The 144,179-nt window shown below is 40.4% G+C and overlaps 2 protein-coding genes across 2 annotated transcripts; one reads left to right on the forward strand and one right to left on the reverse strand.

Moving 5' to 3' along the window:
* Positions 1 to 9,205: 9,205 nt before the first annotated feature.
* PGM5 (phosphoglucomutase 5) lies at positions 9,206 to 78,855 on the forward strand. Its single transcript, XM_066568923.1, has 11 exons — positions 9,206 to 9,498; positions 15,974 to 16,136; positions 18,059 to 18,205; positions 22,249 to 22,374; positions 24,433 to 24,623; positions 25,522 to 25,676; positions 53,585 to 53,700; positions 62,316 to 62,451; positions 63,372 to 63,555; positions 67,059 to 67,193; positions 77,312 to 78,855. The coding sequence occupies exons 1-11, from the start codon at positions 9,238 to 9,240 to the stop codon at positions 77,399 to 77,401; spliced, it is 1,704 nt and encodes a 567-aa protein (XP_066425020.1). The 5' UTR covers positions 9,206 to 9,237; the 3' UTR covers positions 77,402 to 78,855.
* Positions 78,856 to 84,634: 5,779 nt separating this feature from the next.
* On the reverse strand, positions 84,635 to 87,667 carry TMEM252 (transmembrane protein 252). Its single transcript, XM_066569082.1, is given in 3 exon segments — positions 84,635 to 85,488; positions 87,319 to 87,632; positions 87,635 to 87,667. Coding segments are annotated over 3 exon segments (681 nt in total). The 3' UTR covers positions 84,635 to 85,154.
* Between the last annotated feature and the right edge of the window lie 56,512 nt (positions 87,668 to 144,179).

Genomic DNA, 144,179 nt, shown 5'->3' on the forward strand with positions numbered 1-144,179 from the left:
CAGTTAGAGATACTAATGTCACAAATAAATTGAAGTAATCAGAGCTTCAGGTGGGTCAGGAAAAGATTGGCCAGACCAGGTGTGGCAAACCTCAGCCCTGAGGTGCTGCACATGCAGTGCAAAGCCTGTTACTGGCAGTGACAGTGGCATCCTGCAGGATGACAAGGCTACATTCCCATTCCAGTGCCCTACACATAGTCCTTTGCTCTTCCAGCCGTGTACGTGCAGGCAAAGGGAACAAAGAGGAAATCCGAGTCTGGCTATGGCCAGCAGCTTCACAGAGACACCAGGGCTCCAGTGCACCTTGGCCTCAGTCCCACATACACCAGCATCCACAGAAATTTTCAGAAAAGAGTGCAGCTGTAACAGATCAAGCGTCAAGCATTCTAGGATGTGTATTGCCCATCGAGAAATGAGTAAAGCACTTGTAACTTGAATTTACTTCAAAATATTGGTCTAAATTGTGGTTTCATTGTAGTGCTTCCAGTCTTTGAGCAGAATGGACTTACTAATCTTACTATCCTCACTTAGCTAGTCTGAAATACCTACTAATTTCACATTGCTCTCTTAATAGGATTCAAATTTGTTGCATCTCTTTCAGTTTAATAATTTCAATTGACAAGCACAATTAATTTGTTATTTGGTTTCTTTATTGATTTCTCTGTACTGTTCTTGAAATGTTCAAGCTTCTTTTTTATCAAAATAAGCAGTTAATAATAATCTTATACTGTTAAAATTGGTATTTTTTTCACTCAATAATTTCACTTAAATGCAACAGTAAAGGCTACATTTCTATGTCTTGACCAGTGCAGAATTTTGTTTTAATTAACAAGAGGCTGGTGAGAACCATGGCATTGAATCTCATAAAGTTTATTCAAAACCCCTACATATATACTACAATTGCCTGCTAGCAATATATAACAACATAATGGCATTATAATGTTACAACAAGATGAAAGGGCCTGTTTGTTGTAAACTGATATGGCTACCATCAATATACTGGGGACTACCTGATCAAAGGCTTGACATTCCTATTACATTTAAGCTGTTCTTTCCAGGAGGTTTCAAACATAACCAGAGAATCACAGAATCATAAAACAGTTTGGTTCGGATGGGATCTTTAAAGGTCATCTAGTCCAACCCCTGCACTGAGCAGGGACATCTTCAACTAGATCGGTTTGCTTATAAATCACAGCCTAAATTAAAAAAACTTTTTAAATCATAATGTTTTTATTTGCTTCTTGGTAAATGTTCTACTACTTGTTTCTGAAACAAAGCCTGTGAGATCAGTGTCTCTCTTAGAGGACCTGGAGGAAGGTGGGTAAAAATGAAAACTGACACAGTTGCTAGAGTTCTGGTTTGCAAATAGGAATATCAGAAAGTCATATCTCAGAGGACAAAGTTAAAAGCAGCATATTACTTGAACTGAAATAAAGATTTTACTATCCAATAAGTAAGAAAATTTTACTTGGTGAAGAACTCTGCTGTTGTTTCCAGAGGAAACTGAATTTGTTCCAAAAGAGGATTTATCCCAGCCGCTCCACTTTGTTTTTCCCTTCTAGTAGCCGATCTACTCACAGGTAGGAAAAGTCACATTAAACGAGTATTTGGTGTCATCTAGTGGTAACATTTGTTTCAGCAACTTTGTCAGCTATACAGCCATGCAGATGTAGTCTTCTAGGAAATTTATCTGATTTTGGTCTTAAGCTTTTTTCCTAGTCGGTGAAGGAGAGGGATTATGGAAAATAAAAATCTGTATCACTTTAGGCTGATTCACTCCAGTGTGAATCTAGTGACTGGTTCACTCTAAAATCAGAGCAAGGCTTTTTTCCCCCTGCAAATCCTTTCCTCTTTCTTCTAAAAGTAAGAGAATACTGACTTCATGGTTTTGATGGAGCACTTTGCTGACACAGTTGCAGGACTGAATTATGATATCAAAAGTGCCTGAGAAGGTAAGTTTTAGCTTTCCTGCCCCACTGTCTTAGAAGGAGGGATTACTTTAATCATGTTCTTCAAAAAAGAGGTGGTCAGAGTACAAAGTGCTGTGTTCATGAAATTTTTTAGTTTGGTGGGGATTTTCTTTTTACCTCCCCCGAACCCTCAGGTATTCCTGATGCTACAGGATGGACAGTGTTGCTTATTAACTATATAGCCATGAAAGTCACTGGATGGGAATTGGCATGTTTGACATAATCTGATCCAAAGTAAAACCTGACAGACAAAGATCAACAAGAGCAAGTCAAACCAGCACCCTCAGTTAAATAGGTAGGTAGAAACAGCCCTTCCCTTCTGTGCAAGAGGAGCATCCTGGGGAAAAAGAACTGGTAATTCTAGAGTAAATAAGCATGTTACTCCTCTAAAAGCACTGTGGTCTAAGTAAGACTGACTTGTTCAAACGAGTTCAATGACAGATTCATTTTTGCAGTAGTAGGCTGCAGAACCAGATGAAAGGTCAGGCAAAACCAAGAATGGAAGATACATGAAAACAGAAAGCTAGTTTGACAACAATTTTCCAAATTACATACGTACTAATGGATATCCCTAACTAAACACCCTTCCTGGCTTGCAGGTCGTGAGAACTGAGAGCAAACTCTTCAGAGATGCATCAAAAGGTTTGGCAGGTTACAAAACAGAAAAATAAATCAGACTTTGGCTGCGGACAGAGCTCTGCAGAGGCTGAGAGAACAGATATGCCCACAGAAGGAGGCGCTGCTCCACCACTTTCCACACCTCACGGTGGCACCTGCAGCCACCCAGGGTCCTCAGCTGCTTGTCAGGATTTGGATCCAAATCTCTTGAGGTATCCTGAAATTACACCCTTGACTCATTTTCTGTAATTTTTCCCTGGACCTTAGTGAAAGGTTTCTTCAGGACTATTTTTATAATTTTAAAGAACTGTTCTCATGTCTGTCTGATCTTCCAGAAGAAACAATCAGAGTGACTTGAATATGGAAAGGTTGTTTAGCAGACAGGTTGTTGCTGTGAGAAATTTTCTTCCTTTCATCAGTCATTGACAGAAGATAAAACAAGTTCCCTGGCAGAATCAATTTGTCAGGCAGAATTTAGACTATGTATGCTGGAAAATTACTTGACCCTTGACATGAGGAAGAGAAGAATTCTTAAAAGGAGAAAAAAATCTCTAGTGCTTTGTGCAATAGTATTCCCTTAAATGGCAGAGTAAGATACAGATGGCATGGTGAAGTTAAGTATTTATTTTTCAGTGGGTGCAAAAAAACCCCAAAACAAACAGTTAAGCAACTATGCAAAGTGATCTATGTCATGATATTGGCACTTACTAAAGAATCACTGGAATTCTGTCTGGGGCTCCTCCTTAAAACAGGCCTTTTTAATCCTTAGGTTTCAAAGTGCTTTCTAAAAGGCCAGTGAATTTGTTTGTTGAACTGAGACTTAAACATATTGTGTCTTTCTCAAAAACTCAGAAATAAAGTTGCTAATAAAATCTTCCTCCATTTGAAGGAGCTGTTTTTCTATGCTGCTTTATTCTTCCTTTTTTTTGGTTTGTTTGTTTGTGTTTCTGTGTTTGTGTTCCTGAGTAGTTTAAGCTTTGAGTTCTTGTCAGAGATGCTATGACTTAGAGCAGAGTGATGGTATTTTGCTTTATTCCCTTGCTTTATTGTTGTAGAAGGCAAACATATAAAAGGCAAAGAATCCCTGTATCAATCATTATGTTGACTGTGTATCTTCTTTCGGATATCTTGGTGCAGAGGTGTTGTGGGAACATTTCTTTCCCTGTGTTTTTAAACTTTTCATGTGTTTTGACTTAATTTTAAAAATCATGGGCTTTTAAAATGGATGAAAAATAGATCTCTGCTATCAGTTTTGTTTCTCTTTCATGTACTAATCTATTAGTACAGCAAGAAAACCAGCAGTATTTCTGCAACCTTTACTACCTAGTGTCCCTGGGCTAGGAGATAGATAGGCAGGATAAATTTGAGCATGTCCCATTTCTGTGTTATCACTGCCCAGCTCCCAGCATCAAACCATTGTGTCAGAGCTGAGGTTTTAATTTTACTCAGTAATTCCACTCCTGAGAAGGACGGAGATACACAGAATACATGCTTACTTGTAAGGAGGGGACTTCAGACCCTGAAGTAGTTTTTTGCTGGGAACCCACAGTGCTTAAGAGGGTGATGATGTGAAAGAGGCCATTTGGTTGGCAGTGTCTGTAAGATGTAGAACATTGTAGAACATTGTGTCATCTGAAGATTACAGCCTGGAGGGTCTTGTCGTATGTCACTCTCATTGGATGCAGTGGCAGTAGCTATTTGTTGCACCTCTGAAAATCAGACTGGGAATCAGCAGGTCTGCAGCAGTAGGAACAGTTTGGAAGTTCTGTTTTATTTTTTGCATATCATGTGCTGGAATGACAATCATATGGATAAATTTTCCACTCTTAACTGGTGACATAATTGGTAAATAACCATAAATGGAAGCATAAGACTTCCACAGTGTCTGTGAAATAAGTTCCTGCTAAATCAGGCCTTGACAACACGGTTGTCTTACTTGGCAGTACAAACAGCTTGTTAAACAGAATATATCTATCTCTGTCACACAGTCTAGCAAGACTGTGGTGACTGCACACTTAATTTTACATAAAGTAAGATTACCTAACCTATTTTCAGTTTGAGAGAGAGTATCACTCACTTGAGAGTAAGCAAAACTATTTGAATAAACTTTCTGCATCCTTTGGACTTTTTGGAGGATGTTCCTTTTATAAGGATTGCTTCCTCTGTTAGGTTAATGACTGATGATTGTTCTGGTTCCTTCTCTCAATCCTTTTTTTCCTTCCTGTTTCTCCTGATTAGATGGATAGTAACAGGCAAGTTTATAAGTCAGACCTGACTTACACAACAATCATAAGTTGCTGGCATAGCAGTACATCAGTTATCAGTTATGAGAAATACGTTTTCAGGGAATTTTTCCCGTTTGGGCTTTGTAAATCAATTTGCATGTAAGTTTGTGTGAAAATGTTCCTTAAAACAATCACCCTGTTTCATAGTAATTACAAACTTGCAGCTGTAGTGAAGTATAGCCTTTCAGGGGATTAAGTAAAATTTCCGGAAAAGAACTCAATGGATATCCATGAGTTCATAAATACTACTTCTCAATAAAACTCTGCAACAAGGGAACTAATTTTCCTGTAAGAATATAAAATACATTTTCTCTGCCTTTTCTAACATAATAGAAATGCTCCCTGGAAAAGCTTTAATTTGTGAACTGAAAGACAAGACAGATAAAGTCAGTCAAAATATCCACCAATTTTTCAATTTTAATTTATCTTTTAATTTTTTTAAACTTCTAAGTAATTTACGTTTCGAAACGAAATCATTGCAAGTTTAAAAAAATAAGTAGAAAATGCCCCACTTGGAAACACTGGGTTTTAAAAGTAGTTTTGTTCTTATTACATAATAATGCAAATAAAAATATATCATTTTATTTATAAAAATAAAACAATATATTAATTGAATTGCAATTTTTGAGTGGTTTAAATAAACTGACATTGTATTTTCAGAACTTTTTTGTTTCAAGTTAAAAACTTACAGTTAGTGCATGCTATTCCTCATATGATAACTGCACTACAAGTGGAACTGGAGTATCCAGCTCAGTGAGGATGAGAATTTGAACTTCAACACATGCCACCACGGGGAATGGCTGAATTAATTTTGAGTATCCACATTTCTATCTGGAACACATATTGCATGAAACAACTGTAAAAATGTGTTTCCATCTAAAACTCAGGTACTAGTGATGAATTGTGAACTTAAAAGCAAAACTTGCTTTATTTATGGCACCAGTTCAATTCCCCTGCAACATCTGCAAGTTGATACAAAATATTTTTCCTTGACAGAAAGAAGTGTCATGTCCATGGCAATTTCCTGTACGTTGTCATCAAATCAGAACTGGGCTGGGCTTCTACAATCTACCTTCAAGAAAATCCATTAGTATTTTCTGCCATCTTGCAGAGGGGACACTTCAGGTCACCAGGTCAACTGAATTAGAAGTAATTGTGTGGCTATAAAGGGCTTCTGTTGCCATGGGACAGACTTCTTTCCTTCAAGTCCACACAGGCAACCCAATTCCCAGCTCAGTGCATGAAAAAACTGGGCCTAAAATGACAAAGGTACTAGTACAATGCTGGTAAAAAAAAAGATGGGCAAACACAACAATACAGCTCTTAAAGTAATTAACACTGCCATGTTGTCACAAGACAAATGAATTATGGTAAACATTTTAAGTCTCAGGAGTTAAAAAGCTTTAAGAATCAAGTAAGAAACCAACTACAGGGTGAAAATGTTCCTGAACTAGATTGCATATGTCAAACCAAGTTTCTAAAATTGGCATTCAGAAAGCTAATGGTTTTAGTTGGAAACTGAACAAATTTAACTTTCACTCATGTCACTCCATTAAGCTGGTTTTTATTTTAACAACCTTTAAAAAACTCACTCGCAACACAGTTTGGTAATACTAAGAATAAATTTAGCTGTTGTTTCCCAAGGAGACATTCCAGACTTTTAATATCACCCCAAATTGATAATTATTCATTTTTTGAAGATACACAGCAGTAATCAGTTAATGTTCTGCAGCATTGGCCATTTACAGGAATTTCCACTTCTCAATGACATCTGCTGAGAACAGGACTGTATTAAAAAAATAAAACAGAAATTGAAGCATTTACCCATGGATAAATGTATCCACATAATGCTAATCTGGGTGCTGGAAAACTGAAGAACTGAACTAAAAAAGGGCAAAAAATTGTTCCTTTTCTTCAGCTTTTGTACTAAAATGTTCAGGCTCTCTGCATTAACTTCCTCATCCTTTGCACTTCTCCTGTGAAGGCTGGCATTTTATTTTTTAAAGCAAAACCTGAGATCTCCCTGAAATAGCATGACTTTACAACATAGTTTTACAAAGTATTACAAGAATCATGATGAAAGAGAGGTTACATAAACTTCTGGATGGACTTACCTAAAGCAGAGCTTGAGTTTGAACTAAAAATTTTACAGTGCTCAGTACAACCCATTACATTTCTCGTAATGCCTTTGTCAAGGCAATGCTTGAAAAGACTCTAAAATACACTTTTTCATTACTGTACATAAATTACATAGGTGGAGAAAAGCAATTCTGGAAAATTGTCATTGATTGCCTATCTTAAAATATACATTCTGAGAATGTCAGTGTTTGCAGAAGTTGAAAATTGATTCAAATTGATATATTTTTTTCCAAATGCTCAACACATTCCCTCTATCCATATGAAAAATGCAGTCAATACTTTATTTCAAAGACTATCACATTTCTTCTTACTTTGGTCATGCGTTTTCCTTTATTGGGATCTTATCTGTTCTAATGCTTTCCATCTTTGTTTCTGCTTCCTTGTAGAGCATTTGCTCTGGTAGATACCAGTTATCTGATTTTATTTCAGCTTTCGCTAAGGCATACTAGTGCAATGTCATGATTTCATTGCTGGCAGAGCCCAAAATTATTTAAGATAGAGCTGCCTCATTTAAATTTGCTTTGTTTATATTAGGGATATGAGAACTGGCGTTTCCACAGGGCAGATTTTTCCCTTTTGCTGTTTAAGATGCATTCTGAATCAGTATAGGAAGCTGCAATCATGACTACAGGCTAGGAGGTCTGATGAAAGAAATGAGATTACTGTCATCCTGTATGTGCTCTGGCTGTCTGCTACAGTATATGGCCCACTACAAAGGTATTCTGCCAACAGAGCTAGAATTCTTGTATCTGCTTAAATGGATTCCTTTGTTTAAACTAAACTGTTGGGCATTGCCTACCATAGCATGTAGAATGTTTTAACTGTGATGGCAGCTGTCCCTGCCAAAGAAATGTATGTGTAGAAAATTATGTCTTAAACAGTCACACTCTATCTGATATGAACCACCAAAAAGCCGGCAGAAATAGGGCTCAAAACCATGACTGAGTTCCTCTGGTTACTATTCAGCAGGTGACTCTCACTGACTCTTAATGAACTGCTGAATGAACTCTCAGCCTCTGTAGAAGACAAAAACATTTTAACCCATGTTGGCCTGGCCATCTCCTGTCATTGCAGCAAACACGTGTCTTTGTTGAACCATAACACTCCACCTGGCTTCTAAGTGGTGTATGAGCAGACTCCTTCACAGAAATGAGAAAAATGCCTTAAAAAACTATATTTGCCTACTGAGATGCAGGTCTGCAGGGATTTCCTAAGCACAAGAATAACACTGAGGTTACATGACTATTTTTCCTAACTCTCCTACCAAGAGAGTTGTCCTGGCAAAAAACAATGCTGTGTGGGCCCAGTGTGAAAAGAGCATTTGGATGGAAAATTTCAGCTGATGTTTGACAGTCACAGGCATCTATAAACACAGCCTTTATACTGGGAAATGTCAGGCATCTTTGCAGTTGCTAGTGCCACCACCTCTGCATTTCATTTAAGCAGAATGAACCCAAGCCAATGAACTAAGCTTTACCATACATCTGTATGAAATGCCTTGGTTTAGCATAGGGAAAGGCACCTTCATGGTTGGCTTTATAGTAAGCCTGGAGAGAAAAACTAGAACAGTTAGTAAGCAAGCCCCTCTTTAAGTTTACTTACTATACAAAAAACCTTGCTTTTGAGCAATAGAGAAAGAAAAGAAAAAAGTCGATTCTCTTTGTTCGTTCTCTAGTTGCCCGCTGTGCTGTTCCCTCTCCTGGGGCAGTACCACTGCGCGGCCTCACCCCCGCCGGGATGCTGCGCTCCGTGTGGGCGCTGCCCCGCCGGAGGTGCTGCCTTCGTGCCCAGGGTGCCCGGTCCCGGCGGGGGCCCCGGCGCTGACAGACCGTGATCCCCCCGAGCAAGTGTGCAGCGCTGGCTCGCCCGCTCCTCGCTGCCTCCAGTTACATCCCTGACAGGAGCCCGCGGCTCTCGGCTTCGCTTTCCAGGGTTATTTTTGGCCGGGGCCGCCGCATGCTGATGGCAGCGAGCCGGCGAGCCCCGGGCGCCTTGCCGGGCGGCGCGGCGCCGGCGGGGCCCCCGGCGGGGCGGGCGGGCAAGGGGCGGCGCGGCCCCGAGCCCGCCCCGGCTCCCTCGCCTCGCCGGGCGCCGGCCGGGGGCCGCCGGGGGCCGAGCGAGCGCGGCCCCGCCCGGGGAACGCCTCTGGGCTCCGCACCGCCGGCTCGGCAGCGTGCGCCGGGGCCGCCGCAGGCCAGCGGAGCCGCGGGCGGGCGGCAGCCGCCATGGAGCGGACCCCCATCCCCGTGCTCACCGTGCAGACGGCGCCCTACGAGGACCAGCGCCCCACGGGCGGAGGGGGCCTGCGGCGGCCCACGGCGCTCTTCGAGAGCCAGCGCAACTACCTGCCCAACTTCGTGCAGAGCCTCCTCTCCTCCGTGGACCTCCGCGACCGGCAGGGCTGCACCATGGTGGTGGGCAGCGACGGCAGGTACTTCAGCAAGACCGCCATCGAGATCGTCGTTCAGATGGCCGCGGCCAACGGGGTAAGCTGTCCCCTCGCCCTTCCCGCCGCCCCGCAGGTGCCCCTGCTCCCCGTCCCTGGCAGCGGCACCCGCGCCCTGCCCGCGGGAATGCGGGGCAGAGCCCGCCAGTGTCATCCCGGAGAGCGCTCGAGGCACAGGTAAAGCCCGGAGGAGCCCGCCTGCGGCTGTGTTGGAAATTATGTCTTAAACAGTGCCACGGCCAGCCCCGCACCTGCCCGTTCCGGCGTCCCCGGGCTGTGCCGCCGGGCCTTGGACAGACGGTGGCTCCATCGGCGTGGTGGCAACCTCTGGAGACTGCCAGCCGTGCCGTGCTGTTTCGCCCCTTATTTTAGAAGGAGGAAGGCATGGGAACTGAAACATAAGGTCACTCTGCAGGAGAAAATGTAGCAGAGTTAAAACTAAGTACGCGGGGAACAAAGGTATCAAACAAGCACTTGCTGCTCAGGATATTTTAGAAGAAAATGGTACTGTTGAAGTAAGAGGAATTCAGCATTTTACCCGCAACCTTAGGAAAAGAACAGTTCTTTCCTCCTGGTCACTTGCTAACAAATTATAAAATGCAGGGGGAGACCAGTGTCAAAAACCTCTGGTCAGACGGGATACAAATTTTTTTGGTGTAGTTTTGAATGTAGGAAAGAACCCAGGAAGAGAACTTTTGTCTTCTGCTAGAAGAGAGAACTTATCTCCTCTGTGCATGTGGAGAAGAGATATTTCTGTATATACGCATTCATGTGTGAATGTGTATATACAGAAAGCTGGAAACACTACATAATCCAGGCTTGAAGTTCCTACTTCAAAGCAGAGTTGAAACTGCTATCTCTTGTTATGATGCCTAGACTGATCCTCTAGGTTTGGCAGAAGGAGTGATATAATTCTGTAGGGTTTTTTTTAATAGGGATTTTTTTTATTCAAAAGCTCAGTACTTTAAAGGCATTCCTTTCAAAAGATCTTTCAATTTTGAAATTAATCTCCATATGTGTTTGAATTTTCCCTGCTGATTTGCTGTCACATACAAGACCAACCAGCCTTGTATGAATAATGAGTATTTTAAATTTACTTCAAGTACGTTCTCAACATGGTGATAATATCAAGCAGATGGTCAGTGATGCCTTAAGATTTCAGAGACTATGTTACATACTGTCTACCTAGTGCAAAATCACTGTTCATATAGGGACTTGTTAGAGGCCAGGGTTTAAGTGGCCCAGGGTGTGGGAGGGCTCTGTGGGGGACACTGGTGAAAGTGGGGACAGTGGCGAGACTAGCACAGTGGTTCCACCTGCAGTGTCCGGGAAGGGAGCGTGCAGGGCAGAGGAGTGGACTGGTGTGCGGGGAGTTGCAAGGAAGGTGGGAAGCACATGGAGGAGTGCTGCTCCAGAGCCCCATTGCCCTTGTGGCCCAGTGGAGACAGTCTCATTGATGGAACTGTACCTGTTGGCCAGGTGGGGTAAGGTGCAGCAACAGCTAAAGCAAGAGCTGCCCTGCAGAGGCTGAGGTCCTCATGCTGGTAGGAGCTACCGGAATGGGTTTCAGTGCAGAGTGGCCACAAGAACTGAGGTGCTGAAGAAATTTAGGATTTAGAGGAGCAGAGGCTTCTCGCCCAAGTTATACTGACTAATTTTTCCTGTCAGCCTGCTTCCTTCCTACTGCTTCTGTCACATTCCCCATCTTGCTGGAATATCTTTCTGACCTCAGGAGATTTCCAGTTTGAGATGATTCTGACACCTTGCTGTAATAATGGTCTTTCCCCTTTCTTAGTTACTGCAAGTTTCTTAGTAGCAAGTTTCTTCCTAGTGCTTTCTAAAGCCAAACTCCTAATGTTTCTGCTCACAGTTCTCACAAATACCTGAATTCACGTGTGATTCTCTTGCTAATGACACAGTCCTCAGAAATTGAGCAGCCTAGCTGGTAGGGAGCTATTGAAAAGGCTTCCTATTTCCATGTTCTAACACTCTGTTCCCTCTTTAACATCTTCACCATGGTCATCTTCACCTCTGTTTCTCTCAAGCACAATGTAAATGCGTAAGTTTCACATTTACTTCATTAGTACTAGTTGTATGTTTTATTTTTTGGCTGTTAAGATACACCTGCTGGGAAAATATCTAAATCTCCTTGATAGCATTGTTTAGTGCTGTGCTATATAAATAGGGGGAGAGGAGGAGACTCATGTGAGCAAAGATCTGTCTCTCTGGATGAGGTTAATATCATGAGAAAGCATGTAGCTGGTATCACAGGGAAAGAAGTGAATTGATGTAGGCTGGATCAGATGAAACGTGGGGAAGGCTTGAAAGGTGCATTGAAAATGTTCAGCTGCTCTGAGTGCCAGCAGTGCTGATAAACTGAACTTTAATCTCCTTGCTGGAAGACCCGTACCAAGAGCCATGGCTAGTTGTGCTGGCTGAGTACAAAAATAAATGTGATTTTCTATTATCATCTGTAAATGGATTGCCCTTTAGAGTTGCTAGGTTCCTCTTGTTCTAACTTGTGGGTGACTCATCCCACATTCCCCCTGTGCTAACAGCCTAGCATGGTTGGCATGGGCTCCAGTGCAAGGAATGAGATGAGGTCCCCTGCTCAGTCAGCTGCCAATGCTTGGCCTGCCTTCTACTCATCCTTGGTGCTGCTGGCTCATGCCCTCCAGCTCCAGGCTGCAGGTCCATGCACCACTGCTGCAGCCTGCACAGCCTTCCTGTGGTGGCAGCAGCTACAGGCTGGCCCATGCTCTGCAGCTGCCAGCAGCACATATGCCACCAGCTCCTTCTGTTCAGAGCCAAGGGTGACTGGCCAGGGTTACCCCTCAGTTGGCACACAGCTGGGATGGTAACAAACACTGCTGGGTAAGGGATGCATGTCATGGGAAGGTGGGGGACTGTGAGGAAGGGCAGACAGAGGTCCTGTACCATTCTGGGTTGCAACAATCAGTTTGACAAAGTAGAGGTGGTAGCAGACCATTTGAGGGTCTATTTCCCTTTTCACCTGCGTTGTGCCAGTAGTAGTGCAATACAATTCATCTATGTATTAGATGGAAATACTCTATTAGACCCACCAGCTGGATGGGGTGTCTAATTTTAAATGGAAGGTTTAGGATACGTTTAAACAAGAAGCTGTTATTTGTGAGTCTCAGTGGTGGATCAGAAGGCAGTGCCATTACTCTTGAATGTGGAAAGTCATGACAACGTGCTAGAGAGACTGCAGGGTATTGCTAGTAATGCTGCAGAAGTGTGAGATGGCAGAGTTGAATTTTCTGGTTGTTTCCTATGTAATACCATGTTGGTTTTATTTTCCATGGCCTTTCATGCAAATCTTCCCTGCCTCCCTGGGTCTGTGTGATATTTATTTGCTTCTACACTGAGCATGGTGTTCATATTCCTGAATTTTACTATAGTATCCTAAAGATACTAGTAAATACAGGAAGGCAGAGCCCGAAGGACGTAATGTACTTGCTTCACGTTCTTTCAAGTAAAATTGGCTGAGGCATGTGAGAGATTACTGGGAAAAATAATTAAAAAAAAACATTAAATGAGTCCATAGTAATCAGCTGAATTGTCTGAAAAGGCACAGCTGCAAGTGGTAATATTGCATAAAAATGTTCTTGTAAAGTACTTGTTAGGGTACTTTATTCTTTCAGCTGTAACTGCTGAGGATCTTTGTTTCTGCTGTTGTTACTAAAGTACAGGAACAAAATAGAATGTGGCATAGGGATACAGTAAGAGAAGAGATATTACATGCCTGTGATCTTGTAGCCATGCAAGTTTTTGAATTCCAGAGATAATCTTTCCATGCTATGAAATTGTCCAAGATTTTCAGAAGGATATTACTGGAACTTTAATTGTGACCCATTATGTGGGTACAGTTTGGTAACCGTTTTAGCTCAGATTGTGAGAAGTCTGTAAAAACAAGTATTAATTAAATTAATTAAAGAAATAATTTAATGCTGGTTTAGCATTTGATTCAAAATGAACAGATTCTGAGAAGATGACCTTGTGCATTCCTGCCACCAAAATTAAAACAGCAAAAGAAGATGGATAGCACATTTACACCTCTAAAGTCTGCACTGTCCTGAGGGAGTTTTGTAGAAGCACTGATGGCCTTAATAAAAGGTGAAACTTTATAGTAGTCCCTGCAGATAAAATACTGTTGTATCATTTATGTAATGTGATTTGTCGGATCCTTAGTTTAGAATGCTAAATATTGCAATATTTCTATAGTACAGAAATTAGCATAATAAATAATATTTCAAAGTAGTATAGAAATAGTAGCCTCATGACAAGTGCTTAAAGCAAAATCAAATTACTCATCTTTATATTAATATTTGGCATCCAGAAAAATGGGAAAACTGGTTTGTGTGACATCTGCTGAATGGGAAGAAATGAAATATAGCAAAGAGATAGTCCTAGGTAATTTGTGCATTCTGAATAATTTAAGGATTGGACTAACTTTAAAAAATACAGTGATGTGCATGAGGACATAAAACTCACTACTTTAGATTTAGAAATACCAAAACCATGCTTGTGACAAGCCTGCATGCAAGTGTAAATATGTTTATACTTGAGTGCCTCCAGATAGATTCAGAGTGTTGTTTTCAAGCGTTTTGTAAAACGTCATTGCTGTCATATTCCTTTTGTTTACTCATACACAATACTGTTTTAAGAGCTGGCAACCATTTCTGACAGCTGTATTTGGAAGATTGAGTCATTGCTCTAGCTTTCTACATGCTTCACAGTTTAAAAAAAGGGAGGAACAATATTCAAAACAAACAATTTAAAGGTTTTTAAAATAAAAATTTTCTTTTCACGGTAATATTTTGTTTGTTTCTTATTAGCTCTCCTGTTTTCTAGCAACATTCCATAGGCTTCAGAATTGTCTGCAAAAACTCTGAAAAGAGAAGCAGGTAGACAAACAATTATTCTTTCATCAGAGCTTGAGGTAGAAATCTCAGAAGAGTGCATTTTCTGCACATTTTTTAAAATTGAAAAGCAGATCCTGTGGTTCTTACTGAAAGAGAAACGGTTAGACATAGTTTGTGATTGGTGAGAATTATCAAAAAAGTAATTTATGGTAGAAGTTGATAATTTCTCTGTAGTCCTAATTTTTGAAATTAAAATAGTTTACAAAACCATCTTAAATAATAATCTCCTAATCCTTTGCTCTTCTGAAATTATTTGAACCCACACTTTTAAGTAACCATTAAGGTCCTCTTGTGAGTGCCCAGAAAAACGTCATCTGTGTACAAAGGAACAGCTCCATATGGACAGGAGGCAGGTAGTGACACCTCCTGTGCTGTTGCTTTGCTGAACAGACTGTGGAGCTATCAAATCTCCTTCAAATTAGAGAATGAAGTCTGAAGTTCAATTCCTAGTCTGCTTTCAGATGGGGAGTCGGAGGGATTTGGTGTTCTGCCTTTCCCTCTGCCTACCCTAACAGCCTTGCCCCTTCCCAAACTACTGCTCAGTAGTGGTGGTGGTGATGATAGGGGTTTATTTGATTTTTTAAAAATATTGATGTTATTAAGAAAGTCCAGACTTCAACAATATCCTTTCAAGCTCCTTGCGCAGCTGCCTCAATTCTCCTCTGTGATACTTTACCTCCCCTTCTCCCCTTGCTTGTTTGCGTCTTCCTTTTGCGTTCCCCAGAAATTGGAACTCCTCTTGTATTTCTTTGTAAATACATTTCTTGTTGGCTCCTAGATTATTTATGTTAAACTGAAACTGTAGTATCTGCATAGGGGATGAAGGCATGGTTTTGAAATTGGAACCTTGCAGTGGAACTGCATATAATACCAAGCACATTGACTCAGTGTTTAATAACACCACCTGAAAGGGTTTTTTTTTATTTTAAGAATGGTGGGAACTTCCCCTGCTCAGCTGTGCCCTGGGAAACTATTCATTTGGAATAGCCAAGGAGTCATTGATAGCTGAAGGAGGAGCAATGCTTTCTGTGGTGCAGGACATCCAAGGCTGTCATGCAATAGAAGTGTAACTACAAGAGACTGAAGGTCCTAATGTGGAGTGGTACTTGTGATTACACTGGAAGGCTGCTCTGTGAAAGGCAATTTGCTTTCTCTTCTTTTTCTGTTAAAGCCCCAGCCCTGCAAATGCATCCATGGGGTCAGCCCTAAACTCTACTAATATCTGAGAGGATTTGCTGACTTGTGGGGTTACCTGGCAAGTTTTGGTAGCAGGATGATAGCCTACTGTTGTGATTGGGAGTTTTGCAAATCCTTGTCATTGCTGTGCTCTTGCTGTACTGTCGCATCCAGGCCAGTGGGGTTAAATGTGCCAGGTTACAGTATTTTTTGTCAGTGCTCCAGGTTAGCATGCAACCAACTCATGGATATTTCTCTGCAAAAGATTATGTTCTGTACCAAGACTTTACCATTTCTATCCTGTATACATATTCCTATTGTGTGCATGTTTGTATACTAATTTTCAAAAATTTAGTACTGCTCAGACTACTTTGGCTTGTTTTTCCCATGTAGATTGGCAGATTGGTTATTGGACAGAATGGGATCTTATCCACACCTGCTGTTTCATGTATCATCCGAAAGATCAAAGCCGCTGGTGGAATTATCCTAACAGCTAGCCACAGTCCTGGGGGACCTGGAGGAGAATTTGGAGTCAAGTTTGAAGTTGCCAATGGAGGTATGGTTTTTTTAAAAAAAAGACACTACAACATTGCATCTTGGCATCCTGGAAATGGCTTGTGAGGATGACTAGCTGTCTGTAATTATGTGTTTTTTTATTTACTCTCTTAAAACTGTGGAGGACGTAGGCATCTCTTTTTCTTTAAATAATATAAGTGTATTTGTATACATGGGTCTGAAAAATAAGAATTAAATGTTCATTGAAGCCCTTGGGGTAGCTGTAAGATTTCTATAAATAACTTGCCATCTGGTTTTTGCAGTCATTTATGTAGGCATCCAGATTACTGTAACAATTTTGATCCTTTTATAAAGATGCCTATGAGGGAGCTCTGTTTTCCTCATATTTCTGTATTGCTTGTCTTGGCATTTACCTTAAAGCGTGTAATTTCAGAAGTACTGTACGCAGTGTAACTCATTATCTTGTGTAGAAGAAAGCAAACGAGAAACTTCTTATGTTTACCCAGGAAGTAACTTATCCAGGTAGGGAGTTGTACCCTTTTACCACTGCAGTTCCACCATTGAATGAGGGAATTTTTGTATATAGCTAAAGTCTTGTTTTCCGAAATTGACAGCTAACACATTATGTTGTTACAGGTTCTAACTTACCTATGTAACTTACCTATGTATGTTATAGGTTCTGTATGGTTTACATTACAGATTTGTGTACACTTATATAACATTATGTGAGGTTGCTGACACCTTGTATACCTCACACATGTAGAGTGCTTTCCATCTGAAAAAAAATTAACTGAAAGTGCTTATATAATTTTTCTTTCCCTATTTTGAAGGTGGGAGAACTTGAGATGGGGGGCTTTCTCCCTTCTTTCTTGTGTAATTGAAGAATGTGCAGGGTTAAATGAGTGTGATTTTATAAACAGAATAGGCTTGAATCCCAGAGGGATTACAGGGACTATGTCAGGTCAGCCACTAAGAAAGCCAGGGTCACAGCACGCATATACCAGAGCTGAGCCATTAGATGAATTAGCACTCTATGAACTTTAAAACACCACATGCATCTAAAATCTGCTTGATAAATGGGTAACAGTTGGAGGTGTGGTCTTTATAGTGTGCTTTGCCTTTTTAAAGAGAATTCAAAAAGACTATTAAGCTTTATGTATGAAACACTCCTCAAACACAGGTCACAAGGTTTAATTATTTATGTTAATCAGCCAGGCCATAATGAAAAGTAGTTGGTTTAAGTTCCAGCTGAGAAAATGTGGGTTAAGTATTAGGCAAGGTGTTTGAACTTGAAGACAGTGTTTAAGCACAGCAACAAGCTCCTAGGGAAGGTTATTGTTACTCTATATTCTTGCTCAATCTATTTTGCAGATCCAGGTCAAGCAGAAGTGGCTTGTCTCCGTAGCTGTAGAAGAGAATGTAGAGTGGCCTGTGGGATCTCCTTAGCTGGAAATATCAGTAGACAATACATCCATCTATCAAGGAAGTTCTGTAGCTAATGACATCTTTAGTCTTTGAATGGGTTTGGATTAGATAAGTAAGATTTCATTTTGGAAGCTAAATGAATGTAGACAAGTAAGAAATCATTTTGTAAGCTAAATGAAGAGTTTAGTGGCTGGTTTTTATTATAGTGATTTGGACCATCTGGTGCACTGCATCTGAGATGGAAGACACTAATTTACATGGCAATTCACTGCATATAGCATCATTGCTAGACAAATGGAAAGTTAGTACTGAAAAAGCCTTCAAAGACATTTTGGATGAGGAGAGAGAACAAAACAGAGGGAATAAAACAAATAATTTTTAGAGTAGAAGTATAGTTTTAATATAAGCTGTGCAGAGTCAGATAAGCCAGAAAGGGACTTGTTGCAATTCACACTCAGTTGCTCGGACTCAAACTTTTCACTGCATAGGAAATCTTCATTTAAAAGAAATGACCCATCACATTATTTTCTGTTATAGGACCTGCTCCAGATATAGTTTCAGAAAAAATCTATCAAATCAGCAAAACCCTGGAGGAATATGCAATTTGTCCTGATCTCAGAGTGGATTTATCACGCCTAGGAAGACAAGAATTTGATCTGGAGAACAAATTCAAACCTTTCCGAGGTATCAGTGTGTGCTTTTACTCATGCTAAATCCATTGAGTCTAAATATTAGTATTACTGCAGAATTATAATGGGTAATTACATTAGCAGAACGTCAGTTCTTCAAGATGCCTTACTAAAAGTTATCAAAATGTGAGACAGTATAGAATCATGAAATGGTTTGTGGTGGAAAGTACCTTCAGAATCATCTTGTTCCAAATGTGCTGTCATGGGCAGGGAGACCTTTCATTAGACCAGGTTGCTCAGAGTCCCATCCAACCTTGCCTTGAACACTTCCAGGTATGGGGCATCCATCAGCTTCTTTGGGCACCCTCTTCAAGTACATCACCGCCCTCACAGTAAAGAATTTTTTCCTAAAGTCTAATCTAAATCCCTTCTCCTTCAGTTTAAAACCCTTCTCCCTTTTCATAACACGGTTCGCCTGTTTCAAAATTCTCAGCTGCCTTTTTGGTACTGGAAGGCAGCTGTAAGGTCTCTTCAGAACCTCTCCATGCTGAACAATTCCAGATCTCTCAGCCCATCCTCTTAGGAGTGGTTCTCCATCCCTCTGATCATCTTTGTGGCACTCCCTTGGGCTTGCTCCAACAGGTCCATGTCTTTCTGGTACTCAGAACCCCAGAGCTGATGCAGCCCTGCAGGTGGGCTCTCACCAGAGCAGAACAGAGGGGCAGAATCCCCTCCCTGGCCCTGCTGCCCACACTGCTCTGGATGCAGCCCAGGACACAACTGGCTTTCTGGGCTGTGGGTCATGCCCAGCTTTTCATTCCCAAGAACCCTCAAGTCCTTCTCTGCAGGGCTGCTCTCAGTGAGTTCTTCTCCCTGTGTCTGGAACTGCCTGATCCAGGTGCTGCGCTTCATGCTTGGACTTGTGCAACCTCAGGAGATTCTCACAAATCCACTTCTCAAGCTTATTCCCGTCCTTCTTCTGTTGTGTCAGCTGCACCGCTCAGCTTTGTCATCTTCAAACCTGCTGAAGGATCACTCAATGTCACTGCTGATGTCATTGCTAAAGATATTGAAGGGTACTGACTGGTCCCAAGACCAAGAGCCTTGAGGGAACCCACTCCTCACTGGTCTCTACCTGGACATAGAGTCATTGACCACAACAATCTGACTGTGTCCATCCAGCAAACTGCTTTTCTGTTGAATAGTCCATCCATCAGATCAGATGTCATCAGACGTCTCTCCAATTCAGAGATATTGGATGTGATGCCATGTGGTCCAGTGTTAAAAACCTTTAAGAAGGCTACATAGATCATGCTGGTCTATCATATATCATCTGAAAGATCAAAGCAGCTGCTGGAAGTATCCTAACAGCTAGCCACAGTCCCAGGAAACCTGGAGGAGAGATTGCAGTGAAGTTTGAGGTTGCCAGTGGGGGTAGAGTTTGGGATTTTTTAAATAAAGCAAAAGGTCTCATCAATAGACTCCTCATGTCAGGTGGCCAACCACAGAGCCCTATGTTGATCTGCTTCTTGATTTTCACCCAAAGGGTCTCAGTCTGTTTGTGGCTGTTTATCAGAGGCAGCTCTTGACAATCTGACCCTTCTTTAACATTGAGCACAACACCCCCACCCCTCCTGTCTGTCTGAAAAGACCCAGCCTGTCTCTTCTGAAAGGCTTGCAGCCCTCGGCTGCAGTGCGCCAGTCATGTAACTCATGTCCCATGTTTCTGTGATTGCAGTTAGGTCATACTTTTCTAAATGCACCATGGATTCCAACTCCTTTTGCTTGTCTCCAATGCTGTGTGCATTTATAGGTAACCATTATGTTTGTTTTGCATTTCAGGATTCTGAGTTACAGACTTTTAAGTGAATCAGGCCTCATCTTTCAGCCAAATATCTTTGCTAAATTTATGCTTGCTAGTAGTTAAACACCAAACACAAACCTTTTTGGTCTAGGGATGGTTTGCTTATTGAAGTCTAATTGATAAAAGTGTAAGTGAGACTCTCAGTTTATTCATTTTTGTTCACACTTTCTGAAAAGTTATGGGATTTGTACATTCAGTGACTCCAAATGTAAAGGGATTGCTTAAGCACGTGTTTAATTTTAGGCATAGTGAATACTTTTATGCTTACAATTGATTTAAAATTATCTAACACAGCTGTTTTCTTGAAGGAGTCAAAAACAAATTAAGGGGTCCTGATATGTATTTCAAAATTAGTGTATATTTCATATATTTCAAATACTGTAAAACTCTATGCAGCCTCAAGAACTTTCTGCATTCCTGATGCCCTAGACTTAAAGCCATTTTGTTTTTCACCCAAACTTCAAATTTTGAGACAATTTACATTTTGAGAAATAAAATTTTTCATTTTAAAAAAGTCTTTAAATTTGGATTTCCCTGGGGTATTTTATTTTATTGTAAAGAACGTGTTTGGCTTTTTTAGGCAAACAAAAAGAGACACTCCTCTCCCCCAAATATGTATAAAAGTGCATACAAATATTTGCAGGTTTTCTGTATGTTTTTCTAAGAAAAAAAAAATCATTTTCCAATCACATCTTCTAAGAATACATCAACCTGAGACAGTAGAGCTATCAGGGAACTCTACTGAAGCAATGCAATTGGCTTATAAGTGCATGAATAAATACAGTTTACACAGATTTCAATGCAAATTGAAGGTGCAGAAAGAATGAAAATAATAGAAAAATTAATTTAAGATACTCTCTTATGTATTTGAAACTTTTTCTTCAGTTGTATGAACTAACTTCTGTGAATCAAGGCTACAAGAATCCAACCCTCTATGAATCAAGAGGTGCTGGAACAACTGAGGTTGGGTTTGGCTGGAGTTGAAATAATTTTTAGACTTTAATCCTTCATGTGCTTTGTATTCACGTGTGTGAGCAGCTCCACCAGAGCTGCCACATTTCGTATGTGTAAAGCTTAGGGCCTGCTAAAATGCTGTAAGGAGCAGGGCATAGAAGACAAATAATATAGTCCTAGTAAGTGTTTAAAACTTTCAGCATATAGCATAGAATTGACTAGGTTTTAAAAAAAAAAAGTAGGTTTTACAGATAATTTTTCAGCCTTGAGAACCTTTTTTTGTTTCTTCAAGCATATTGTCACAATCTATTATAAGTGTTTTTCTCAGGCTCAAAAAATGTCTCTCATTTTCATGTCTCTCATTTTCATGTTACTCTAAAGAAGAGCATTAGTGTGAGGTCAGTGTTTCTGTGCAAAATTGGATGAGATTCTAATTATAATTTAACTTATAAGTAAGATATTTCAAGATACTAATTTAACCGGATGAAAAGACATTTGTATAACATATGCTTTTAAATTTATTCAGGAAAAGTAATTAACTCCAAGATGACTGAGAAGCATGGCTTTTGACTGTTGTTTGGTTACTGCTTTCATTATGACAGACTTATTTTCATTAATTCATTTTTGTTTAATGTTTTACATCCAAAAGAACTAGAAAAACTGTAGTGCTCTCCTTTTACGAATTTAAATTTCAAGTTATCAAGAACTTAGCAAGAATACCGGTGAGCCTTTGCTTGCCTAAATCAATGAGATCTACAATGCAAAAGTATAGTTTGTTATCCATCTACAACAAACTGAACACAGGTATTCCTGGTGCCAGAATTTAGAAAATAGATTGTATGTCTCTCTTGAAGGAATTATGCAGATGGATACTGCTGTCAGGTAGAAGTTGAGTGGTGTTAACTTGCCATGAACATCCTTTTCCTCTGAAAATAAACCTGCTTAGCTTGCAAAGTGTTTCCGTGGTTTTATGAACAATCTGTTAAGAGTTTACTTTGATGTAAGGTACACTCATGAATGTCTCAGTGAAATAGGAGCTGTCAACTTACATTATCTCTGCAGTCTTTTGGCAGGCAAAACTGTTGATCTTTTCAAGGCTTACAGCTTGATAATAGCCACACTGAAGGCAGAGGGAGCCTTAGATTCTTCCTCTTTTCAAAGCAAACCTGTGTGATGTGGGATTGTGTGCCCTGACTTTAGTTCTGTTGGGTGGAAGAGAGCTGGAAGAAATAACTTCACTTGGATGAACTGTAGTCACTTTTTTGGTGTGATTTTTCTAGTGGAAATTGTGGATTCTGTGGAAATCTACCTCAATCTCCTTCGAAGTATTTTTGACTTCAATGCCATCAGAAATTTGCTGACTGGACCCAATCAGATTAAAATAAGGATTGATGCCATGAATGGAGGTATGGAATTAAGTGCTCTTGGGACAGAATTTCAGTAGGTACACTGAAATAACTTCCCAATAAAAGTTGCACACTGCTGTGGTTTCCCAATAACATACAGCATATAAACGTTGGACTTTTATGTAATAGAAGCTAAGGGTAATAAGGAAGGAATTGAACCTTATACTAACAAGAAAGGCAGTCTTAGTAACAGGTTATATTTCTTACCAGGCAAAGAGATTTATCTTACTTGATAAATAAGGACATATGTGTCCAATAAAAGTTTTTTTTTCTGCATTGGAAGCAATCACGGTGAGGTAATCTTGCCATGACAGGGTGATGAAGTGTATTGCAGTGTCCAGTGACTGAGGAGGTTACAAGGCTGTCTCTACTAAGAGGAAATTATAAATGGTATAAAACTAGTAAAGTCTGAACAAATAAATTAAAGAGTTAGCTCAGACCTCTGTCTCACTAATGTTAAAAGTGAGCAAATTTCAGAGTACTGTGGACAAGTTGAAAGTGTCATAGAAGACAGCAAGGGGATCAATGGTGTACTGATATTAAAAAAATATAAGCTGTGTCACTTGGGGAAACACAAACCAGGATAAGATCTGTTTTAGGCTACATTATGAATATATAAATAAGGATTGCTGCAGATAATGAGTTGAAGGATAGGAGCGTGAGTAAGACTGTTCAGCATTATCTTATGGAAAACAGATTACATCAAGCAAACCAGGTTTCATTCTTTAATGGGATTACAAAACCAGACCCATAAAAGGAGTTGGACAGACTTAGAAAACTTCTGTAAAGCATTTTATCTAGTACAGCGTGATAGCTCTGATCACCCAGTTTTGCCAGACTGTGTCAGAAAGGCAGATGGTGCCCTTTAGCAGTGCAGAGGGAGCAGTGAGGAAGGCACTGCCCCTTGTCGCGTACTACACTGGAGAGAATGTTACTAAAATACCTTGGAGCTGTCATGTTCAGAATTTTTACAAGTTGTCAAAAAGGTGCATAGTCTGTTTAGGATTAGAAAAACTGATGCATCACAAAGATTTTAAAGGACATAGCTTGTTTACTTTATTTGCAAGGTGGTAGAGAATTGGCTTTATGACCTTGCATTTTGGTGGAGAGATGGCTATCTATAATTTAAAGTACACGTAGATTAAGTGTATACAAATGGAATGTATTTTTATGGCTGTGCATGCTGGTAGTTTAACAATGGCAGAGAAAAGAGTAATTTGATAGGAGTCCACTTTAATACCAATCTGAATCACGGTATATTTTATGGAATTAACATCTACATTTTCATGAAAAGAGGTTTCACTCACACAGTTTTACCTCAGGTCTCTGCTGCTCCAATTAGCAAGATTTAGGAGTAAGGTAGGAGAAAGAGAGAGCAGTCACTCATGCATTTTTTACTTTTGAGTGGCCTGTTCACACCTGCATCAGGGAGGCAGAGTGCACAGGCAGTGACCTTTCAGTCACCAAATGCAGGTTGTAATTATGGTATGTAACAGCATGGGGTTTTAGTTGGTCATATCTTTAACAAAACAAAGAAGTACTTTGGAGTTAGTTTTGAGAAAATTTTAATTTATTCTCTGCATGGTAACAACTAAAATCTAGTAAAATTCTTTAGTGGACATATCTATTGCAATTTTCACATGAATTGGAATCTTAAGGTAGGTGTATTTCCCATAGGTATTCACCTACTATTGTTAACTTTCCTTGCTATTATGTGTTATTTAAACACATAGAATAGTGTTTTTTTATTATTTATTTTAGTGAGAAAACCTCCTTTATGTGTATGATAATTTCTTTACTTAATAATCTGTAAAAAAACCTCTGTGTCTTTCACCATTTTGATTTTCATGCTGAATTGATTATTTTCGTAATGATTAGTTATTTATTTTGAGGACAATCACATATTCCACTTTGAAATAATAGTTTGGGGGTTGTTGCAAGGACAGATGCATAGAATTGCTGAAATTATGTTTTGTATGCAATGTCCACAGTGCTGTGAAAAATTTGAATGTCAAGCATATGCTTTTGTGATTGCATGGCAGATTTCTGTTTTCACAGTTATGGGACCCTATGTGAGAAGAATCTTGTGTGATGAATTGGGAGCTCCTGCAAATTCTGCCATCAACTGTATTCCTCTGGAGGATTTTGGTGGACAGCCTCCTGATCCAAATTTAACATACGCAACTGCCTTGCTGGAGGCTATGAAAGGTGGCGAGTATGGATTTGGAGCAGCTTTTGATGCTGATGGAGTAAGTATTTAGATCTGTCCTGAGGTTCCACCATAGTTGTTATTGTGTCTGGGGTCAGATATGGGACGTGTAAGTATAATTTATCTGGTTTTCAGTAACCCATTGAAGCTGAAAGTGGTATTACTTTCAGGTACAGATGGTAACATTTTCAACCCATAAATCAGACACATATGTTGTAATTTTTCTCTGCAGATGACTGAAAATCAAGCAGAATTTGAAGGTGGGATGAGAATTATTTAAGTATCAGGCTGGTTTTGTCTTATGCTGGTGTAACGCTTTTTTCCTTGGTTAGGAGCACACAGCATGTAGATGATACAGACTTGTCACAGTAAAGAGTAACAACATTAAGTCCTTTTTAGTTAGCATCATGAAGTAAGGGCTTTTTAGCTAAACAAAGCACTGAGTCATAACCTCTGTTTATTTTAATTTTTTTATGTTGCATTGTCACCATAATAAAAAGCATTGTATTACAAAAGAACTTTCTGCCCTGACAAGGTGGGAGAAAGATTAAAAGGTTCTGAAGAACAAAAGCTGTTTTCTATTCTCAGTAAACACAAAACACTCTCCTACACCCCTAATAGTGTGTGCCATTGGCAAAAAGATTCTCCTACACAAGCATTCTCTTGGCAGAAACAGAGCTGCTGAAGTGACACGTAGGAGGCAGAAGCTCGAAGTTGATCAGGAGCATTGATTTGGAAGGCAGGAGGGAGTGATGGTGTGATAGTGAGATTATAAACATGCCAGGGTGATTCCAGTAAATTTTTCTGCCCAGAGAAGGATATGAGTTACCCAAAGGCTGCCCTTCTTCTCTCTATCTCCAGTGGATCTAGGAAAAGAAATTAGGTGTCCTCAATACATGGAATTTAGGATGCTATTTTAAATCTGTTTTCTTCTCCAGGACCGCTACATGATCCTTGGCCAAAATGGTTTCTTTGTTAATGCATCAGATTCACTGGCTATAATTGCTGCCAATCTGTCTTGCATTCCATACTTTTGTCAGATGGGTGTCCGAGGATTTGGCAGGAGCATGCCTACCAGCACAGCTCTGGACAAGTAAGATGAAATATTTATTTGTATCACCTTGGTCATTACATTAGTTATCTCTACTTTTTATTACATAGCAATTCCAAAACTGTGAAGTCTTTTGATAAGAGCTTCTAATTTTCCCAATCTTTATGTGCTTTATTTTTTAAACTGGTTTTGACAAGATTTTGGTTTTACCTAGACTAATTTTTCCTGTTTTTACTTGCATTAAAAGAGTTTAATTCAGTTTGGAGAGGAAGTAAATTGGTAAATCTCATGTACCAATATTTCACTGTATTCTTCCATAAAACTTTATTCTTTTTATTAGTAAATAATGGTTTACAGCCTAATCTGGCAGCCCTTTTCATGAAAGTTGTGGAATTTAAAAAAGGATGAAGTAATAATTCAATACAAAAAATCAAAACTCTCCTTAGACTGAGGAAATATGAGCATCTTCAAAATCAGCTGAATTTTGAAAAAGTTTCACCTAGGCCTGAGTTTACTGTAAATATCAAAACAAGATGATTACATATTATTGCATTAATATATTCTGTTTGGAAAAGCTTTGGCTAAATCAATTGTGTCTCAATTCATCTGGCTGCATAGCTTTACTATGACAAGTGTGATCTGCTGCTTCCCTTAAGTGTGTCTAATCAGGAAATAGTAATTTTAAAGTGAAAGGTAGGTTGTATGGAAAGGTTGATTGCTGTATCTACAGTTTGCCTATTCAGGAAATTTTGAGGTGTTACTAAATTCAGAGCTTGCAGCTTCCTCTAATGATTGACAGAGTCTTTGGGGATATATTCCTTACTTGTGGGTAGATAGTCTAGTTTAAGGAAATACTGTTAGGTCAGTGTTTGGTGTGTTTTGTTTATTCTCTTCAGCGGTCAAAAAATCTCCTTATCGTTACATTGAAATACAATATAAGTAGAATTCATTTTGTATGTAAACACCATATCTGCATTTCTGTAAGAACTGAAGAAACAGTGACATTTAAACATGTTTTTCTATCTGCTTTTCATAAAGTTTGATAAATATGTCAGAAAGCATGAACTCAAGTCCCTGTCAATGCTCTGTGACTGTTTGAATTATATTCTTTGCGATGTTTACTTGACCTTCTGGCACAAAGATTGTTTCATAGTGATTACTGCCTTATTTAGTTTTGTGGAGCTAAGCCTGATTATTAAATAAAACTGAGCAACTGATAATCATGGAAGGACTTAAGTATTTTCCCTTCCATTCTTACAAATATTTATTGTTATGAAGTTTTTAGTCTGTATCCAGGACACTTGATTTATTTATTTTTTAATTTTGTTTTGTGGTTCTCCTTGTTTTCTTGAAGACTTAGGAGTTCCATATTGTCATGTAGTTCAGTGTAGATCGTGCAGTTTTCACATAGGTCATGTGGTTCCAAACCCCCTGCCATGGGCAAGGATACCTTCCACTGGTTGTGCAACTCAGGCAGTGTGGCTGGAGCACTGTAGCTGGTAAGGCTGAGGCAAAGCTGCCACTGAATTCCTCAGCCTTCTCCATGTCCTCAGTAACCAGGTCTCCTGTTTCTTTCTGGAAAGAGTCCACATTTTAGTCTTCTTTTAATCACCAGTGTACCTATAGAAACTATACTTGCTGCTTTTGACATCCCTGGCCAGATTTAATTCTATCAGGGCTCTAGCTTACCTAGCCTTATCTCCAGCTACTTGGACAATTAATCTGTATTCCTCACAGGCTACCTGCCCCTGCTTCTACACTCTCTAGGCTTTCTTCTTGTGTTTAAGTTTGTCCAGGAACAACTTGTTCATTCACACAGACTTCCTGGTGTTTTCACATTACTTCCTCTTCATTGGGATGCATCTCTGTCAAGCCTGTAGGAGGTGATCCTTGAATGTTACCCAGCTTTCTTGTGCCCTTCTTTCCTCCTGGGCTTTGTCCCATGGCACTCTATAGAGTAGATCCTTGAAGAGACCAAAGCCTGCTCTCCTGAAGTCCAGGCTAGCGGGCTTGCGGGATCCCTGAGGATCTTGCATTCCACCATTTCATGGTCAGTGCACTTCACATTCCACACCAGCTCCTTGTTGTGATGAGATCAAGGTTCAGCTTAGGATATCTCCTTGTTAGCTCCCCTGTCACTTGGAGAAAAAAAAATAAATTCATCCATGCCCTCTAGGAACTCCTGGGTTGCAAATGCCCTGCTGTGTTGTCCGTTCAACAGATACCAGGGTGATTGAAAGCCCCCATGAGCACCAGGGCCTGTGAAGGTGAGGCTGCTCCTGTCTGTTTGTAGAGGGCTTTATCCATCTGGTCTTCCTCGTCAGGTGGCCTATGGCAGACCCTCAGGCTGTAATGTCTCCAGTCACTGCTCTCCCTTTAATCCTGTCCCCTAAAATCTCAGTAGGTCCTTATCTGTCCCTGCGTGGGTGGGTGTGGGCTGACTGCATGGATTAGAACACTGTTAAGAAGTATCATACACACCTGGAACTTCCTTGGAAGTTCACTGAGCTTTGGCCTGCTTCTGAACCTTGGTAATAAGCGTGACTCTCCTCTGGGAGAACTGGATCAATTCCTGCCCACTTGGCTTCCGTCTTCTGAGGTCACAGAGATCTTTCCTGAAGTCTGTGCTAGACAGCAAATGAAAACCACCTCTTTGTATGGTGTGTCCATATTGTGTGGCCACGGTTTAGCCTAAATAATAGAACTGGAACTTTTCTTTAGCTCTATTAAAGAAAAACAAATTATGCACAATAACTTAGGGATTTAGAAAATCTGTTCCTTTTCTGCTTGTGTGCATGATGTGTTGCTTAAGACTCTTTCAAAGCGCATTATTGAACTTAAAAAGAAGGAAGCAATAATCTAAAAGACTCTAAATGTTGCTTAGAAATATGGCATTAACAACTGGAGCAGTGAATTACAAGAGAATTCGCTCAAAATACTTAACCAGTGTTGCTTGTATTTGCTTGAAGTGACTTCTGGAATATACTAGTATGGCCTGTAGGGAGAGGATAACACTTGACAGGAAACATCTGCTTTAATATGCTCCAACATCAACAGGATTGTGGCAGTACGTCTCCAGACTTCAATTCTCTGGCAATATGTACTCATAGGCTGGTGTTCTTTTTGTTTTGGGGAATGTGAACCTGTATTCTCTGTTCAAAAAACTATTCTTGTTTCATATCCTTGTATTCTGATTTATCTGATGCCTGCATAACAGGAAAGGAAATGAAATACTGAGATGTTTGCTAACAGTGTACAAAATGAGAATCACAAGGGTGAATAAAAATTGTTTCTGTAGGAAATACAAAGTTGGGTGTGTGTATAAAATAGCAGTCAAGATGGTACTGGAGAAAAAGGTTTCTGAGAGAATACTGTATTCTTACACTGGCATCTGATAGGTTGTTTCTACGGCAAGGTTCTTTCAACAGCATGTAAGTGCTTTCATTACACTTGGCCTGGGCAAAGCTGAGCACCTTACTGTGCTGTACCCTGCCACTTTACATCTGGGAGCCTGTCTCTTAATGCAACTTCCACACATCAGTGTTCTGTCTGCTGATTGTCTTTGTTGTCTGATCATCTAGAGACAGCTTCTAAGGGGGCCTGTGGTGACAATAAATGTTCTGGCTTGTTTACCTCCTGTTGACATGGAGGGCAGAGATGCTATGAGCTCTAACCCATCTGCCTTAAGGAGGCTGCCCCTGACAGCAAGAAACATTGCGGTTTAGAGTGTGGTCCATTTTGTCTGAAGCACACCAAGAAGCTTTGCTTATGTCATAGAAACATTTAGGTTGGAAAAGACCAATGAGATCATGAAGTCCAGCCCACCTGCCCTCCCTCCCTCCTTCTTGTTCTTACATTTTTGATTTCTTCTCTTCTTTCTCTAAACACTGCATTTATTTTCATCTATCTTTGTGCTCTCTCTTACCTTTCACATTTCCATGTTTTCCCCTGTTCCTCTTATCCCACTTCCTTCCCATTCAGCGTCCCCTATTTTTCTTCAAATATGTACCTCAGGCCACAACACACCACATCCTACTTGTGCCTTTGTCATTATTTCCTTGAATTCTTAACATGCAAATCCTGCCTGGATTTTTTTGTCTGTCTTTTCTTGTGCATTTCTTCTATGTTGTTGGTCATCTGAAAAATTGTGTGCCAGAAGTAGGATAGGTACTGTGTATTTCTTTTTCCCTGCATGGACACCCTTTACTATTGAGTTTAAGGGATTTTTTTCAACATAAAGGCTTCTCCAAGTCATAAATATGCCTTTCTGCATGGTTCATACTGTATTCACTTTGTGACTGTGCTTTGTTCAAGTTATGCCAGCCATGACCTTCCTCTTTTTATCTTTCTTCAGCATGATAATTCAGTCTCACTCCCTCTTATCTGGAATAGGCTCGCTGTGAATTTTTTAAGACACCTCTGTCAAACTTAGTGCATGTCACATATAAGCAGTTTTTGAATTAGATAAAGCAGAAGGACAATTTGTGTTCTGGAATGCAGAAGGACAACTGCATAAAACCTTCATGAATGTAATTTAACATGTTTGAAGTGTAATATAAAGTTGGGGAGCACTGTGATTGGAAAGGTGTTTAGGATTTGTAACTTCTAGAGTAACATTGCGATATTAAAAGTGTCCATATAAATCCTTTGTATACTTGTATATATAGTAAAACAATAGGGTTTTTTTCTGTAACAGCTTTCAAATATGTTCTACAGCTAAATGTTTTATTTACACAGATATGACATGTTTGAGAAGACTCATGGAGGAAAAACAAGCTATCATTACAAAGCACTGATGTTCTTACTTTAGCTGTGCCTCTTGATTTTATTTCTACAATGTGCTTGTAATCTAGCTGCTATCCTTTTGTCCCTGAATGTTTTTTAATCAGTGGAGGTGATTTATCATTGCAAACATTTTCAAAGATATCCTTAGGGAGTTGTCTTGCTCTTTATGTTTTTTTTTGATGGTGGATTTGTTATGCTTTACTATAGTGTGGCATATTTGACTGTTGCAAACCCACCATATGCTTGACTATCCAGTGTTTCATTATCCTAGCCCACACTGGTCCAAACATGCTGTAGTCATGACAGGCTACATTTTAAATGTGTATGGGGTAAATGTTTATTCTCAACACTTTACAGGACAATGGCAGTTGGATACTCAAACGCTTTTTCAGTGAAAGATAAAAATGAGCATATAATCTATTGCATATTCTTGACATTTACAGGAGAAAATGAATCTTGTGTTTTTCAGTGGTTGCTCATGAATAAAAGGATAGAAAACATGATGGTGTCCTGTCCCGTGAAATATCAGTAGAATACTGATATTTCAGTCATATCTGAGTATCTGTGTTGTCCTTTATTGATTAATGGCAAGAGATGCTAAGCAATCCCATGGCTTTTACTTGGCACACAACTTAGCTTTATTATTCCCTTCTGAGATGGATTCCATGGCCAGTTCTGGGCCTGAAGGCAGCTGTTCCCTGTTGAGAATGGCAGGCTGCAGAGCAGCCTGACTCAACACACAGCTCTTACTTTTACACAAAGGTAGCTGGATTCTGGCCTGTGCATGGACTGGACTGCTATAGCTGCTTAGCTTAAAATGAGCAGGTTCATTGGTTGTGCAATGCGAAGCTTGCAGGACTGAATACATAAAGGTGATTTGAAAGCTTTCTTCATGTAAGAGAAAATATGAGTTGAAAACTATGCAGTGCTCTGTTTCCAGCTTAATCTTTGGCTGAGAGTGAAGTCAGTTTGTCAACCAGACTTAGAGAGATAAAGATTTGGTGCTTGGTGAGAAATAAATATATTTTGTAACCTTGATTGACTCCTGTTTAGAAGTATGTGTATTTGTAGTTCTCACAAACAAACAGACTTTTGTCTAGGCTTAATGTGCTGTATCTGAAAAACTACCTGAGAAAAAAAAATGTTTTGCAAAATGCCTGGAGCAAGCCTTGTAGTGTGCAATAGATTGATGGCAGGTAACACAAAGTCACAGATTCTTAGTGCCACGTGTCTAATTATCTCAGAAAGTATACAGCTATGAATAAAGAGCAGGAATTCCTACAAATCTGGTAAAAAGTCCAGAAGTGTTTTAATTAAAACAATCTGAGGAATTTTGCATCCAGTCAGTTACAGAAGATTTTGTGACTACTTAAAAGTTAAAGACCCCATTTCTTTCAGGTTTTATGCAATCTTATTATATGCTTCAACTTAGAAAGGCTCATTGGTATATCAGCATGTCTGAACATGTTTTGCCCAGGCTGGAAAGCACAGCTGGTATCAGCCCAAGAGCAGCCTTTCCCATCAAAGGATTTTTATGTCAATGGGTGACCTTCATGGAGAATGCTTCCTGCTGATTTAAAAGAAAATTTCTCTGGCTCAGAATTTCAAAACAATGTGTTTAAAAATCTACTTCTAGGATGTATTAAAGTATAATCTTCTTAGGTTGTTTAGAAATTAAGAGGACAGTAAATTGTTCTTTACATTCTGTGTGTTTTGAAGGTCACTGTAAGACTGGCAGAACCAGGGAACTTAAAATTATTTGAAGAAGATGGAGAGTCCTGTTAGACCAGATCTTATTTTAAGTAATAATCAATTGAATTATTGTATTGATTTTGAAGGAGAAGAAACATTGTCTCCTGTTTCCTTTTGTGGGAGAAATGAAAGAAGTGGAAAATCTTTCCAACATCAACAATTCTTTGATTCTGTAGTAACAGTCTATACCTATGGCATACTATACTTTCTTCTTTCTGTATTTTTTCTATGAGCACTATAATATACTTGTCTACTTTCTTCCTTTCCCTTCCCAGACAAGTCCTACAACCAAAAAGAGCACTTAACAATTTTCAGTCTTTAAAATATACAGAACAGTTTGCGAGAGAGCAAAGGAAAACTAGTGTAAGCCAGGCAATCCCAATCTAAATGGCATCATTAGGGAGCTACTAGAATAAATAGTGTCTAACTAAACGGATTGCCTGGCTGATAAAATGATGGAATCTGTTGATGGTGTTAAGATAGTAGATGTCATTTACTGCCATTTTAGCAGTCCCATGTTATTTCTGTATCCAGGAACTTTATGTTTCAATGGGTGGAGAGCTAGGTAGGTAAAAGTCTGGTTTGATGCTCAGACTCACAGGCAATTGGTTAATGAACTGGTAAAAAGTGGGGTACTGCAGAGGTCTGTTCTGTGACCCATGCTGTTTAACATATTTGTCAGTGGTCTGAAGGGGGAGATGGAGGACACTCAAACCCAGTTTGTAGATGACACCAAATTGTGTGGGACCCGTTGATGTGCTGGAGAGCAGAGCCAGCAGTCATGGAATTATCAAGGTTGGAAGAGACCTACAAGAGCATCCAGTCTGACCACTCACCTGGCACTGCCTGCCACTGTTGCCCCTAAATGACCAAACCCATCTCCAGATCTAGATGCCTCTTGAACATACACAGGGATATTGACTCCACCACTTCCATGGGCAACCTATTTCAGTGCCTGACCACTCTAACAGTGAAAAATTTTTTTCTAGTATCTAATCTGAATATCCCCTTTCTTAGCTTAAGGCCATTTCCTTTGTCCTCTCACTGTAGCCACAGTACAAGAGACCAACCCCCACCAAATAACAACCTCCTTGCAGAGAAATTGTAGAGAGTGATTAGGCCTCCCCTGAGCCTCCTTTTTTATAGACTAAACAAATGCAGATGCCTCAGAAATTCCTTTTTACTAGATCCTTCATGAACCTTGTTCCTCTTCTCTGGACATGTTCCAGAACCTCAAAGTCCTTTTTGAAGTGAATGGCCCAAAAATTGACATAGTACTCAGCTGCAGCCTCACCAGGAGTAATACAGGAGGATGATCTCTGCCCTGGCCCTGCTGGCCACACTGTTCTTGATTCAGTCAGGGGAACCTGGACAACTGGCAGGAGTGGATGGCAAAGACCTAATGAAATTCAGCAATGACAAACTGTGCCCTCAGAAAGGCAGAGTCCTGCCGTGATGTGGAGTGCAGCAGAGGAACTGAGCAGCAGCTCTGCAGAGACAGGCCAGCATCCTGGGGGACAGTTGTCTGAGAAGTTGTGTGCTCTGGAATCAGAAGAGGCCAGTGACATCCTGGGCTATATGAATAAGATAGTGGTGCAGAGGGTGGGGGAAGTTATTATTCCCTTCTTATCATGTGTGAAACCACTCCCAGATTTTGTTTTTTGTTTGGTTTGGGGTCCCCACTATAGGAAAAACATCAGTAAAGTGGAGTGAGTTCAGCATAGGCTCACCAACACAGATGGGGGCTGGAGCACAGGCCCTGAGAGGAGAGGCTGGGAGCTCTGTTCAGCCTGGAGAAGGATGGCTTCTCTGGTGGGACCTAACAGCAGCTGCCGTACCTACAGAGAGTGCCTGTTGAGAGCCACTGCCTGGAGCCAGGCACTTCCAGCTGTGCATGGTGGAAGGACAGGGGGCAAAGAAATTTGAAAGAAGCAAGTTTTGTGTCCAGGATGTTGGACTAGAGACATTCCATGGTCACTTCCAATCTAAGTTATAGTACTGTGTCCTTATAAAGAGACCTTTGCAGGAAAGCCCTTACACCACCAAGATTGTTGAGCCTGCCTGCCTGCACCTATGCACTCTTGTAGTTACTATGTAGCAGCAAGGTGTTTTATAGAAAAAAAATTATGTTGTGTAATATTATTTTTTTTAAAATTTTCTTCAAAACCAAAGAATTGTCCATCTAGAGAAACTGCATTGTTTCTGTCCTGATCATTTTCTGAGCTATCCTGCTGTCTCTGAATGAGAGGATGGAAGTAGTATTGTGGTACTCAGGAGGGGAAGAAGCAGCTAGGGAGGCAATCAGTAACTTCTGATATGTACCTAAAGCCATTCTTTCACTGTTGTTCAGATAATTCAGGGTACGGGTAATCCAATTTGAATGGCAGCAATACAGAGTTTTGTAACACATGTAGTGGATATATTCACATCTGGTTTGCATCTTCATCAATGAGCATAGGCACAGTGAACCAGCTGACCTCACTGTAGTAGCCAGGAAAGGCTAATGAATATGAGATGTGTACTCCTGAGTTAGTGGAGGGTATTTTGCCTATGCTTAGTTCATAGGATTATTGCATATCCAGAAAGTGACCCTGGGTCTTGCCAGTCTTTAGTTATGACATTATTGATGTTCACCTCACTAAGTATATGCAGAAGAATATAAAGGAGAATACCTCTTTATTAAATCTTACAATTCATCATGCCATTTTTCTTCTCTGATATAATAAAATCTTCCTGAAAGTTTCTGTAGAATTAGAAAACTTAGAAAGCATTTCTCCTTGCCTTCATAGACCTTTGTATTGCTGAAAAACCCATGGGTTCTGTATGCAGCAGTGACTGTGCAGGACTTGGGACTAGAACAGAAAAGGTACCTGTTTAAGGGTGGGGAGGTGAGAAGGCTTTAAGTGTTGTTTTTTCCTTGTTCATACTTTGGGATTTTTTTGTTTTTCTGTAGTTTGTGTTCATTACCTGGCTGATATTTCATTGTTGCACTGAACACAAAGCTTTTCCTTAATGAGATGAGGTCCACTACTAAAATTCATTTGTGTCATTTTGTGCTCGGGTGTTTCTTACATTCTCAGGTAAGTTTCATTTTCCAGGGACCGGCTTGCTATAATGAGCCTTTTTGTTTGTTTCTGTTATTTCCATGCATTAGGAAGATTGGTCTCCTGTCTTACTCAGGAAACCATCAACAAGTCAGGCTGTTAACACAGCATACTGCAGCATAGCAATGACAACTGGTTTTCTGTATGTGTATTCAAAAAGCCCTGCCTTTGCTCACAGCGTTTAGCTCATCACAGGCCATGCTTTTGGGAATGGGGCAGAGACAGGCTGTCTAATACCGAGTCAGTTGTTGCCATAAAAGAAGTGGAGAGTGTCTTTTCTACAACAAGGCATAATCTTCCTGCTGCTTAGCCATGGCAGAATTTGAAGGCTAAAATAAACTCGGAATTTTAAAAGGAATTACATTTGTTGTGTAAAAGTTCACAGAATGCTAGAAGTCATCATATCTTATCACTGTGCATTCTCTTCGTCCTGCTGATGAGGAGTTAACTTACTCTATAGGCACATGAGTACTGAAATAATAATGAAAAGTGGTTCTTGTATCTCAGCCAGGAAGGGCATGAATAACCCTAGGGATTACTGCAGTACATCTGGAGAGCATGGCTGCATGCTTTCCAGCTGGTTGGACTTCTCTTCATTACTACTGTGAACTCTGCAATCAAACCTCATTCTCTGTGGATATGTAGTACATATGTGTGCAATTTGTCACTGGAACGGGCTTTTCAGGGAAGTGATTGCAGCACCAAGTTCGTCAGAGTTCAAGGAGCATCTGCACAATGATCTCAGTCATATGGTTAATTGTTGGGTCATCGTGTGAGGGGCAGGGGGTTGGACTTGGTGATTCTTATGGGTCCTTTCCAACTTGAGACATTATGTGATTCTTCACCTCACAAAGACTCTGAGCACTGTGCCAGCTGGTTTTATCACGTGAAAGACAAAATTCTATTGGTGTATGTTGCTGCCAAAGTGCATCTCTCTCTCATTATGCTCAAAGAAGTGTGTGTATTTGCTAGTTGTCTGTGGCAAAGCAGCTTTTGTCTCTTGCTTTATCCTTACTTCTAGCCCAGCCATAGCTGAATACTGTATATGTCAACAGCTGTTTCTAATCATTCTATTAGAGCTTGTGTGAAAAGGACAATGAGGTTTTCATAAGGCATGGAGTCACAGGCATGCTGTCCTGAAGGTTATACTTCTTTTGGGAGTTGACTCTTGAAACATTTGCAAAAGAGGGTGAGAAGTTATGCATTTTGGATCTGAATCTCAGTCTGATGACTAAAGCAACATGAGACAGCATTTGGTGTGGAACATCGTGATGAGTACACCTGTTAACAACCCACACACTGAGGAAAACAACCCCCTAATAAGAAAGAGTTACACAGACTTGTGCAAAGCTTTCCAGTACATTTGTAACCAAGATAAACAGTTAGAAACATTAGTTGCTCCATTACATTTTGTTGGAAGCTATCAGACTTGTAAGTTTTGAGTTTGTGGAAAGGTCCATTTCAAAGGCAATTATGGCATTTTCACAAACTTGTGTATTATACATGGAGGGGTGTGTAACTTAGGTTAAAGAGAAGATATGTTGCCCATATATATTGTTTGCAACTGTAATGCATAAATAGTTTTTTATCCTAACTGGTTTGACTGGGAAACCAGTGAGAATTTTTGTTTTCATCACTTTTATCAATTATATAATTTGTCTGAGTTTATAAGAAGTATGGGCTTTGCTTTTGATGAAAATTAGTGTAGTTTCACAGTTCAAGTAGCATTTTATTACCACTAGTGCAACATCATGAGGTTGCCAGAATATTACAGAGTGAACTAAGCCATAGTCTGTAAATTTACTTAAAAGATTGATATTTTTGTTTATTTCATTTGGTACAATGGATCTGAGGTGTAGTATGTGTAGTTATGGATGATTTGACTGGCTTGCAGAATCTTTCTGTGATTCCAGAGAGGAGTAATATAGATAGAGAAAATGTCTCCATAAAGTTACTGCTGAGTTGTATTAGAAAATTCGCTTAGTCAGAGCTCTACTTGTAAATTGTAGAATTCAGTTCTTTAGGATATGCTCCTGACTGGCTGATCACTCAGTGCTGGAGTAGTCTACTGGGCTGTTTTAACTCTGCAATCATCCAGTGTTGTATTTTTTCTCAGTATCTTTCCTCCCAAGTGCAAATTGATTTCTTAGAGAAGATGGAACCTGATGGGACTGTAAGGATAGCTCCTTTGTGGGCCAGTCAGCACTGATTGTCAGTGGCCCACACCAGCTATGAGGTCTTGAAGTTTCCAGAATCAAGAGCTAATTCTACACCTCTCCTAGATAACAGAATATTGAGTAAATTGTTCTTCAGAAACACAAGAAATTGTTGTCTAAAATCAAATTAATGTGCTCTCAGGAACACTGCTGTGTATAGATTTCTAAGAGTACTTTCTCTTGTTCAAATGAATCAACTCCCTGTCAGGTACAACTAAAGCTCTGTTTGCTTATTTTTGTCAAATCTCTGCACAAATAAAGTTTGTTTTTCTCCTCCATCATTTAGAAATGCTTAAGATGATTGATTCATTCTTGCTTTTGCCAATTAGAGAATTTTACTGACATCATTACAGTCTGTGAGCTGTAAGCTTCTTGTCCAGTTTCAATCTGACTTTGCTCCTTTGCAGAAATTGTCTTTGTGGTGGGTATCACTCAGCCAGCAAAATTAGAGAGTTAATTAAAGTTCTTGTAGCTCACTGAAATTATGTAGACTGTCCTGCTGAATTTACTGTAATGATACTGAACTGCAGCTTGAATTAACCCATCAGACCCTTCCATTTCTATCTTTACAGCCACCATTAAGTGTAGGATATATCAAGGCCCACATGTCAAATTTTTAGAGATTTCTTCTTTTTTTAATCAGATCAGTCAATTCTTTGTTTCACTGGAAAGAGTTGTGGAAAGCCTGGCAGTAACTTTTCTAGAAATTTTTCAAATGAATCATTCAGAACATTAAAATTTGTTACTAATGAATGGATGAGAGTCTTGGAAATGCTTTGGCCAACCATTGGCTACAAGTATTTCCATACCTGAGGCAAAAAGGAGTCCACTGTGTTTTTCCTGTGCCTGTTGCTTATGCCCCAGAGCTGTTCTGCATGTTCCTTGTTTAGTTACTTATCTTTAAATCTTTTAAATGTTACTGTGAGTTGGGAGAGTGCTGGAAAGTGACCCCAAGTTAGTGGAATCTATATGGGCAGAGTCTCAGTGAAGGAAATTAATTTCTTAACATTCAGTAGCTGTTTATTCTGGGAGTTTTCCTTTCCTTGTGTGGATCTGACAAATTTGCCTTCCTCCTGTAGGCTTTGAAGTCCATCTCAGCTACAGTTAACCTAGTGGTGGTGACTGATACTTGGTCAAGCTGGTTTGATGGGCTTTAAGTGGAATGTTAGAGTTTTTCCTCTCGAAAATAGAATTTTCCTATTGGTACTTCTGCTTAAAGGCAAGGGAGGAGTCTGCAGGGGCTAGGCAGGAGGAACCCTTGCAATCTGTAGTCTCAGCACAGATAAACTTCTAGCGATTTGTAGTTAAACTACAAATCGTTTGGCTTCTTTACACAGTGTGCTGACAGCATCCTGTTTTTCTCTGTAGATTAAAAATTATAATGAGAAATCAGAAGCAAGAGGACGAACACTCAAATTTTGTACTTTGAAATTGCTTCTTCCCTCCTTTTTAAACAATAAACCTTCGAACTTATTTTTATTTATACACAGACCTATTCACCTTGGTATAATTTTTTTCCCCTCTTCCCAGGGAGTGGTATTTCTGTCTGTAAGGTACTGAATTTGTTAACAGATTTCTTGGAAACAGCTCTTACAGTCCACATAACTAATGTTGCTTTATAATAAAAGAGCAAAATGTCAACTATTAAACACTCAGTAAAGCAAAATAGTTGACATTTTGCTCTTGGTACCAGTTAAGGAAGTAATTAAGCACATTTACTTTTGGACTCATGAGAACCCCTAGAGATTTGAAAGGAAATAAGAAATCCTTTTGTAGAAGTTTAAAAAAATAAAAAAATAAATGGATGGAGAATATAGGAAAAACAAGGTCTGTATGAAAGTACTGGGGTTTTTATTACTTATTTGTTTTTTATTTTCATCCATTTATTATTTACTCATTTTTTTCTGGCACTGAACCCTTGTATAAAACACTTGTTCTGTAAAGGAGAAATTGAAGCTGTGCTGTGCTTGAGTCAGCATCCCCCAGCACAAACCTCCTAGGTTGCATCTCTTCATAAATCTCAGTGTGGGTGGCATGCTGTAGCTGGGCCAGAAGGACATAAGATATGGAAGGGGAAGAGTGCTGAAGAGCACAACTCAGAAGACGAGGTTGTATGTCCACAGACGGTACTGTAGTGTGAAATCATGTAAAGCTTGTGAACGTTCTGAACACTGCTGCCCTTAAGGAAGGTAACAGACTCATCAAACCCTGAATTACACATTCTTCATGCAGTGAGGTGTTTTTTATGGGAGCCTGGATAAGCCTGTATGTCTACATGGTATCTATGCAGGGCAGTGCAGATGATATTCTGTAGAGTCCCACTGCCTGTTTGTGTCTGCAAAGCACCAAACCTGGCCTGTGAAGGAGATTAGCCAACAGGGGCACAGTGCCACACTGATGGGCCCAGACTGCTTCCTGCTTAACAGATCATTCCTTCATCCTGAGCTTAAAGGTACCTGCACCATGCTCTGTTGGTCAGTGTGGCATTTTTTATTCACCTTCAAAGGTGCCTAAAGTGGCTGAGTATGCAGCTGAGCTTAAATCAGTAGTCCTCCCACAAAAAGTTTGGCTATGAACTTTGTAGACCTGCCCCTGAGAAATGCAGCACACTTTTTTCTAGTCTCCTTTCTTGTTTATTCTCATCTTGCCATGTCTGTGTTTTCCTGCACACACAGCAGAAAAGAACACTATTATAAATACCGTACTTAAAATAAACGCTTGCTCTTTGCAAACTCAGATACAGATACTCAGTCCAGATACAGGCATTCAGGTTGACAGTCTGGGTTAGTTCTAAGCACAGTGGAATCGTTCTGAATTTTATCATTCAGTGGAAGAGAAAGAAGAGATCAGTGTTGGTAGTGTGATAAGTTCAAAAGGCTATTAATAGTTTGGAAAAAGAATTTTAAAATGGACTTATTCCTATTAAAAGGTAACTAAGAGTAATTTCTAGCAGTTAAAAGTTAATTCACTGATTTAATTGTTTGTAATGAGAGTACAAATATTTCCTTTGAAATTAAGGGTTTTGCATTATGATTAAATTAACTTTTCTTTAAAAAAAAGGAATGTTGGGTTTTCTCTTGACCTAACAATGTATTTAATACAGATGAGCAAGACAGTGCTCCTTAGTAACTCTACTCATAGGAAACTCCACCTGAGTTGGTATTTTGATGAAATTTTATTATTATTGTACCAAAGGCTATTGTCTAGGAATTGCATCCATTTCTGATTCCTTTTGGAAGACCTGCTCCATGCTAAAATCTCTGCTGTGATTTTTATTAAAAGCTGACAGAGTAGGTTTAGGTTGTGATGTTTTTTTGTTTTCTGGAGACTGCAAGGAATTGTGTGTTTTGAAGTTTGACCTAGCCTGCTTTCATGCTGACAGGAGTATCCATACCATTATAGTCTTACTGAGCAGAAGCAGATGCCTCAGACTTACTGGCTGGTTTCATGTCTGAAGTGAGTGGCTTCTCAAAATCCATGGTAGGATTTTTTAAGGCTGAATTTCCTCAAAACGAGGGATAGCTCTCAGTTTCTATACGTACAAACATCATTTAAATGGAATTAAACATTTAGCTCTTCAGAGGACTGTTTTCTCTTATGGAGTCTCATTGTTAGAACTCTGTATTATTGTCCACATTTCAGAGGGGGACTGACCAGCCAAAGTTGTAGTTCAGGCCTTAAAACCTAGGCCTGCATATGAGGACTCCACCAGTGTAACTTCCTAAAAGTGATTTAACTTCCAGAAAGCAGATTCTTTAATGGCTCATAGTGCTTCCAAATTTGGGATGGTAACAGTCTCACTACAACATGTGTGTAACTTGCATTCACATGATAGTTTTAACCCTGGCAGTAATTTCATACCTTGGTCACTGCAACAATAACCTATTTGCAGCACCTGCAATTGTAGGGTGATAAATCCCAGCTTTGTGTGCTGTTTCATGTATTTTTTAAAGGTGCATTTACCATTCTGTTCACCAGTGAGTTCTGCATCAGTGACAGTTCACCTCATCACAGATTAGTGAGACTAGGCTAGAGTACAGTGTCCATAAAAAGTATCCTTGTACCTCCTGCCCATAGAGGACAGGATTATCACATTAGCTTTGAAGGCAAAGGCAGACTCAGCAAGGAGCTGTGCTGGCTATTTTTACTTTGACCACTTAACTCCCTGAGGAGTAAGGAGGAGGCAATGGCTTTCTGCAGTCCTTTCTCTGGGGTTTGATTAGATCTGTGCTGCAGCTTTTGACCTGCTTACGGATGCATTTCAGTTCTACAGTGCTCCACTGGCTCTGTATCAGGCTATGCAGTTAGGCAAATTACTTTACTTTTACCCTTTGGGATAGAATCAGAAAGTTACCTGTGTGGATTGGGACACAAATTAGTTTTCTGTTATTTTGTAAAGTGTCTCAGGTACTTTCAAGAGTGCTGTCTTTTTTGTGTGTTGCACAAGGTGCTTGTATCATTTGGCTGGGGTGCTGCAGAGCTTGTGTAGGAAAACTTGATGGTGTGAAATATGGAGCTGTCTGTTCACACCATGACCTACAGGTGGCAACAAGGAATATGACTGACTGCAAGGCCTCACTGTGGGTATTGGGGAGCCTGAGTCCTGGGATAAGTGCTTTAATCATTCTTGTGATGGTGCAAGTCTGCTCCTAAGGAAGACAGATGAAGTCCAGTGAACTTCAAGGGGCCAAAGGGAGATTCTAAGTTTTAAATTTGTTTGGTTCAGAGGTTTAAAGCCAAGTGTCTGACTTTCCACACAATATTCCTTGGGTATGGTGGTGATTGTGCTGAACAGGAGTTCCATGTAGCCCAGTTGCTTGTATGTGTCTGGTATTACAAGACACGAGGCAGGTAGATTGTACTAATGGATTTATTAGCTAAACTGAGCAAAGGAGAAGCATTACTGGGCCTGGACTAGTGCTAGTGATGAGCTCATTAGAGGGTTAAGATCGGAGACTGACTGGAATGTAGTGACCATGCCTGGGTTGAGTTCATGATCCCAAGGAGCATCGGCCTGGCAAGGAATATAGAATGGATGTTGAATTTTAGAAAAGCAAACTTCCAGTTGTTTAAATAATTAGTGAATGTGATCCCCTGGGAAATTGTCCTTAAGGATAGAAGAGCAGACCATAGCTGGCAACTCTTTGAGCTCAAGTGTTTAGAAAATCAAAGAGAGAGGGACAGAAACTGGTATGGCTGAGCAAGGATCTGCTTCTCAAATTGAGGAATAAGAAGGAAGTACTTAGCCAATGGAAGCAGGACAAGTGATCTGGGAAGAGTACAGAGATACAGATTAGATGTGTAAGGATGGGTCAGGAAAACTAAGGCACAGATGGAATGGGACTTGGCAAGGGATGTGAAGAATACCAAGAAAGAATTCTGTAAGTACATAGCTTGGAAAAGGAAGGCTGAAAATAAAGGCCATGGTAAACGAGAAGGAAGAATGGTGAAAACAGAAATGGAAAAGTCTGAGGTACTCAATGAATTCTTTGCCTCAGTCTTCACTGGCAGTCAGGCTTTCCACATCTCTCAAGTATCTGAACCTCCAGGTGGGGGCTGGGGGAGTCAAGTTCATATCACTGGCAGTGAAGAGTGGATATGAGACCACTTGACGAAGCTAAATAGGCCCAAGGCTGATGAGATACACTCAAGGTTCCTGAGGGATATTCTTACCAAGCCATTCTCCATGATATTTGAAGAGTTATGGTGGTCATGCAAAGCCCCTGGAGACTAGAAAAACGAAAACATCAGTCCTGTTTTTAAAAAGGGGAGAAAGGAAGATTGGGAACTACAGACTGGTGATCTCACCACTGTGCCGATCATGGGGCAGATCCTCATGGAAGCAGTGTTAAGGCACATGCAAGACAAGGAGGTGATCCAAGGCAGCCAGCACAGCTTTACTAAGGACAAATTGTGCCTAGCCTGATGGCCCTGTATGATGGAGTTTACCAGATTACCATGGTTGACAAAGACTGACAGATGTCATATACCTAAGTTTGTGTTAGGCCACTGACATGGTCCCACATGGCATCATAAAGAGGGGTGGCCAGCAGGGTCAGGGAGGGGATTCTGCTGTTGTGAGATCCTACTTGCAGTGCTGCATTCAGTTCTGAGATCCTCAGCACGAGAAAGGTGTGGACCTGTTGTAGCAGGTCCAAAAGAGGACCATGAAGGTGATCAGAAGTCAGAAGCACCTCTCCAGTGAGGACAGACTGAGAGACTTGGGGTTGTTCAGCCTGTAGAAGAGAAGGTTCTGGGGAGACCTTGGGGGAGCCTTTTTGTACCTAAAGAGGGCTTATGACAAGATGGAGAACAGCTTTCCACATGCACACGTAGTGATAGGACAAGGGGGAATGTTTTCAAATTGAATATGAGAGATTTATATTAGAAATTCGGAAACATTCTTCACTGTGAGGGTAGTGAGGCACTGAAATGGGTTGCCTGGAGAAGTTGTGGACAGCTGTGGTGGTTTGACAGGAAATGTGTTTTTTGGGATGCTGTGTTTTGGGCCAATGGATATTCAGGCTTTAATACTGGCATTTAACCTGGCCATTAGGACATGGATCCACCTCTGAGAACACGGGGTTAAAAGCAGAGCTCTCCCCTGGGAGGGCTCTCTTGGGTTTCCAGCGGGAGAGAGTTCGGGTCTCTGCCCCGGCCCAGCTGCTGGCTGGGCAGGGGAGGGGAAAGCAATGTGGCCGAGAGAGGTAGGACTGAGCCCGGGGGTGGAAGGGTGGAAGAGAGAGAGAGAGAGAGAGAGAGACCGGGAGCCATCGGGCAGCCCCCCCTGAGAGACACAGAGAGAGAGAGAGAGAGAGAGAGAGAGGGAGAGAGAGCCGCTGCCTGGGACTGTAACCTTGAAAGTGGATAAACATGGGCCTGTGCCGGCAGCACGACTGGGATGGAGAAGAAGGGGGGGGGTTCAGCCGGCTGCTTGTAGGAGCTTTTAACCCCTTTTTGGAGAATGAGAACTTTACAGAACATTGACCTCTCCTAGAAGATAGAGTGGAAGATGAGGAAGGAAATGGGCCAGTGTGAGAGAGGTCTGGGCGAGTGAGAGATAGTAGAAGAGTAGAGAAGAATCCTAGTGGGAAGAGATGATGGAGTGGCTTTTGCTGGACTCTTTTTGTACAGCCATGGACAGACCCATGTTCCTTGTGACACAGAGACTGCATTCTAGGGGGAGGCGATGGCCACAGAACCAAGAGGGTTCAGTGTGGATGCCCCTCGGCCCCAGGGGGTGAAAAATATGGGGGGGACAGGTGTCCCAAAGGAGAGACTGTGGGGACAGGTGTCCCAAAGGAGAGACTGTGCCTTTTTTGGATCGGGACAGAGCATCCTTAAAAAAGACAACCCTAGAAGCAGCTCTGGTCCATGTTCAGTGGTGAGAGCACTGGACATGAAAAGGAAGAAGTCACAATGGCAGATGTACTCCGGGCAGTGCCACGAGTGACACAGAAACACACGAGGCTTCAGCTGTGTTTCCAGGGGAAGCCCATGGCACAAGAAGGACTCCTCTCCTCTTGATGAACTGAGGATTGATTGTCTAAAAGGTGGTGCTGGACCGAGAGTTGGTGATTTGAGGAATAGATGTATTGTGTTGGAAATTTGGTGGGGGGAGGAGGAAATGCATTTGTGAGGTTTTCATTTTCCCTGTGTATGTGTTCCTTTTTATTTGTAGTTGTAGAGTAGTTAATAAAGTTCTGTTTTCTTTTCTTTCCTAAGTAGGAGCCTGCTTTGCTTATTCCTGGTCACATCTCACAGCAGCTACCAGGGAGAGGGTATCTTCATGGGGGCACTGGCATTGTGCAAGTGTCAAACCATGACAACAGCCCATCCCTGGAAATGCCCAAGGCCGGGTTGGATGGGGCTATGAGCAATGTGATGTAGTGGGTAGCATCCTTACCTGTCACATCTAGTTCCATCCTTACCATGGAACTAGATGATCTTCAAAGTCACTTGCAATCCAACTCCTCCTATGATTCTGTGACTTTGTGATTCTATGACTTTGCCTTTCTGCTAGAGCAGTTTTTAGTTTCTGCTGTTGAAAGATTTCAAAAACAAAGAGAGGCCAACGTGAGACTGAGAGGCAGGAGAAAATACTGGAACAGTTTATTGGTTCAAGTTATGTTACATGAATGCCAGGAGGCTCCATCGATAGAAAGCTAATTCACCTAGTACTGATAAGATTTATTGATGATATCTGCAATTATTAGCAATCCATTACTTAGGACTATTGTCAGGCAAAAAAAATTCACCTTAAGTTGCCAGTTTTCAAGACAGAAGCTATCCCTGAACACCAGATCTTGGTTCAGCGTACCTTTATTCCACCTGTATTAAGTACTTTAGTTAAAACATTGCAGGGGTTGGGAGGAAGGAAAACAAAAAATAATCCTAACTTATTTAGATGCTTCATAGTTAAAGTGTCTCCAGATGCTTTTTCTGTATTGATTTGTTTTATAGGATTGTTCTCTGTGGGATGTAGCATAGTAGAAAGCAAAAAGTAAGGGAACTTGTCTATTTTTTTCTCTGCCACGGTGTTCTGACAGCCTCTCTGCCAGACATGACACCTTGCATCTTATCTTAGTGATGTCCTGGTTATCTGTGTTGTGTGTGAGGGCCTAGCATTCCACTGCTTTTTGCTTAATAAATTAAAGACTGGGAAGGAGTAACACTGTAATACTTGACCATATAAGGGAGATGACTGTTTTAGTTCTGCTCCTTGCACAATATGCAGTTGAAGCCTTTTAAGGGAAGGTGGCACAGACAGAGTGAAAACATCCAGAAGCAGAACATCTATTTCATGTTATAGTTGGTGCCAGTGCTCCTGCTGTCATTGCTACTACTGTGAATTTCTCACAGTCTATTGCAGTTGCATAGATAAAAAGTGAAGACTTAGAGATGGGACTAAAAAAAAAGTTACAACCATTTGGTTCCTGACTCTTGCATCCTAAGAAATAGTAAGAATGAAGAGAGAACCGACCAAAGGTGAGATTAATTAGACTAAAGAAGTTGAAAAATGAAGTAGCAAAGAGCTCTCCAACACTGGAAAGAAGAGACCAAAAAGGGAACAAGTGGAAATGCCATGCAGTGAGAATGGGATTGGACCCAGTGGTCTAAAAGAATGAAACCATTAAATTTTGGGTCTGGTTGCAAGTACACTTAAGACAAATTCTGTAGTATGTGGTTAGAAAACAGCCAACCCAGTATCTTTATTAAAAGGATAGCAAAATTGATGTAGGCAAACAGAAATGACTTGTGTTGACCTCAGAAATGTCCAGAGTGTTGGAAAAAAAATCCAAGCAACTCAGGTAGTAAAATATCAAATACAAAGGTTTGTAGGTTAAGGTTAGACTGTGTGTGAAGACTTACTTTCAGCTAGAGAAATGATCTTCTTGGTAAATCAGATGCAGGTCCCTTATTGAGACATGTTTAATTCTTTGCACGAAGCAAAACTACAGAAGTGGAAAGAAAAACAGTGTCTGTTAGTTTCAGTCAAATAATAATCTTGTCTTTGAAATAAAATGTGCTTCACACCTAAAACCAAATTAGGCTTTTATCAGCTGGAGATTAGATAACAAAGACTACTTCAGTGGCTAAGTAGAGATTTAGAAGACCTAGGAAGAAACCTTTTCCTTCTATAGCCATAGTAACTCTGAAAGAAACCATTACAGAGGTTTGTTCTCTTTTAGAGTGCTGCTACAACATACTATCCTTCAGTGCCCAAATCTGTCCCACAAATTCCTTCAATTCCTGATTGTTAGTGCCTGTCAGTGCTTACCCTTCTGCAGAGGAAGACGTGCTGAAGGATCATCTCTGAATTATCTACCTCAGTGCTGCACCACAGAGAGGAGCAGGATTGAAAATCAGTGTATCCATGGAACACCAGTCAGTGTTTTGAAGCCTGTTCATCCAGGTGCCTGTTAGCATCTTTCACATGTCAGCTGATACCTACAGGTGGTGGAAGATGAGAGACAGGGACATGTATAGCTGCTTCTCTAGTGTTTCTTTCATTAATACCTATTTCTTCCTCCAAATTCAGACTCCAGAATGAAAGTGGTGCTGCAGTTTACCCTAGACAGCATTTCACCTACAATACAAATCTCTAGCCAGTCACTTACATCTTTACAAGTTCATGAGACCTGTCAAAGAAGGCCCTTCCCCTAGTGTTGTGACCTTTATCTTTGTGGTGAACAGGCATCACAACTTTGGCAGGATGAATCTGTCTGATTGACTGATCTATTCTTGGAAGTTATAAGAGTTTCACTGGCACAAGAAAGTCAGCTTGCTGCAGGCTGTTGTATTCGAATGATTTATATTCATCTGGATGTTTTTGTGGCATTGTAGTGATTAGGTTAGAGAAAACTTCCCTCTGACTCTTGTTGTAAGTCAGGGTCATTCTTCTGGTGTCACAGGTGTTTTGCTAGTGCAAAACCATGATGTCTGGGAGATACCATCAAGGACCACTTGGTTTTATGAGCCTATCTGTGAAAAATAGTCTGTTGTGTCTACTGAAAACTGAAATAAAATTATCATGGATAACTTTTGTGATCTTTAACCAAGGATCTTTAACGCTTTTAAATAAAAAAAGTGTTTGAAAAATGAAAATCTTTTTTACACAGTTTAGCAGGCTAATATTTTTAGAATTACAAGGAAAATAATCTGGGCTATCAAAGAGTCCTGTACCTTCTGTTTTCCTAGTTAGGTGGCATGTAGATGGCTATGAAGTGTAAGGAAGACGACCTGTGATATTCAGATGTGAAACTGTACAATAAGTAGTCCAGTTGCCTGGTTTTCCGCATTAGTCCGTTAGGTCTTTCAGGGGTAATGTTAGAACTAGCTGTTACTTTTTTTTTTTTTTCTTGTCAGGAAATTTTTAAAAATTCTAATCTTTATTAGAAGACTATAATTATGTTCATTATTATCTTTATTATCAGCTGGCCAGCTCATGATTTAGTGAGAGGTCATGCCTTATTGTGTAGTTCTAGAATTGGCTTCACATTTCTGTGTTGGTACTAAACTCTCCAATAATTCTGTTTTTTAGAGATGAAATAACTCAAACTGATTTTCAGCATTGCATTGTATACATTCTTCTTATCTTTAAAAATAAAGTGGGCAGTCAGTATAGGTAACGTGGGACTAGCTCTTCAAAATAAAAATTACAGTGCAACTGTGAAACAGTAGGAAGGTAAATTTAACAATGGAACTGTACAATATTTATCTTCCTATTTTCACTCATTTTGTTACAGCCTCATTTAAAAGCATCTGCTCCTACTATTTTTTAAATTCACAAAGTATAATTATAAATAATGTGTAATTGCAAAAAGTACAGTCCACTCTTCTTTGATTTAACCTTTTTCTCCTTAATTAGTATTTCAGCATCTTGGGAACATAAATGCTGTTAGTTCTGATATGAGCAGACTAACTAAGGTTATTCTAAGGTTATAACTAAGGTTACCTTACAGTTTGGTTCTAAATGTAAATACTCTGTTTCCTAGTCTAGCAAGGGGTAGTTACTGCTAAACACAGACAGAAGAAACTTTACTGTATAATCTCATTGATGTAGTGAGCACTTACACTAAAGGAAGGCAAGAAGTGTAGTGTTTGAAGTCAGTCCCATTAAATGTCCAAGATGGCAAGAACCAGAATGTCCATGGTTTGTTGTCTTCTTTCAACATAGTTCATACTCATGGAACATATAAACACAGCTATATCAACTGTGTGGTTAGACATAAATAGACTGTCTTTACTTCAAATAGACTAGGGAAATGAAGCTGTTTATAGGGCATATTTTTCCCCAGTTTTTATTTTGAATTGCTCCGGAAGTATATTCTATCCATTAAGTCAGGCCTTTTAACAGCCAATACCTACAACATGAAAGCTCGGAGCTTGAGGTATCACCCTTACAGGTGCACTGCTGTATCAATATCTTGTTGATGATGCATTACACATATTTAAGGATATATAAAATTTACTGTGTTATCTGGGACTTCTTCAAGATAAATACCACTTGTAGTACCAGTTCTAAGACTCACTTCCTGAGAGAACGAGTATCCTCTCTCATCAAGAGAGCTCATACAGACAAAACTCTTTACATTTGCTTGACTTTACATTTCTAACTCCCCAAATTTGGGGATCTAGTGTAAGTATACAGAAAGAAGGGAAACTTAAAAAGCTGTACATACGTAGTCTTGGTTGAACTGTCCTGTGAAGGTGCATTTCTAAAAACATTGTAAAATGTAATTAATGGACCTATGATTTGTTGAAGATAAAAATCTTTACCGTGACTCATCAGCAGTTCTTGCAGAGTTGCAAGTTCCTGAAACCCTTATCCTAAGCATTTATTTGCCTAGCATTTATCAAACCTGTCAGGAAGCCATATGCTCCATTAAATAGTGCTGCAAATGTTCAGTTCAGCAGAACACAGAAACTTAATTTCAAATTTGATCCACAGGGATTCTGTCAGTCTCAACTGGAACTTCTTTAAAAAAATATCTGGCTTCTTGTTGTATCAATGATTGAAAGCTCTGATTTAGGAATTTTGTCTATATTAAAAAGCAGATTGGTAAATACAGAGTGAAAAAAATACTGGAAAAATGAGGGTTTTTTTTTTTTTTGCTTTTTCTCTCCTGAATACCCAGTCATATTTTTAGTTTAGAAAGATGTAGATGTAGGAGCATTAAAAATCCCTCCCCTTTCCCACATCTAATCTCTGTTTTCCCTGGCTTTGAAGATCTAGTAATTTCACCGTCACATATTAGCTTCCTTCCTCTGAGGGTGTTTTCCTGTATTTTGTGTGATTATGTGTTTGATCTAATGCAGCATATTATTTCTCAGAGTCTGCAGCTTTGAGAATTTTGCAACTTTCATGAGGGAATCCCCCCCTCATGTTTTCTGGGGTGATTTTTCACCGTGAATGTCTATAGGCTGCATAAAGGCACATTCTGCATTTGTTGAGACTGCCAGTGATGAGTCTTTATTTCAGAAAAATGTCAGTAAGGAAGGAGTATGCTTGATTTTCTGTGTACTTCTACTTACTTACTTTGTTGAATTATTAAGAGCCAGAAACAACAAGAAAAAAGAAGGCGCATGGAACAATCTGTCATATTCCTACTACAAACTATTCGTACTATAAACTCTGTACAAAGTGAGCCCACATGCCAACAGAAACAACATTTGTATTTTCATTGCTAGCCTATACCTAGAACTCTTTGAAAACAGCTACAGCCGTTTGAAGCTTTTAGTGGTGGTCAGGGTAACTCCATCCTAGGCTATTTGTTCCCCAGCTAGAGGAATGTAGAAAAGTAAATGGGAAATGATTTCCTTCTCCAAAAACTGTACCAGGATATGGGAACATTTCTGCAAGCCAACATATTTCAGTTGTATTGTTAGGCTACCTTAAGAGAATTGGTTTTGCTCTGCCAGCATGTTAGGTATTGCCTTCTGGTTTATTGTTTTCTCTTTTTTTGGCAGTACAGTCCTGTTTTCAGCCTGAAGTTATTGTCACACAGAGATTAAATTCTTTCTTGCTCTTGACTTTTTGAAGAGCCAGACAGATACCTGTTCAGCTCTGTCCTGTGAAACCTCCCTTTATGGAACAACATTTCTAAGGGTTAATAATACATGTAGTGCTGTATAAACACAAGGAGGTATGTACTCACCCCTACCTCTAAAGTAGAGGTATGAAATCTGAGTTCAGGATTAAAAGTTCTGGTAATACCCTTTGGTAATACCCTTTTCTTCATGTACATTTTTGTCTCTTTTCAAATAAATATCAGCAATTCTTACTCCATCTGGTTTAAAAATCACTGATTTTAGATGTAATATGAGCACCTAGAATGGATATTCTTACATAAAAGAAAGATTGATTTGGAGACTACATTACAGTGCAGGTTAACAGTGTAAAAAATTTCAGAGATAATACTTAAGGGCTGAACTGTATTGCCACCACTTTTGGTGATGAATGGAGCTAAATCTGGTTGGTGGCTGGTCACCAGTAGTGTTCCCCAGGGCTCAGTACTGGTGCTGGACCTGTTTAACATCTTTATCAATCATTTGGATGAGGGGATATAATTCAGCTCAGTCATTTCACAAGCACCACCATCAGGCAGGAGTGCTGATCTGCTGGAGGGCAGGAAGGCTCTGCAGAGGGATCTGGACAGGCTGGACCATGGGCCCAGGCCAGTGGTGTGAGGTTCAACAAGGCCCAGTGCTGGGTCCTGCCCTTGGGTCACAGCAAGCCCAGGCAGTGCCACAGGCTGGGGCAGAGTGGCTGCAAAGCTGCCACAGGAAAAGGCCCTGGGGGTGCTGGTGACAGCAGCTGAACATGAGCCAGCAGTGCCCAGGTGGCCAAGAAGGCCAATGGCATCCTGGCCTGTGCCAGCAATGGTGTGGCCAGCAGGAGCAGGGCAGGGATTGTCCCCCTGTACTTGGATAGTGAGACTGAGGTGCTGGAGCATGTCCAGAGAAGGACAGTGAAGCTGGTGAGTCTGGAGCACAAGTCCTGTGAGGAACAGCTGAGGGAGCTGAAGTTTTTTAACCTGGAGAAAAGGGGAGGCCTTATCACTCTATAATTGCCTGCAGGGAGGTTGTAACCAGGTGGTGGTCAATCTCTTCTGCTGTGTATCAAGTGAAAGGGCAAGAGGAAGTGGCCTTAAGTTGTGCAAGGTTAGGTTCAGATTCAATATTAGAAGGATTTTTCACTGAAGGAGTGGCTAGACATTGAAATAAATTGGCCATGGAAATGGCAGAGTAACTCTCTGAAGTATTCAGGAGGTGTCTGGATGTGGCACCTGGGGTGATTATGATTATGGTGATGCTAGGTTGATGTTTGGACTAGATGATCTTGAAGGTCTCTTACAACCTTGACGATTCTGTGATTCTCTCATTTAGATATATTTATGTACCAGGTTTTGAAGGGGTCAGTGCTGGCATATTTTGACAGTTTATTCCATCTATTTTATGCACTTAATGTAAGACAGAGAGATGTGCCATCAGAAAACAGGTGTTTATTTGACCAGAAGGGTGACTGCTTTCACCTTGACACTTTTAGACAGATTGTGTTGTGTTGAATCCATCTTTGATTGATTGATTTTGCTTTGGCTTGACTGGAGTTAAAATTAAGTAAACTCTCTTGCTTTGAGAAGTATTGTTAGGTATGATAGTTGAAGCAATCGTAAGGTCATTGGTAGTTGGTCAGATTGCTTCACTGTATCTCAGTTCTTACTTTCCATGTTATAAAACAGTTGGTTCTGAAAACCCTAGGCACACAATGAAAACCAGAAAATATAATTAGAAAGAAGACTGGTAATACCCGTTTTGTGTAAATCCCATTTTGAGACTTAGAGTTCTTTGGAGTTGTTGGGTGGGTTTTCTTTCTTTCTTGTTTTTTAGTCCAAGCAAGGGTTTTTTCATTGTAGTTTTTAACAGGAATATTTACCAGTTAACAAGCTGGGGAAAAGAATGCATATCCACCTTACAAGGTTGTTAATTTTGGTTCTTGAAAACACTGACACATCACACAGATAGTGAGTGGGTTTCTTGTATTACATGATAGGAGACAGGGAAATTAAGTTGAGATTCAGGTTGAGACTAGGAAAGGTTTTTAAAGAACATACTGGAAGCATTCCTGTATTTTCTTGTCTTTGAAGACATTACAAGAAGTAAAAGTATCTTTCAAGCATTTTGATATTTGACTATCTGTATTTTGTAAAGGAGGATGCTTCAACATGATAATTTAACTTTCATTAAAATATTAGTACAGCAAAACTGTCCATCCTTAGATTAGCTGTTTCTTGGTCAGTAAGAAGGGAAAGATACTGGTAAAGCCTATTGAACTGAGGTCCTACATTTTCCAAAATAATGCACTTAATGTATAAACATACTTGGGTTCTGGCTGAAGTTAGATACTGAGACAAGGATCAGTTTTGAATGGTAGTGTTGATCTGTTCTTGGTTTTGGTTTTTATTTTTCTACTTCTACTCCAGCTGTCAGGAGATGTAAGGAGACGTAGAATATTCCTCAACTGATCTCAGATCATATGTAAAAAAAAGCATGATCTTAATCATGTGATGTTTTATTGTATGTTTTCCAGAGTGGCAAAAGTAATGAAGGTTCCTGTATATGAGACACCAGCAGGATGGAGGTATTTTTCCAATCTCATGGACTCTGGACGTTGTTCCCTTTGTGGTGAGGAGAGTTTTGGCACTGGTAAGTAATACATAATCAGAAATTACCACAAACTTAATTTTTCCTGGATGCCTCAAGTCAAACCCAAAACAATCAGCAAATTAGCTCTGTCTTGTGCTGAAACAGAGAACTTTCTGTTGTTCACATCTTGAGGTTCATCTTGTAAGTGTGGTGTTCAGCACTTAAGCCATGAAAAATACGGGAAATGGATATTCAGCAGAGGCAAGCAACCTTACTGCTGCCCAGACAGCTTCTGGAGGTGCCTCTTCTGACTTGAACATAATGCAAAAAAGCCTCAGTGGTTCCTCTGCAGGTCTTCACAGACTGCAGCAGCATTTGGAGGGATTTTGCCTGTATGGAAGCCACATGTTTTTTCCTAATGTGATTAGGTGTACAGAGGATTGGTATATCTGATGGTACATCTAAGAAAACTGTTTCAGACTTTCCTTTTTGGAACATCACAATTGCTCAAGTGTCAGATAAAATCATCATTAGAAGAAATTCACTTGCATGTGAGCATTTGTGTTTTCCCTAGGTATTTCTGCCATATCAGTCCCAAGAACCAATCAAACGACAGAATGCAGAATAAATGACAAATTTGAGCCATCAGAAATATAGTATTGACAGTAAGAAACAGAGCAAATAATTGAAGTATGTAGTCTATAAATGTACATAAATGTGGTTTTAGTTGATGAGAATGATAAAATACATTTCAGAGTATTTATTTTTTTCTTTCCTGGATTCTGGCACAGAAATTCTTCCTTTTTGTTTATCAGTAGGGGTATATTACAAGTCCTTGAAAAAGCACAGACCAGAATAACTTAATAATTTGCCTGGCTAGTAGTTTATTCTATATTTTGATGTGAGATATGGAGTTATGGAGTTCTCTATTTTGAACGTGTAATACCTTGGCTGCAGCTCTTTGTAGAAAATTAATTACCATGCAGTGAAACTTGATTACAAATTTCATTTTGCTTTAATTGATTTATGTCCAGTATTAAGTTTGTTGGTTGGGATCAATTAGAGCAGAATGCTGCTTTTTAAAAAAGAATGATACATTAAACAGCTATAGACATGGCACTTCATGTATTTATCTTCTTGTTTGCTCTATGGATCTGAATGGGCTATGATGCAAGAATAAAAATATGTTGTATTTTGGGGGTCTTATATGTAAGAAGGAAGAGAATTTAAATTTATAATTAATGATGATTTTCTTTTTGTTGCCAATGGGAACCCATGTCCTGTGATTGGCAAACTGTATGCCTTCACTATTTGCTCTGAGTGGCACAGGTTTGTATGGCCTTGACTATATCTTTTGAATACAAACTTCCTCTACAGTGTGTTCTATGAGGTCATTCAGAGAGATGTAATTTGAGGGGAGAAGGGCAGGAAGATCTTTTACCTTTCAGAATGTACTGCTATTTGTTGTGTGTTGTTGAACTGCATTTCCATTAACCCACGCGAGGTGTGAACTGGGGAGTTTTCAACTCTCACTGCTTTTTAATACTTTTTCACTGGGCCAATTCTGTACCTCTTCCGTCTAAAAACTGAAGTTCCTCTTGTGCATGCAAACCAGATACTTTGATGAAATTTGTCTGGTTCTAAAGACATTGGTAGGACCTCAGTAGCACACAAATTATTTGGAAGAAAACTCCTGGCTTCATCATCCTACTGAAGAAAGTTAAGTGTGGATTTTAACTACAAGGAGCTTGTAAGAGTTTTGGTGGTGAGTTCCCATATGTTGAAGTATGTCTAGAAGTATATCTAGGTCCCTTAGCCTACAGAGTGCAGCACCTCCTGCTGCATGTAGGCTTATATGTAGAGTAGTGGTTTGTCATGACATACGTGCCATATGTCATGACAAACCACTGCAGAGCTCTGTCTCAGCTTGAGGAGTTATTATCCTAGACCATCTTCATCTGATGGTGTTGAGTAGGACTCTTTCAGATGCTTTCTGACTGAGGGAGAAGAGAGGAATTACTGGTTGTGCTCAGTAGAAGCCATGTCTTCTTTGAGGTAACTTGCCATTTAAACTTTATGGTGCAGTTATAAAAAAAGACAAACATCAGATTTTTCTTTCACATTGCAAAAGCACATTCAGCTATTGCTAAGCAGGGTGTCCCAAGTACTGGTGGATTTTATCCCTGGAGATCAGTCACATAGAAATGAAAATGTGTTTTGACCTACTGTAACAATGAGGACAATATGATCTTTGTAGGTCTAATTTTATTTTCCTGAGTATCTGATAGTGTTTGTATTTGGGAAGAGAAACACTCATGGAGGTCATGGAAGTGCCTCTAGGGTTTGACTGTTCTAGATAGGCAAGAAAATTACCCTGACCTCTCTTCACTTGCCATTGACATTTTTCTTTGCCTTAAACAATGTGAGGCCTTAAAACAATTCTGTACTATAAAACTTCTGTACTATAGCCTCTCTTCCAAAGTTGCATGACCTGACCTTAGACTAGTCTCTACATTCCTTACCACTCTGTGTTCTTACATTGTCTGGTTCTTCTATTCTATCATCAATTCTTCAGATTCCTCATAAATCCTAACTCTCGTGAGTGCTTGAAGAACATACTGCTGGCCAGCATGGAGAGCTAGCCTACAGCATTATCTTGGCATCTCGGTATGCTCTGATCAGATTAACTTTGTTGTACCTGCAGCACTTCAGTGCAGAAAGCCTCTTGATCTCCAGTTTTATCCAATTCCATCTAAAGGCAAATCTGGACACTCAAGATTCAATTTCATGGGCATCCAGAGAACTTGAGCACGGGGTTTGAATTCCTCAGTCCGTGTGTTGTTGCTGTGTAAAAAAGTATGATTCAGAAGGAGATTTCCTAAAGAGGTTGTGGAGTCTCCCTCACTGGAGATACTCAAGAACCGTCTGGACTCAATCCTTTGCCATGTGCTCTGGGGATAAGCCTGCTTGAGCAGGGAGATTGAACCAGATGCCCTGTTGTGGTCCCTTCCAACCCAACCCGTTCTGTGATCCTGTGACACTTTTGGGGCAAATTATGTAATGGCTGTGATGTCTAAAGTTTGCCTCAATTTCCTTATCATCTTTCAGTTCAGTGCAGATGTCTGAAAAGTGTCCTCATATGCCAGGAGGTTGGTTTATTTTTAAGACATGTTCTGATTTGTAGATGACCAGTACTTTAGCAATGTGATCTGGTTTTAGCAGTAAATATTTACCTTATTGCGAATCTTTTAGTAATGTCCTAAGCTGTGTGACCCTCACATGTTTCTGCCAGTATTGGGCATTTGAATCAATTTTACAGCTTTTGCCCAGTCATACCTATTTAGGGAACTGAAATTTGGCACTTCTTTAGCTTTCAGCATGGAATAATTATGTAAGTGTACTATGTAGTGATCAGAAAGGGAAATTCACAGCTCTGTGTAAGAGAAAGGAGTTTTAAAAATCCACCTTTTTCATCAAACTTCATTGGAAATCAGTTGTTTGTGTACCCAGGTAATAAAGCCCAGCTGAAATTTCCAAGTAGTACAGAGCCCTGGTTTTATAACATAAGGGACTTTGGTGTGGTGAGTAAATAAAAGCAAATTTTCTGCTATAAAAGGAGAAAAGATGTTGAAAACATCCCATACAGCTGTATTTCCCAAACTTGTTTTCTGGCAGCTGATCTTGGAGCTAAACCAATGCTTTAAAAACTTCTTCCATTTTTGTAGCAGTGTGGGGAGCTTGTCAGATGAGGTTAGTAGCTTTCTGGTTCTGTGACTAATGCCCGGTACAGAGTTCAAAGGAAGGCCTCGGCAGCAGCAATTACTTTCTAAATTTCATCAGCAAGTTATTAATCAGGATTAGGAGAACTGTGTGGCTGATTTATCTTACTGCAGTTTAAACCATTTCAGGTTGAATGCTACAACTTTCATAATTTGCTTACTTCATCTCCAAATTCACAGATTCTATTAACATCAACCCCCTTCTCCTGAAAGATTATTTGGAAGAAGACCTAGTGGAGAGTATAAAAATGTGTGATTGCTGACATGAATGAAAGACACAAATGAGCTATTTGATTGTCCATTGCAGTAATACAAATCTAAAATAATCTTAGTAATTTGAAAAACTGATCAGATCAGAATGCCCCTAAATCTCCACTTGCCTAAAATATTGCTAAGTTTCAGCAGGATGAAAAATTTGTAAGACTCAGGTATGTGCAAACAAAATGATTTGGCGTGAGCTTGTGAACTCCTGTGATTTTCTTGTTTTAAAATCACATTTATAGAATACAGTATGATAGACTGGGATTACTAATTTATGGAAAAGCAATTATCTTTTATTCATGCATATGACCCACAAGGTTTGCTTTCCCTATCAGAATTGGATGTCTCAGATACAGAAAAAAATTAGCTTTCACATAGTAGAAAAATCATAATATGAACATATTTGCATGATTTTGCTTTGTTTCTCAAGCTACTGCCTCTGAAGATTTTTCTTCCATTGCAGACTGTGTAAGTGGCGTACTTCTCTATGAATGGGAACATGCTCTGAGAGTTTTACCCAGTTTGTTTACTCTGAGTTTGGACATAGCCATTAACTGTAGTAAAAAAATAACTTTTCCTACTGTTATATAGAGAAATAATGAATTAACTTAAAAATAATTTGTTGAAACACTTGCAGTTATTATAATTTCTCTTACAAATGCAAATTAAATATAAAGGGTTAATCAGAAAAAAAATTCGTTTACTCCTCTTTTGTGCTGTCTCTTTCTGCTTCAGGTCATTGAACAGAATCAGGAATTAATTAATTCCAGGATGTTTCAATTAAAAGTAGCACTGAGAATCATCCTGAGGTTACTCAGAGCCCCAAGAAAGCTGGGGGCAGTGTAAGTATTGCAACTTCAGGAATACAGAGCTGCAAGGCACCTTTTCCTTCTTCCCTTTGTTCGGGACAGGTCTGCCTCTGCAAATTCATTGGATCTGTAGAGCAAAGAATGGTGTTAGCTGAACTGAGGCAGCAGAGCAGAAACTCCCTCCCGAGAGTTTCTACAATGTGAACTGGGCAGTAGGACTAAGTTAAGACAGAGCAAGCGAAGACACCTACAGATGGTGAAAATCAGAGTAACAAAATTGCAGAAATAGATTTTAATTTGCTGAAAGGAGGAAGGGCAATAAGTACAAGAACATATATGTATGCAGCTGATCAATGTTTTTAGTTTCACTTCCATTAATACTAACAAACTGAAACACTTTCTGGGCACAAAGAATTTTTGTCCTTGTGTCAGGCTGGTATTTTTAAATTGGTGATTTTTGATTCTGAAAGAGAATCAGGATATCTAGATCCTAGATGTCCAGACTTTTGTCTCTTGGTTACCTTCTCCCACTGCTTTCTCTTTCCAGGGAAGGGGCATGCAAGGATAGAGAACATGCCAAATCTGCTAAATGTTTATGAAGAATAATACATTCAGCCATCCTCATATAGATTTATGCACTTAAGCCATACCAGAACAAAGTTCAGAATGTAGCAAAGAGCGCTTCAGAAATGCTTCTGTCCACGTTTCACTAGAACATTTTGGTTCAGTGAAATATCCTTAAAGTGTTTGCTAAATCAGAACTCATCTCTTTAATGTTCAGCGTAGCCTGTTATTCCATTGTCACGATATAGACCGTTTTGCTGAAGGACTGCAGTGCTCTTCACTGTGTGATTTGCTGGCCTGCAGCCTGCTGAGTGTTATGTAGCAGGAGAATAAATGGTCATTCATATTGGGACAAATTTCTGAGAGGTTAAGCTCAGTTCCATGTCTCCACTTTTGCTGGTGTCTGTTGAGACACTTAAGCCATTTAAATGGCTGGTGATAATCAGCAACAGAGATGACATTTTAGGCAAAACAGAATTTTTTTCTGTGCTAAGGATGAGTGGCTGGAAGGGGAGACATGCAGGTTAAGAGGGAAAGGAACAGCCATGGTGGGTGAGCCTGCTGTTGCCAGGGCCTTGTCTGGGCCCCTGGGGCTCCCTCACTCTGCCCAGGAGCAGCACCAGGGCTGTTGGTGCAGCACCCCAGCAATGCTGCAGCAGGGCCAGTGTCCAGCTCCCCACAGCTCTGCCATGCCAGGCCAGGGGTTCCCCAAAGCCAGGCCTGTCCATGCTCCCACATCCTGGCCTGGTATTGCCCTATTCCCATTCCCAGGAGGTGCCTGATGGCTGGAGCTGGGGCTGCCCTGGTACCCCAGCTGCCCTGCTGTGCGCGTGATGGGACTGGGCAGGCCCTGGCTGCTGGCCTGGCTGCTCCTGCCCTGCTCTTCCCAGTCCCCTGAGCATCCCCAGCCCCTGTGGTGATGTAATAACTTTCCTTGCTGTTACCAGAGGAACAATATATCACGGGGAAGTGAAAGCTCTGTTCTGGATTTCTCTTTTGGTGGCAGGGGCAGAAGCCTGCACCATTATCTGGGAACAGACTCTTGGCTTTGGTGACAATGACTGTGACTCTGCTACCTGCTTTGCCTTTATTATACATAGGACATATTGCTGCTGTTCCTGTAGAAGATATACTTAAGCTGATCTACTCCCTTTCTGCAGTGAGGGAGTAGAAGAGGTGAGAGATGACCTTTAAGGTCCTTTCCAGCCCTAACAATTCTGTGATTCTATGCCTGAATGTCTGAGAGACTGACTCTCTGTAGAGGGACGTTTGTTTTCCTTTCTTATCTGAAGCTATTTGCAAAGCTTTGAGAGCTCATAAATAACCCTGCCCTTTTTTTGTGACTGGTTGGCACTCCGTGCTTTCACGGTACTGGAGCAGGGATAAGAGTGAGCTGTGTCTCCTCTTCCAGCAGCTCCTCAAGCACCAGGCCTAAACTCTGGCTGTTGTAATAGGGCACTGCTGTTGTTGCAGAGAGCTTGCAGATTACAGAACAAGTAGCAAAAAAGAGATATTCTTACTATCATGACAGCTACTTTGCAAATGTGAAGGCATGTTACTGTCTCAGCTCTTAAGTCCATCCAGAGTGTTCTTGTTTTCTGTAAAACCTAACACACAGACATAAACAAAATCTTCAGGCAAATCTTTATCCTCATCAACAAGTGTTCAGTAATCATTCCTATACAGCTTGAATATTGTGCTGAATAGTAATTTGCATTTATTTAACCCTGTGGTAGTTAACTTAATGTTAAAAATAATTAATGTTAAATAAACAGTGTTGAGGTTGAATGTAATGCAGGAAGTCTAAGTGGCAGGCAGATCAGTATCAGACCCAGGACAATGGGCTCTTAGAAAATCCATATGAGCAGAGGCTGCTGATTGTTGCTTTCTCCCAAGAAGAGGGATTGCAAGTTCAAGGTAACAGCAGTGATTGACCTAGGAATCATGGTGTCTCTCTGCACATCTTGTTATTTTCCTTATATGACTTTAATATGTTGACAATTTTTCACCAGATTAACAGCTTCAGTTCATCAATTTATATTATGGGAACTGTCCTCTGCCAGTAGCAAAACACTGCTATTTTGACAAATGGCTGGCTGTGTGGACCTTGCAGCCTGTTATGTAAAGCCAAGCTGTACAAAGCAGTCTTGCTGCAATAGGATTTCTGTGTTTGAGGAGGAGAATATTTCAGAAAACAGGTTTGCAGCATAAGAATTTTTAGATTCCTCTCTTTTGTTAACTAAGGACAGATAATTTAATTGGTTGCCTCCATAATCAGTAGGTACTTCATGAAGTAAACAAAACTTCTGAATTGCTGCACTTGCTTTGTACTCATGGATTAAATAATGTGTGACTAGACAGAAAACCCTAAGGCTGCAGCCAACAAACTTTAACCAAATTTAGTAGTATTATGCCAGAACAGTGGCTACATGTTTGATATCTCTTCAAGTTTCTTGAGTCTGTTAGCTTATAAAATTGCCAGCAGTATTTACTGTGTGCCAGTGGACTTGGATCTTACTGAGATCTGAGACCACATGTTGAATCGTGTGGGGGATTCCAAAACTGTTCCTAGTCTTCATTGTTGGAACAAATTTTTTCTTCATAAATACAAACCTATGAAGGGATCTAGACAGGAGCATCCAGTCTTCTTTAGCACTGAGAGGTAGGAAGAAGTATAAAAAAGGGAGCAGTCCCACTCTCTAGTTTGCTTGGTTTCTTTTTTCGCTCTGGAAGAATCATTTCAAGCACTTGCTTGTTGTCCTGACTGGAGGTCATGAACATTCTGGAAATTTCCCAGTTTTGGGAAGTTCTTTCTCTGCAGTTTGACATCTGCAGATGAGCATCCGCAGAGATAAGGAGATGCTGTTGAGCTTGACTCTACAAAGGAGAATCTTCGTCTCATGTCTGGGTTTCGCATATCTAGCCCAGTTCTGGGAAACAGCAGCAGAGATGTGAAAACACTGTATATCAGTAAGAAGGAATAATGACTACACGTGTTTTCATACTGCTACTGTTTATCTTCAGATACTTGCACAGATGTTTATTTAACTTTGCAAGTATGAGCTTTGTCATGTATAAATAGATCACATTTTAAGCATTAGTTCTGGTTTTCTGTCTAGAACATATCAGAGGTGCTGGGGCTAGTACTATTGATTACTTTTATGTGACATGCACAGTCAAATGAGACATTTTCCCAGCCTTCTTACCTTGTTTTCAGATTTGCAGTGATACCAAATAATGTGCTTAATGTCTGTCTCTTTAGGGTCTGACCACCTTCGAGAGAAAGATGGACTGTGGGCTGTGCTAGTTTGGCTTTCAATCCTTGCAGCTCGAAAGCAGAGTGTGGAGGAGATTGTCAGGGATCACTGGGCGAAATTTGGCCGGCACTACTACTGCAGGTGAGAAAATTGAGGAAAAGGCACTTAGGCAGCTGATAGGAGCATTCTGCTACAATCATTGCTTGTTTGGATGTGCTCAGCTGCACTTAGGTGTGCATTCATACAGAATGAAAATGTGCCTCAGATTATGACTGTTTTGTAGACAGGCTTTTTCGGAGGAGTAAGAAAAAGGAGCTACATGTATATGTCACTGCTAGCATATGAGTAATTTTAAAATATTGAATGGCAGAAAGATTTGAATTATTTACTTGTGGAATATATAGGTGCACCTTGTTACATGATGTTGAAAAAGAAACATAATCCTAGCAAGATTTGTTCCTGCATTTTTTTCTGTAAGTGCCTCCATGTGACATTGTTTTAGTGAGAGCTGAAACCCATGCCTGCTTCCAATTCAGGATAACTCTTCCAAAGATAAAAACATTTACTTATTTTTATTAAAGTCTCAGTATGGTGAGTTCTAGCTGTCATTTTCATTTTTGCTTCTGCCTCTCTCTTAATCCAGGGTTTGCCATTTGTAAGATCTTTTGCACACAGCTGTTCCTCAAAACTTGTAGCAAAGTTCTCTCTATTTCACTTGTCTGTTGAGCACTGCACTGATTGTGTCATTAACTTTTGAAAGCTAGTTGTGTATTTTCTATGCTGCTTTAGAAATTGCATTTTCTAGATGCTTTCTGTTGATTTTAGAGTCAGGTGGCCAATTTAGAGCTGTGGTTGCACACATGTAATGGTTGGATGGCACAGGATTGGCATGTGTGTGCTGGTTTCATTTGCAATCAGTACTTCGGAGGTACATTTCTAATTTTTGAAGTAAGTAGTAAATTGCTAACTGTGAGTATATAGAGTTCTCTGAAAGCAGAACTGTCTTCTCAGCTCTGAGGACTTACTTTCTGATTCTATCTTTTTTTTGATATATGTGCAAGGTTTGATTACGAAGCACTGGAACCCAGAACAGCGTATTTCATAATGAGAGACCTGGAAGCTTTGATCACTGACAAATCATTCAGCCATCAGCAGTTTGCTGTGGGTAACAATATCTACAGTGTGGAAAGAACAGACAGCTTTGAGTACATAGATCCTGTGGATGGCACTGTGACCAAAAGACAGGTATGTCTGTAGTGATGGATTAGCAAAATTTTGCAGCTGTCATATTGTCTCCAACAGTGTTGTTTCTGAAGTTCAGCTGGCAACACTGTCCATTTATTTATGGGATGGTGTTTCCCTTGCTATGATAGATACTGCATTTCCTACTTAAGATTAGCTCAGCCTGGATAAGATAATCCACCTTTATTTTATTTTGTGCTTGCTGTACATAACTGGGGACAATAGTGACACAGTGAGCATAGGATGGGATGAAGTCCCTGTTGAAAGCAATGCATGTATAGGGAGGGTTCCTTTTCCAGAACAGCAGAAAATACCATACAGAAAGAAGGTCTTCCCTTTTGCAATTTGCTGTCTGAAATCTCCACTGGCTATCCATTAAAAAAAAAAAAAAAAAAAATCTATTGTAGCCAGTAGGTTGCAGAAGACTTTAGAAGGTTGTAGCCTGTGCAGGCATATTTGACATCCCTAGCCCAAATTACCAGCTCCTTCTGGACTGAGATTCCTTGGTTATCAAGAACTGCAGTTCAAACTGAGCTTTCAGTGTTTGGAAATTCATTATGTGCTCAAAATTCATTATGTACTTTTACCAGGTGTAAATTTATATTCAAGTAACTAGAATATGAGCTGTGACTCCTATTAAAGTTTGTCCTGATTTTATGCTGTTTATGTTTTTATGGTCATGGTTTCTCTAGTTTTTAAATTATTTGACCTAAACAGACCCTAGGAAATGATATTACAAGCCATTAAAACTATCGTCATGCCTTTCTTCTCAGAGCCCTTGTAGTTTCCATTCATCATTGCATCCAGAAAATATGAGCAGCCTGTCTGCCACTGCGCTACTTTCTTGTTGCGTATTACTGCTGAAACAAGATACGAGGATATTGTCATATCCAAGTCGAGTGGAAAATTACAGACATGGCTAACTCGTGACCTTTGTAGTTCAAAAAGCAGCTTGTGAATTTTAATTGCACTTTTCTTTCCCTTAATTTTTTCGTCCAAAGCACTTACTCTGTATGGGAATATAATTGCTAATCATATCACCATGTAACACAAACAGAGAAACATGACTTGGTTTTTCAGACAGACTCTGAAGGGGAGCCCATAAAACCAGAAAGCATGTCTTTTCATCGGGAGTAGCTCCTATTTATTCAGAGTACAGTTCAACCAGTTTGTCCTTTGGCAAGGACACATTCCTAGCTTCATATGTCTGTAGCCTCAGTGGGATTCTCCAAGCACACTAAATTGGAGAGGTTATTGATCTATGCAAATGAAACAACAGTTCACTGCTGCCATTTTCCTTGGGTAGCTTGCTCATCATCTAAATGCAGCTATCTCTTTCAGACTGTCATAGGCTTTGTGCGGATTTTTCAGCTAAGTGTTCAGGACCATGTGCCAAGTGTTATTCCCCAGAACACAGGGGAGAGAGATTTATATTCAGTGTAACTGCAATGAATGAGAAGCTGGCTACATGGTAGTTATTCAGTGTTAATAAACAACATATTCAGAAAACACGGCAATGAGAAAATAGAAAACAAACAATACACACAGACTGTTGCTTCTGATTAATTCTGTTTCTTGAAACCCATTAATATTGTTTGTCATGCTGCAATAATGAGACTTAAAATCAAATGAAACATTCTGTTGTTCTTGAAGACTTCTAATTTTTAAAGCCGTACTGTGTTTTTGCACATATCAGCACATAAAAATGCTGCTCCTGAGAGTCCAGCAAGCCAGGGATGGGACCAGTGGCATTTTTACGTAACATCTGAATTATAAGGATGAGAGGTAAAAGTTGGCCATTATACTAAGAGACAAAGGCTCCAGGGAGACCTTATTGTGACCTTTCTGTACTTCATGAGGGCTTGTAAGAAATATGAGGACAATTCTTTTAGCAGAGCCTGCTGCAGTAGTACAAGGGGTAATGGCTTTAAACTAAAAGAATAAATTTAGACTAAATGTAAGGAAGAGATTTTTTTTACAATGGGAGTGATGGGACACTGGAACAGGTTGTCCAGAGAGAAGGTGGATGCCCCATCCTTGTAATCATTCAAGGTCAAGTTGAATGGGGCTCTGAGCAACTGATTGAAGATGTCCCTGCCCACTGCAGTGAACTTGATGACCTGATGACATCAGGACTGGATGACTTTCAGAAGTCCTTTCCAACCCAAACCATTCTATGAGTCTGTGATTATCAAACAATGCCTTATATGGTGCTAAAGATGTTTTGGCATATATCTAAGGAAACAAAGGTTTTACTTAGGTTTTACTTATACTTTAGAATATTGACACACTGCATTTCCAACATCGGTGTCTTGACAAGCTGCTGATAAAACTGGAAAAATAAAATGCATATTTTTAAATTATCTTCTTTCATTTTTAATGGCTTACTGTCTTTTAAACAGAAGTAACAAGGATCTCAGTTTGTGCACTAGACCTTTGACAGCAGAGGGACAAAGGGGAAGAAAAGTTCAGTGGCTTATCAGAGGCTGTACTTAGTCTAAGGATACCATTTACATAAAGGGAACTAGAATGTGTATTAGTGCACAGCTGGTAGAATATTGCAACACGACAACAATTTATCTGTGCAATTTAGTCCTCTGGCCTTAATGGCCTTCTTGTACAGAAGCTGTGGATCCAAGAATATGACCTGTGGTCTGTAGAAAAAAATGTTCATATGTGCAGTACAATGGGGGGAGAGAGAGAAAAAGAAAAAAAGATGTGAAGATGGCAGCAAAGAGCAAATTTTTAGTTAATTAATTAATCAATCCTCTTTATTATGCACAAGTTAATGTGCATGAAGTAATGTACTTGAAATCAATTAACACCTTAAGTTTTCCAAATTGTACTATAGACTTACTAAAATTCTTGCAGTCATATATTGCTGTGTAGTATTTGAGGGGTAGCAGCTCGTCCTGTCTCTTGTATTCACTATTGACAACTATTTTTTGATCCAGGGATTCTGTAGCTGTTTTGTTAGCCACTTACCCTTAGTGATCTTATACCTGTTTCTCAGGCTGTTGATTTTGTGCTTTGCCAAACAGAGTAAGAGCAAATCAAGTAAAAGAAATAAAAACCACAGTAAGAGAGTATTTGTTATTAGGAGTGGGAGGGAATGCACAACATCTTTTTTAGTGTTTAGAGGGGAAAAAAGAGTATCCTGGTTCAGGGCAAATTTGGAAGAGATCCAAATCCATCCGCAGACATCACAGTCCAGGAGCAGGAATGTGGAGGAGTGAGTGCAGTGTCTCTCCCCCCTTCACTCTCTGGAATACGTCTTAAAGGTGCAAAACTTATTATTTAGCATAAACAGAACAAGACAATTGAGGATAAAAGCATCATATAGTCAACCGAGAACAAAGAGTAATGAGTGTGTTGTCCAAAGATGTGGGGAAAGAAGAATGGCATTCAGATGACTTTTCCTTTCACTTTTGTTCTGGAGCAGTGGCTGGTGATTTGTTAAGGTACTGTATGATGTTCCATGTATGATGTTCCTTCTCCTTTCCTAGGGGCTGCGGATTATTTTTTCAGATGCTTCCAGACTCATCTTCAGAATGAGTGCTTCTAGTCATGTGAGAGCTACTCTGCGGATCTATGCAGAGAGTTATGAAAAGGATCCTAGCCAACACAATAAGGAACCACAGGTAATGAAACAGGATCGTAGTAGGTCAGTAAGTAAAGCACTGCCTCGGTAATAGCAGTGGCTACAGGTTTTCATCTTTGATCAGCGGCAACACTCAATGCTTTGGCCCAGGTACTGTGTTTGTAGATGATTTCCCTGGTCTTGTAAGTGTACACCTTTTGAGGAAGGACCAGCAGTTTTAATCAATGACTTCAAGTCTGTTAAGAGAAGTCATTCTAGTTAGAATTTTTTTCAGAAGTTTTTTAGAGTTGTGATTTGATTTATGGAACAGTATTTAAAAAATAAGATAACCATTTTTGAAGGAGATTATCTGAGAGCCACTTAATTAGGCCATCCCAAGGACTCTTCACAATCAGAGTACAGTTAGGAAATGTGGATACCAGAGTCTCAACAATGTAGGGATTCCTTGTAAGGGAAAGACTTGTAGCTGTCTCAGAATTATCTCATATCATAACCAGAATTTTTCTTAAGAAGAGTAAAGCTTAAGAGCAAGCTGCTGGATTGTCCAGCAGATGCCTTATGCAATGAATAAAATAAATCATGCTCCACACTCTTAGGTTCTTCTCAGTAAATGTTCTTTATGCTGTGATATACAAGAGAGGACTAAGGATATTTCATGGAAAAGAAGTTAAGCATTTTGCTTGTAGTAAATCAAAACTCCATAGTATTAAGTCTCATGTAGTTGTGTCTTCATGACTGGAATGCAAATGCAAATCTAGGAAAGCACATATGCTGTCAAATGAATTTGAACTCTAGGTAAGTGTTTGATGCTTCACCAGATTCTGACCATAAACTTAGTGAGTTTCTTCTTACGCTTTTAAACAGTTGCATATCAGTCATAAAAAGTGCTTCAGTTGTCACAGAAATGTTGCAGATCCCATGCCTGCAGATATGATCTATTAAATTCTTCTTGCTTTTGCTTGAGAGAGGTGCATGAAGTCTTGCCAGAATACAGACCATGTCCAGGGAGCAGTAGGAATGGGTCTGCTGCACAAGGCAGTAGGAGCCAGGCATCCTGCTGCACCACAGGCAGGGCCCTCCTTGTCCAGGGGACAGTCCTACAGCAGGAAAGTGAGGAGGACAGGGCAGCTCTCTGGTAGAAAGCTCCCTCAACAAGTGATGGATCAGAGGCAGGGTTCATCTGGGGCAGCAGAAATGGAACCAGAGACAAAGCTGGAGACAAGGATGAGTAAACCTACTCAGGAGACAGGGTCAAAGTCAAAACTGGAGACAAGATACAGCATATATCCAAGCAGTCTTTCAGGGAAAGAAGCTGCCCTGAAAGCGTGGGCCTGAGGTTCACCTAGGCAGCAGAGGCAGAAATAAGGCTGGAGACAGGCACTCCTATGGCTTAGCTCAGGCAGGGACCAGCACCCCATGGACAGGATGTAATGGACCTTGGCCAGGGTGCAGGGGAAAGTCCTCAGGGGATCCTAAACAGGTCAGAATAGCTTATGACTGTCCTCAAGGATTTCAGAGTTTGGTCTTTCAGCACACCAAAAGGGTCTGTTATTCCCAAGGACAGAAAGAAGGTTGGAAGGGATTTTTTTTCTGTATTGGTAACAGAGCCTGTCAGATCACAGCACTTTTGGCTGTTTAATCAGAATATTCACTAGTGAACAAATAATCCCAGGGGCAGAAACGTCATTGCCTTGAAACTTGCTACAGGGACTTTCCTGCATTTATGCAGTGCAGACAGGCATTTTGATATCCAGACTGCCTCAGGAAATACATGGTACTGTAAACACCCTCCTCATCTCCTGCCATGTGCATAACATCTGGGATAAATAGAAGTTCCATCTCAATTAATACAATAAATTCTTTATTTGGTTTCTCATTGCTTAATATTGCACAGTTCCCACTGCTTCTCTTTCCTTGCCCTGGCTGCATGCTTTGCCAACAACATGCGTGCATTAGAAACAACAAGGTCATAGATTGTATCCGACAGGCAGATGGCGGACTTCAAGACAGTGCATAAATTTTAGGAGATCCTCATGTACAAAAATAACTAAACGTTTCCCAGGAGAACATTTGATAGTCTTCAGTGAAGTATGTAAAAGAATGTGAATAAAATACTCCTTTTTCAGAAAACAGCATTGTTAAAAAGGGGTGCCATAGTTTTCCTGATACTGTAATTCCTTTATTGTTCAGTTTGCTTCAAAGTTCATATTGACATGCACGCATCTAAAAGAGGTGTGACAGATTTGTAGTTTCAAGAACTTTGTTGCCTATTTGCTGTCAGTAATAGGAACACAGCATATATGTAAGTGGTCAGTTATGGAAAAAGCACTGACATAAAGGAGTATGTTAATTATATATGTATACTATATGTATTACCTTATGGTATTTAAGAAAGTTGTTACATTTTGAATTATATTTTTCTGTAGCTGAGGAGACAATTGTATGTGGTTTCTGTATTATTGCACTCTTTTTGAAACAGCTGATCAAGAAAATCTCCCTTCCATACCTTTTATATCATAAAGCAAAACAAGATTATTTGATGATTAGCTGCTTAAGTAAATATTCAGATGGTCCTGTTTATTGCACCATGTCTTTCCAGCACCTTGTTTTAGATAATGCACTGCTCCATGTTTTTGCCTGGTGACAATTCCAGTCAAAACCTGAACTGAAAGGCAAAAATACCTTGATACATCTTTTGCTTTTTGTGACAGAAAATAAATGTCTCCATCTTGACAGGCAACTCAGTCATGTTGGAGGTTCCATTTTGTGGAATCATTATGGTAATTAGCTTGACTTTGCCTCATGCCAGCATCCTTTCCCCCCTCACACCCTTTCCTGTTCCAGACAAAGCCTTTTCCAAAATTAATCATCCACCTTTACAGTAGTGTTCAAGTTCTTTTATTTTGCTTCTGCAGTCTTTGACAATGTAGCTTCTGATGGTGAATTTTTCACAGATAAGTAAATGTCTGAACTACATCTTCCAAGCATGTTGAGATGTGCATATTATTCTGGAACATTAATTGTGGCACTTTTTGAGTTGAACTGGACCTTCTTGACCTTTTGTTCCAGTTTATATGTAGGCCAGTATGTGTTGTAAACCATGGGTGTTAATGAATGTAAGAGTCACCCAAATCATATTTTAGTACTATCTTTTGTACAATTAATTGGTAGTACTTTCTACCTAGCATAAAGCACCGACAACTTCCTGATGTACAGCAAAGGTCTTCAGAGGAAAGTGGTAAAACATGCCAATAATGTATGTTTGAGGTCATGGACAAATGTGAATAGCCATGACTTCTGGCTGTTGAATGATCCATTTGAAGAAATTAGCAGAAGCAGCTTCATGGACACCTGGGAAATAAGAGGTTGCTGCTTTTTTCTGTTCAGTTCTTTCTGCAAGCCAGTATCAACAGTGAAAATCAGGAGCAATAAAGAAAAATTAACATCATACTTTGTCCAAAGTATATCAGAAACAACTCAATGTTTTCAATTCAAACAAATCAAATTCAATTCAATATATTACTCATTTGAATATTGCATAACTTAGAGTGGTGATGCAATCTAGATCTAAAACAAAGTCTTGAAAACAATGCTGAACACTTTTCTAAAACTGAAATATTCTGCTCTAAAATTGAACATCACTCTGTTGATGTGACTTGTCACAAGTGATGCCCCTCATCACTGGGCATTCCTGAGAATAGTGCTTTCCAGATAGTTAAAAACTATTTAAAAAGAAATACTTTTTAAATATAAATTTTCCATGCAAAAACTATTTTTAAATAGTTTTTAACTATTCAGATAGACGTCCAACTAGCATTTCAGAAAGCTCAGTTCATTATAACAAACAACAGGCTTCTCTCTGAAATCTTACATGAATTGGGCTTTTATGCATTGGCATGTATCTTTTTCTAAGTGAACAGAGTTATGAGTTTTCCTAAATTTAATACAGTTATAAAAAGTAGAGAGATGTTCAATGGGCATGAACTACTAAAATAAGACTTTGTTGACCTTTAATCTCACTTATAGCCTTATTTTGTTATGTTACCTCAATATTTGATATTTGTACATCGCCACACATCTTGTCCTTTGTTTAGCCACATGGATGTATTATTGAACTTGGATAAGATTCAAACAGGAAGTTTCATATACAAAAGCAAAGGAAGCAATGAGCCGCCTTGATTGTACTTGTAAATCCAGTGTGTTCTTCAACCACATGTTGTGCTGCTGTTTCAGGGTAAATGTCCTGAAAAGAGTATCAGTAGTCATTAGTCCCCATTATTCTGATAATGACTTAATTAGCTCTGTTTACAGTACATTATAATTTATTATGTGAGTTCTGTCAGCAATAAATAGGTGTTGACATAGAGTCACAAAATTATAGAATGGTTTGGGTTGGAAGGGACCTTAAAGATCATGTAGCTCCAGCCTTCCTCACTAGACCAGATTGCTCAGAGGTCCATCCACACCTGACTTTGAAGATGGAGTTTGGGACATATACAGCTTCTCAGGACAGCCTGTTCCAGTGCCTCAGCAGCCTCACAGTAAAGAATTTCTTCCTAGTATCTAATCTAAACTGTCCTCTTTCAGTTTTAATCCATTACCACTTGCCCTGTCACTACATGTAAAAAGTTCCTCTCTTTCTTGTAGGCTCCCTTTAGGTGCTGGAAGGCTGCAGTTAGGTCACCCCCAAGCCTTCTGTTTGCCAGGCTGAACATACTCAGTTCTATCAGCCGTTCCTCATAGGGCAGGTGGTCCATGCCTCTGTTCAGCTTCGTGTCACTCCTTTGGACTTGCTTCACAGGTCCCTGTCCTTCCTGTGCTGGGAGCCCAGAGCTGATGCAGCCCTGCAGGTGGGGTCTCAGCAGGGCAGGGCAGAGGGGCAGAATCCCCTCCCTGGCCCTGCTGCCCACACTGCTCTGGATGCAGCCCAGGACACGTGTGGCTCTCTGGGCTGGGAGTGCCCATGGCTGGGTCATGTCCAGCCTCAGCCACCAGCACCCCCAATTCCTTCTGGGCAGGGCTGCTGGGATCTGTTCATCCCCAGCCTGTGCTGGTACCAGGGCTGCTCTGACCCACAGGCAGCACCTCGCACTTGGCCTTAAAAATTCCGTGAGATTTCCATGGGCCCACTTCTCAAGCTTGTCCAGGTCACTCTGGATGTCATCCCATCTTTCAGGTGTGTCAAGTGCACCACTCAGGTTGGTGTCATCTGCAGATCTGCTAAGGGTGCACTTGATCCCTTTGTCCATTTCATTAATGAAGATACTGAATAACAGTAGTGCCATTATGGACCCCCAAGGGACACCACTTTTCACTCAACTCCATTGGGACTCTGAGCCATTGACCACCACCCTCTGGATGTGACTGTCAAACCAGTTCCACTGAACAGTCCACCCACTGAGTCCATCTCTCTCCAGTCAAGAGAGAAGGATGTTGTGGGGGACTGTGCCAAAGGCTTTACAGTAAAATAAAGATAAATGACACCTGTAACCCTTCTCTTGTCCACTGATGCCATCACTCCACTGTAGAAGGCCACTGGCTTGATCAGACAGGATCTGCCCTTGGTGCAGTTGTGTTGTCTGTCCTGAACCACCTCCCTGTCCTACGTGTGCACAGCTCTAGGGGCATCTGTTCTGTGATCTTCCCAGGCAGAGGTGGGGCTGACGGGTCAGTATTTCTCAGTATTCCTCCTTTCTACCCTTCTTAAAGGTGGGTACAATGTTTTTCCTTTTTTCCAATTACCTGGGACTTGCCCTGACTGCCATGACTTCAAATATCAGGGAGAGTGGCTGTGCAATTATATCAACCAATTCCCTCAGTTGTGTGCAGTCTATATTGGGTACTCTTTAAATGGGACGCAGTGAATCACAAATACTGCAGTTACTTTTGCTGTAGACTAGTAAATAACGGACTAGTTAGCTACTATGCTAATCATAAGATTAGCAGTAGCCAAGCAAAGACTTCGGGGCAGGACTTGCTTCTTTGTGTTTTTATTGGAAAAGGCAAGCCAATTAAAAAGCACAAAAAAAAAAAAGGTTAAGAATACATCTTGATCATCAAAGATTCATTTCATGAATTTCTGAAATGAGCTTTGAAAAGTGAGCAGCAGAGAGAAAAACCCTCTGATTTGCAGGTGGACCTTATTTGGTATATGAAAAATTTTTGTTATATGTGATTGTATATATGAGTGATTATAGAAAATTATTGTTTATGGTGTGAGATGGTCCAAGAGCAGGGAACTGAGATGAACAATCCAGAAGTCCTGGGTTCTAAATCACTTCATTGGGACAAAATTAAAGGAATCTGTGTGGTTTTTGCAAGGCACATACAACACTAAGCACAAGTGCAGTTTGCTAGACAATTATTGCCTCTCTGTTTACTTTTGAGGGGTTTTTAGCATTACTCTGTTTAGCTATCAGAACAGACAGTACAGTCCATAAAAATTATATGAAATTGTTCTGGTTTCATGTGGCTAGAATTAATTTTCTTCTTACTAGGTGGTGCAGTGCTGTTTTGGATTTGGTATGAGAATAATGCTGATAACACACTGATGTTGTAGTTGTTGCTAAGTAGAAGTTAACCCATGTCAAGGACTTTTCAGTCTCCTGTGCTCTCTTAGTGAGGAGGTCCACAAGAATCTGGGAGGGACCATAGCTGTGATGGGTGACCTGAACTGGCCAAAGGGATATTCCATACCACAGCATGTCTTGTTTGGTGTATTAACTGTGTGGGAGTTAGCTGTGAGGGGCTGATGGCTGCTCAGGTCAGGCTGATCGTCAGTCAGTGGGTGGTGGGTGCTGCATTATGCATAATTTGTGTGAGTTTAGTTGGATTTTATTCCTCAATCTTTTTCCTTTTATTATTAGTTTTGTTATTGTATCTTAGTTTATTTCAGTTATTAAGCTGTGCTTATCTAAGTCCATGGGTTTTACATTTTTCCAGTTCTCTACCAATCTGCCAGGGTCAGGGAAGTGAGCGAGCAGCTGTGGGGCACTTAGTTTCTGGCTGGAGTTGAATCAAGTTTTGCCTTTACTGTTAAAATTCATAAGATTTTCTCAGAGGACCCATGGAATATGGAGACTTATATGTTTGAACACACTCTTAGATAATGCAGCATGTTTGTGCTATTCAGGTCATTTAGCTTCAGATTCTTCTCGAAGTCATACTGTAGAGTGAAGACATTTTAAATCAACTGGGACTGCAAAGGAAATAAATCATGGGACACTAATTATCAAATATTCCACAAATCAAGGAAATTAGTTAATCAAACCTAATTTTCCCTTAAAGCTCTTCGGTTCTACTAGAAAAGAACTAATCTTTTGTGAACATAAGAGAAGTTCATGCTCCACTTGGTTTCCATTTTCCTCCTGTTTATTTCACCTTTCATGCCTGCCCTCCTCTATTGCCAGAGGCATAACAACTGGTTTCGTGACCTTTATTGTAATTCTGTTTGAGTTAACAGGCAGACTATGCACAAGACTAGAGAGGTCAGTTTCCTTTTTTTCTGTGGAAGGTCTTCTTCTCAGCTGAATCAAGTGAACACCACCAGTGCTGTGCATATTACAGAGTCAGTTCAGTTTGTTTCACAATGAACCACATCCCTTAGATCCTTAGAGCAGGTGGCTGTTAGCATAAACCTTTCCAAAGACTTCTGGGTGTTTTTGGAATGGAAGGCCAAAGCAAGCACACTGTGGTGAGCTTTGTGTTGAGCCCCTACGGCAGGATGTACAGGCACAATGCTGAGCTTTTTAACATGCAATCAGGTACATTTCAGCCCTTCCTAACTTTTTGATAAACCTGATGCATCATTGGGAAAAATCTTTTCTGTGACCTTGATTAGAAGAGAGGAAATTGTATGGAATTTTCTTGCAAGATCACAGACAGAAAAATTGCTAACGAGCCAAGAGGAATTATACGTGTCTGACAGCTCTGGTACAGATTATTCCCAAGGAAAAAGCTTTTAATCTGTATGTGCCTGATGTTAGATATCTGCTTGCTTGATTTATTTTCTCGTAATCATTCCTCCCAGCTATTTTTTTAGAGATATAACTTCTACCTATGATTACTAAAGCAAGATTCTGATTAAGTCAGTTCTGTTAATTTTCAATTCTTATATTTTATCTAAAGGGTAACATGCCATATGTTCTTAACAGTTGCCAAGAGATAAGTGGGCTATTTAACATCCAGAATAATTTCAACTGTCACTTAGAGTTGAAATGTCAATAGTAAAGTTTTACAGTTTCTCAAGTAGACAGAACCAATAAAAAATACTTTTACAAAAGATCTCCTTGAGATATAGAAGTCTTTCTAGAGGAATATTAGTGATAAGTGATTGTTGGCTGAAATTTATCTCTTGCAGCTGAAATATAAACTATTCATGGCAGATGTAAAGGAATTTTTAAAAGGCATATGTAGTCCTAGTTTCTTGTTATTCTGTCCTGTTCTTGCCATTCCCTACATTATGCACTTTTGCCTTTTTTTACATATTTTGGATGAAGAAAGTATAAAAATTAAATTGAAGTGTGGAAAGACAGAATTAAAAAAGGACTTTCTCTGTTGAGAAGCATGATTGCAACAAGCAGAATACTTAGTAGTAATTGGAATCATTTGGCAGGCGCAATTGTTTTTGTAAATGGGTGTCACATAAACTCATTTGATTCTGTGTTTTGTTCCAGCATTGTGTAAAATGTTGAATGTGGATTTTTTTTTTTAATTCAGAGTGCATTTCTTGCCTAAAAAAGCAGGATCCAGTAAAGTGGGTCAGGACAGTTGCTTTTTGATTTTTCTTGTACTTTTTAGATTAAATAAGGAAGAGGTTTCTTAGGGGTGTGCTGGAGAACTTCAAATGCTTTAGTCTCATCCAGACCTTATAAATTGGCACATTTTAATATTTACTTTTGCAGCATTTGCTCACAGATATGAGTTTGTGCTCTACATATTAATCTTCTCTAAGTATGTTTGACTTTAATAGACTTGTGTTCTGGTTCAGTGATTATTCAGAAGATAGATATCTACAAATATGGAGCTTTTTTAACAATAACATGTCAGACTGCTCACACTTGTGCATAACTGAGCTTAATCATAAACTCACTTGACACCAGTGGCATTCATGGTGTTATTCCATGACTCTGCTTGCACAGTTAGTCTCTTCACTCTTTTTGATTTAACTGACTGTTTGCATAAGTAAAGAAACACCTCATCCTGTCAGAAACTGTCAGGTGGCTGAAGTAGATTCAAAGTATTGATTATACAGGCTTATAAAAAAAGGTATCTGTAAATTTCAGCTCTCCAGAATTACTGTTCTGTTTCATTTGATTCTCAAACCTAATGTATGTGAAGCTGGAATTAGTTTATTTGAAAGAGACAGCTGTAGAAAATCTCTAGGGATAAAAGAATTGGTTTGGTAACCAAATATATGAGTCTCTGAAAAGAAAATTTTCACACAAAACTCAGTTCTGCCATTTTATCTTTGTGGATCATTTAACTAACTGAAAGAAGATCCAATTGTGATTTAAAAAATTGTGTTTTACTTGATTTTCATGTGGTATTATCATAGCTGTCATCTGTACTCACCCATTCAAGCCTATAAATGGCTGTTTAATGAGGTCTGTAGCCTGAAACTTGAAAGTTCATGCTGTTCTGTTGGAATTTATCCTGTTAATAAAGTTGCGTGTGGTATTAGTCAAAACACACTTCTGTGAATTCTGTTAAGGTAGTTGGTTGTTACAGTCCCTTCTGATCCTAAGCTTCACATATTAAGTGTATTTAGACAAAGAAGAAAATATCATCTGTTTGATTTCCCCTCATCAGAATAGAAGCTGGTCTACCTCTGTTATTTCTGGGTTGTTTTGTACTGCAGATTTCAAAGAGCTTCACATTTCCTGTTTCACAGAGAGTGATCAGTACAGTGTATATTTATTGTTTCTCTTTTCTGCATAGCTTAGATATACTCAATGTAACACTTCACAAAACATATGCTAAGCATGATACCTATTGTGTCAAGTATAACAGCAATAGACACCATAGCTGTGTCAGTTTTTGATATTCTTATTTACTATTATTATTATATAATTGTGCAGTTAAAAGAAGGATTTATAAATGTAAGATGTCTTTTGATATTTCTGCTTTATGTAATTCAATGTATTTCTTCATCTTTAGGCCGTCCTGAGTCCTCTTATTGCAATTGCGCTGAAAATATCTCAGATTCATGAGAGGACAGGACGAAAGGGACCCACTGTCATCACTTGAAGCCACGGAAGATTGTTAAACCAGGGCCAAAAGAGGAACAGCAAGGAAGAGACAGAACCTTGTTAAAACTTGTTAGCCATTTGTGCCTTGTATGATTTTAAAAGTTAGGTGGGAAGAAAAATTCAATATAACATTAAGCGTAATCATTTGCATTGATCTCCAATGCAATAGTGTATTGACTTGTTTTACCTGCAGTATCATAATTTCTGATAACAGTATAACCAAAGAAGGAGGCCTTAATGTTCAAATGTTGTCAGTAATGTAGCCAAAAATGACAACTTCTTGGTTTTAAATGCTATGATAAAAGTTAGAGAAATTTCAGTATGGGGGAGAGAGGGAGGAATTGCAAAGCAAAGATATGTTTGGTGAGTGTTGTTTGGGATTCTTGTCACATTCTGGTAAGTTTCTGAAGAGGTGTACAGAGCATGTCTGAGTCATAGGGCCGTGTACTAAGCTTTGCACGGGGTGTATTTCCTCCCCTGGCTCCATGCCTCCTCTCAGGCCTCTCCTCTTGCTCACAGATGCACACTGACAGCAGTGTTGTATACACACTTACACTTGCGCCCAAAGATGGGGTTATTCCATACTTTTTTACCCCTGCTTTTAAAACATATCAATGTGATTTCTGCCTTTAGATTTTCCTTATTTTTTGACTCTTTGGTTGTTTTCCTCCAGAAGGAGGCCTTTGTTCTACAAAGCTGATTTTGTCCTTCCAGCAATATGTCGGGTATGGAATCTGACTGTCTTCCATAATATTCCTCATGTCAGGAGATGATACTGGTGCTTACTGTGTTTGAAAGATAATCTCTGCAAGTTCAGCAATTGTTTAGGAGTTACGGAAGTTTTTTTAAGTCTTCTGAATATTCATGCTCCACTTACCACAAAGTAAGTGAGTGAGAGGGAATTAAACCCTAATCAATTGAATAGAAATACTAGTCTGACTCACCCTCTGGACATGGTTTTTATTAGATTCTTGGTAACAGTGGATCATGCAATAAAAATTTGGGGAGTGCAAGAGATGTTTCCGGCATAGATCTGAGAAGGCTGTTGGGGATATGGACATCAGCATTTTTCTGCCTGTGAAATGATACAGCAGTTCTAGCTACAATACTGTGCTCTGAAAAAGAACACAAACACTTTATGCATGTGATTTGCTTGAGAGCTTTGCTTCCTTGGAAATGGTATGATCACTTGTATCATTCGTCAAGGTGGCTTTGTGCAGCTTGCCTCTTTGCAGTGTATTTCAATTCATTGTGGTTGTCAAATTTTAGTACAACTAATATAATGTTGCAGCAAAGGAAATTGTTTAAATTTCTTTGAACACTTCTGTCAGAAAATGGCTAAACACTTAGTATACAATAAAGAGTAATGCTGTATATCTGTCTTAATACATAATTGTGGACAAGACACCTGCACTTTCAAGCATCCTAATAAAGTTGCCTTTATTACAATTACATTATTACTTAATTGGTTCTAAACAAATGAGGTATGTTCTCACTTAGTGTCCTATCTTGCCATTAAATGTTCCCACAAACCAAAAGAGATTTTAAGACTTTAGTTCTTTTTACAAATATTTTTCTTTTATATGATGTGACCAAGACATTTTCACACAGTTTGGACATCTACTTTATAATGTAAGAGCACCAATCTTCACAGAAACCTTGTTTATATAGTATTTTATATTTATAGTTATATTTATTTATTAATTTATAATTTTATTTTTGTCTATTTTTAATTCAACTTTTCTAGATGCAGAATAATCTCTTAAATAGTAGATCACACATGGTCAAGCATAGACACATTCTGGATTATGACAGTTCAAATTACTGGGTTGTGTGAGGGAACATTCTGAAAGTCAGTCCACTAAATTTCTAAAATCTTGTACACATTCTCTGACAATGAAATTATTTTTGATCACGTAGTGAACTAGCTGTTTATACTACAGAGTATTCCATTTGCCAGGCTTTTCTGAAATGAGAATACAGTTTGAAAAGTAAAATATATTGCAGTCATGTGTCTTTCAGGATGCAGTGGGAAGACTCAAGAATAGATGAAGACTGAAGAAACATACTTGTGCTTTTATCAGAAAGCTGTCACTAGAGCTGCAGTAGATGGCAGTCTACTTTCATGAAGGCAGTCATCATAAACCAAGGGGCATGTTTTAAAATCTCTGTATTGACTTTGTCCTGGGCTGGAGAAACATTAGTTGTGACTGTGTATGGAAATGGAGAAGAGGGCTGTTTCAGAAAAGGGTTGTTTGAGTCTGGTTTTGAATAGCTGTCAAACAGCAGACTGGCAGAAGTAGCCTACCCTGAAATTGCCATCCCTTTTTTTATGGTGATGGGTGATACTGATAAAATGTTACTAGTATTTTCCATCAGTTAACTGCTTTTCTCTGCAAGAAGATGAATAAAACTTTGTAAGGCTCAAGCACAGCTTTTTATATCTGAAGTATGTGGGAGAGGACTGTAGCCACATGGAGTGTGCTGCATTTCCTGAGGTTTTTTAATTATTAACGTGATAGATGAATGTGTGGAAAAAAGCAAGTTATATGAACTTACAAAAAGATGCAGAGCTCCTAAAACCAGACCATACATTTAGCAGAAGGAAAACTATTATTATACTGTTCATCTTATCACAGTGTCTAGGCACTGTGAGAGAGGGACCCACACCCTTTTGTGCTATTGTTTAATGAGCAGCTTCCTCAAGTCTGGAAGTTGCAAGATTCCTGTATTATTCAGCTGTGATTGCACTAACATTTATTTGGATCATTCTGTTTCCTAAACCCTCATATTTTCTATGTGTTCAGAGACAATTTGGAAGGTGATATACTACTCACCTAACCAAAGGATCATGGAATCCTCGAGGCTGGAAGCAGCCATCAGGACCAAAATCACCCATGTCCCAGCTCACAGCAGAGTCAGGTAGAGGAGGCTGCCCAGGACCATGTGTAGTTGACTTTAATTATCTCCAAGGACTGCTCCCATAGTGCAAAAAAAAAAAAAAAAAAAAAAAAGGCCAAAATCAAAAACTGAATAGCAAAACCTTCTGGAGTGTTCAGATGGAATTTCATGTCACCCAGTTTGTGCCCATTGCCTCTTGTCCTGTCACTGAGAAGATCCTAGGTCTGTACATTTCTTTTTTCCTCACCAAGTATTTCTAGAAATCAGTAAGATGCTTCAAGAGCCTTCTCTTCTCCAGACCAAACACTCTCAGCTCTCTCAGTGTATCATCATATGACAAGATTTCCAGTCCCCTTTATGGTCCTTTGCTGGAGCTACTCTGGAATGTCCAGGTCTGTTTTGTGGTTGGGAAACTCAGACCTGGACCCACCACTCCAGATGTATCTTAAGTCTACCAGTGCTGAGCAGAGGGAAAGGATTCTTATACCTTCTTACAGCTGCTGCTGCTGCTGCTGCTGTTTTTCCTGGTGCAACTCAGGATGTCAATTGCTGTCTTTGCTGTGCAGGTGAGTTGCTGGTGAGTTGACAACTTTTTGTTAAGCAGATGATCCCCCATCCTTCTCTGTGTAGCTGTTTTCCAGCTCACTGGCCCCAGCATGTATTGCTGTCTGGGTTGGTTCCTCCACAAGGGCAGGACTTCCCTTTGTTAATGTTCAATTAGAAGGTCATCAAGTTGGTTAAGCACAATCTACCTTTCGTAAATCCTTCCTGATCCTAAATGCTTTCTTGTCCTTGGCTTTGGCAAGGGTTTCCAGCATTGGCTATTCCATCACCTCCCCAGGAACTAAAGTGAGGCTGACCAACCTATAACTCCTCGGATCCTCCTTCTTTCAGGGACAGGAGTGATACTTGCTCTCTTACCTCAGGGACCACTTCTGATCACTCACAATCTTTTAAAGGCAAGAGAGGGTAGCTTGCAATAGCATGATTTAGCTTCTTCAGCTCTGCCATTCTAAGTCATTCCATGGATGTGTGTATGTCCTGTTTTTTCAACTACTTGCTGACCTTTTCTTGCTCCATCCAAAGTAAGTCTTCCTTACTCCGTATTTTTCCTGTAGTCTCAAAGGCCTAAAATTCCTGGACTGCTTTTACCAGTAAAAATGGAGACAAAGAAGGCATTGAGCACCTCAGCCTTTTCTATGTCCTCTTCCAACTCACATGGATGTAGAAACTTTCCCCATTACCCTTCACATTTCCCATCTGTTCTAGTTTCAGCCCATACAGAGTTATTTTTGCATTTGCTGGGATGGAGGTATGGGAAGGTCAAGAAGGCTGGAGCCATATGGATGTGTACAGGTGATTTATTCTATACTAGTCATGTCATCGCTGTAGGGCATGGCTTTGAGTAGAAGAAAAGGCAGAGTGGAAGGACAGACATTTTCGTTCCCTCTTTACCTGTGAAAGCAAAGTGCTGAGCAGAGTGGTGCAGTCTGGGTGGAGCCATGCAGACTGGCTTGGGAGATTTGTCCGTCATTGCTTTCCACTGTCTCAGATGTGGGACAAAAACCCCGCATTGGCTGTGGTAATGTCCACCCTTTTCTCCTTTGTCTCTGGAAAAGCCATGTTGCCACCAGGGATGCAGTAACACCTGCCATTTTTCTCCTTTGTCTCAGGAAAAGCTGCATATCACAGGCCATGGTAACAAGAGGATAGGTGGACTTCCATAAGCATTTTTGGGGTGTAATCACCCTCATTTATCTATTGTTAGTATTGTTGCTGTTACTGTTTGTTTCCTTATCTTACTATTTTTCCAGTAAATTGTTGTCTCAACCCATAATCTTTCCCTTTTTGTCCCTTTCTCACTGGAGGAGGTCAGGGGAAGGGAAGTGGATGTTTGGAGCTTAATTTCCAGCTGATCTTAAACCACAGCATCACCTCGTTCAACTCCAGGTGGGCTTTGGCTTTCCTCATTTCATCCCTGCATGATTGTACAGTGCTCTGCATTCCTCCTAATTCAGCTGTCCCCGCTTTCACTTACCATACATTTCCTGTTTATATCCGAGTTTAGCCAGGAGCTCTCTGGCCATCCATGTAGGCCTTTTGCTGCCTTTATTTGAACTCTGCATATCAGATTGAACGACTCCTGAGCTTAAAGGAGGTGATCTTTGAAAATTAAACAGTTGTCCTGGACTCATCTTTTCTTCAGGGCCACGACCCATGTGACTCTTCAAGGAACTCTGAAGATGTTAAAGTCTGCTCTGTAAACTTCAGTTCCACTCTTTGCTATTCTCCCTCCTCTCAAATTTCTGAATTCTCCGTCTCATGACGTCTCATGTTCCCTGCAGCAAAAACCTTCACATGCCCACACATTTCTTCTGGTGTTGTGAGTGCCAAGATTGACTTCTCGGTTACCAGTGTCAGGAAGTTGTTTGTCAATGCACTGAATCTGTTGTGTTCTGAAGCTTTACTTTGACCACTTCATATCCTTCAGCCCAAAGAAAATTTATTTTAATGTAAAATTTCCAGCTGCTACTCTTGGCAAAGATAAATTCACACTATTAAATACATTCAAAATCAAAGTGTTTAAAGCCTTTTGCTGCCTTAAGATTATCGACATTTTTAAGCTCATTGCCCACAGCATTTTGCATTAAGTTCATAATCATTAGCTGAAAAGAGAAACTTAAAACCAGGTTGTATCAAGATATTAGGTATTAATATGAATGTTCTCGCTATCTCAGTAACATTTTATTGCATACTGCAGGTTGAAGATGCATTAATCCTCAGTTTCACATTTCTGGATCCATTATGACCTCACAACATCTGAAAAGGGCTGGCGCTATAAAGGGGCACTGCAGGACTCTTGTGGAATTGGGAGAAAGGAAAGAACTTCCTGGCTGTTCATAAATATATGTGGACATGCTCTGAATGCATTTCCAATAGCAAACCAAGAGCAAACTTCAGTGATACTCCTGCAATTCTTGCTATTAGTATGACCCAGAACTGTAGTCCCAGCCATTTTCCACTCTCAGTCTTGCTTTAATATCACCTAATGTAAAACTTAGATTTCCACAGGGGTGGGGGGAAGCTAAACATACAGAGGACAAGGATTTTGCTGTGGGATGTCTCCTGGTTAATCAGTCTTACCTGCTGTGATTGATGCCTGCACTAATACTTGCATGATGCTGGCTGCCTTCAGAATCTGGGACTCTGGAGTAAAGAAGCTGGAGATTTTGGAGGATGGATGTGGTAATGCTAGAAGGTAAAGCTGTAATAAGGTCACTCAAGCAGCCTCTCTTTAACTGTTTTGGAAACAATGTGTTGTGTTCCTCTGATTTTTATTGTTCTCTGTGGTGTGCTGCTTCTCAGTCACTTTGAAAAATATATCTTCTGTCTCTTTCAGGGACTCTTTTTTTCTCCCTCTGGGTACTTTTCTACATTTCTCATCCCCAACTTGTCCTGAAAGGATTTTTCATCTCTGTAGCTTGTCCAACCCTTTTTATTCTTCTTTCCTTTTTACTTACAACAACTGAAGAACTGTGTGTTCTTCCCATAAAGGATGAAATTCTTTGAAAGACAAAACTGATGCAGCTGTCAGTTCCCTGGCCTTAGCCATGGCTACCACACATGTACAGCTGTAATGCTTAACTTGTAGACTTCCAGTATGTGAACATCTGGAAAGTGTGATAGCTTTTCTGTCTCACTGGTCTGTAGCAAAACCAGGAACAGGTTTCCCAGAGAGGTGATTCATGTCCCATTCCTGGAAAAATTCAAGGTCAGGTTGGACAGTGCTCTGACAACCTCATCTAATTGAAGATATACCTGCTCGTTGCAGGGGCTTGAACTAAATGATCTCCAATCCAAACCTTCCAACCCAGAAAGAAAAATTCTATCCAAAATAAATATTACAAGTTCAAATCTGAGTGAGCCCTCATGAAATTTTTCTTGCCATCTGGAATTACAGATGACAGTGGCCTGAATGCAAATTTGCCTCAGTGCTTTTGTGGGAGGAAGGATCCATGTAACAGAAGAAGGATGAGTCCAAGCCTGTCCTTTTTCTGGTGTTTGTTGTGTAATTATGAAGCCACTTGTGCCAGAAACAGGATACAGGGTCCCTTTTTCAGTTCCCACACTCTTGAGTAAGCTGTGACAGAAGCAACTGCTCTTAGAATTGGCTCAGAAGAATCAGAGACGGTTTTTCCTCCTGCAATTGATAGTTCCCTCTGAGGACATGTAAGCATAACCAGAGCTCTCTGTTTGGCAGCTAGGTGATGTGCCCTTATCCTGAATCATAGGCACCTTGTATCATACAAACAAATTCAAGGCATTTGTTTTAAATACGAAATTTATTAATGAATTCACTAGTAAAATAGCAGTTCTTTTTACCCCCCACGTAAAACAAATAACTTGAAAGGCATACAATACAAAAATAATCAGTTGCAACAAATAATCTGCAAATCTCAAACAAAAGCTAAGTTAATAGGTTTCCCAAGTCAGTTAATGTCTCAAAACCAAAAATGAGAGCTTTCTTTTGAAACTCCTTATGAAGTACAAGTCAAGATTGATAACACCACGGTGCTTCATTTATCTTGCAGTGTAAGAAACTCCTATTGCCAGAGATGGTGACTTCTATTAGACACAGCCTGAGAATTTCTATCTCTCTGGAGATTTATTCTAATTTGAAATACTGAGCACTTTTAAATATCCCCTCCAACTCCACTCTAAGTCACAAATGATGAATGTTTTTTCTGTGCAATTTCACCTGAAGAAGTGTTACTATTAGGGATCACTGACAAGTCTTCTTCCAGTTTTCCCTGCTTTGCAGACGCAGGATTTTACTGGCTGCCAGTCTCTCATGTTTTGACAGGTGTTGCTCTTCCTGAGGTCCTCTGGAAATCTGTGTCCTGTTGGCAACTGATTTCTTGCATGAATCTATGAGAATCTAACCCCCTTCCGGGGTTTGGGTCTTGGCCAGCTGTTTGCTGTTGCTCCAGACATAATGTGTATGGTGGTGGCGGCTGTTCCTGCTCATTTGTTTCACTGACAAACTCTGCGCTGCTTTCACTGTATGGAGGTGGAGGAATATTGATGAATTCTTGCTGCTTTATTGTGGAGGCAACTGACAGTGGGGAGACCAGTTTTTCAGGATCTATGCTGTCTTCATAAGAGGGAGGATAGAAGTCAGGCCTAAAATAAGCAAGCCAAAAAGAAACACATTATGGTGAAGTGTGATTTATCTCACAGAGCTTGGTTAGATGCTTCGTCTGTTATGTTTCCAAAATTTAGATGAGGTCTTAACTGTAAACAGACATCTAAGTGTGTTTAAAGAATTAAATACATTAATGTAAAATGTAGACATAACTGGTATAATTTGCCTTGCCTTTGTACAAAATGTTTTATTGAAACACAGCACTCTAAAATGACAAGCCTTCCCTGTGAAAATTCCCAACCATGGCATACAAACACTCATGCTTGTGAGTATTTTAACAAGTGAGAGAAAAGTTTAATTTGGAAGAAGAATGAGATCAGTGTTCAAAGTTATTTATTATTGCAATAACCATTGTTTTCCACAGTTTAAAAATAAATTTGGTATGTTTCTGCTTATCTAACCAAAATTTACTGAATGTTGCTTTTATAGTGCCTTTAGAACACCCATTCTCAGTGTTTCTAGTATGGTTTCCACAACAGTCCAGGAAAAGAAATTTGTATCCAGTGACCATGTTAAAGAGTTTTGCCAGGTCTAGTGCAGTTTAAGAAACTGTCTCTCTCAAAGCATCAGACTTTGTAAAGAACAAAGTTATAGGGTCACAGAATGTTTTGGGAAGGGACCTTAATGATCATCCAGTTCCTGCCATGGGCAGGGCCACCTTCCACTAGACCAGATTGTCCATCCAGCCTCGCCTTGAGTGCTTCTAGGGATGGGGCAGCCACAGCTTCTCTGGGCAACCTGCTCCAGTGCCTCACCACCCTCACAGTAAAGCATTTTTTCCCCAATATCTAATATAAACATATACTTTCTCCATTTGAAACCATTCCCCCTTCTACTGTCACTACATGTTCTTTTTGGAAGTCCCTGTCCATCTTTCCTGTAAGTTCCCTTCATGTACATAGGATGCTGTAGACTCACTGGAACCTTCTTGGGGCTGAATAATTCCAGCTCTCTCAGCCTGTCATCACAGGAGAAGTGTTCCATTCCCCTGATCATCTTCATGGTGCTCTTCTGGACCCACTATAGCAGGTCCATGCCCTTTCTGTGCCAAGGATGCCAGATCTGGATGAAATGCTCCAGGTGGGGACTCACAAAGACACAGCCAAGGAGTAGAATCCCCTCCCTCAACCTGTTGGTTACACTTCTTTGGATGCAGCCCAGGACATATTTGGCTTTCTGGGCTGCAGGTGCACATTGCTGGGTCACATTGACCTACTTCATCAATGAAACCCCCCAGGTTCTTCTCCCCAGGACTGCTCTCAAACCAATCTCTGCCCAGCTTGTGTTTGTGCTTCAATTTGCACCAACCCAGATGCAGAACCTTGTGCTTAGCCTGGTTGAATTTCCTGAGGTTTTTAAATTGGGGGGACAATCAGACAATACAATTTAAGCAGGAGCCATAAAATGAATGAGCGGAGGCCCCCTGCATATCTCAGCTTCTCTCTACATGAGCGCCCATCCCCCAGCAGCATCCTAAATTGTCTGCTGAGATGGAACTCAGTATGCTCCTGGTGAATTTGGAATAGCTGCACCTGCTGCCTCCATGCATGGCTTTGGAAGCTTTGGGAAGTTTGAAACTTTCTCTGTTTCAGGTAGTATACCTTACCTTAGGTATTTTTTGCATGAATGGCTGTTTGCACATTGCTGCTTTCTATAGCAAATAAAATTTCAGACTACAGTTCTCTCCACAGAAAAATAATAAAATGGCTACAGGATTTGCATTTTGTAAAAACCTTGCATTGCTTCTTTCTTTTCACAGTATGTTTAAAAAAAGCATCCCTCCCTCCCAATTAATCTGCAACACATACCTGTCTATGGTGCAGACATGTGGTTCTCTGTGGCTGGGATTTCGAATGAAGATGCCAAGGGCCCTGTATTTCAGGACTTCATGGAAAGTGCTCCAGAAAATACCAGTAACAAGGAGACAGAGCCCCAAAGCTAACAGGCAATAAAACACTAGCTTGTTGTTCCCACATCTGCACATGGAAGAATTCATGGACATGCAAAGTACTCCCAGGCAAATAGTGGAGAAACTGAGTAAGAGCATAAAAAGACGAATGAAAGTAAAAAGACCTTTAGACATCCTTCGCAGAAAACACAGCACTTTGTTCCTGTCTCCTGTTCCTGTTTGCTGACTCTCTCTGCTGTACTTCTCATATTCATGTATGGGTACTTTATATGCTACAACTCCCCTGTAGACAATTAAGAGAAGCAGAGAGTTTTAACCTACTCATTAACTCTTTGAAGACTTATAAACTCTTTTGAGATTAATTTGTAACCTTCTGCCTACTTTAGGAAGGAAGCAGAAACTTCCTGAACCATCCCTTTGCTGCTGTAAGCTCTGGAGTGTAAACTTGGACTGCTCCCTTCATTGCGTGATTTGCAGTGGTTTATACACTTCACTGCTTATGAATGGGACCTGTATTTGTTAAATTTGACTTACTTGACTTTAATAGAAGAACAACCAACAACCAGCAAAGATGGTCTTCATAAATCCCCATTAAAATTTGGAGGGAAAATATGCCTCATATAAATGCAGACATTGACATGGGAGGGGAATGGGCATAGGTAAAAAAACTGCTGTTCTCTGAGAGGGGATGTCATCTCATCTTTTCTCTCTGACTTGCCAAGATAAGGTAGCACTAAAGAATATTAGTGTCTGACAGGTGTCAATCTAGGTTCAACAAAGGATTTACTTCTCTAAGCACTATGTGTTGCCATGGAGTCCTGAGAGCCTAGGAAGCTGCCATGAAGCACTTTGCATGACCTACACAGCTCATAAAGGAGTCCAGCACCTCAGACTGGGACACAGGGCAGCCTTGAGGGGTGTCTGTGAGCTCCCAGAAGGAGCAGCAGAAGGGAATACATCTCTTACTGAGCGGGTTTCCTAGACATGGAGGTACCATGTCTGAAGAGCACTCTCAGCTTTCTCTATCTGCCTAACTTACACAGCTAATATTGGATGGGTATTACAGCAGCCAGCTCACGCCTTCCTATACTGGTTTGTAAGGTTCAAGTTGAAAAAACAGCAAAAAATTCAACTGCAAAAGCAACTGGTGACACAACAAATCGATTACTTCCCTTAAAAGACCTGCTTCAATGGAAAAGGCATAAAGTGGAGCAGATTCCCACTAATGTGAATTGCCACTCAGCTTGTGGGCAGGTGCATGTTTCTAAGGGACAAGGTGGGGGGTTGGTCAGGGAAAATGTTATTTTAGACACTGGCTTTGCCAAATTCGGGTCTTTAAAAGAGGTGGCCCAGTTGTGACAGAGGAAATTGGAAACCAGGAGGGTAAAGCCATGTGTTGGGGGTAGGAATTCATGCAGGGAAGGTGTGAGTGGAGCTGAGAACGTGAGAGGCAGGTGAAGCACAGTGAAATGGTAGTCAGTGCTGCTGGATGTCCACTCAACAGCAACAGCTACCCTTCCAGAAATGTAACTGCAAAAGTGTACTGTGACATAAACACATTAAAATAAGCTGTATCAAAAGGCAAGAAATTTACATCTGTCTTGCCTAATATGAAGTCCACCAGTTCATCTTCTTTCTGCTGCAGGACTATTTACCAGGACTCCTTTCCTTCAAGCTCTGTTGTTTCAAATATTAATGAATGCTCTCCCTTCAATTTGTTTTCCCACAGGTTAACAGATCCAGCTGAATTTACAATAATCTTTTTTCTGTATAATTTCTACTTTCTGCATATCTGTTAAACATACTTTATTTTGCAAAATACTTTTTATTACTTCTTAACTTAAGTTTCAGATCTTACCTAAATAGAAATATTGAGTTATTCATGACTGCTATCTAAACTTCAGTTAATTAATGTAATTCACATATTCTGTGATGCTACTCCTTCTGCTACAGCATGATATTTATGAAAGAATGACGTCAATAAAAATAATTTTTACTTCTTGTTTTCTGTATAGACCTTTACTCACTTGCCTGTTTGGTCATTGAAATTTATACCTGGAACATTATAGCATCATATCTGTAGTGATAAAGGATTAAAAGTTAAACGTTAGGGAAAATGCGGACAGGAAATTATATTCTCTCTGTGTGAAAAAAAAAATATCTAAGAATTCAAATACACTCCCTTTCTATACTAGGAAAAGAGATAAAAAGGGATAGTCTGAAAAAATTCTTAACAAGGAAGTTAAAAAGATTAAATAAATATTGTAACTCTCAGAAGAATCAAAGGCCAGTGACTAGGCTACATCTCACTTAGAGGGAAGAACTGGATAGCAGGATAATCTTTAGCCAAAGAAAAATTAATTTTCTATGCCAGCCAGTTCCCTGACAGCCCTAAGAAATGAAAGAGAAGCAGGCAAGACCTGTCAGTGGCAGCTGCTGGCTCCAGATGATGGTGAAGGCAGCACCCACCCGTGGGGAGGGCGCAGGCCTGAGGAGAGGCTGCAGGGTGCTCTGACCAGAGAACAGCTCGCTCAGCACTGCCAGCAGCTGGGGAGGGGGTCACAGACAACGAGAGGTTATCCTTGCCATGCTGTGGGAGAAGACGACATATATAGGAGCCCCTTCTGTGGGGAAAATAGATAACTCCTCTTGTTTTGCATTTGGAGATTTGCAGGGTTTTTATGCAGGCTGCAGAAGTTCAGTGTTTTCTCCAAGAGGTCAGTTTCATCTATGGCAACAGACTATGGGTATATTATCCTTGAAAACAGCATCTGTATCTCAGCCAGCGGGTATATGAAGGGAAAGGTAAAAAAAATAAGTGATAATAGCACCATAATGCTGCTTAATTATCAGGGTTCTATTATTTTTCTTATTTTCCATCACTTCAGATTTTCTGTAATGTTATTCTTGGCCTTTTCCAATTTCCCTAACATTTTGCAGCTTGATTGTTTTATTGGCAGTGAGTGTCTTGGACTGCATCACACTGGATGAGCAGATTTCCTATTTCTCTAACAAAACAGGAAGAAAGTTGCTTCTAATGAGATCAGGTGGGAAAAGGGAATAACTAACATGGTGTAAAGGTTACTGAGCAGAATTGGCTGCAAACCAAGGTCAAAAGGTAGCAGTCCAGATGGAGATAAAGCAAATCTTAGGAAGTCTGTTTGAAGATGAACTTAATGGGTGTTCCACTGGATGATTTGACAATTGTGATTGTTTGGCAATTTGCTTTTCACTTTGAAAGGTCACTGCTTATCCTGTATCCTGTTGAAACATGTAAGGCTTCAACAAACCAGTTTCTGGAATTATGCTGCTTGCTACTCAAAAAGAAATTTGTGATATCATACACATCTGTATGAGAGTTGTGAAACACAAACTTATTTTTTAACTACTAAGAAAAGGAAAAATTTGATAATCAGAAAACTAAAAAATAGACTTTTTAATGCAAATACCTGGGGTGTGTTAGTACCAGCTGCATATTATATCACAGTACATGCATGATATAAGATGCATGTCATATTTGAGGTGACATTTGCTACTAAAAAGTGATATTTTACCAGAAATTTGAAGCTTATATGTTTTACTCTGGTCTGAAATGAATTATTTTTTAACAAAATTAAAACTAAATTTACACCAGTTTTGATTTTTTCTTCTGTTACTTTCTAGCACCCTTAGCTGACATGATTTATTGTAATAGCTCACTTAAAGGGTTTTTTATGTTATTGTCAATAATTCAGAGCAGATTTGCCAATGGGTTTCTCTAGCAATTCCAGTATTTTTTAGAAATTTATAACTGGGTTAATGGGAAATGATTTTAAGCTCTGCAAGTATAGTCTCTTCTCCAGATCATACCTGAATTAGTGACAGTTTTGAGAGCATAGAAAAGTTTAAGAATGACTGAGAGTCGGTGCAATATGAACATCAAAATCATATTTCACAGATCAGTTTCCAGCCTGAGGATGTGATGATGTCTAAGCAAAACAAGGTGCATGAACACAGCCAGGGCTACTCTTTGTGTCTGAAGGTATTGAGATTTTAGGAGGTGTGGCTCCTATATGAGAATGAATGATTGAATTTCATAAAGGAACCTGGGTATAAGTCATTCTACAAATACTTGAAAAGAGCAGAAATTAACTAATTGGGTTGAAAATAGTGCACTGCAGGATTTTTGTTGAGAGGTTTCCCCAAATGGTAGAGAATAGTTTATTCTAGATACAGGTAACAGAAAACAGCAATAAATACTTAAAATAAGGAGAATTAAGATACTAAGTTTTCAAATCACTGCAAAAAATTTTGATATTTAACAGACAATATTGTAACAAATATTTAAATTTTATTTTTGGTGAATCTGAGATTCCTTTTTTTCCCAGGTATTCTTTCCAAATTTTATTGTTTTATTTATTTACTAAAAGAATGACATACAGTAAGTTTGATAAAAATTGTGATAACTAACAATAATTCAAAGTTTAATAATTTAAATCTTTAACATTTTAAATAGTTTAGAGTGATTATGTGAACTGGCTGGTCAGAAAAAATTACACATAAATGGGACAGTTCCCTTACGAATATGGAATTATCTGTGGTCTATCAGGCTATTTATTGACTTATCTATCTGAATTGTATATTTTTGTAAAACTTTGAAATGAACATGATGGATTATCAAGACATCTGAGGCCTTTCCTTTTGGTTTATATATGTCAAAACCAGAATGTTCCTGTGTCAGGAAAGAAAAAATACAGTAGACAGTGTTCTTCTTTTTCTCTTAGCAAGAAGATATAGTGGACGGCTCTGGCAATGAAAATACTGGCATGCTTATTTGTCTCATGTTCACATATTTTAAAATACCATGTCTTGCCTGATATCCAGGAGCTTGGGAAAGCTATGAATTGCATATGAACATCTATTGAATCAGACATTATGCTTCTTTCTGTGGAATTAAGAGTTGAGCAAATTATCATGTGTACAGTGAAATAGAATGCTTTTAAAATTAAAAAAAAAAAACCCAAACCAAACAAGAATAACCAAGCCCACAAAACAGAAGGCTTTGGTGTCTGTTTACCTGAGAATAAGGATCAGAGCTGTGGGTAAACAGAGTGACAGCCTGGCTGAGCAGTGTGGATTAGGGGCTGTGCAGGGCCATCCTCTCCAGTCTGCTCCGTTCCAGCTGTGTGTGGTGCCTCCAGAACAGTTGTATCTGCACAATTTCTGAGTAGGAAACAATTTTACAGCACTGCTTAGCAAATATGGATAACTTTGACCCCAAAGAATGAGCATCCTTTGTACATGAGACAAGGTCCCTTTTGTTCATGCATCAGTACTCTAGATGATGTGCCAGCTGAAATGTTCATTTTACAGAAAGATTTGTGTTCCACCATTTCATGTGTGAGGATTTTGGCAGAATTCCAATCATAAATTGGTAAAAAAATTATATGTTTTAATGGCAGTGTAAAATGTCTGGGGGAAAATTTTACTTAGGGAGAAAGTGAACAAGTATTATTTTCCATTCAAAATTTAAGTGCCACTCTTCTTTTTAACTTTTACTCCTCCTACATACTTCTTTTCTGCAGAAGATGGTTGTCCTAAGGATTTTTAAATTGAGGTCTAGGAGTAAAATATGGTTTTGTATAAGGAGTCAAAGTAAGACATGTAGCATGTATAGATACCTCCAAGTAGGGCTCAGATAAGCATGAGAACATAGGGTACTGCACATATGAAAAGTGTTGTTCTCCTCTAGGGAAGACAAAGACTGCCTTGAGCATTTCTTTAATCTCTCTTTAGTTTTATGGTATGGGAGGCACTGAAGCACAGTCCTGTTGGCACTGATGCTTTTTTGCCTTTGACAGCAGGGGCAAAGTCAGGCATTCTGTCTTGGCTTGAAGATTCAGCAGTTTTATCAAAAGCAGATCAAAACTGAACCCTGAAGGAGCTGCTGGTAGCTCTTGATCTAACAAAGTTTAGAGCTAGCTGTTTGGCTGTGCTGGACTGTTTAATATTAAAACAAGCATTCCTACTGGCTTTCAAGTACAGTTAAATATTGTAACACAATGAGATTGAACCTCCTGAAACTCTTCTTATTTGACGTCATTCCAGTAGGCTGGCTGAACACTACAATCAAATATTGTACATCAGTAGAGTTTAATTAGCATAGGTGTAACTTTTAAGAATTTTAAGTGGAATAGATGCAGAAGTCCAGCTCTAGGTTAGAGGAATTCTTTGAGTTTTACACAAAATTGACAAATGATCTCATATAGAAAACCCCAAAAAACAAAAAACAAAAAACCACCCCAAAAACAAACAAGCAAAAAAAAAAAAAACAAACACCAAACCCCCCCCCAAAAAAGGCAAGCAAACAAAAAAAAAAGCCAGAATAATAAGAAGTGTCTTAGGAGGTGGGTGTTTGAGATGAAGGTCTGCATTTTGGCAAGGGGACCCAGAAATATCGGCAGACCCCTAGGGCTCTTTAACTTTCAGTTCATAAACCAGACTGCTGATACTGGCAGGAAATACCTACACAACACTGCTCATTAATGCATGGAGCAAAGAGACCTACAATTAGTTTGTTGCTCTACAGGAAAATGGAGTGCAGGAGGCTGATATCTCCCTGATGATTCAAGGAGGAATGTCTCCAGCCACTACAGGATTTGAAATGCATGAGCCACAGGTGCATGCAGAGGCTGGCAGTCCCATTGCAAAAGGTGACTAATTCCATGCTTCTGGGAAGCCTTTCCATTCTCTTTGCATGCTGCTACAGAACACTGTACTGGCATTGCTTGTCACTATTTGGAGATCCCATACTATACATGATACAGGAACATCTTCAGCCCCTCACAAGATGTGCAAACTCTGTCTCCTTTGTAGATCACCAGACTTCCTCTTAGAGAAGACAAAAGGGCACTTCCCACCTAAGAAGAGCCATCTTTTAGGGTGGTCACAAAGGTTCTGCAGGAAATAGGGGTCTCTATTGAAGACTTTCCATGGGTGTGGAGTGACAGAGCAGACCCTGTTTCTGGCCAAACAGATGGTACAGGCTGATGTATGCATTCATAAAATACGGCCTGGTCTGCAACATCATGGAGGTCCAAATGAATCAATGGGGAGGCCTCATCACAGTCTACAGCTTCCTCAGAGGAAGAAGAGGAGGGGCAGACACAAATCTCTTCGTTCTGGTCACCAGGGACAGGACTTGGCAATTGCATGAAGCTGTGTCAGGGAAGGTTTAGGTTGGATATCAGGAAAAGGTTCTTCAACCGGAGTGTGGCTGGGCACTGGAACAGGGTCCCCAGGGAAGTGGTCACACACCAGCCTGACAGAGTTCAAGGAGCATTTGGACAATGCTCTCAGGCACATGGTGTGATTCTTGGGGTGTCCTGTGCACACCCAGGATTTGGACCTTGATGATACCTCTGGGTCCCTTCCACCACAAGGAATATTCTATTCCGTAAACAGCAGTTGCTGTCAGTTTGGTCTTGATGAGTTCGTAGAGCTTATGGTCGAGTACCCCACTGGTTACCCCTTGATGGTTTTATATTCACAGGTGAAAAAAGGTAGCAAAATCCCCCATAATTCTTTGGGGTGCAAAATTTAAGGATGTTTTAAACAGTGTGGCTGATGAGGCTCATACTAGAAACACCAAGTAGAACCACAGTTGGTAGAACCATGCAAGGAGGCAGAATCAGTGTTAGGGAGATCATAGGGTATAACAATGGACTTTTGTTTTTTGACAAATCTTTAATGATCAGGTGGATAACATGATGACACTCAAAAAGAATCTAAGAAAGTCACTGCTTTTGATTGGTGGATTTTTGATGATTTGATTATAGGACAAGGAGTAATTGTTTTAAATTAAGGGAGGGTAACTTTAGATTAGATATAAGAAAGAATATTTTTACAATGAGGGTGGTGAAACATTGAAACAAGTGAGAGGTGGCAGATGCTCCATCCCTGGAAATTTTCAAGGTCAGTTTGGATGGGGACAATATATTGGAAGATGGCCCTACTCTCTGTAGGAGGGTGGGACTGGATGACTTTTGAAGTAATTTTTTGATTCTGTGATTCTGTGACTGAAAACACAAGGAAGGAAAGGCACAGGAAAAAAACCCAGCAAGCTAACAGAAAACTGGAAAAAAATGTAACTTTTCCTTTGGATCATGGGTCAACCAAAAACATTGTCTGGATAAGTAAGACAGCAGCTCTGCCTTGAATTTAAGACTTAAGAGGAACTGATGAGTAAATCCAAGAAATATCAAATATATTCTTACTAAGGAGCAGAAGAAGCAGGGAATGTAGGTTGTACTGGACTGATCCAAGTTTCTTGGAACCAATATGACTACACATAGAAAGCTAACACTTCACAGAGAACATTTCTGTCTTCACAAGAGGGGAGGCAAGAAATCTGTAGTACTGCTGTTGACAAGGTTCAGTGACACAACTGCAATAGAGACAGATATGACAGATAGGAGGCCTCAAGAAAGATCTTTTCTGCAAGGATGAAGAAGTGTTAAAATTCATATTCAAGGGCATTGATTCCATACATGACTTATGATATCCTGGTCAAGGTTCCTTTGAACCTGTAGCAGGCACACTTAATAGCAGAAGTGCTATTAAGTAAAGGGTGAATCAACAGCCCATTGTACAGGAAGCAACTGAAGGTGCTGGACATGCTGTACTGGGCAAAATGAAAGCTGAGAGGCATATGGTTATTGTCCACAAACACATCAACAAGGGAACAGCAAGGTCAGAAGGAAAAGAACTATTAAAGTTATTAACTATGGAAGCATAAGAAAAAAATTATTCAAAATAGCCAGGAGACACTTAGCCTGAAAATGAGTGGACTTAGAAGAAGGAAATTCCTGATTCTTTTCAGAATGAAAGACTGAAAATATATAATAGCTGTGAAACTAACTAAATAGGAAAGAATAAATATCAGTGAATGTGTATCCACAGTTACAAGTTTCCCTGCTCTGTACTCCCAAGTTACCTTGCATAAACAGACTTTGATAAAAGGAGGATATAGACCCTGTAAGGGCTTTGAAATTCATTTAAGTGGATTAATCTGAACCACATTACTATTTTTAGAACTCATACAACATACTCTAATTAAAACAACAGTGTAGTCTATTAGAGAAATCATTTCTCTCCCAGTATGTTGCCTCCAAAACAAGAAGGCATAAAACATTTTTTGGAGGTATTTTACCTGCAAAGTTTAAGGTGAACCTGGTCTCCAACTCATCGTGTCAGCAATTTAACTCACTTCTGTTCCTGACTGATTATTCTCTGGAGAAAGAAAAAAAATGTGAACCTTTAGTCACACACATGCAGGAACCTCATGATAGCTTGCTGGCTAATGCTTCATTTTCACAGGTAAGTCACTTGGAGTCACCTTCCCAGCTTCCTCTTCCCAGATGACCATCCCTGATCAATGATTCTGTCCACCTGAACCATGCTAGGTCTCATAAGTGTGATGTCCCATGTTCCTGATATCTGTTGTCTTTACCATCACATTCCAAACACTGAACCCATAGAATGCTATTAAAAAGATACTAGAAGTACAGCTTCAGAGATTTCTCCATCAAAAATGTAGGTGCTGAACAGCATCTGTATTTTCTAATATGGCCAAAACAGATTCTTTATCCAGACTCGACTCCTGGATTTTTTGGGGTTGGGTCTTTCAAAGCCTTCAACAATCTAACCCTGAAGGAGGAGCAGAATTGCAGTCCTGTGTATCTACTTCTCAGCTCCTGTTGAACATGGTGCACATGTAATTTAACTTCTGGAATGATGCTGCAACCCTTCAGTCAGCATAAACCACTATCCAAAGGATTATGTGCCTATCTCCTAACTCATGGTCACTGCCTTTTGTCCTTCCCAGCCCCTCTTTTGCTCCCTTCCCATTTGATCCAGCACTTACATTCAAATGGCCACAGTCTGAATCAGAGAAAATACTTTTTCTCCCCCTTTTTTTCCACTCATCTAGTTCAATTTGCAGCTGCTCAGTTCCTCCACTAAATGAAGGGACAGCTAGAATTGGGCAGCTGGGTCAGGAGGAAAGGCGCAGCTTCACCTTTTGGTAACTGTGTACTTGTTGATTATACCCCCAAAGGAGAAACAGTTCCTACCTATATTCTGATTAGAATTTTTTATTTCTTAGGCTGAAGTTCTGCTCTCTGCTTCCATTCTCTCTCTTCTTTCCTGTTTTTCATCTTCACCATTTTTTCCCAGTTTCTTCCTGCCCCTCACTCAATCCTTTTTGCAAAGCCATCTTCTTTCTTTAAAGATGCTGCATTCTCTTTAAGACATGTAGCATTTCAAGTTGAGCAGCCTGTAACTGTCCAATTTTAACTCCTGATTATAAAACAGATATCATAGTTTTATGACTTGTAGTAAGGATTACTTAAATAGCTGGAGCTGGAGCATAGGAGCTATGAGAAAAAGTTAGGTAGAGAGTTCCTGTTCATCCCAGTGAGAGCAAAAGGAGGTGGGGAAACTAAAGCAGCCTTCCATCTCTTGGAGGGAGATTACAGAAAAGAAAGAGAGTTTATTATATGACAACTCACTTTGGATACCTTGCAGACTAACCCTCCTTTACAGTGTCTTATTTCCCTAAAGAAGACAGATACATTTTAGAGATGAAAAGTATCCAGTACTTGTTTTCAAGTGTATCCAGTACTTGGGTTTCAACATTTTTCACTGTTTTCCATTTTTCTAACCGACTCCATCCTATTTGCTTGCAATCCACTCTCCTGAACTCTACAGGTCCTGTTCACAGTTACTGAAAAAGGAAATACTTCCCTTTATCTCTAACCCTTTGGTAGACTATGCAGCTACCAAGTTGATGAAGTCTCTACATACCCTTCAGTACTTTGTTCATGTGCAATTTGTTTTGTTTTCTGCTTCATTTAATCTCAATGTCTGATATACTCCTGGATCATTTCCACTGGAAATGCTGAGGCCAGCAAAGACGATCTACATGAAGCATGACAGAGAAAAACTCTCACAAAAAAGTATACCTGTACACTTTATGAGGTTTGGCTGTTGGAGACTTTGCTCTTTCCTTTGAATTCTCAGGTACAAAACACCTCAATATGTGTAGAGTTCTGATAAGCAGCATTTTAACTCTGCTGTTATTCATCACTCACGATGCCTGGCAAATTTATGCAAACACCAGTGTTTAAAAACAACAGTGTTTAAAAAGAGGAAAAAGAGAGCTCTTTGAATTTCTTCTTGTCCTTAAACATAGAATGTCTGCACATAAACTGGAAGGCTTCCATATAGATATTAGACAGGAGCAAAAGGGAGGGAAGGGCATATGAGTGTATTAAAATTTAGGCTTTTTAATAATATGTCAGTCCATACACAATTTAAATTCTGCCATTGGTCAGTGCTTCTGTTCTCTGCAGAAGACCAGATCTGTATCCATCTTTACTGTCTTAAGCATACCTACAGAAGATTGAAGATAAATGATCAAATTTTGCATTGTTATTTTCTTGTAATGATCTCTCCCCCAGCTGTGCAATAACAAAGACAACTTTGGACCATGCAACTTCTGATCTCACTCTGGGAGCTATTTCCTTTGATATAACTCAAAACATCTTGAACTCCTAGTGACAAATTTATTGTTAAGGCTCTGTTGTGCTCTGTTTGAAAACTTATCTGATGAAAGGGAGTCATCTTGCAGTGGTAAAGGAGAACCCCCATACCCACTGCAGTCTAATTACTCATCTGTGTGCAAAATATGGCTTTATAACACCACCTCCACTCCCCAGCCTTCAGACATCTCATTTGAATTAAGATTTTGTTCTTAAGATGGACATTAAAATTGATCTTTTGGGTCAAGGCAAAAAGAGGAGACTGTGCCTTCAGCTCTGGCATTGGAAAAACTTGATCATTGAAGTATTTTATCTTCTGCACTGAGTGAAATAAGTGGATAATTAAGTAGTTCCATCATTTTAATTGAAGTAAATATCTATTTTCAGGTTCCATATGACTTTCCTAGTCATCACCTTTTAAATAACAATCTGAAAAGATTGTAATACTCTTCACAAAAGTAAATTTTATGGGTAAATATCAATCTCTTTGTCTTCCCCACTAGCCTGAAATCCTCCTTTCTCAACCCGTAGTTCCTCATACTGCTGGCATCTTTCTATCTCATGCCATTTCTCACCAGGTAATTTAGCCTCATAAGAATATTATGAGGTACTGCAAAGACATGAATTGAAAAAATCCCCTTTGAGCAGAAGAGATGTCGCACTAAATACAGAATATAAGTGAGAGTAACATGATCACAAATTTTCTCCACTTTAAGAGAGAAGGATATTGTGAGGGACTGGGTTGAAGGCCTTATGGAAGTCCAGATAAATTACATCTGTAGCCCTTCTCTTGTCCACAGATGCTACTATTCCATCTTGGAAGGCCATTGGATTGGTCAGGCAGGACTTGCCATGCTGGCTGTTCAAGCTGTAGCCCTGACAGGTACCTCCATTCTGGTGCACAGCACTGTTCCTCTGCAATGCTGTCTGTGTTGAACGTGCCTGGGCACAGCTGACATCAAACCAAGTTGACTATCCAGCCCAAGCAGTGGTGTGTGAGCTGTATTTTGACATTTATGAGCAGCTTAAAAAGGCGAATGTTTCCTAACACCTGATTATAGACATACAAATCATACAAGTTGCCAGATAACTGCATGGTGATGTGTGACTTCAGATAAAAATGTTGGTTTATTCTTTGCATATTCAAAAAGAGTGCAAAGAACCCTAAAAATCCTAGAAGAGCTTGGCCAGGTGGTGAAACAGGGCTTTGCACAGCTTGGGGATTCAGACATTTGCTTCATGGCTCAACTCAACACCTGTGCACAGGTGGCCACTGTTTGGACATTGTGGAGGACCAGAGTTGCAGGGCTCAGAAACAACCTCAGAGAGAAGTTATAGGGAACTTGTTTCTCTTTCTTAACACATGATTGGAGCAGTCTGCAATACTTACAGGGTTGGAGCTAATTCTATTGGAACATTTTTCTTCCAAATAAATCACTAGACTTTGAATTAGCTCAATGAGACAATACAATACATTAATTATTGATTTTCCCTTGAATTCTGTGTAGATGCTCGAGATTTTGATGAAGAATGGCAGGTGGAGAGGTTTTTAGTAATCAGAACTGTTTGTAAATCATTAGGCATGCAACTACTTCACTGACAGTAAATAGTGCAGATAAATGTAGGTCTGTGCAGACTGTAATGTTGGTTTGGTTGCTCTTCCAGTTACATCAGAAGGATTTTTGAACAGTTTGAGTTAAGTGGAGTTTTCAAAAGATGCAGTTGTTAGCAGAATGTATTTCTACATCTGCTTACACTTGACATAAAATCTCATGAACAGTCATTTTTGTTGGGAAACTTTTACCATGCTTCAGATTTAAAAATTATTTTTTCACAGTGGCATAATATTTATATTTGCATTTCTAAATATATTTATATATTATGATTTTTTTTAGCAAGAATTTATGTTAACTTTCATTGAACAACAGGAAATTTTCTTAATACACTATTTCCTTCATTCAGGGAACAATTTCCCATGTTTTTCTATAGGACTTTCTTCTCATTTCTTAAAGCAACCTGTATGAATGAAGCATTGCATCTTATCCACTTCTCCTGGAAGCTAGAAGTTTCACACATCAGAAATGACCATATACATTATTATTCTTCTTAATTAACATGCTAACAGCATCACAGTTGTAATTTTTCATGAGTTTCACTGGTAACATCTATCTCAGTTTTTTCCTTATTCTCAAATTCTCTGCATTCTTTGTAATAGTTAAATAAAAATAGTTAAATCAAGGAAAGTAAGATTTCACAGAAGTAAAAGTTTCCACAGGATGGGTGATGATGCTTACATGCCTTTTAGTTTTTGTAGAACTGCAGTGCTGAAACCTCTGAAGGGCCACAGACTGGCAAGCACTGCAATCCTAGCTCCTGCCTATCTGGAAGAGCTGCACCCCATTGTTCCTTCCAGACATGTCTGTCAGAGGCAAAGCAGCTCAGCCTTATCCTGCAGTTGAATGTGCTGGCCCAAGGAGCTCCTCCTGCCCTGGCTTGGCTGGGACTGTGCCAGCCTCAGCAGCTGGTAGCAGCACTGCTCTCATCTGAAGCCAAGGTCACTCTCAGCTGCATCATGAAATGACCAGAGAAGCCATGTAGCTGTCTTCCAGCTTGATCTGTGGTTCTGTTTTGACAAGGGAGGGTAGTCACCACAGTGTGTTCCTGTCAGAAATACTTGCTCACACAGCAAGGGGTATGCTCACATACAGAGCAGTGATCTGCTGGGGAAGGACTGTGCACCTTTTCCTCCCTCACAGCAAAGAGGTGGTTTGCATCTGTAACTCAAGTGTAGGAGGTGTTTATCCCCAAATGGTGCCAGGTAGTTCCTGCAAGGGGATGTCCTATCCTGCCTAAGATGCATCCCCTGAAGGAGCCCTGCCTGAATGGAGATCACAAAGATGCAAATAGCACAGCATTTTACACAGGCAGACCCCATGGAGAGGGCAGCTGTTTAGCTGATCACATGTGCCTGGGGACAGCTACCAGGACTGGTCCCCTCTCTGTGTCACAATGGTTCTCCTTAGGACCCGTCTTGCCTTCAAGAGCCAGGTGTATGCCATGAGCCTGGGCTGGGTGTGAGGACCGTGAAACAACCACATCTAAGGGCTTCCCGTCTCCTTCACTCCTCCAGCAGCACTCAGAGTAGCAACAACAGTTTGGGAAGCCTAAATTTGAAGGGCTGCAGGAGGCACTAGGTGGCTGGTTGGAATTGGCATGGAAAGTACAAATGAGACAGAGCTATCCAGTGCTGACAGAGAATGTGAACCTAGACTTGCAGAGTCCACAAAAATGAACATAGAACACACTAGGAATTTAGCACAGGGAAGGAGCTAAGGGATGGGGAAATTGGAGGTGTCTGTCCTGCAGAATTAAATGAAAAGAGATGGGGTTTTATGCTTTACAAAGGAAAGAATTAGATCAGTGTTGAAAGGAATTGCTCTGTTGAACTGTTCAGCCTGCCTCATTCTAGGAATGCTTTTTCTGAACTTGCCAGGAAATGTCTCTTGAAATCTTTTTAAAACTGCATGTTTTAAAAAGGGAAGAGCCTACAGTCATGGCATTAAGCTATGTTAAACTTCTATGTTTCAAGCCAACTCAGTAGTTTTTTACCTTATAAATGTCAGAAGTTCTGGTCTTTCACTGACACCTGTGGATATAAGGCAGAATTGCACACAGGCTTTTATATTCTGAAAGTCAGGAGTTTCAGATCCCAAACATTCTGGAAAAGAGTATCATCCTTCAGGTTTTACCTGAGGAGTCAGTAAAAATGTTCATAATACTCTTGCAGTGATATACATGCTAACTTGTGAGATCAAGGTTTGTCAGTCTTTCTCTCTTTCCTGAGGGAGAAAGGAAAAGAAAGACTGCATGCAAAGTCTATTCATGCAAATGAAAGACTATTCATGCAAAGAGATTTAGAGATTTTGCCTTCTTCTGCAAAAGCTAACTATGTATTAGGTGCACACCTAACCATGTGTTTTACAAGATCAAGATAAATGCAAAGCAGAATGCCTTGTAGTTGGAATGGACAGCCATGAAGCATCACTGCCCATCCAGAAGCTGGGTTTGGCCTGCTGATGGTTTTACCGGATGAGAACAGTGGGATGGGAAGAAGGGACAGTACCTGTTTCACACTCTGCATTGCTACTCCAGTTGAAAGTGCTGCTGAAATAGCAATAACACTGCTAACACCCTATCCTAGACCTCCTTAGGTTAACACAGGCTCACATTTTGCATGGGCTGAAGTATGATTTTAATCATGTACCTTTACCTGCAGGGCAAACTTTTAAATGTTTATTTTGCTGGTATTTGCACATATAGAAATCCTTAGGCTGACCTACAGGACTTCTATGAAAGTTACTGTCTTGTTGAAGGCAAGCTGCTGCTTGTAGGAAACTTATACATGAAGCTAGGATAAATTGACCTTAGACTAGGATGATTTCAATGCCTAAGACACAATTTTTTTTCCCAAGCACATGAGCATGTGCTTGAAGAATATAGTAGGAATTAATTTACAGGCAGCATAATAAAATCATTGCAAATGAAAGAAAGGCAAGGCAAGGCAAGGACCATCTCTCACTGTCCTGACACTCCCATCAATGAAGCCAAGGTCTTGCTGGAATCAAATGAGTGAGTGGAGGCATTCATCACCAGTGCAATGTATCACCACTTGCAGTTTACTGTGATATACAGCACATGCTCATTAGGAAACATTTCTTATTTCCTCACCTTTGTACACTCACCTTTTTACACTGTGGTTGTCTTGACTGTCTTGATAAAAAAACAGCTCTTGCAAGATCATTTTTGTCTCTGACACAAAGTTGTGCACTAACATTAGCTCCAGCTGAAGCCAAACCTAGGAAGAGTGTGGCAATCATTTGACAATTATTTGTTGTGATATGGATTAACTGCAAGGGTACCTTTCCCAATCACAGAAATACCCTCTTCCCAACCTTCTTGCACAGATTTGTGTGCTGTGCAGGAGGTTTGATTTGCAAACCCTTTATTCCAAATGGGTTTTGAAAGAGCTGTGGTATGTAGTGGGGCGTCTGCCATGTGCTGGAAAATCCAACTTTTCAAAATCATTTTCTCTGTGACATTTGTGGTGGTTTAGAAATAAGCAGTGTCTGATCTACAGCATTACTGGGGGTAAGAGAAAAAGAAAGCCACAGGTTTTTTTCATTGGTGTAGGATCTTCTTGAGACCAATAAAGTTTAAAAAACAAGTTTGGTTAATGGTGGGGCCTTGCTACCATAACAACAGAGAAATATGCACTCTCCTGACTTTCAAGAAATGAGGGTCTGGGAGCAGCCCTCTGGCAAGGAAAGCTTGGGAGAGAGAAAACCTCTTGGTGATAGGACACTCTCTTTGCAATAGACCTTGTCACACACTGTGGTGGTTTTTTAGTATGTTTTAAATCTTTTTCAAGACCTTGAAATAGACACGGACCTCTCTCAGGAACTCTTCCTGTTTGGCAATGCTGGCTGGCATCCTTCTCTGTATGCTATTCCAGTGTTATATCAGTAACTCCCACTGAATGGCAGTAGCAGGCTGTGCCTATAATTCTGGCACAACTAAAATGTCAGGTATTAAATAAAGTGTGCACAACAACAGCATTTAAATGTTGCACTGCTCTGAGCTAATCTGGACACCTTCCCAGTACTTTATAAATACATGTTGTATTTACAGTTCTGTGGTTAGACTGAAGTAACCTATTACCATAATGATAGTACTCACCCTGTATATTCAATATGATAGAAACAACAGATGTATGCTGTGAGCCTGGAGAAGGCAAAGACAGATCAGAAAGTTACATCTTTCTCCTTAAATAAGGTCTGTTACAGGTGGCTTTACAAGAATGTGCTATGGTGAACAGAATTAATCTTCCTTATATCTGTGGTTTATATATGATACCTTTGTACAGGGGTGGTATGGTCCTAGTACACACTTAGTACGTTTCTTGCCAAAGGATTCTCTTCCAGAGTGAGGAGAATAATCCCTATTTAGAGAGGCAGCAAATGCAGTGATAATATTCCTTGATTAAGGTTTCAAAAGGATGTCAATAGACATAGGAGTCTGTGGTTTATAGCTTAACAAAAAGGCATCATTCCTCAGTAATTTTTGTGATCCATATGCACACAGAGTTGATGACAGCAATACTTTACTTGGGCTTTTGTGGTCATTTGTGGTCAATGCAGAAAAATATCTCTGTCTTTCCAGCCCCTATTTATGGGACTCAAAATAAGGGGCCAGAGTTTACAACCTCTGGTTCTCAAAAAAACCATAGGATAGCTTGGGTTAAAAGTGACCTTAAAGATAGTCTGTTTCAAATACCCTGCCCTAGGTAGGGACAACTTCCACTAAACCAGGTGGCAGAAAGCCCCATCTATTTTGGTATGGTTATGCTGAAGAATTTCTATGCAGTACCCCATTGTTATCACTAATGCCCTCTTGAACTGTTCAACTTTCTCATTTAGCTTAAATGATACCATGAGATGAGGCAGCAAATCACTGAGATACCTCTGCTCAGATTGCTATCAAAACACCAAAAATCTAACATAACTTCAGTGCACCAAATACCTATTCCTCTTTAGTCTCCATTGTTCTCTGTAAAACATATTGCCAGCCAAAGGATCCCAATGGCATCCTGGCCTGTGCCAGCAATAGTGTGGCCAGCAGGAGCAGGGCAGGGATTGTCCCCCTGTACTCAGCACTGGTGAGGCCACACCTCAAATCCTGTGCTCAGTCCTAGGCCTCTCACTCCAAGTGAAACATCAAGGTTCTGGAACAGGACCAGAGAAGGGCCATCGAGCAGGGGAAGGGTCTGGAGCACAAGTCCTATGAGGAGGGCTGAGGGACCTGGGGGTGTTTAGCCTGGGGAAAAGGAGGCTCAGGGGAACCTTACCACTCTCTACAAGTGCCTGAAAGGAGGCTGTATGAGGTAGGGGTTGGTGTCTTCTCCCAGATAGCAAGTGACAGGACTAGAAGAAATGGCCTTAATCTCTGCCAGGAAAGGTTTAGATTAGATATTCAGAAAAATTTCTATACGGAATGGGCTGTCAAGCATTGGAACAGGGTGCCTGGGAAGTGGTTGGGTCACTATACCCAGAGTTATTTAAAAGACATGTAGATGTGGCACCTAGGGAAATGATTCAGTGGTAGACCTAGCAGTGCTGGCTTAATGGTTGGATTTGCTGATCTTAAAGGTCATTTCCAACATAAATGATTCTATGACTCTAGGGAGATATGATTTTTGTAACCCACTCGGCATCTCCAAAACCTTACTTGGACTTCAAGTGATAAAATAATATGGAATTAATTCTGCATCTGGCAAATTCTGAAGAAGACAAAAGGAACCTTAGTCTTAGCTTGTATGGAATCTCACTGAAACTTCATCACTTCCATCACTGTTGGAAGAGTTTCAAATAAGCACTGATGCCATTTTACATGTAGCTAGCTTGCATGTTAGAGGTGGTTGTTGCTAAGGAGATGGCTACCAGCAGCATTTAGGCCCATGGAAACTAATACTTAATTTTGAAATATATCTAATAATTGGCCCTTTTGAGCCACTTTTGAAAGTCTCCTTGTTCGTTTGGGTACATAAATGAATTTTTTGAATTGTAATGTAAACTGAATAATATGGAGTTGCGGGTATTTCTGCTGCTGCTAAATTAAGTGACAACACTTTCTTTGAGCCATTAGAGTTCTTTTGTGAAATGCAATGTTTTGAATTTTTTTTGGTGCTCTTTTCTAAAACATAATTAAAGAATGCAATTTTAATGCTGGTTGCTCAATAAAACCGGCATATAAAATGCACTGAATAGTTTAACAGAAAGCTGATTTTCACCTTTTCCAAGACTTGACTGATGATTAAGAAAACAAATCAAAAGCACTGTAATATGCCACAGTTACTTCAGTCCATAAAAAGCTGTCATAGTTAATTACTATTTCATATAGCTAGACCATAATTACTGTTTTCTGACCTAAGCATCTTTGTGTGTAGCTCACTGAAACATCTGCTCTATAGGTTCTAGTTGTCCAGGGGAAATGATAAGGGAATGTTTTTTCCCCTGAATATCACTGTTGAGAAGACCCTAGTTCCATTACTGGACTGAGTGGCACAGCGTCAGATCAAATGCTCTCTGCACTTCTTGTCATGACAACTTTGCAAAGGGAGTGGAGGCCACAGAAAATGAAGACCAATAGGAATAACCAGAGACCGTGGCATGTGGGCCTGAGAAGAAGAGCTCCTTGATTTCTGCAGAGTAAAGCACAGCCTTTAGGAGTCTCTCTGATGATGGGGACTACAGTAGGGTCATGAAGGAGAGGGTTATTAATGGGGGACTTGAAAGGGGAAAAGGCAGAGGTAGTTGAGCAGGAAAGGGGTATTATGGAAACCACAACAGTTTCAGTAATGTGCACGTGAGGGTCTGAAGCTGAATAAAGGGGAAAAAAGGACAAGCAAAGCCAGAGAGCATGAAGATAGGGGAGGTCTCAGCCCTCAGCCCGAGGCTGAGCTCTGACCACAATGAAAGCAAGAAGCAAGCTTGGGTCCTGGGTTGATACAGCTTGAAGATGGTGTTTTTCTTCCTTGAAATCTAGTGTAATGCGGTCATCAACACACCATTATTTTTTAAAATAGAAGTTCCTCCTACACTTAAAAAACCCTCCAGAAGCAAACAGCTCTGCTTGCTGTCTTGCCCCTGACCACCCTCTGTGATGACCAAAAAGCTGACAACAATGATACTGAGCCCTGCCATCTCCAGAAGCTGCTGATGTGCCTTTGCCACAGAGTTTGGGCACACACCGATGGGACACCACACAAAAGCACAAGTGATGCTCATTTCACTGCATGTCAGAGAAAACTACAGAAGTTGCCTTGGGAATCAAGCTGGAACTGGGGAAATCGGAAGGAGGTGTCGGGAGCCACAGCAGACTTCGGATTGGAGAACACCAAGGGTCTGTGGTCAAACACCAACCATGCGTTTCTCCAGACCTTTTCACAGATGGATATGGGTATTTCACAGCCTCATCAAGCAACCTGCCCCTGTGTTGACCAAAGTGCTGTAATAAGGGCCAGTTAGAGGAGAAGCAGAAATTTCAGCCGCAACAGATCTTAGGATACAGACTGATCTCAAGTGCAAACTGAAGCCAAATTCTAACTAGACTTGTAGATTCATGGGTTTTTGAGACCAGAATTTAGAATTTGGCATAATTCTTCTAGACCTCTGCGTGGTTTAAGAAAAAATATTAACACATGAGCATGTCTGTTTGTTACATAAGTGGGTGCTTACACCACAAAACACAAGTGGATGGGGATGTTGGGAAACAAATATTTTTGAAATTTTATAGAACCCTAGAATCCCAGGAACAGGTCAGGTTGGAACAGATCACTGTGGTCATCTGTTCCAACCTCCCTGCTCAAGAAGGGCCTCCCAGGATGCATGACACAGGATTGTGTCCAGACAGTTTTGGAGTATCCTTAGTAATGGAGACTCCACAGCCTCTCTGGTCAATCAGTTCCAGTGTTTGGTCACTTGCACAGTAAAGTTCTTTGTCATGTTCAGGTGGAACTTCCTGTCCAGCAGTTTCTCCCTGTTGCTTGTTGTCCTATTGCTCGGCACCATTCAGAAGAGCCTGGCTCCATCCTCTTTCCTCCCACCCTTCAGATACTTATAGACCTTGATGATCTCCCCTCTCAAACATCTCTTGAGGCTGATCATGCCCAGTTCCCTCAGCTCTTTCTCCTAAGACAGATGCTCATGTTTTTTAATCATCTTTGAAGTCCTTCACTGCACTTGCTCCAGGAGCTCCAGGTCTCTCGTGTCCTGAGGAGCCCAGAGGTCAACACAGCACTCCACGTTTGGCCTCAGCAGGGCTGAAGAGGAGGGCAGATACTTCTATCACCTACTGGCAATGCTCTTCCTAAGGTCCCCCCAGGACACCACTGCCTTCCTAATGCTCCTCAGGACATCACTGCCTTCTTGGCCACAAGTACACCTGTGGTTACCTACAGTGTTGTCTGTGCTGCACTGTTGTGTGGTGGGCACCATTAGCACTCATCTGTGCTTTAGAAAAACCTCAAGTGAAAGAAAGAGCTACAGAGGAGATGAGATTAAATAGCTCCCATTTTGAAAAGCCTAATTCTGCTTGTCACATGCTGAGTAAGGCACAGATGTATGTTATTGTCATTCCAAGAAATTATTTCCTTTGCAAAGAATAATATGAGTAATGTGAGGGTGTGAGGGCGGGAAGCCCCTGATGTAAGTGCAGCAGGGGCATATGGCTATTCCTCATGCCTCTCAGGAGTGTGTAGGCACGCAAAGCCAGCCCAGCCCCATGCAAGCAGGGGCAGGACAGGGCTCCCTGCGCCCAGTTATTCTCAATACACTCACCCACTTGCATGGTCAGCAAATGGTACAGACAATACAAGCAGAAGGGCTTGGAACAGAGCTGTCACAAAAACAGTTTAGTCAGCTTTTTATCGCCTTTTAAGAAGGATTACCACTGGTAATACTACTGCGTAATTTTTCAATGTTTTTATTATTTTAGGAAATTACAGTGGAAATGTCTAAAAAAGCAGGAGAAATCCGATCACCCTGGCATTTATAACACAGGCAGCAGTGTGAACAGCTGATGCAGAGATGCCTCATCTGTCCTAAGTTAAACAGGGAAGAGACCCTTGTTCATAATCCAATGTTAAAATTAACAGGATTTCTTTTGAGAGGAGTGCTGAGCCATTGATGGCTTCAAATGCAAGACAAGTTTGAGGATTTTTTATATATGTAGTATTTTCCTATATGCCTAGTAACACAGTTACTTATTTATGAATCCCTTGTTTAAGATCTGAGAGTTTGCTTGGTGTACTGGAAGTGTAAGAAAAGCAGTCCTTTCTTCAAAATTCTTATAAATCAAGTGCCCAGGTTTTGGTTTTTTTTTTCTCAATGTCCTCCTAATGTGAGGAATCAAAAGGAGGACTAGATAAGTACTGGCATAGAAAAACCACAAGCTGTTCTGAAAACCCCATACCATGGAAGACTCCTGTTTTTTCCATCTGCAGCCACAACTCCTTGGCCTGGCAGACTCACAGGGTGGTCCTGTCCCTAGAGAAACTCTGTTTCCTGGGCTTGGCTGTGCTAGAAGCAGCAAAAATAACTGTGGTTTGTGCTTGGCTTGTTTTGCTGCTCCTGATGTGGGACCAGAATAGGAATCTTGGTTATTGAGGAAAAAAGTTGATGTTTAAAATCAATCTTCCTGATAGTCAGCTGTAATTAGGAGTTGGCTTGAAAGTGATGGTTTAGTTGAATTGAAATGTGTTTCCTCTCACCTCAGTAAGCACTCTGCAAGAGGCCAGGAGTGGCATAACACATCTGAATTTGGCTTTCCTGGGAAGTAAACTGAGTTTACCAGAGAGTAAAAAGCCTGAAAGGGGATCTAGTGATGGGGATCAGGATGCTGTTTCCAGGTACCTAATGAGAGCTGTAGAGGACATGGACACAGAGCCTATTTTGAGATATAGGGATAAAAGGACACAATTTGCATCAAGGGAAATTCTATCATGTACTAGGAAAGGGTTCTTAATTTTGGCAGTCTACACTAAAACAGGGAGGGACGTTGAGGGATGCTTTGGGCTGTCTGTCTTTGGAAATATACAAAACCTTTCAGGGTGCGGCCATGAAAGACCTCATGTAATTTTGGTATCAACTCTGTTTCAAGCAGAGATTTGGATTAGAAACCTCCAGATTTTCCTTCCAGTCTGTGAAATGAATGAATATATTAATGAGGTAAGTTGATAAATTATGACCAATTATTCAATGAGATTTTTTGACTCCCAGAGACTATCTTGCTATTCAAGGTTAAAAAGAAATCAGCCAGTTAATACAGAACATGGGAAGGCATGTTTGATCAGACTCCTCTCAGGCAAAGGCTTAACAGAGAAGCCTGTTTTGTCTCTAGCCCACTCTCCCTTTAAGAATTACTCCTATGTCAAACTTTTGTAAATAAAGCAACATGTGTATTTGCAAGATGATGACAATGACTGTGGAAACGGTTAATGGAACACAATGTAGCATGATATATTACAATTATCTATCCTAAGCAAATGTAAGTGGGCTCTGTAATAAGAATTGGGGGTGAATATACTCTTTTATTATATCTGTTTTTATATAAAGTACACAACCTTGACAAGCTGAGCAAAAAAGCAAGAAATTGTGCATCTATTATTGTCTTCTATGAGCAGTCTTCTTGCTAATGTGCTCCTGTACCACATCCAAAAACACCTGTGATGTTTGAGCAAAATAATCCTTTTGCAATGGGACTTACAGTGGCACTGCAGTGTCTCATTGCAATGGTGAACATTTAGGATCCTTTTCCATTTGGATTTCATTATTTGTGCTCAGCGAAATTGTCATCACAGGATCCATTTTTGTCTGTAATCATAGAATCACAGAAGGGTTAAGGTTGGAATAGATCTTTTAAAATCATCTAGTCCAACCCTCTGCCATGACGAGGGACACCTCTCTGGGCAACCTGTGCCAGTGTTTTACCACCCTCATTGTAAAAAATTTCTTACATTTCATCTAAAATGAACCTCCATTTTAAATTCATGATCCCTCGTCCTGTCACAACAAACCCTGCTAAAAAGTTTGAGTTCTTTCTTACAGCCCCCCTTAAGTAGTGAAATGCCATAAGGTCTCCCCATATGCATGTATTGGAGTCTCTAAGAGTTGGGAATTGGTATTTCTTTTCCCTTTGGTCTATGGTAAATCAATCATAATTCAAAGGAATATGACCAGAGCCTGGAAACTCTCTCCATGCTAATGTTTCTTACCTGAGCAGGGCGAGCAGGACCTGTCCTCAGACTGTAGGACAGCTGTCCCAGGACAAGGTGGGTGAGAAAAGAAGGAGGGAAAAGTGTTTGCCTCCCCCATCCCTTCCAGGGACACTTCATGTGGGCACTGGGTGATGAATATTGTCTCCCTGTGGAGAAGTGGTGAGGCCTTGGAAAGCCGGTGCAGCTGCATGACAGATGGCTGTCTCTTGCTCGGCAGAGGCAGCAATGCAAACAGGGGGTCAGACCAAGTGCATTGACTTAAAATCTTAACTTCAACATTTAATTAACATTTCCAAAGTTTCCTTGATCCTTATGAGACTTTTCCCTTCCTGTTGAGAATCAGCCAGTATTGTTGTTGGGCAAATGCCAGATTTCCTGGCTTTAAGTTTGTAAGTCTGAACCATGCTAGCTGTTTCCCAAGCTTTATGTCTTGATCTCTAATAACATATTCACTTCTCAGATGGAAATAGCAAGTCTTTGCAGAACTCCTCAGATTTTTTCCATCCAAGTGTGTGTCTGTGCACATACCCTGCAGCCAATCTGCCTGAAACTCGCATCCAAGAATTGCACCAAGGTTTGAAATCACCGCTTGTAATGCAATTTTTTAAAAAATGAAAATGTAAAATATACATATCATAGGATATTAAATAATGCATCTATGGCTGGTTTCTGGGAAGGGTGGCTTTCAGCTCCAGCAAGCATGACAAACATGAAAAAGGATATAGAGGTATGTAGAATAAAGGGATCCAAAACCAGCACAGAGCAGTGAGACTTCAGAAAGGCTTGGGGTGAATGCCATTAGAAATCTCCCTAATGAACACAACACTTGGGTCTTGTTAGAAAAACCTACAGAGTAGAAGGCCAAAAAGAGTGCTTGGAGGGGCTGCCCCAATGGTTTAATTGTATGTCTAACCTGAGATAATGTGATACAGTCTTACACACCAGGGGGATAAAATACTTGCTTAGAAAGCCTTGCTTAAAGAACACTCTTAAAGAAAAATTTATGTGTATTCTATATTGCTATATTGGCATATTCTGTATGCTGAATATGACATGGCACATTTGAACAGTTTCATTTCCTCTTCTGACTTTTTTGGGGAAACAATATTTGTTAGAAGTATGATTTGAAAAGACAAATGTCTGAAGGAACAAATGAGGAAATGCAGATACTTAGTGAAGACTTAATTTGTGATATATATTTAATTTGTTATTAGTCTTCTCATTCTTTCTCTATTTTTTAACTCAGACACTGAAATCCTGCAAATGGTGCAACTCACTCACTTGGCAGTGCATGGCCTTGTCTGCTCCCATTCGCTCAAGACACTGTTATTCTTATCTCAGGTGCATAGTCACCAGAGGGAGGTGGACACGTGGGCCTGCTCTTCTCACGCCATCCCAGGAGGAAAATTCATAAGTAGTGACCAGAAAAACTTTTCCAGGCTAATGCATTTCTATGAAGACCTTTTCAGGTGAGGGGTTATATGAAAAATATCATTAAAAATCTATACAAACAAAACCAACGCTTTCTTAGTTATGAACATATCTTACTGAGACAGCCATACCTCAGCTAGCAACAACATCTCAGTAAAGTGTTTCACCTGCATCAACAGAGGGCACGATTTCCATAAAAATCACCCTCACTCTTTATTTAAATGAAGTCCAGGCAAAGCTTAGCTGCTAATGCTTTGAGCCTTCGGGTCTTAAAGAGAAAAGCATCTGCTACTGCTGCTCCCCCATGCGGGTGTCCAGGTGGTTTTGGGTGGGCATTCTCTATTTCACAAGGGCATTGTGCAAGTATTAACATAAGTGGCCATTATCCAGGCTAATTTCCCACAAGCTGTTGAGGCAATAGGTCTCCAGTTTTTTAAACTGGTTCTTGGAACCTGACACCAAAAATCCTTTTAAATGTAGCTTATCGAATCTACGCAGCCAAGTCTTGGTTTTTTCTGGTGGTTTCTGTCTATGTTCCTTGTGGAAGCATCAACAAAGCATGGCTTTTATAAATTTCAGCCTTAGTCCGTATGTCACTGGATTTCAGACAGATCCTTCTACTCCAGTAGTTATTTGATAATAGTCAGGGATCATGGTTTGCTCTTATAATCCTTGTGGTTATCTCTCCCTGCAGCACATCTTACCATCTGCTTTAGCATTGCTGCCTGGGGCATTGAAGTTCCTTTTTGCTTTCTCTTTCTAAAAATTGTGCAATCTCCTTCATTTCTCTAGTCAAGGAGGAGAAGTTAGCTGATTTTAGAAGCAGAATACCAATTTTTTTAGGCTTAGCTTGCAGCAGAGCATCTTCACCCTTGGTGGCACATGGAAGAAAGCCCTCAGACCAGTACACACCATGGTCCTGGGGGATTCAGCTCTGGGTTTGGGCTCTTTGATTTAGTTCCATGTCCCATGGATGTAAAATAGCAGTTTTGCTGTGGGTACCCCAAGAAGCAGCATTTGGCTGTTACTGGGCTTGAGGCAGACAGAGACCCAGTACAGATGTGGGAAGGAAGGGGAGGGCCCCTTTTCCTTTTCCCCATCCTATTGCTCAGGCTGGATGAGAGTTGCAGGTGCAGCTCAGTCCTGCTACCTGTGCTTTGGAGAAGCTAGAGAGAAACTGGGTGATGTTTGTCTGAAGTGATGGAATCATGAGAGATGTTACAGCAAATGTAGCATTGCCTGCACCAGCTCCTGACAAGGTGTATGCTTTATAAGGAAACCACAGCAGCAGAGTCCTTTTTCAATGCTTCTGAGAGTGATTCAAAAGAACGTGGCTGTTCTGCATGTAGGCAGCAGCAAAGCATGACAGTCTGGCAAACTCTGAAGAGCTGTTATCCAAAGAGACTCTGCCGGGTGGTAGGGACAGGAGCCCAGCTGTGGCTTTCAGCAATTGCTGTCCACTTGGGTATCTGGCTATGGCCACTGCTAGTACAAAATGGAGGCTGGTGGAAGCCATGTGTCACCCCAGGGTCTGAGATGAGACTCATTGTGGAACATTATGTCAAAAAATAATGGAACAATCTTGTAAATGCTTTCCCCATGCTCTTGATTTTGTTTTGCCATTTCTGGATAGAGTGGGGTGTTTCTCTCGTCTTTGAGTTCATTACCCAAAACTCTAAGGGAAAAATAATAACTAAAAAGAAAGTGAACAAAAGCAGGGGTTGTGTGCACAGTGTTGCAGATTGAGAAATAGCTGTGAGAAATAGCTGTGTCTCACAGTTCTGACTTGGGTATCGCTGAAAGAGAAATATCATAAAAGGTGATGTTTAGACATTGAAGCACTTAGTGTTTGCAACCTTGCACTAACTTCCTCATTCGCCCTTTATACTAGAGCTCTCCTTGAACAGGCAGCTGTGATGGAGAATGTCACAGTGGAATCCATTTAATGTCCTCTTGAGAGCCTTTAGAAGGCAGATTCTTAGCTGATATAGGTCAGCATGACTTGCAGGAGCTGACATTTTGAGATTCGCTCTCCACTGAGACTAATTAGATAGTGCATAGGAGTAAGTTCATGTTTTGCTGCGTGGAGTGAGGTCTGTGCTGTTTTTTCATGAAAGATATCTGTGGAAGAAACTTATGGCTGGGAATAGCAGGCTGGTCTAATCAGGCACCCTCCCAGTTTGTATGGAAACCCTTTTGGCTTCCTTGGTGTCCTCAGAAATGAATCAGTGCAATCAAAAAGATTTCCTCTCTGCTTCCTTCAGGGCTCACTATAGGCTCAGTGTTTTCTGAGCTAACCTGTAAGAGGAAAGGTAATCCGCACACCCTGCACGAGTCCTCTCTGTTGGTGGTCCTTCCTGATTGCTAAGGAGGCCAGGTAAGGGGAAGGTTAAAAGTCTCATTATCTAGAAGCTGTCTGAAATCAGGAAAGGATTAAAGTCACCAGCTTGGGAATTTCACAAGATAGCCGTCCTGTTGAACAAAGCCAGGCTCAAATGAAGCCTGCCTTTTAAAAAGCTTTTAGAGAGTGAAATCTTGGGCTGGCAGGAACAAGGCATGTAAAAATCAAGCACTAATAGAGTTATCTATTTTAAGCTTCTTGTGCGTACTGGAAGAAGGAATGATACAGTATCATTTGAGATATTGATGTGTTTGTAGCTGTTTTTACTTTAACTGCTGTAACAGCTAGTGACGGATGATGCCATTCTAATGAAAAATATTCTTCCATAGAAAAGTAGCGATTTTCTTCAGCGTTTATTGTCCTTTGGGTTTTGAGCTACTTGCGGTTTACTTTGTGTTGCATATTATATTATTTTCCAGTTTGATTGCATTGTGCTGAGTCACAGCTTTTCAATTTCCAAGGGACAAAGGAGCTGGTAGCTGTTGTGTGGGAATATGCACTGCAGTGCTGGGCAGTAGCGTAGTTCAAAATACAAGGGACACCACAAAACAAATAAACAAACAAACAAACAAACACCAAAGAAACCCACCCACCAAAAAAAACCCAAACCAAAACAAAACCCCAACCCCAAGAAACAACCACTTGTGCTTGGCTGTAGTGGTTGGACTTAGCCAGAGTGATCTTCTTGTTCCTGGACTGTAGGGAAAAACATCAGAGGAGAAAAGCCCCCAGCATCAAGGGCCCTCCACCTTTTGTTTCAGAAGTATATTTTATCTGTAAAATTAAATTTTCTAATAGGTGTAACTGATACCTCTGAGGGAAAGAATGTATTGATATACTGTGTACTTCTGCCAGGAAAAGACCAGCTTTTTCAAAATGCCACTATATCTAAAGCAGGAAAGGAAGGCCTAGATTTCTGCTTTAACTTTAGAGAAAGCAAATAAGGCAACAGCTACATCAGCTGTGATCTTTGTTAAGCTGTTTGCTGATAAATTGAGATGTTTGAACGCCATATTAAATATCTCAAACATCACGTCATCCATGACTTTTCTTTGAGTGAAGAAGTCTGTAGAAATACAGTCATTGCAGACTTGCTGACTCAAGCCCTCTGTTCCAGGGTCAAAAGAGAATTGCTAAATACAATTCTGACTAATCTATTCAAAGACATTCCCTTCAGGGACATGTTCTTAAAATTCACTCTGTGAAAATACATGACTGACTGTGGCTGTGATTGCTGTGGCAGTGAGAATCGCTGCTGGCCCATTGGAAACAATCTCCTAAATGATGGGAGGAAAGAGCCTGTCAGAATAAGATTCGCATAGGAAAGTGTCCCTTTGTCTATAAAATTCACAAATTAATGAATCACGTCTGGTAGCAACAAGCAGTGTCCTCTCCTATGTTCAGTCCAGAAGATGTGTGGAGCAGAGCTTGCCTCTCACAAGCTTCTGACAAGTGCACAGTTTTGCCTTTGGAAAGATCACCGTTAAAGGAAAAATTGTGGCAAGACTCAAGGAGTAAAGTTTGCAGAGGGTACAATTTTACTGATTCTTCATGTAGGAGAAAAAGAGAGGTGCCAGCTGAGCACCCCAAAGCCCAAAAGCCAGGTCCACAACTGTAGCTATTGGGGTCTCTTTCAGGTAAACACAGGGCAATATTTTTACCAGTTCCAGTTATTGGAAACCAGTCACTGCCCAGTACAGTGTCTGCACAACCAGTGCAGCATTTTCCACTTCAAAGCAAGGTGCTATTCCACAGGGTTTAGGAGGAAAGTGGGAACTTGCCATCTGATGCAGAGAAGATCTGTACAGACAATGAAATATTCCAAGACAAAGGTTTGCAAACATCCCAGCAATTCCAGGCCTAGCAGCAGGGTGTATTAAGAGAGGAGAAATGGGAAGCATGCACAGCTCAGGGAATATGCTGGTGGAGTTGGAGCTGCTGCTGGGAATATGTTGGTGAAGCCTGTGCAGTTGCAGTCTGCTGTGTGGAGAAAAGGCCATGCACCCCAGCCACAGAAAAGGAGTAAAGCCTAATGCTTCTGGGAGAAGGAAGGTGATCACAGCCTGATCCCTTTACAATGGAGAGGGAATTTCACTTTGCTGCTGTGGACTGATTGAATTCAGAACACATCTGTCCTGGGTGTTGAGTACAGAAGGTGATACAGGAACAGGGAAGAGGACAGTCTGTCATGTTGAGTGCATATATTTTATGTGTCACTGGTTCTAATGTGAATTGTTAATTCTTCCTTGCTGCCTGTGCTAAAATACATCTTTACTGAAGTATAATTTCTGCACTTCAGAAATGAAAGGTCAGTCATTGTGATTTTCATATTATGATTTAAAATGGCACTTTTTTTGATGGATACAAATGGTGCAAAGGTCTTAAAAGATGCATACACAAACACTACTGTGTCTCTCAGCCTACAATATTATATGTTGTTTATGAATATAAACAAGTGCTACCAAGCCTCATAGCAAACTTGAGACATTGGAAGGCCAGCATCTTTATATTCAAAACAAAAAATGGGATAGAATAAAGCAAGATTAACCTGTTTCAATTGCTAACTCTGTTCATAAAATGCAATCAGGCCTGAGACTGGATACTTGATGGAGTGAAATCGCTTTCTCAGTCCCTACTTGACAAGATGTTCCTAAACAAATACTTTATTAACTCTAGAACAAATCAATGTGCTGAACAACCTTTGGGCCCCAACTTCTTCTTCAAGGAACGCATGGTTAGTATATGTTAATGCATGTAAAGTCAGATTTTTCCAATTGACCTGGTATTCGGAAGTAAAATATAATAGCTGATAGGCATGCTTAGCATTTCAGCAGCAGGATGAAGCCATAACTGTCTTGTGAGAAGATGCTTTGGTATTCAGGCAGGTTCACGTTTGACAAAATGAATTTTTTATCATTCTGAAACACTTCTGGCAGATGAATAAAAGTAATTCAGAATATGTTATAGTCTTTAGGATTAGATTATGACTATCCATGGTGTATTTGGCTGTGTAGTTTATCATCTAAATGGAACAATTATCTAGAAGTAAATTTCACTCTACTTTTCTATTAATCTCTAAATAGACAGTGTTTCTCATGCTGTGTTCCAAAATCTCTGCAAAACATAATCTTTTGTCAAGATTCAAGCTGTTTGGCTGTAGCACACTCTTTACAGTTAAACAAATTCATAATGCAGCACTCTGGTCTCAAAAAAAACCCAAAGCAAGTATCAAAAACGCTACCAAATCCTGGGATCATTATTTTTAGTTCTGTAATAAAAAACAGATAGGCAGAAATTTTGTTATTTTCAGTGTTTCAGACAAACTGTGCCCATACAGGTTACTATGTGCACCTGAGATGAGACTCCAGTTTTATCCTCTACTAAGAGGGGGTACTATATTGAGGCAATATGTGAATTATTTATGATCAAAATATTTAGTACAGCTATGTGAAAATCTTGAATAAACCTGACTTAACTTATCACCAAGGGTAAGAATATGAATAGCATTATAATCCAGACATTCTGAGTCACTTTGCCATCATCTTCTGCATTTTCACATTTCTTAGCAAGAACCCGTTCACAAGCTTTGCTAGAAGGTAGGCTGGAATGTCTTTTATCATCTGCTCCATTTTCATGCTGCCTTATGGTTGGGAAGTGTCCGTAAAGCCTTATGGCAGTTATTGTTATCTTCATAGATCTGTGCAGAATCACTCCTCTGCACCTTCTAGGTGCAGAATATCTTCTTTAAAGGGACCGGTTTGAACTGCTGTGGCAGATTATTAACTGTCACACTCAAGATGTACACTCAGATTAACTTGATCACTTGAAAATACATAAATAGAACTTATGTTTAACATTAGGTGATTCTCACTCTCTCTGTTCTCTACATTAAGCATACCAGAGCCAGATTAATACTGGCTTGATGCAAGCAGTAAGTAAATCAGGATAAATGTATGGGATACAACAAGCCTGAGGTGCCAAAAGGTGGAATTATACAGGTTAGTTCTCAGAGATTTGTGGTAGGCAGGCAGGAAGTATTTGGAAAATATTTTTCAGATATTGGGGTGCTGTGGTTTTGGTTTTTGGTTTGGATAGTTGGTTTTTGGTGGTGGGTTTTTTTTTGTTTCTTTGCTTGTTTGGGGTTTTTTTTTGTTTTGTTTTGTTTTGGGGGTTTTTTTGGTTTTTTTTTTTTTTTTGAGATTGAAGCATACAAAAGAGAAAAATGTCAAAAGGACAATAGTATATCCTCATCTACTAAACCTCACCACAGACCTCCACACAAACTACAAATCCATCCCTCTGCTCCAAATTTGCCTTTGGAGTCCAGCAATATGACAGCAGTTTAACAGGACAGTGATGCAATGCAGTAAGCCTCCGTGGCTCCAGCTTTCCCTTGCTCTCTGGCTGCTGTACCTGGGGAAATATCTGCACCAACCTCTGGGAAAGTCTCTCTGGAAACTTGTGAGCCTGCTGGGGGCAGCTAGCCGCAGCAATGGTCACACTCTTGCCTGCTCCTGCCTGGCAGCCTTCTCTTGGAGTCATCTCCACTGTGTGCCCATGTCCACAGGACTCTGGCACCCACACTGGCCTACCTCGTAACTCTTGTCCTCTTCATACCTTTCCATTACGAGCATTAAAGCTGCAGAAGCACAGGTACAATGTCTCAACAGTCAAAATCTTAAACAGCAATTTTCATTTCTGATGTGTTATTTAGCTCTGCTCTAAGACTCAGTTTCTTGTCAGTGAAGAGCTTCCATCCTAAGAAATAAATCAAAGAAATAGGAGACAGTGACCCAAGACAAGGGCTGACTCATGTGCCAATTGAAGCTCAGCTGTAAATACTTCAGGACAAGAAAAATATGAATAAGTTTTATGTTTTAGTTGTAGCACTATCATCTTCAAATGGACTTTTGGAGTGGTTTAATTTTTGGAATTCAAAACCAACTATGTTTAGCATGTAGTGAAATAAGTAAGCAAAAATATTTCATTATAATTATGCCTGTACAAAAATAACATTCTGCAGAAGTTAAAAAGTATTCTAAATATTTTACATCTGGGAGAATACTAGTTAATTCTTTGTATGGTAGAAATATTGAATGAAGCACTGAGAAATCCTTATGAGGGAAGTTTTTATACAGAGGCTTTGTAGAGAGAACCATATATTCAGTTTGAGCATTTCTGTGTGATCAGATACATTAATAACAGCATTCTGGTTTTTTTTTAAACTAATCTGATTATTAGCCATTTTTACCAGCAGGGTTGCTAGTGTTAAAATCTCAAGTATTGAAGAAAGTGTGATTTTGTTCATGCACAATTCCTGCAAAGCTGAAAGTACAACAAATGCTTTCACACATCCCCTGTCTGCTTCATGGCCAAGGCCAGCATCTTGTAACAGCTGCATTGCCAGTAAGAGGGGTTACTACTTGATTACCTAGTGAAGATCCTGAAGTAATTTCTGTTAAAATGAGCTTCAGTTAATATGAGCATGTTAAATATATCAAAAAATCAGCCTCTTTAAGCAGAATCTAACACAGTTTTGCATTCCTTTTTATTACACTTGTTTGGAATGGGAGCTTGAAAATGGTGATAATGGATGAGTTTCTGATCGAAACCAGTATTCAGCAATGAATGAAGCAGCTTTGAGACACGCATGAAAAGGTTCTGATATGGGCAATTATAAATTAACTTTTCCAGAAAATAACGCTTTTTATAATCCCGTTTGATGGGAAGCTGCTGTGTGCCCTGAATAATGAAAGCTCATAACATTGCCAAAAATCATGGCTTTTTTTAATTAAATGTTTTACCGTAATGATAGTTTTTATCTTTCACAATGTAGTTCAGTTATTGTTTCGGATCCTGTGAAACTCCTTCCCTTTGAGGTGGAGGAACATGTAGTTCCTGGATAATACCTTTTTCCAGTAATTTTCAAACCAGTTCTAAAGAAGGTCGCTATAATTAAAATATTCTCTTTTTTAAACTTAAGCTGCATAATGAGTTTTATGAGATAAAATGCTTAAGAAATGGTTTCACAATTTAAAGTATGCCATTCTTTATAGACGCATAGCAGGGAAGAAGTAGAAAATCTACCCTGCTTTCTTTTCAGCCTTTGTTTGATTCTTTTTTATAATCCATCCCTTGTTTTCAGTTATTTTTCAAAAGACTTCAATTTTCATTAGATTTCATCTTATATAAAACACAAAGAATGAAATTACTGCCAGAAATATTGGAGTCCATGTATTATCAGCAGGTTTGGGTCTCTCTCGTGAATGGTCCCACACTATATTTGACCCTCTGTTAATCTGAGCTCATGTGAATATTAGCAGTGTTTCACTGTTTCTCAGTCTTGGGACCCCAAGACCCCCTACAGTTCCAATCTGTGAGTCTGGCAAGAGTCCCCTGAGCTTAGCATTTTCACTTTGGGCTTTCCTGTTGTTTGGCAACAAGGAGCAGGTGTGTTATCCCTCCTTTCTGTGACTGTCTGGCAAACTTTGTGGTGCCTGCACAGGAAGTCAGGGCAGCACACAACAGTGACACTGGAAACACCATCTCTCTGCTGTCCAGCTCCAGCTGTCCCACTGGTTCATCCAGTGGAGGTCCCCAAGGTGGGGGGCAGTGACAGCCAGGCTGTGGGGCTTGAGATGAGCTGCCATGGCTTCTGACTACTGGTTCTGAGCAGCACTGCTTGGCTCTGAAAATGGAGGTTATGCACCACACTGCAGATGTGCAGGAATTATGTCAGTAATTTGCAACAGTGTTGGGAAACTGTTTACAAAATTATTAAATGGATGAATTTGCAACAGCAATCTGAGTCCAACCCTTGACATGACCAAAGCAGTGATTTGAGCTCATTAGCTGGATGAAGCACAGCAAAACAATTTTGAACAGCAGTTGTTACAAACTGTGAGTTATTTCCGAATTACATGTATTTTAGATACATTTTGATTTCTTGTCAACATCATTAAAGAAAGGTGGTATTTGTGAGCCACTTAGCTCTACAATTAATTTGTTTCCAGACTGAACGTCTTCCCTGCCATGTTCTTCTCCTGGTGTGAAAAACCTTAGTAGCAGGTGCCAAACAATTATACATTCCCATCAAACATGGCTTTGTATTTCTCAATTCTTCTGTTTTACTGAGCTGTGTATCTAGTTTTTAGGTATCTTCCTTGCCCTCTGGGAACACAGAAGTACCAGAAAATACACCCTCTCATATTACATTTTGGAGTAAGTTTCTAAACTGCAGGTGCTGCTGTACTTGCACAGATCCATGGCAGGACTCCAGCAATGAGCAGCAGGAGTGAGGTGTCTGGCATTACTCACACTGGGGAGGCAGCAGCTCCTATACCCTGGCACAGACTGGCCCATCCCAGAACACTTAGAGCAGGTGTGATTCCCTGGCTGGCACCTGCCCTTGGATGCTCCTGGAGACCTGAGCCATGAGCAGCAAGAGTTACTGGCCATGCATTCCTCCTGTTGAAGTCACCACGCCTGATGATTCAGCAATAGGTGTGCGTTCTCTACCCCCCAGCCCTTTGTCAGAGGAGTGCAAGTTTGCACATTAAAACAGCATCAATGAAAGTATGAGACTGTTTTCCCACCAAACAGTGCTGAATTAGTCAAACTGAGAACAAAAGGAGCAGTGCTGCAGAGAGAAGCGCTATGGACATGAGAAATCCATGTTCTATGAAATCCATGTTCTACCAACAGTGATCAGATCTTTAGCTTGTGTAATGTTTCATTCTCCAGACAACATTGCTCCAGCACCATAATTCTGATTCAATGTCTGGTATCTAATGCTTTATTAGTTTTTGATTTTCTTTATTCGCTTCAGTGTAAATACCCAACTAGCACTGGAGACAAATAGAAAATTCTTTCTGCTTCCTCACACATTTCATTAACCTTCCCTCTGCCACTTCTTCCTTCGGAGAATTTCTTTCTGAGGCTTCACTGTCATGTCTGGAAACTATTTTTTCCCTTTTATGGATGCAAGGGCATATTTAAAACATGATGCTCCCAAAGTGTGAGTGCTCAGGCATGTCCAGCCAAGAGATGCCAGGCACCAGGGCCCCGTGTTAGGACAGTTTAGGAGATTGTTAAGATGCAGTAGCCAAGACAAGCAGCCATGTGTGACTGTAGCCTTGTATGTTAGTAGAAGAAATTATTTTTTTAATACCTTAAGTAGAAAAACTCTCAAATAGGCCAAATTTCAGGAAGCCAGCCTTTTCCCCTGCTTCTCCTTTCCCTTTTCTTGATCCTTAAGAAAGGAGACATCCTGGCTTAAGGACAGAAATAAAGGGAGGAAAATCAGGACAGATACTACAATGTCCTCTGAGATGAAGGACTAATCATATGGTTTCTGTCTGTCTATGTGCTCTCATTATCAATCTGTTGTTGAAGGCAGCACATGCAGAGGGAAGTAAGTAGATGATTGATTTGCATGAAAAAACTTAATACAGGTCATTGCACTAGACAGGAGAAAAATACATTAACTTAGGATCTGTGAAAGCATCAATGGAAACAATAACTGAACACAGTTAACTTGTTAGTGAAAACCTCTGTCTCTGTCTGGAGCAGGAAGCTTGCCTGCGTCACTGCTCTTGGAAGCTAGTCCATAATGCAATGGAATGGATGAGGGGCTGATGGTCTGGGATATGGCACCAGAGGAGGCCCATGGCAGAGGGTGGGTATCTGGCCACTCTCCCAATATCATGGTTTAGCCCCAACCATAGCCAAGCCTGCGCAGCCTCTCACTCCCCCTCCAGCAGGACTGGGGAGAGGATCAGAAGGGTGAAAGCTGGAAAACTCATGGGTTGACGTAAAAACAGTTTAATAGGCAAAGCAAAAGCTGCACATGCAAGCAGAAAAAACAAGGAATTAATTCAGTGCTTTCCATGAGCAGGCAGTTCATGTTCAGTCATCTCAGGGAGAGCATCTCACATAATGGTTACTTGTAAAGACATAACTCTGTCACTCCAAATGTCCCCTCCTTTCTTCTTCTTCTCCCCACTTTATACCCTGAGCATGATGTCACATGGTCTGGAATATTCCTTTGGTCAGTTAGGTCACCTGTCCTGGTTCTGTCTTCTCCCAGCCTCCCAAGGACCCCCAGCTTCCTTGCCAGAGTGGCAGTACAAAAAGCAGAAAAGCCTGCTGAGCAGGCTGAGCACTGCTCAGCAACAACAAAAATATTTCTATACTATTAGCCTGTTTTCAACACAAGACCAAAACACAGCCTCATACCAGACCCTGTGAAGAAAATTAACTCTATCCCAGACAAATCCAGCATACCCAGGATCAATGCATAATTTTTGTCACATTATGGAGCTGCAAAAGTCATAAAAACAGCTTTTGCTTTGGGAAAATGGCAATACAACTTTCATAGAGACAGTGCATGAAATGCTTTCCATGGTTCTACAGCAATGTATTAACTTTGGTCCCTAGCTGCTGATTGAACATATTTATGTCAAGAGGCCCTTGTGTCATTCGTTTCCTCCTTCCTCCAGCAGCCCCAGCTGGTGGACCATGGTGGTGGCCCTGGTGAGGCCTGGCAGACTGTTCCTACCCCAGGCCTGTTGCTGCTGCTACTGGCTCCAGCAAGGGACTGCACTGGAGGCCACACAGCAGAGTCCTAAAATTTCAGAGAAGTTGTAGAGCAGGGCCAGAGAGTGCCTTTACTTTTACAGCCAAATCAATGTTGAAAGGTGTGGAGATTGGAGTGGAAACATTATTATTGCAGACAATAAAAAATAGCATTTTTCTACCCCAGGAGAATCCTCTCAGAGTACTGAGTAAATTGAAGCCTTGGCCTTGCAGGTGTGCATGGGTGAACAACAGATCTCTTCTGGTTTTAGTCTCATCTCATTGTGAATGCTCTGATCCTCCATTTAAGTTAGGACAGGCCAAAGATGGGATAAACCTGTGCTGGGGCATCACCCATGGCACAATGTCGTGGTTTAGGGCAAATTTGGAGGAGAATTTCCAAATTAGGGCTCCTCCAGTAAGCAAACCCACACAGCCCCTCCCCCCAACCGGTTCGGGAAGGATTCCTCGGAGAGGAGTGGAAAGAACCTGTTTATTTACCAGGCACAGCACCCCCAGCACACAAAATGAACAATACCAGATGACACCGCTCTGAAACAGATGACAAATTCAGAAAGTCTCTCTTGGGGGGTGGTCACTCTGTTCTCAGTCCCTCCGGCGCTGGGGCAGCTGCTGCAGGCCAGAAGGTGCAGGATCTTGGTGTTTCTCAGGTCCCAGTCCGGAGCAGGTTCGAAATGATCAGAAAAAGGAAAGGAAAAACCGTCCAGGAAGAAATTGGACAGTTTAGCTGAACTAGCTAAAGAGCAAAAGCAAGCAGAAGCGAAGCAAGCAAGAGCGAGAGAGAGCAAAGCGAAAAGCAAAAGCAGAAAAAGCAAAAGCTGCAGTCTCTGTGTCCCGCCAGGCTGATAAGAAAACCAAAACAAAACTTTCCCTCTTCAGAGCCGGTCTTAAAGGTACAGAACATAATATCCAACATTAACAGAACACATGAATGGGGATACAAGCATCATAACGGCACCCTAGGATACACAACTATGGTCCACCCAAAAAACAATGCTTGTTCCCGAGCAAAGGAAATGTCAAAGTTTCACGAAGGATAGAGAAAGTGACACTTTTGTTGAGATGTCTCTGAGGCAACAACTAACCCCTTTTGCTCCCACTGGTAACCTCCAGGAAGGCAGATCTCCTTCTATTCTCACTGTCCCTTCTCAGCAATCTCCAACTTCTACTTCTGGCCTCTTTGACCCAGTACTCCTCTATTTGACTTTCTACTACCACCTGTAGAGCAGCAATGCCCAGCAATGCCCAGCATTTGTGCCCGGTTTCTGCACAAATATGCAGAAACTTTTGCTGTAGCTCAATATATAGATGTGAGTGTGTGATAATCCTTTATGAAGGTAGGAGTTTGTATAAGCAAACAGCAATGATGTATTAGCTTCCAGGAAGAGGTTAAGCATGCCTTTGTCCGTTTGTACCTAATTCCTCTTGGCTGCTGTGAGGGAAAGAGACACAAATTTTACGTTCACAGTTGCCGCTGAACATGAGACATCAGTGCCTCTGTGCCACAAGATAAGGCACAAGTAGACTGTTTCCTGGGAACATTGAACCATAAAGGAGGGGCATGAAATCTGAACTTACAAGTACCAGGGTTCCCCAGGATACTTCTGACTGTTTTTCCAATGCAATTTCCTTTCTCAGAAAAGCCACCTGTGCAACACAACTTGGACTATTGCAAAATATAGGTTTAGAGGAAGAGATGCTGATATGAAATATTCATAGGGAAGGGGTTGTTTTTTCCCTAAAGGTTTCTTCCTCCACCTATTGAGATCCAAATGCAAAATACCATCTTGATCAAGTGTTATGTCTGGAACAGAGAAGACTTTTTGTTTGAACCAGTCTTGAAATAAATTGCTGCTTACTGTGTTGTCTTAGAGTGATTAGTTCATGTTTGCTGCTCCTCTGTTCTGCAATCTTGCTATTGTACTCTTGTCTGTCTGTGAACAGTTTAGTGTCACTAAAAGCTCCAGAACAAAGTGTGAAGACCACAGTGACTCTTGTGAGTTAACTTCTGAACATTTTGGAGCAGCTGGAATATTTTATCTCTTTGGGGTTGCAAATATTATGTGATGCCTGGGGATAGGGTAAGGAAAGAAAATATGGGAAGTTCAAATGTGTAATTTTAGATGGAAGGATTATTAACTTTGTGGGAAGTAAATTGTGTTATAGCTGAGAGATAGGAATATTTGATTTCTTGACTGGGGCAAAGCTTTCTGCCTCCCAGTAATTCACTGTGTCAAAACAGATCCAGCTTGCAAGTGCTAAGCATGAAAATGAAGGTGAGAGGTGATGCAGGGGGCTGATGACAGGATTACAGGGTTCAAGAAGATAGAAACAACCACATAGACTCTAAGGTGGTTTAAGCTGCTTGATTTTGTTTTGTCTCAGTACAAGCTGGGTTTTTACATGATTTTTCTCCCAGAGCAATGCATTCAAGCAGGTGGGGAGCACTCATTGTTTGGGACTGTCTTGCCCAGAAATGATCTCATATTTCAGCTGTGCTGGGGTCTGCACTCCCTCCCAGTGCAGCACTTGGCAAACCAGGTCCCTGGTGATGCCTGGCGAGGCAGGCTCTCAGAGCGTGGAGTGTTTGCTTTGCGATTTGTTGGGGTGGGGGATGTGTGCCAGTCAGTCTGCAGCTGAAGGCACAGACCACGGCTCAGCGGTACTGAGCAGGGAGTGTGGCTGCTCCGCAGTCCCCCGACACGTCTTCCAGTCCATTTTAATTGGCTGCAGCTTGAATTTGCATTCTGCCTTTTTTGACATTCATCATGTGGGTAATAGATGCACACGCAGGCTGTTCTCATACAACAAAGAAGGTGCGGAGCTAATTTAAAAGCACTTGTGAAAATTCCAGCTTCAGAGGGCTTATTAAAACAAAAGACCCCAAACTGCTAGGTGTACTTCTCTGCAGTGAACCTGGTTATTGCTGACCTTCATCGTAGATTACCACAAGCTGTTTTTTGCCTTTCTTAATCAACACACATATGTCTGTAAGGGAAATACTGCCATTGCATTATACATGTACATTCCAAATGCTGTATTTACACAGAAATAAATGTTTTGTATTTCAGGTTTTAATCCATTCTTTAATACACTTTTTTTTCTCCCCATTTTTTGGTATATTTTCCCCACAGCAACATATTTGGTTCTTTTTTTTTTCGTCTCAGCTCCTGGGTTATTTGTGCCTCTGTTTTTATCTGCAAAAATCAATACAGTGGGCCAAACTCAGCTTTGGTGTAACTATATTGGATTAAAAGTGCAGCATTGTCACATTTTATATTGCATTTAAATATTAATTATTAATGTGTGTACCTAGTACATTGATTTAAAGGGCACTGCATAAGTTAAATGCTCATCCGTAAAATTAAAACTATTAAAACTGAGTGACATTGCAGAAGTATTCTTCTGCTCTCACCAGAATCCTGGGCAATTGCAACACTGTTTGTCAGACACGGACACAAAAAACCTGCAAAACTCTACTCAACAGAGAGTAGTGCGAAGAAAAGCAACTTTCCTTGAGCTCTGCAACTTGCTATGTGTGTGTGTAATTATCACAAGCAGTGGGGAGGAAATCATAACTATGAGACACATGTAGACAGAAATATATCTTTTCATACATAAAATTACATTCTTCAATATACATTTTTACTTTGGTTGTACTTCTCACTGACCCTATGTGGTTTTATAATCTGAAGAAAAACAATTGCAGAGAATCACAGAAGGGCTTGGATTGGCAGGGACCTTAAAGATCACCTTGTTCCAATCCCCCACCATGGGAAGGGACATCTTCGACTAGACCAAGTTGCTCAAGCCTCCATTCAACTTGGCCTTGAACACTTCAAGGGATGGAGCATCCACAACTTCTCCAGGCAACCTGTTCCAATGTCTCACCACTCTCAATAAAATTTTTTCAGTGATATCCAATCAAAATCTCCTCTTTTTTCAGTTTGAACTGTTCCACCTTGTTCTATCACTACCTGCCCCTGTAAAAAGTCCCTCTCCAGCTCTCTTGTAGCCCTGTTTAGGTACTGGAAGGGTGTTAGAAGGTCTCCTCAGAAACTGTTTTCCTCAAGGCTGAAAAATCCCAAGTCTCCATCTGTCCTCCTAGGAGAGGTGCTCCACCCCTCTGATCATCTTCATGGCTGTTGCTGTGTAGTAAGAAACAACACAGACTCACCAGAAGGCTGGCTTGCACAGCATCCCACATCTTTACTTCAGATCCTCTTTTATACATTGTTCCAATACAGATAGACCTGATTGGTCAATTAATCAATACATTTCATCTGATTGGCTAATTAACAAAATGCCTTTCTTATAAACAATCTTTGAGAAAAACAAGAAAACAGAAAGTAGGAAAACAACACCTGCAGTTTATAATAATAAACTATCATCATCTATCTTCAACTCCCTAAAGTCCCACAAGGCAATTCTGGAAAATTTTATCTGGTTTTCTCACTCTCTGACCAGGCTGTCACATCCACACATGGCCCTTCTCTGGACTCTCCCCAACAGGTCCATAAACTTTTGTGCTGGGTCCCCAGAGCTGATGCAGCCCTGCAGGTGGGGTCTCAGCAGAGTGGGGAGGGGGGTGTCAGAATCCCCTCCCTGGCCCTGCTGGCCATGCTGCTTTGGATGCAGCAGAGGATAAATTTGGCTTTCTATCATGGACAATCTTTTACAATTCTGAGAAACCTGCATGTTGAGGAGAGGGTTTTTCCCCCCTACATGTGTTTCATGAAGGGATGCATGGTAAATGCTTGAGCCCAGTCCCTCGCTTTACTCCAGCTTCACTGTGTTCTCAGCCAGCCTTGCTCCCCAGGGATAACATGGGTCCCAGGCCAGCCTTTCTGAGGGCTGTTTTGCAAGGCGTGGGATTCACTCTCTTTGTTTGGGTGACAGACTATGAGAGCAGGCAATTACATTTCCTGAAAGGGTAAAAGGCATTAATCCCTCAGTGAAATGTTGTGGCAATGTTGGCAGCTCTTAGTCCAGCCATTCTAGGGGAGCAATGCCTCCGTCCCTTGTGTCGCTTCCAGGATCCTCAGTTATATCTTTTAGCAATCTGTGGCAATGCTACCAGTTTGTTGTCAGCATTAATTATGTCTGAGATGATCATCATCTTTTTGATGCTGGCACATATATTAGTAATAGGGATGTTGTCACTAGCCTTAAAATTAAATAATATTGGGGCATTCTTGTTTGTGTTTATCAGTGAAGTATCTGGGAATGTCTCAAGTGCTACAACTTACCCCAGCAGTATCAATGTTGTGCTTCTCAGGAGCTGCTGGACTGAGAAAATAAGCTATGAGTAAAATAAAACTGCAGGCAATTTTTCTCTTTCTAGGCCTAGAAAACCTGTAGGATAAAGAGTTGGTTTAAAACTGTCTTTTAACATTGTTTTCAAAACATTATTTAGCAATTCACTGATACAGATCACAGAATATTCTGATTTGGAAGGGACCCACAACTCTCAAGGGAATGGCCCATATTGAACCTGCAATCTTGGTGCTATTAGCACCATGCTTTAAACAACTGAGCTAATCTCTGTTCTGCAATGAAAAATAATCATGGCTACATTTGTCAGCAAAAGCTTATTTTTCTTCTAAGTGGCACAAGATATGAGTCTTCTTTATATAGCTCAGCTGTAGGGGAGTGATGTTTTGCCTGGGTGCTTCAGTGTGTTCAGTAACATGTGCCCAGCCCAAATCCTGCTCTCACAAGCAGCAGCAGCTGGGGCTTGGGCCATTAAGTCTGCATCTGATGGCTTGTGCTGTGTGATGTTGGGAAAAGCCCCTTTTGCAGATCAAAAAGCCATGTGGTAGGCTGAAGGACTTTGTGGAGTTTGTCTATAGTAATTCCTCCCTAGGGTTTTATATGCAGAATATAGTTGTGCTGTTGAGAGAAAATAAAGATATGACATGCCCTCTGGTTGCATGTTGTGTCAGACAGTAGGAAAAAAAATACGTTCATGCTTGTTTTTAATGCTGTGCTTTTCCTTTTCCTTTGGTGCATTGCCATATTTTTTTCCATGTTCAGTTTTCAAAGAGTATATTTACACTTTCTTCTGCGATGAATAAAAAATACAAAGAGTATATTTACATTTTCCTTTGTGATGAATAAAAAACCCCAAAAGCCAATACTTCTCTTCACAGAGACTCTAATTTATACCAGATGGATTGATCTACAGGAACACGGGAGATTTGCTGTGCATAAAATATGGGACTGTCACAGCTTGTGCTCTGTCAGAAAGGAACTGGTCTACAGACTATATGGTTTATAGCAGAAAATATTTTTAAAGTTTTGTACAGATGGCTGACCAGTTAAACCAGCTCTGAAGCACTCTAAAAGACTGCCAGAGATATCACAGCATGCTTTACTGACCAAATTGCTTGGGATTCTTTAATGCCATTTCCCTCTTATATGTCTGCATATTGTAGCATAGTTATACATAAGGTGCTTTTCTGCTGTTCCTGCAGAAGAATAAATGGAGTAAAGCTTCTGAAATTGATGAAGACAAATAAGATTTCTTTTGCATACATGCACATGGAAAGTTTGGTCTCCAACCTGTGCTGAACCTGTACACGCATTTATCTTGTTGCACACATGTGCTCTTTAATGTGTGTTTAGGTAAGAGGTAACAACCACAGACACACACACACTATGTGGATATGAATATAGGACAAGTTGCCCTTTAGCTGCCAGAATATCCTCAACACATTGCCTGATTCATCAGAGCAGGGTATAAATTTCATACTTTTTCACGTAGGTTGTCTGAACAGGATGTACAAAAAAAAACCACCCCTAGTTAGACTGCTAGGTAGGGTCTTGCTTTTTATAGCATATATTTTATTTCAGCAAATTTTAGAATGGCAATAACAGCTTTCAGTGCCATTAGTGGCTTCATCCAAGAGACTCTGAGTTCTTTAAAATCAATTACATTTTTAAACAATGCATCAAGTACAATATTGCATTTTTCTATAAGGCATAAAATATTTTGGAGAGGTCAGGCTCCTCTCTGCAGTCTTGGTTCAATGTAGTGACCCAAGGATGAACTAAGCTGGAGTATTCTGACCCTTAGGCAATTTTTCAGCCATTAAACCCCTTAGTCAGAAGCTGAGACTTAAGCAAATGCTATCAGCTGGAAAACAGGCATTTTGAAAAGAAAGGAAGGGAATATCTGGATAAAGGGGAGACCTGCACCCTTTAGACACCTACAGATTCAAACAGCTGCTTCATGGACAATTTCCTACATCACTGTAAGCATTCATCAAAGCACTGGTATTATCCAAATAAATAATACTCTCAAATGGCCTTCACTTTCACTTCAGTGGGAAAAGGCTTGCAATCTGCCTACCTTGGTGTGTCCTATTGGTATAGTAGCCCATCAATACAAGGGAAAGCAACTGTTTCAGCTGAGACTGAACCTCAGCCCTTCCTGAATCACCAAAAAATCAATATAACTATTGTCTTTTGCCTGCTGTTGTCCTGCCCTTCATGTCTTCTGAAGGGCATAGAAATTTTTGAATTATCTACATTTAATGTAGAATGATTCCCATGATATTATTTTTCTAAGGCAAGTGCTTGAATAAGGGCATCTAGTCTAGGATTTCACTTGTATAGAGAGTGGGAAAATTGTGTATATCCCCAAAGATCTAAAAGGTCACTGCCCAGTTCCCAGGTGGCTCATGGATTTTCTGGATGACATGAATAAGTTAAATGTGCTATGTTAAGTCTTCTGTGTGTTTGAGTCTTGCATTGAATAGGGAAATCTGTGCTTAGGCATGCTTGGGCATTAGGATCAACCATTTTCTCTTTTCCAGGCACATATATTTACAGCAAATCCCCTCCTATGAAAATATTCACATATTCTTACAGAAAAGCAGCACAAAGACAATTGGGTCAGTCTTTGTGATCCATACTGGTGAGACACACAAGGAGCTGTGCAGACACTTTTGCCATCATAATATTCACATTGAATGCTACAGCAGAGCTACTGTGAATAGGGATGGGGACCTCAGCTCCCCACAGGCATAGCCCAGAGCCTGATGAACAGAGCTGCAGGGAAGCAGCTGGAGTTCTGCCTTGGGCAGGATGATGAGCAAGGTGACATTTTATGTATTAGGATTAAAGGGCAGACTAAAAAAGGTGACACTGCAGTGAGTATTTGCTACAGGCCCTCTGATAAAGAGGAGGATGTGGATGAGCCCTTTTGCAGACATCTGGAAGTAGCCTCACTGTCATGAGTCCTGGTTCTGGGCACTTCAACCTCCCTGATGTCAGTTGAAGGAAAAACACAGCAAGGCTGTGATAACAATCTCTGAGGTTCCTTTCAGGTCACCCCTGATGTTAAGTTTCTTGTAGAGGCTGTGAAGGATCCAACAAGGAAATGTGTACTGTTGGATCTTATACTAATCAACAAGAAAGGCTGGAGGCAGCCTTGACTGCTGGGACCATGGATGGTGGAGTTCAGTATCTGGCAAGGATGAAGAACATCAGATTGCAGCCCTAGACTTCAGGAGAACTAAGTGCAGCCTCTTCAGGGAACTTCATGGAAGAATGCCATGGGAGTCCCCCTGCAGGAAAGTGAGTCCAACAAGCTGGTCAGTATTTGAAGATTCCTTCCTCCAGGTTCAAGGAAGATGTATCCATCTCCCTGGGCTAGTAAGTGAGGAAAAGTAGACTTGCATGGTTGAACAAGGAATGGGGAAAACCCAGACATGGGATGGAAGCGGGGACAGAATCCCTAGGATGAATACATGGATATAGTCAGCATATGCAGAATTGCAGTGAGGAAAGCCAAGGTGTAGCTGGAATTAAATATGACTAAGGACAGGAGGAAGAGCTTCTTCAAATATATCAGTAACTAAAGAAACAAAAATATATCAGTATATATCGGTAACAAAAGAAATATATCAAAATATATCAAATATACCAGTAACAAAGGAAATTAGGGAAATTGTAGGTCTGCTACTGAATGGAACAGGGCCATTCACAATTAAAGTTGTAGAGAAAGCTGAGATACCAAATGCCTCTTTGCTTCTTCTTTACTGGCAAGCCCATCCCTTAGGGAAACCCTGACCCAGGAGACCAGGGAGAAGACCTGGAAGAAGGAATACTCTCCTTTAGCTGAGAAGAATTGGGTTAGGGACCATTAAGTCAAATTTGACATCGCCAAGTTTGCACTTGTGGCTCTGATGGGGTGCATCCACAAGTGCTGAGGGAACTGAAGCTTCATTGCTATTTCACTCATTATTATCTTTGAAAGGTCATAAAGATAAGTGGTGCCTGAGGACTCAAAGAAAGCAAGTGGTACCTCAGTCTTCAAAAATGGGAGGAAGGGGGACCCAGGGAACTACTGGCCAGGCAGCCTCACCTTAATCCCTAGAAAGGTGAAGGAATGGCTCATCCTGGTGACCATTTCTGAACATGATAACAAGAAGGTGGCCAGGAGTAGTCAGCATGGATTGATCAAAAAGAAATCATGCTTAACCAACTTGATTGCCCTCTATGATGAACCAGCTACATGAATGGATGAGGGGAGAGTAGCAGATGGATGTCCTGAACTTTGGAAAGTCTTTTCTTGATGTTTCCCATAATATCTTCATGGACAAACTCGGGGATGGGGGCTGCATGAGTGGACAGAGAGGTGGATCAAGAACTGACTAACAACAGAGCCCAGAGGGTCAAAAATCAGAGGCCTGTCACTGGTAGTGTCTCCCAAAGTTCATTACTGGGGCTGGTATTGTTTAACTTGTTCATCCTTGACTTGTCAAAGGTGGAATGTGCCTCCTCAGCAAATTCACTGAGAACACGAAGCTGGGAGGAATGGCCAGCGCTCTGGAGTGCTGTGCAGCCCTTTAGAAGGACTTTGGCAGGTTGGAGAGATGGGCAGAGGAGAACCATCTGAAAGTCAACAAAGGCAAATGGAGGGTCCTGCACCAGGGGAGGAAAAACCCCAGGCACCAGCACAGGCTGGGGCTGCCCTGCTGGGGAGCAGCTCTGTGGAGAAGGACCTGGGGGTCCTGGTGGACAAAAAGCTTCCATGAGCCAGCAGCGTGTCCTGGTGGCCAAGAAGGCCAATGGTATCCTGGGGGGCATGAGGAAGAGCACTGCCAACAGGTCATGGAAGGTGATCCTGCCCCTGTACTCAGCCCTGGTGAGGACAAACCTGCAGTGCTGTGTCCCGTTCTGGGCTCCTCAGTATAAAGAAACTAGAACATCTTTATTGCCAAGAAAGTTTGACGAGCTGGTCCTCATCACTTTGGAAAAGACTGTGAGGATTTATTAACAATGTATGCAAGTGCCTGAGTGTCAGAGGATGGAGCCAGTCCCTCTTTGATATTGCTGAGCAATAGGACAAGAGGCAAAGGACATAACCTGATGCACAGGAAGTCCCACCTCAACATGAGGAAGAACTTCTTTACTATACATGTGACTGAGCCCTGGAACAGATTGTGCAGAGAGGCTACAGATTCTCTTTCCCTGGAGATGCTCCAATTACACCTGAATACAGTCCAGAATCCTGAGGACCCTGCTTGAGTACGGAGGTTGGACTATATGACCTCCAGTGGTGCTTTCCAACCCTAACCATTATGTGTTTCTGTAATTCTGTGGATGGAAGTCCTAGTCCTCAACCCCTGCCTACCCCATTGGATAGATATCCTTACTCTGTGCCATCTGGGTTTCTGTTGTTTTTGACATGTTTTGATACATGGTAGTGCTGCCCACATCTCCCAGAGGAGCTCAACATCATTTCCTGGAAATCATTTAGCAGCATGACTGTGGGGATCTGCTGAACTGGACTGTCTTCCCCAGTACAGCAGTTTTGACGATTTGCAGCTGGTGAGGAAGATGTTCACAGCAGAGCCTGTATCTGTCTTTCAAAGGTTCCCACTGTGACACTGGCAGTTTTCTGCCTTAAGAAAAAAATGTAGTCTTTGGATTTCACTAATTTTCAAAGGCTCAGTGCATTTTAACTACATTGTCTGAATCTGTGGAATGATAAAATGGCAGCAATAAGTTTGAGGGGCCATAAGGGTGAGTTTGGCTTCTGCATATTGTCTTTGGACGAGATATTCCAATGACAGGAAGTCTAGACATTTGCCTTGAAGAGTTAAGCTTTTAGGAGTAATGTATGCTTTAGTGTCCCACTGTAAATAATTCACAAAATGTCAGCTGATGTCAAGAAATGGAAACATTTGAATGCAACTGAGATGATCAGTCATGTCTTTGCTTCTAAAGCAAGGCTGGAATTGTGCAGGAATAATGCAAAGTACTTTAAATATGCAGTCCTTATAAACTGCTCATCACAGACATTAAATTGAAGAACATTCTCTTCTTTCTTCCCCTACCTTCAAGCAAAACCTTTGGCAGAACTTCCTGTCTTGGTATCACATACAGTTGGCAAAATCCTGGTGCTGTAAAAATTTGATAATGCAGGAAAAAAAACCCAAAGGCCATAAAACACATTAAAGTGACTCTTTCAGCCTTCTGCCTGTTTTTAGAACAACACTGTCAGCATTGATTCACACATCTGACTTTCACCCAAGTGAAGAAATCTTTTTTTTTTCAAACCTGGGGGAAGAAATCCGCTCCCAGATTTCAGGCTTCTGCTTTCTCTCTTGGGTACTATATTCCCAAGAGTGAGTGCTGGGTGCTCTAGAAGACTTGGGCCTGCAGCAGCAAGAACCAAGGGTCAGTGGTCAAAAACCATGGGGAATGATTCTACAGTCAGCATAAATGCAGAATTGATCTGTTTTGTAATATGGCCACTTAGACTTTTGGCATATTTTACCAATCATATCCACACCAATTATTAACTTATAAGCTTTGTTTTCTCTGCATTTCTCTGTCTCCGAAAATTGTCAGCCCTCCAAATGGCTGGTACTGTAGGGGCTGGGCAGCAGATTTCATTCTGTCTCTTGATATCCCTTAGATAGCAAAGTAAAAAGATGTATCAAAAATATGTGTTATTTTCTCCCTTTCAGTATCAGAGGACAATGGCAATTCTGTGAAGCAAGGATCATAAAGTAAGGCAGATTTAAAATACTGTAGCAAGAACCAACACTTCCAGTCAGGCTCCTGCAATACCAATGTAGAAGTGGGTTTTGTCAAATTTGTGTTGTGTGTCTCCCACTTGCTTTGATAATCCACTGCTGAATCTATGCATTTAATTTCTGTAAAAATTAAAATCCTGCAAGTAAATCCTGCAGGAGGCTTTCATATGACTGGAATGGAGTGTTCATTGACCAAAAGGGCAAAACTGAACCCTTTCCTGGGCTCAGCTTTGCTTCTGCAGCATGCTCCATGCCGGCTGCTGTGAGACCAGACCAAGGCTGTGCCCATGTCTGTCCCCAGTCCTCTGGCACCTGCCTTCACCCAGGCATGATGGCACTCCATTTGTCCTCCTCCCCTCGAAGGACAGGCATGCATGGTCTTCCCTGACAGCAGGGGAGTTGTGAGAGCCTTTGCCCCATCTTGCCCCTTTGCTTTCTAAATTACTAATTGTAAATGAGCTGCCTTGGAGGAAAAAAGGGAAACTGACTTCCTGACCCACTCAAACAGTGTTAGCAAACACTTGCCTCGTGGGTGATGCATGGAGTCATGACTGCCCTGAGAAAATGGGCCAATTCTGCTTGTTTGAAGACAAGAACATTTGAGGGGAGGACCCTTTATCTAGGCTGTGCCGTCAGCACTCAGGAAGCAGTCACAGACTGGAGAGTGTGTGTTACCCTCTTCCTGGGAAACGACAGGTTGGACGTGGTGCAGACTCACAGGGTGGAAGGCTGGCTCTACAGCTTTCTCCAGGAGCCCTGGGGCAAAAAGGGAGTAATTGAGCCAACACCAAAACTCTTCTGGTGGCTGCTAATATAACTTGAAAGGTGCTATTTCTCAGAAGGAGGTGATTCGTAAAACTCCCTGTAGCATCCTAGTGCAGAGAGGATGAAGATGGTGGCACTGGAAGCCTTGTGAAAAAAGTCAAGGGGCCAAAGAGGCTATCTAGATCTGACTGCCCACCCCAGGCAGGGAGCAGGAATCTTGCTGTCACCACACACCCTCACGGCTTTTTAAGAAAGGCTTGTTTGCTGCGAAAGTGCATACATTGCATCTGCAGCAGCATCTGCAGGGCTAATGGAGCTACTGTACCAGAAGATGTTGCTCAATGATACACAGCATTTTTTACCACTCTGATCAATGGGTATCAAGAGAAACTGCAGAAGATCTTTGAAGGAGAGAAAAAAAACCCAAACATATAAATGAGAATGACTGGCCTGACAGTAAATTCAGTACAGTTTCTGAGAAACTCAATGTTACTGGATTGTGTTCTTATTATAGTCTTGCAGGAACTGTTAGAGCCAAATATGATATCAGAAAATATTTACAATGTTAAAGTAATGTATGGATTTAATAGTAATGAAGGAGTAGGGAAACATGTTTTCATTGTGCCCTTTGTTTTTACTTATCAGAAAGGCACCAGATCCCTAAGAGCTACAGTCTGTGCAAGATCATTGCATTTCTGTATCTGTGTGATACATAATTACCATCTGGAAGACAAATTACCTGCTATGTAGGCACTGTCAAGATAAATGAACAAAAATCAGCCTTGTAATTGTTCTGTTTATTTTTGAAAATGACCTTTTGATATCACTTGGAAATTTGGCTCATTATGTTTAAAACGGAAAATATGAAATGATATTATTTTCGGATGTTTGGTATAGTAGAAGGAACAATACAATACATTTCATGGATTTGCATTAACAGCACCATAATCTTCCATTTGCAAAGATATATTAGAGCAAAGCAACACTTGGATCCCATTTCAATTATTTGTGGTTTAGGAGATCAAATAGCTTTTGTGATTTAACATTTGCTTCTAAAACTCCTTACACTGATTTGTTCTTACTTTGTGCTCTGCTTGTGTCTTTTCATAAACTAGTGAGTGGTCTGCAATCTCAAGGTATGGTAGGACCAATATTAAATTCATTACACTTTACCTACCCTTTTCCAGTTTTTACAGGAGTAATTGCTAATAAATACTGGCTGTAGACCAGAGGAAAGATGTATCACAGTGACTGCAGCAACGAGCAAGCTGGCATGAAGAGCACTGGGATACTCTTCAGCACCATATACTGTCTCACCCTTGGGAAGGTACAGAAAAGGCCCTGGATACCACCCCTAGCACCATTCCAGTAGGCTTAGTGCTGTGCATTTACTGACTTAACATTTAATCTTTACAAAAGCTCAAGCTTTTAAGATTCCCACTTGTCTCAAAGGCTGAAAACAGAAAAACAAGGAAAATTTTTGCTATGCAAAAACTGTAACAGTAGCAATATATTATGGCGTTGCAAAATCCCTCTCCTACCTTGCTCTCTCCCTACTGTGCTTTCCTGATCCTTCTCTCTCCCACCTGACCAAACTGGTTTCTTCCCCCCCAGCCCTTTGGCAGCACTGTCTTATTTTCACCTTGACTAAAGTCCATAATCACTTTTTTCTTTGCTATTTTGGTGCAGCTTGGCATATTTGGCCTCCCCTGGTGTATCTCTTGTTTTTTTTCTTGCTGTTGTTCTGCTGGGGACTGGGCTGTCTTGTTTTATCACCTTGCTATACCTGTGGGCAGCCTTCATTGCGTGTTGCAGTCAGAGTATGCTGTGGGACACGTAGTTCTTCCTTAAAAGCACCGCAAGCTTATGTGAAAGAGCAGGGTCCTGGGTTACATTAACTGATGGCAGCAAGCAGTGCAAGGTGTGTGCCTTCTGGAGAAGAAATATTTTAATGAATAAATTAGATGAATCAGTGCTCATGAAGCATGTATTCCTCTCTGTGGCTTTTCCTAACTGTTTTAGTTTTTTGATTTGCATTCTATACATTTATTCTAGCCTAAATCTGTGCATTAGGTTCACTGGCAAGAACAGCAATCCTAATAAATATTGGCCTTCCAGCTAAGCTTTTCTCCCAGATTTTTACAGGCTTTTGCCTGATTTCCCACTCAATTACTCTCTCCTTCTCACTAACTGCTGCCCATCTGCCCTGCAACCCTATGGAGAAAGCAAGTTAGGGGTTATTGCCATGAACAGGGTTTGCTCATGGCCAGCACTGACCACCAGCAATATGGGCTAGGGGCAGCATCTGTGTCCATCTGCTGAGTCATAGGATCAAGCCATGAGAAGCAGCCCAATAAAGAGCTGGCCTGCAAAGACTGATGGTGGCAAGGCAGAGCATTATGGGCTCACAAAATCAGTTTAGAAGCCAAAAGGTAAACGCTTACAATCAGTAAAAAAAATTGGCAGACCTGTGATGATGAAGATAGTCATAAATGTAAGTCAGAAATGTATCTTAGTTCTCCCCCACCATCTTATAATGAGGCATAAGACTGGCAATCCACAAGCATATGCATGGAGATCACAGATGGTTTCTATATGAGGCACCCTTAAAATAGCCCTAGGACTAAAACTGCTCTGTCTGCTCTCAGTGTGCTGATGTTTTGCATCTAGTCCTGGGGCTTGCTCCAAAAACTAATGTTTTATCAGCACTAAGAAGCAACAGAAGAGATCTAGGAGGACTCTGCATTTGCTTACTGCATTCTTCCAAGGACAGATGATGATAATTTATCATTTTCTTTACATTCTAGATACACTAATAGAAGGGACATCAATATTCTATTACTTTTTCCAGCAGCGTCAGTGTTTGGAATCCATTTCAGTATATATTGTAGCTGGCTGACCTTTGAATCCTCCTTCTGTCAGTTAAATGCAGAATTTTTGGAGTCACAGTCAGTTTTTACATATGGCTATGTTTTTTGTGCAAAAGACAAAATATGGAACAAATAGGAGAAAAATATATTTCTCTGCCTGAAAACTTTTTGAAATATGTAGAATAAAGGACCTGTAATGTAAGATTTCTAATGCAGATCCTTGTAAAACTAATCCCCCTTCAGAAGCAAAGAAATTTGAAATGACTGTGATGCCTTGATTATTGAAAACCTAACAGGAAGATCAAGTTCATGAGGAACATGCTCCATTTGGAACAGATCATCTACCAAGGCAAAGCATGACCAGAGATAGTTGGAAATTTCCACCCTTGGATTTTTATTTCTGCTTAATAGGGTTGTAGTTAAAAGTTTTTCCTTTGAATGTTGGGAGTTTTTAAAAAATTTTTAAGGAAGATACCATTTTAGGACAATAAAAGAAAATGGAAATGACACTTGATAATTTGTCATCCTTCGCCATTTTTGCATCTGTTTAATGTACTGCTATTAGAATTTATTCATAAATGAAAAATAACTTTTAGAATTGCAACAAAAGTGGAAAAAATATGCAGATTCTCATGTAGCTTGTATGGGGACTGGATTGATTGTCAGTGATTATTTTAATTTCTTTGGTTCTCATAATGTAGAGTCATTATTTATGTGCATATCTTATTTAGAAAAGTGAGTAATTTAATTTAGAGGACTACTCTCACATTTAAATTTAGTCTTGTGACAGGGTATGATTTAGAACCAAAGAAGTAAATCTAAATGCGTATTTTAAATGAGTATTTTTTCTCATTAATAAAATATTTTCAGTGAGGGATAAAAAATACTTCTTTACTTCTATCATTTGAATGACACATAAAAGTTTGAAACAGAATTGCTGGCTTTATTTACAAAACCTGTCTCCAAGAATTTGTTCCTGTCTCATCTAAATACAATGTAGGGAGGTTAGAATGTACTAGGGAAATAAAGCTCCCATATTTCTGTATTTCCAGAAATAAAGAAAATTAGATATTTAATGAAAAAAAAAAGTCAATGTTATGATTAATGGTAGACAGAAGGTTTGCATAAGTATCCAAACTGACCATCCAAAATTCCTGAAACAAGAATTTAATGGAACATGTCAAAGTTCCATTTTATTAAGCAAATTAATTATTTTCCTTTGCCTGGTTTCTAATGGTGTTGAAAGGACAGAACCTAGCCCTGGGTCCACAGCATATTGTTCTATTCATTCCCTGGATTACATCCATAATAAATCAAATAATGATTTTTTTAGCTATGGTTTTCTTAAGTCACAAAAATTAGGACTTTAGTAATCTATTTCAGTAGTCCCATACTGCAAGTTAATATCTATATTTACAGCCATGAGACTTAGAAATGGTTGTTTTTCTATTATCCAGTTTGCACAGAAACACTGTCTGCACATGTCACACATAGGCACAAGGTAAATAATATTTTGAATATTCCCTACTTTGACAGTTTGGTGACACTGGATTGATGAATTATTCCAAACTAAGTGACCACAAGACTATGACCTTGCAGTATTTTCCTCATTAAAATAACTGCTATTGCTCACAAAACTGTATTTTGAAATATTTCTTCATTATTTGCAGATGCTGACAGATGTCTTCAGGTTGATCTTGAAGTACTCTTCTAAGTTCCTAGCAACTGAGGAAATGTGTAGGATTAGATATGTGTTCAAAGCTGATGGACTACCTTAATTAATAACACTGGAAGAACTGTAGAGGTACAAGTTACAGATATGCAAACACATTTATTACAAAATCTCTGTTCAACAAAAACATCTTGTTTTTAACTTTTTATGTCCAAGATCCTACAACTTGTATTAGTATAGTAATTGAAATTAAATACTGTACATTAATTGAATTTAATGCTATCAGATGTAAGACTTTTGTCCTATTTTCAATGTTGCCTGCAGTTCTTCCTTGCTCAGTTGATTTTGCTTTGTCTGCTTTCACAAATTCAAACAATTGTTTTTAGCTTTATCCCCTTCAGCTCATGTTTGCAGAAAATTATATGGTTCATTGACTTATCTTGACTCCCTGACATACTTAAATTACCACTCCTTTGATTTTTCAAATAATGTTTTAATCGTCCCAATTGAAGGAGGAAATGGAAACTGTAGTACAGTCCTGCCTGGATCACCTCCTAAAGAGTATTTCAGACTTTCACATGCAGCCTTGAGAGATGATTGCTCTTTATGTGTACTTGCTTTTGTGGTAAAGATTTGGTAGTAGGAGGGGGCTAAGAGGGATGGCCTCTGTGAGAGGATGCCAGGAGTGTTTCCCATGTCCAGCAGAGCCGGTGCCAGCTGATTCTCAGACGGACCTGCTGCTGGCCAAAGAAGAGCACATCAGTGATGGTGGTAGAACCTCCAAAATAATCTATTTGGGGAGGGTAAAACCTTGTGTAACAGGCAGAGAGAGGAGGGAGAGGAGAGAAACAGCTCTGCAGACACTTAGCTTATTAAAGTAGGAGGGGACAGGAGATGTTCCAGGCACCAGAGCAGAGATTCCCCTGCAGCCCCTGGTGCAGACCATGGTGAGGCACCTGTGCCCCTGCAGCCCATGGAGGTCCAAGGGGGAGAAGAGATCCAGCTTCAGCCCATAGATCCAGCTTCAGCCACATGGCTCCACACCAGAGCCAGTGGATGGCAGACTGTGACCCTTTGGGAATTGTGGAATGATGACCAAAGAACCAGGCAAGGACTAAGACATCCTATCTATGGCCCAAACTATGTATCCTCTACTTTATCTTTGAAGATGGAGATTTGCATAGTTTGAATCAAGAACTATTCAACTGAAATTAATTTGTTTCTGATAGTCCTGCATTTTTTCACAGCACTATTTGTAGTGATTACTTTATGTTGATGGGAGTGGTGAGTTTTTATGCCATCACATGTTGGGATTTGCTTTCAGATGGAGAACAAAAAAACCACAGTTCAATGTAGGACTGCTATCCTCTTTCCTGGTATGGATGCTGACTTCGTGTAGTCTCTTACAGTTGGCAGTCAATAAAAGGGGAAAAATATGCTGAATTGTTTTTGAATTGATGAGTATATTCTCTTTTTTAAGCCAGAAAAATGCATTGCCTGCTTTTCCATGTTAAAAAGTAGAACAGTAACATCGAGCTGATAGATAATATCTCT

Source organism: Molothrus aeneus, chromosome Z (genome assembly GCF_037042795.1).
Source record: "Molothrus aeneus isolate 106 chromosome Z, BPBGC_Maene_1.0, whole genome shotgun sequence".
Taxonomy (NCBI): Eukaryota; Metazoa; Chordata; class Aves; order Passeriformes; family Icteridae; genus Molothrus; species Molothrus aeneus.

Excerpts from the sequence above, each read along its gene's own strand:
- PGM5 (XM_066568923.1), top strand. The coding sequence starts at position 9,238 with ATGGAGCGGACCCCCATCCCCGTGCTCACCGTGCAGACGGCGCCCTAC. Across the intron at positions 22,375-24,432 it reads GATTGATGCCATGAATGGAG|TTATGGGACCCTATGTGAGA; the intron begins GTATGGAATTAA and ends CTGTTTTCACAG. Across the intron at positions 25,677-53,584 it reads ACCAGCACAGCTCTGGACAA|AGTGGCAAAAGTAATGAAGG; the intron begins GTAAGATGAAAT and ends TATGTTTTCCAG.